Raw genomic sequence first — 144179 nt, 5'->3', positions numbered from 1 at the left:
AGCTATAATGTACCCTTCCTCAGGAACTTCCTGAAATTTGGCATATTTCTTAAGAATTACTTACTGAATAATCCTGTGCAGCACTTTTCCGTTATATTTTCTCTGAGAAAAGTGCTCCCATAAAATTTGAGAAAAATAGAGCAGTTCCGAGTGTAACGTCCCCTTAGAAAACTTATACATGACTGTGCTTAAACTGACACACAATATTTTTAGCTCAACGCAATCTGACTTTTAATAATCCCTGCGGAAGAATGGCCCTGACTAACAATAACCTATACCTTTGACAAATCACTTACCTCACAAAAATCTTCGTTACTCAAACTACTGCAATATAGCGAGCGCGAATACTGCAAGCTAAATAAAAGATTCAAACTACTGAAGGCACTAACTACTGATAGGCATAGTTAGCAAATGAAAGATTTTAATAGAGAACAAACAATGTATTTACCTCACTAGTCATAATATATATAGCAGTTCATGACACCAATTCTTACAAATTTCAAAACTCCGCCATCTCTCTCCCCACGTCCACCACTGCTGGCGGCTCACCTCCAACTGCGCAACGCTACGCGCTGTTAGCATCCAGCTAACCAACACTACAATAGCAAACAACAATGCAAACCAGCCACAGACTGCACACAGTACAGCCAGTGATTTTCATACAGAGCGCTACGTGCCGTTACCAATATAAAAACCTAAACAGCCTACTTACACGAGTAACACAAAAGTGTAAAATTAATTTTAAGGCAACTATGACCTTAAACAAAAATCTGTTACACGTACTATTAGATGTAAACTATGAAATTCCAGTTTCATAACTTTATTAGTTTCTGAGAAAAGGTATATTATAGAAAGAGTGGTAACTGAAAATTAAAATTCTTATAAAATGTATGTCGATGTGTAATTACAAACAAAAAACTTTGCAAAGAATATCTAGTATTATATTGTACATAACAGTCTCAACTTTTACCATTTTAGCGTAATATTTTTGGAGAGCCAAAGAAACTGGTACACCTGCCTCCTAATATCGTGTAGGGTCCCTGCGAGCACGCAGAAGTGCCGCAACACGACGTGGCACGGACTCGACTGATGTCTGAAGTAGTGCTGGAGGGAACGGAGACCATGAATAATGCAGGGCTGTCCTTAAATCCGTAAGAATAGGAGGGGGTGGAGACCTCTTCCGAACAGCACGTAGCAAGACTTGACAGACATGCTCAAGCACGTTCATGTATGGGGAGCTTAGTGGCCAGCGGAATTGCTTAAACTCAGAAGAGTGTTCCTGGAGCCACTCTGTTGCAATTCTGACGTGTGGCGTGTCGCATTGTCCTGCTGGAACTTCTCAAGTCCGTCGGAATGCACAATGGACATGAATGGATGCAGGTGATCAGACAGGATGCTTACGTACCTGTCACCTGTCAGAGTCGTATCTGAGCGTGTCAGGAGTCCCATATCAGTCGAATACACACGCCCCACACCATTACAGAAGTTACACCAGCATGAAGAGTCCCCTGCTGGCAGGCAGGGTTCATAGACTCATGAGGTTGTCTCCATACCCGTACACGCCCATCCACTCGATACAATTTGAAACGAGACTCGTCCGACCAGGCAACATGTTTCCAACTATCGACAGTCCAATGTCGATGTTGAGAGGCCCAGGCGGGGCCTGGGGACTAGGTGTTTGTGTTGTCTTCATCAGTTCATCATCATTCGTGATCGTTGGGAGAGTGGACTGTGGAAGTTAATTGAAATACATCATGTTTGCGCCAGTGGATATTAAACTTTTTATTTCCACTATTGCAATTTCGGCCTTAGGCCATTATCAAGCGGAGACGTTTTAGCCTTAAGCCATGTTTACTTTATACAAGCTGAAAGATTTATATGTCATTGGCAGCTTCTGTGTCGCTCCCAGTTTCTTACACGATTTTTCCTACAAAACAGTGGCATGTTCAGTTTATGATGATGATGGGGGTTAATAACGAACACGCAACCTTCTCTCAGAAGCAGAGCACAAGGCTCCATAATATTGATACCTGGTGATTATTTTGGTCAGGGGAGATCCAACAGTGCATACTCGTCCTCACAAAACAACGTGTCTAGAAAGGGGCGCTGTCATCTTTCAGCACATCACCACCATTTGGGAACGAACATTAAACCATGGTATGGACGTGATCAGCGAAAATGGTTACATAAACCTTGGCAGTAATGCAACCTTGCAGAGTAACCAGGCGGCCCATGGAAAACCACAATGTCGCTGCCCAAATCCTCAAGTTAACTCAATAGTGGAATGTCAGTTATGACGATACGAACGTGAGGACAACGCAGCAGCCAGTTCCCCTGGCGGAGAAGACTCTCCGACACGTCCGGGAGTCGAACCAGGGCCCCTTCGGTTAGCAATCCGCGGAGCTGACCGCGGAAATATCGAGGCGGACAAGGCCAGAAGTTGGAAAAAGTGTGGAACAAGACTGATCCAACTAAATTACTTTCTTCCATTGCCCCATAGTCCAGATTTTATGGCTTCGACACCACGTTTCCCGTTACAGACATTTGAGCCATTGATGAGTGGTTTTGGAATCACTCATCGGCCTGCAATTTCGTGCACATGGAGCTTCCTTTGTGTTGTGTTGCAAATGGGATTCGCGAATGTGACATGCAGCTCTGCAATGACTTCTGCGGCTATCATCCTCTCATTTTTCCTCACAATCCTCTTCAGAGTGTGATATTCCTGGCTGCGGCCGCCAGTGTTTTTTTTTTTTTTTTTTTTTTTTTTTTTTTTTTTTTTTTTTTTTTTTTTTTTTTTTTTTTCTAGGGGCTCGCCTTGATACAGCTTGATACCCGTAAAGTAGCATATGGTACAAAAGTGGAGTGAGTTGCAATCGACAGATGGTACGATATGTACCAGTCCCATGGGAGACAGCGCCAATTCTACTGAACTTGCTTCTGATTGGTCAGCACGTTCGGGTGCTGCACGCCAAAGGGCCTAACTTCTCTCATTAATTATTTGTATACTTTTCGTTGTATTTATGGCAGTTTTTAGTATGACAATCTTTCATGGTTACCCTACGATTCTATCGTTTCTGTATATTAAATTTCACTAGTTTTGAGAAACATAAAAGTAACGATATTGCAACCGAAGTGCTTTGGACACCTTAGGGTCGCTTTGGCGCGCGTGGGAGACGAAGTACTTCTGCTGTGCTAGTCTGTTTCGGGCGTTCTCGAGGGCCGGACACGTATCTCAGTATCGTGCGTTACATAGGTGTGAATATGTAACAGTCACTCTCTTTTGGGTGTTCTTCAGAGCCGGACATGTTGTACTCTATATCGGGCATAACTTAGTTTTGAATATGTAATACTCACTCTGTACTGGAGAGCCGGACATGTGTATCATATTTCGGATGTTGGATGGAAAAGTAACCATAGAATTAAAAAAGCTATGTCGAGTGCTGTAAAATGCAGTGTAAATGTGTGAACATTTGAAAAATAACCAAACAGGATGCATTAATGACAAGTGTTACCTACCATCATTGTCAGTACTACAGATCTTGCCTCTCTGTAGATACAAACCTGGGCAAGTGGCATCCCGCAGAAAGTATAATCACAGGTTAGAATTGACAGGGTAGCAGCCTCCGACGAAGAAGATCCCACGACCGACGAGCTGTCTTCTGCGCTGGGGACACAACATTAGAAGGCGACAGGTTGGTGGAAAGGACGATCAGAGACTCTTATTCAATCACTCCGGATATCTCGTGCTTCCTGATCTGACTTCCAGAAGGGCATATGATTTATAAGTGATCGTCTGTCAGGATCATTCAACACACACACCTTTCTGCGCCTTTTTTTTTTTTTTTTTTTTTTTTTTTTTTTTTTTTTTTTTTTTTTTTTTGCCAACCGAGAGACAGTCAACGAACCCACCGACGACTTGGTTTCCACCCTACCAGTACACAAGGAACTCCAAAGCCAAAACGTAAAAGGCGTAGTCGCCCACAACCAAGTATGCATAAGCTGTCAAAACTACACAAACGTGTAGAACAGTGACAACACTGTGAGGAAAAGACACTGCCTGATTTTTACGTCAGCGGCCAGGGCAGGTAACAGGAACGCTAACGGCCACATTGCAGAAAATTCCGCTGGTGCACATGGACTTGAAATAACCAAAATACAGTTAAACTTCACCGTATGGTGGCCAAACTTTCGACAACTCGAACACTCGCTGTTGCTCACGGGAGTAGCCCCAACAACCAACCATGAAAACCAACGACACAATGTGAACAGACTGGCTGCAGTAATTAAGTCACCACTCAACTTTGATGTCCTGGGTCGGTGTGCCACGAACCTCGTAGCGATCGCAACAACACCCACACACTCCGATACTGCGTACAGACCGCCAGCGGGCCCGGCCCACTGCTCCGCGCATAACACTGCCTAAATGAGGGACACAGTATGAAATGTGATGAAACTGTGGTAGTTGCCAACATTACAGGTTTTTGTAACAGTTTCTCTAAAGAGGGGATTGAAATTAAGTTGGCTGATAATTTAATCAACAGACAATGGGTTTCCTCTTAACAAGACGTGGAATCCTGTATTATCTCGCATCAAAACTGAACGCTCTTCGGTGCGGCCTTGATTGCGATATATCGTTGCCAGCAGTGTTTCACTAAGGGCGGCGCCACCTCCCTGTCTTGGTAGGCAGAAACCGTGATGGGCGGCCCATGCGCCGTGTACTGAACGGTGGCCTATATACACTCCTGGAAATGGAAAAAAGAACACATTTACACCGGTGTGTCAGACCCAACATACTTGCTCCGGACACTGCGAGAGGGCTGTACAAGCAATGATCACACGCACGGCACAGCGGACACACCAGGAACCACGGTGTTGGCCGTCGAATGGCGCTAGCTGCGTAGCATTTGTGCACCGCCGCCGTCAGTGTCAGCCAGTTTGCCGTGGCATACGGAGCTCCATCGCAGTCTTTAACACTGGTAGCATGCCGCGACAGCGTGGACGTGAACCGTATGTGCAGTTGACGGACTTTGAGCGAGGGCGTATAGTGGGCATGCGGGAGGCCGGGCGGACGTACCGCCGAATTGCTCAACACGTGGGTCGTGAGGTCACCACAGTACATCGATGTTGTCGCCAGTGGTCGGCGGAAGGTGCACGTGCCCGTCGACCTGCGACCGGACCGCAGCGACGCACGGATGCACGCCAAGACCGTAGGATCCTACGCAGTGCCGTAGGGGACCGCACCGCCACTTCCCAGCAAATTAGGGACACTGTTGCTCCTGGGGTATCGGCGAGGACCATTCGCAATCGTCTCCATGAAGCTGGGCTACGGTCCCGCACACCGTTAGGCCGTCTTCCGCTCACGCCCCAACATCGTGCATCCCGCCTCCAGTGGTGTCGCCACAGGCGTGAATGGAGGGACGAATGGAGACGTGTCGTCTTCAGCGATGAGAGTCGCTTCTGCCTTGGTGCCAATGATGGTCGTATGCGTGTTTGGCGCCGTGCAGGTGAGCGCCACAATCAGGACTGCATACGACCGAGGCACACAGGGCCAACACCCGGCATCATGGTGTGGGGAGCGATCTCCTACACTGGCCGTACACCTATGGTGATCGTCGAGGGGACACTGAATAGTGCACGGTACATCCAAACCGTCATCGAACCCATCGTTGTACCATTCCTAGACCGGCAAGGGAACTTGCTGTTCCAACAGGACAATGCACGTCCGCATGTATCCCGTGCCACCCAACGTGCTCTAGAAGGTGTAACTCAACTACCCTGGCCAACAAGATCTCCGGATCTGTCCCCCATTGAGCATGTTTGGGACTGGATGAAGCGTCGTCTCATGCGGTCTGCACGTCCAGCACGAACGCTGGTCCAACTGAGGCCCCAGGTGGAAATGGCGCGGCAAGCCGTTCCACAGGACTACATCCAGCATCTCTACGATCGTCTCGATGGGAGAATAGCAGCCTGCATTGCTGCGAAAGGCGGATATATACTGTACTAGTGCCGACATTGTGCATGCTCTGTTGCCTGTGTCTATGTGCCTGTGGTTCTGTCAGTGTGATCATGTGATGTATCTGACCCCAGGAATGTGTCAATAAAGTTTCCCCTTCCTGGGACAATGAATTCACGGTGTTCTTATTTCAATTTCCAGGAGTGTAGGACGTCGATTTGCAACCTGGCGTCAGTTCTCAGCGGGACTCATCAGCAGAAGCAGCATTTTCCTGAAGATGGCCACAAGTTGGATCGCCGAAATATCGAGTCAAGTTGATTTTAGGATCCGGCAGCAAACCCGAAGAGACTCAAGACTTATTACGCCGTGAAAGCTTTTAACCAGGCTTTTCAGTTATCATGCTGTAAAACGCGCCTTGGAATTCTATTCGTAAATGACAGCACATCAAGTCCAATCAGCAGACTGACGTGCAATTTTGCAGTCAGGGCCCGTGGATAACCATGAGAGTACTCCTGCTCTCATACGAAATCGCACCTCAGACCGTAACTCCAGGTGCAGGTCCAGTGTTCAGTGTGGTGTCACCGCCAGACACCACACTTGCTGGGTGGTAGCCTTTAAATCGGCCGCGGTCCGTTAGTATACGTCGGACCCGCGTGTCGCCACTATCAATCATTGCAGACCGAGCGCCGCCACACGGCAGGTCTAGAGAGATTTCCTAGCACTCGCCCAGTTGTACAGCTGACTTTGCTAGCGATGGTTCACTGACTTCTACGCTCTCATTTGCCGAGGCGATAGTTAGCATAGCCTTCAGCTACGTTATTTGCTACGACCTAGCAAGGCGCCAGTATCCGTACTATTGGTATTGTGAATCATGTACCATAAAGAGCGACGTTCGTCATTAATGGATTAAAGTTAAGTATTCCACCAGCTACGTCCGTTTTTCTCAATTCTAGCTCCCTTGTCATGTTCCAGACCTGCGTGAGCTAAAACGCGTGCATTTCGGCCTCCTTTAACTAACCCTGGTTGGCTCTCCTGCCAACCACAACATTTAGTACACAGACGGATTGGTTGCAGGCCCTCAATGGGTTTCCCTCAAACCAACACATAACCATTACTGACATCGAGGGAGAACCGGCGTTCATCAGAAGACTCAACACACCGCCACTCCGCCCTCCACGCTCTCAAGTCGCATACTGCAGGTGTTTGGGCCAGTAGAATTCACGGTAGAGGGTGTCTGGCTCTTAGCTGTGCTTGAAGTAACCAACTTGTAACAGTTCATTGTGTCACTATGGTGCCAGTTGCTGCTCACCTTGCTGCTGCAGATGCAGTGGATGCCCCAGCACCATACGCCGAACACGATGGTCTACATCTACATCTACATCCATACTCCGCAAACCACCTGACGGTGTGTGGTCTTTCCTCTCGATAGTGTCATGTGGCCATCTAGAGCCGGGTCATCTTGCGACCGTTCATTCCTATGACCACCGCTGCCAGCAATCATATAAATACAGTGATTATTCCTTGATACTGTAGTGTCATCTTGAAGCTGTGAGAAAGGAGGATAGGCGCTCCAAGGCGCGGAAGCAGAGACGATGCTGAGGGCAGACGAAACTAGAAGAGATATTGTTACATGAAGTAAACAGTAAGGGGAGAGCCTTGCGAAAATGTAGACGCTCCCAGACGCGGCCCCAGGGTGTTAGTTAAACTTCAATGAATTAACATGTATCTTCCTATGTCGTCTAGACGCTGTGGTAGGTTTCCACCGTAGAACTTTTTAACCAACAGGCACGTACTAGCGTATAAGGCCAGCTTGATACCAGCCCTGAGAACAGCAACGTCAGTAGGTTCACTATAACACCCCCCTACTTCCCGGAATTTGCGAAATTACAAGTTCACAATGACCGTGATTTATGAATTTTGACTCGCGTCGGGATCAGGCATCCGAATCCGAAGTAAATAATGATTATTCCGCGCGAAACAGGAGACGTTATAACTTGACCGTAAATGAAATAATGGAAATTATTTTTGACACAATTATTCACGTACTTAACAGTACTGTCTCTCATCAGTTGAGCTGGCGACCGATTTTTTAATTGGTTTTACAACTTAATCATTTCTTTCAGCAAAATTTCCACTGGCAAAATTTAAGTTTACCTGTTTGTAGCGCAGCAGGTGGAACGGGAACTTTTACGTAAGCGCTGTGTCATTGTGCTGAAGTCATATAAAACAATGTCATAATAATCTTAAACATTAATGGTTAACTTTCAATAAGTATCTTGATAATTATTTTGTTCATGATTTGTCAGCTAAGTGCAATGCTGACAACACAGATAATTATCTATCGAGATTTTGAATAACGGACTGTCATTCTGTCTTTAAAATTAGGTACTTTGTACAGTTTAATCTACCGATAATGAAATATATTGCCAATAATTGATTAACTATGTTTTGAATGATAATAATTCATTAATTGGGGAATTGTCAGGTAGAATAAGCTTTATAGTTTCATGAAATGTCCTTGAACTAACTTCAGCTGAATATGCATGGAAATAAATCTTAATAATCAAATTTATTACTTCAGTCTATTGTTAAGTTACTACAGTTGGCGTAAGGTTATTAAGTGCAAGAATTAACTATGATAACCAGTCTGAAATTTACTCTTCACCATCTATGCAAATAATTTGATAATTAACATATTTTCTCTAGATAACGGCGTGACACACTCGGTTCAGTAATGTAAGGATCGGTAGGAACCTACTTGGTGTTATTGTCGGGTGGAATGTAACTGGAGCACTTCGATTAGAAAGTGTTTGTTATTAATTGTTCAACTTCAGAGAAAAGCACAGTCACAGGCAAGCCTTCTACAATTTGATCCTACGAAAATTACGTGGATCTTACTTCCCTCGTTGTCGGTGGATCAACGGAAGTCCACGGCAGCGACACAATGTGCCAGCGGGCTTTTACTGTCGCGACTTGGGCCCACAGTGAGCCTGACATTTAAGCCCTCGTTTCTTCAGCACTATGCCCAGTAATCCATAATAACTTGCCCGGCCACGCTTCCAGATATGCCGACCATTACTTCCCCGTCGTACTTAGATCCACACACTAGCCGTTAGATGTAACACAGCTAGGACCAGCAGCACTCGACTGTACGTCTTACTCCGAGCACGGCGTCACTGCTACTGCTGCCCGCTGGCGCGCTCCCGCGCTCAGCGGCACGACAAAACAATCTCTATGACTTCAACGTTAACTAAATAAGCCCTAACTTGCCAGTGTTAAATATTACATAATTAAAACATAGTATTTACAATACATATTTACACTAGACAATACATCGTATACAAACAGTTTCATGTGTTAAGTAAGCAAAAACATTCATAGCAGGGACTGCGTTGTAGCGTCACATCACAAGGGTTAGAAAGAGAGCGAAAACGCCAAAAAACTGTTGACCTAGCAGTTCCTACTCCAGGGAGCCCGAGGGGCGGGGCTAAATGACGTATAACAATAATGTTGCAAGTCTTACTTGGCAGAGCAGTTACGTTTAGCTTTCAGCTGCTATATGAAATATGGACTTAATTAGTGCAACTGCATTAACATTCCCGCCTTAGGAGTAGTAGAGGGGGCCTAACTAAACCGTAATTGGCAGGCGCCTACAGGAGTCCTGCGGGATTGGCTGGGTGGCTTTAAGTGGGAAAAACAGTGCCCCCAGGCGACTCTTTGAAGCCCCTAGGTTCCGCATTTTGGCATAGTTCTCAGTCAGACGATCTGGACGCGTCGGTCGACTCCAGCCTCGGTCCAGCTCTCTCACTTGGAGTGCCTCCCAGTGTCACATTCAGTATGTCTTCTTTTGCAACTAAGTTGTTGCCTTAAGATGCTGCTAGTGTTTGCTGCTGTGGTCAGCATCCACTCCTTGGACTGCTGCACCGGCTTCTGTTGTAACAGAGTTACTCATGCATTTTCTAACTCTAGAACTAGCCTCCAGTGTATTAGTTAGACCTGTCTGGAATTTCAAAACCCTGTTTGCCCAAGAGTCTCACCACCTGCATTTCTTGTAAATGCCTGTACCAGTGTTGGCTCAGCTAGAAGAAAACAATAAAATGCCTTTACTTGTGAATTGTCCCTCTGCCTTCTGCTCTGTACCGCTCGGGAGCGCAGACTGACCAGTAACCCTTTTTCTCCCTCTCCCACCTATGTTACGAAACAACAATACATTCGTAACAAGTCTTTCAGCAATATCGCAGAAAGAACATCCAGCTTCTCGTAGCCCTATTACAAGACCTCATTCAAACTCAGTGAGGTGATGATAAAGGCGTCTGTGGAGCCTAAAAGGAAAACTTGACTAACATCGGCTCACCACGACCAATGACCGTTACACTGTGTGTTTAAAGCAAGCCTGCTTTTCAGTCTCATAGTGTCGCTATAGCGCCACTTTTATGCGGCCGGCACAAAATTTGAATATACATGATATTTGATATGTATTAATTTTCGTTTATGTTTCACAACTCCTCCTTCGTGTTTCGATTTTTTTTACGTCACTGTATATAAATGATTCAGAAGACAATCTGAGATCCATGTATGATTGTTAGCAAATGATGCTGTCATTTAGCGTCTAGTAAAATCATCAGATGGTCAAAGTTAACAAGAAAATGATTTACACAAAATATCTAGAGAGCATGAGAAGCGTCAATAGACACTAACCGATAGAAAGTCTGAGGTATTCCACACGGAGACTTAAAAAAAAGTCAGTAATACTTCTTTTACAAGATAAATCACAGAAACTTACAAGCTTACGCTTCAACTAAATACTGGTGTATATCGAAGTAATCAACAACCAGCTGCATAAAAGAAATTTATTTTCTTAACCGGTTTCAGGCACTCACTGGCCTCCTTCCTGAAGGCTGTACAGAAAAATATACCACATGTACACTACTGGCCATTAAAGTCGCTACACCAAGAAGAAATGCAGATGATAAACGGGTATTCATTGGACAAATATATTATACTAGAACTGACATGTGATTACATATTCACGTAGTTTGGGTGCATAGATCCTGAGAAATCAGTACCCAGAACAACTACCTCTGGCCGTAATAACGGCCTTGATACGCCTGGGCCTTGAGTCACACAGAGCTTGGATGGCGTGCACAGGTACAGCTGCCCATGCAGCTTCCACACGATACCACAGTTCATCAAGAGCAGTGACTGGTGTATTGTGACAAGCCGGTTGCTCGGCCACCATTGACCATACTTTTCAATTGGTGAGAGACCTGGAGAATGTGCTGGCCACGGCAGCAGTCGAACATTTTCTGTATCCAGAAAAGCCCGTACAAGACCTGCAACATGCGGTCGTGCATTATCCTGCTGAAATGTAGGGTTTCGCAGGGGTCGAATAAATGCTAGAGCAACGGGTCGTAACACACCTGAAATGTAACGTCCACTGTTCAAATTGCTATCAATGCGAACAAGAGGTGATCGAGACGTGTAACCGATGGCACCCCATACCATCACGCCGGGTGATACGACAGTATGGCGATGACGAATACACGCTTCCAATGTACGTTCACCGCGATGTCGCCAAACACGGATGCGACCATCATGATGCTGTAACCAGAACCTGGATTCATACGAAAAAAATGACGTTTTGCCATTCGTGCACCCACGTTCGCCGTCGAGTACACCATCGCAGGCGCTCCTGTGTATGATGAAGCGTTAAGGGTAAACACAGCCATGGTCTCCGAGCTGATAGTCCGTGCTGCTGCAAACGTCGTCGAACTGTTCGTGCAGATGGTTGTTGTCTTGCAAACGTCCCCATCTGCTGATTCAGGGATCGAGACGTGGCTGCACGATCCGTTACAGCCATGCGGATAAGATGCCTGTCATCTCGACTGCTAGTGATACGAGGCCGTTGGGATCCAGCACGGCGTTCCGTATTACCCTCCTGAACCCACCGATTCTATATTCTGCTAACAGTCATTGGATCTCGACCAACGCGAGCAGCAGTGTCGCGATACGATAAACCGCATTCGCGATAGGGTACAATTTGGCTTTTATCAAAGTCGGAAACGTGATGGTACGCATTTCTCCTCCTTACACGAGACATTTTACTTGGCAAAGCCGGCCAACTGCTGTTGGTGTGTGAGAAGTCGGTTGGAAACTTTCCTCATGTCAGCACTTTGCAGGTGTCGCCACCGGCGCCAACTTTTTCTGAATCCTCTAAAAAGCTAATCATTTGCATATCACAGCATCTTCTCTCTTTCGGTTAAATTTCGCGTCTGTAGCACGTCATCTTCGTGGTGTAGCAATTTTAATGGCCAGTAGTGTAAGTAGAAGTTAGACAACAATATTAAAATTAAGGACGAAAAGTTTAAAAATGGTTAAAATTTAAAGTTAAAAATGGTACGTACTATCGCATTATCTGCTAGTGTCAACAACAAGATGCATGCAGCATATTGCTGTGGTCCTAAAAAAATCGATAAGTAATACAATCATGAATCTATTAGTTCAATAAGAACTCATAAATGCTTACGTGTGGTTCATACACAAATACAGACATCATGCCAGAACTGGAGACATGCATGTCTTGATGTTGGTCGCAGGATGGGGGTACAAGTACGACAAAATAATAAAACAAATGCATCGCTGAATTGGGTTGGAGATGTCAATAGCGGGGTAGCAGGAAATGTGGCCGCACAGACAATGCGTGAGAGCAGCAAGGGTCAACACGCGGTGAGTGTAGTACAGTAAGTGGAGAAACAATTTCTGGTCAGTAGCTAAAACGAAGAGTCAAAAATAACTATAGGACAAAAGGAAACGTCGGCATCGTTGTGCAGTTTTTTTGTTTGTTTAATTTTAATATTCTTATCAAACTTGACTTCCCACAATTTTAAACATGGGTGATAGCAGCAACCGTAAAGATATTTTCAATATACGTACCTATATCAATACTTGTTCCATAGATCATGAATACGACATTTTATAATGATGTGTAATGTGTCACTTTTAACATAAAATTTAATTAATTATTTTTACACTTACTACTCTATATCTAAAAATTCATCTACTGAGTAGAAGGTATTGTCATTCAGAAATTCTTTTAATTTGTTTTTAAAGGTTGGTTTGCTGTCTGTCTGACTTTTAACTGCTATTTGGCAAATTACCAAAGATTTTTGTGGCAGCATAATTCACCCCTTCCTGTGCCGAAGTCAGATTTAACCCAGAATAGTGAAGGTCTTCCGTTCCTCTAGTGTGGCAGCTATGCACTTCGCTTTTATTTATTGAATTGGGAGGGGCTATTAATAAGAAATTTCGTAAGTGAATATATGTATTGCGAAGGTGCTGTGAATATCCCGAGTTCCTTAAATAAAGGTCTGCAAGACGATCTTGGGTAAGCTCCAGCTATTATTCAGATTACACGATTTGTGCACAGCTGTTATTCAGATTACACGCTTTGTGCAATGAATACTTTTTCTCTTAACGACGAATTACCCCAAAATATGACGCCATATTATAACACTTGTTTGCTATACGTCACTAACCTGCCTATCGTGACACTAACTAACGTTACCCTCTGAGGCGATTTATAATTTTGACCGTGCGTGTGTCTAATGGGTGAAGGTATGATACTGTATATATTGCAGTTTAACAGAAAACTAAACAGACTTAAACTTTGAGGTTTCATAAAAGTAGAAAAGGTCATACGAAAGAAACAGTAACCAGTCGCCAGCCCAATTGGGTACATTAATTTGAAATATTATGTTTTGAGGAAATTGAATATTGGTTGTTGAAGTAACTTTCATTAAGATTCCCTTTGAATAGCGTGCTGGATACACACGAATACAGGCCGATCGAAGTTCTAGGTAGCAGTAGTTACCATTAATGCACAAACCAGTAGTCACAGAAAGCAAATTTATACCCAGGTCATAATAGTAACAGTTACTATCATGATCATTACGTGAATCAATATTGAGGTGTTACTGCAGGAAGCACCGAACTAGAATTGGACATGGAGGGGCTTCTGACTTTACTGACATATGAATACCACAAATGAAATTAAATAACACTACAATTACACTGGTTATACTCCCATTTATAGCAATGTTTCAGATTTCTTTAGCACCAATAATATTCCAATCATTTTACTAATATGAGAAGAATAGGATGGGAACCCATAAACTGAAACTGTGTCATTAGTCCAACTCTGTGAACAGTTCAATAGTAAGTTTGAATTCAACTAAATTTAATTCTCAGTCTCACTTGGAGTAGGTTATGCTTTCATCCTCAAAAGCAAATTACCCAACACCGTACTCGATTGACCTCAAAAAGTCGTTCATGATAGCAATAATGGCTAAATTATGTTTCAAACAGGTTTAACTTATGTGCCTTTTTCATCACCTGTGAAGCAGGTGTTTCAGACAGCAACATTTACACAGTCTGGCACTGAATTTTTGCACATTTAATACACAGAAATAAATCACTAGTTCGTTTGGAACAGGATACTCGTTTTCTGAACACTTAGGAGGGGGTCCTGCATAGGTTCATGATTACGATAAAGATACTGTTCTTAGCACAGCTTTATAGCACTTGGACTATTATTAAATCACTCACTCAACTTAACTGGTCCATGCTCTGACACATATGTCTATTCATGAAGCTGGTGGAGCAGTTGCGACGTAGTGGTGGCAGGCAATGTGGCCGTTAACTGTACTCACGGCTCTTGATGTTTAAATGCTCTTTGCAATTTCTTCTTGGGGGCGGATTTTTAACGTGTTGGAGTCATTCCTTATTGCCGAGAGTATCATGCAACAGCCAAATCCACATTCGAGGCAAAATCACTTGCAAAACTGCTTCCAGTTGCCTCCCTTGGCACCCTCGGTGTGTACCGTGCAACGGCTAGCCACTGACTGCCTAGCGTTCCCACCAACGAGCCGCGCAGTTCGACCGCCAAACCCACCTTTTACATCGCTCCAAGCAACTTCCGTTGGGGAGGGACTTCCCTACATCTTTTACGTTATACAAATGTCCTAAGCATGAACCAGATCCCAATATACAATGCTTTCTTTATAAACATACATATATTATAAAATTTCATTATTTTAAACAGTATTTAGTTTTTCCATACATACATTACGAACTTTAAATTTCCTGTCACAAATCAATGACCTTAAGTAATAAAGAACAAACACTAATAATCACGGATACATAGTATAAACCTACTTCTAATCGATATAGGTGTTACAATATGATAGCAGTGAATAAAAATTGGCATAGTAGTCTAATTTACAGATTTTTTAATCACCAAAATTTTGCAATAACCCTAGTAGCATAAGTAACTGAACCTAATTGTTTCAGCACATCGATGTGTTTCTTCCAGTTCTTTTTCTCATCAATGCACACACCCAGAAATTTTTAATATTCTGCCTTAGCAACAGACTTCCGTTTATAGTCTATATTTACCAATGGTGTTATGCCACTTACTGTACAGAATCTATACATTGTGTTTTCTCAAAATTTAGTGAGAGTCCATTTGCAGGGAAACATTTAATAAGTTTCTGAAAGACCTTACCTACAATTTCCTCAGCTGATTCTCGTTTGTTGGGTGTGATTACTATACTTGCATCATCATCAGAAAGAACTAGCTTGGCATCTTCATGAATACAGAGTGACAAGTCATTAACATATATCAAGAATAATAAGGTACCCAAGATTGAACCCTATGGAACACCGTTCTTGATATCTCCCCAGTTAGAGGATTCTAGTAATTTTTGTAGACTATCTGTACTGTTAATTTCAACCTTCTGCTTTCTTCCAGTTAAATATGAATAAAACCATTTTTGAACTGTCCCACTGATACCACAATACTTAAGTTTTTCTAGAAGACTTTCATGACTCACACAATCAAAAGCCTTTGAGACACCACAAAATATCCCAGTGGGTGATGTTCGATTATTCAATGCATTTAATATTTGATCGATGAAAGCATATATAGGATTTTCTGTTGAAAAGCCTTTCTGAAAACCAAATTGACATTTTGTTAATACTTCATTTTTACAAATATGTGACGCTACTCTTGAATAGATTAGCTACTTTTTCAAGAATTTTTTTATAGAGCTGTCAGAAGAGAGACTGTGCGGCAGTTGTTAGCATCAGACCTATGCCATTTTTATGCAATGGTTTAACAATAGCGTATTTCAGTCTATCCGGAAAAATTCCTTGTTTCATGGAGCTATTACATATATGCCTGAGAATCCTACTTCTCTGTTGCAAACAAGCTTTTAGTACTCTGTTGGAAATTCCATGAATTCCCTGTGAGCTTTTAATTTTGAGTGAATTTATTACTTTCCCAATTTCAATAGGAGAGGTAGATTGAATTTCGATTTTATCAAATTGCAAAAGGTATTGCCTCTTCCATATACTGCCTTACATTTTATAATGAATATATGGATCCTATTTTATTTATAACTCTTAAAAATGATTATTAAAATTTTTTTCTATTTGTGACTTCTTCTTAACAAACTTTTCATTGAGTTTGATAGAAATACAGTCTTGTTGTGTTATCTTTTGCCCTGTTTCCCCTTTTAACAACAACATTCCAAATTGTTTTAATTTTATTATCAGATGTACTAATCTGAGACATAATGTACATACTCCTGTAATGACTTTTCTTAATACAGTGCTGTAGTTTTTATAACGGTTCACTGTTTCTGGATCATTACACCTGCTAGCTATAAGATACATCTCTTGTGTGTTTACAAGATATTTTAATCCCTTTAGTAAGGCATGGCTTTTTGGATTTTTTTACAATTATATTTCACTGTTTTCTTATCTGTTATCAAATATACTCGCAAAGGTATTAAATTTTTAATTAGCATCAGGTTCCCTGTACACCTCATCTCATTCTAACTGTTGCAGGGTTTCCCTAAAACTTGCTATTGTTAAATAAAGTATACACCCGACAGGTTGTGCAAGTTTAATGGAAAAAAGTCGACCAGGTTTCGAACCAATTCTTCCGAAGGAAATCGCATAAATTAGGTTGCGTTATTTGTGGTATATTTTTCTCTGCAGCCTTCTGAAGAAGGGCATCGAGTACCTGAAACCGACTAAGAAATTAAATTTCTGTTATGAAACTGGCTGCTGATTATTTCGATGTGTCCAACTATTGTTGCTGCAGATGAATAAAATATTAAATACTAGCAGTGGTGACCATGCTTATTTTGTGAGTGACTTGCTATGTGAGTTATACTACAATGCTACATCTATCTACATCTACATGTACATGAATAGCCTGCTATTCACAATAAAGTGCCTGGCAGAGGGTTCAATGAACCACCTTCATGCTGTCTCTCTACCGTTCCACTCTCGAACGGCACGCGGGAAAAACGAGCACTTCAATTTTTCCGCGCGAGCCCTGATTTCCCTTATTTTATCGTGATGATCATTTCTCCCTATGTAGGTGAGTGCCAACAGAATGTTTTCGTAATCAAGGAAGAAAACTGGTGATTGCAATTTCATGAGAAGATCCCGTCGCAAAGAAAAACGCCTTTGTTTTAATGATTGCCACTTCAATTCACGTATCATGTCTGTGACAGTATCTCCCCTATTTCGCGATAATACAAAACGAGCTGCCCTTCTTTGTACTTTTTCGATGTCATCAGTCAGTCCCACCTGATTCGGATCCCACACCGCACGGCAATACTTCAGAACAGAGCGGACAAGCGTGGTGTAAGCAGTCTCTTTAGCAGACCTGATGCACCTTCTAAGTGTTCTGCCAATGAATCGCAGTCTTTGATTTGCTCTACCCACAATATTATCTATGTGATCGTTCCAATTTAGGTTATTTGTAATTGTAATCCGTAAGTATTCAGTTGAATTTACAGCCCTCAGATTTGTGTGACTTATCGCGAAATCGAAATTTAGCTGATTTCTTTTAGTACTCATGTGTATAACTTCGCACTTTTCTTTATTCAGGGTCAATTGCCACTTTTCGCACCATACAGATATCTTATCTAAATCATTTTGCAAGTCGTCTTGATCATCTGATGACTTTACAAAACGGTAAATGACAGCATCATCTGCAAACAGTCTAAGACGGCTACTCAGATTGTCTCCTATGTCGTTAATGTAGATCAGGAACAATAGAGGTCCTATAACACTTCCTTGGGGAACTCCGGACATTACTTCTGTTTTGCTCGATGACTTTCCGTCTATTACTACGAACTGTGACCTTTCTGACAGGAAATCACGAATCCAGTCGCACAACTGAGGCGATACTGCGTAGCCACGCAGTTTGATTAGAAGACGCTTGTGAGGAACGGTGTCGAAAGCCTTCTGGAAATCTAAAAATATGGAATCAATTTGGCATCCCCTGTCGATAGCACTCATTTCATGAGTCGAAAGAGCTAGTTGTGTCTCACATGAACGATATTTTCTGAATCCCTGCTGACTCCATGTTAATAAATCGTTTTCTTCAAGGTACTTCGTAATGTTCGAACATAGTATATGTTCTAAAACCCTACTGAAAATCGACGTTAGTGATATAGGCCTGTAATACAGAGGATTACTCCTACTTCCCTTTTTGGGTATTGGTGTTGTAAGTAGGCTGTTTAGGTTTTTATGTTGGTAACGCCACGTAGCGCTCTCTATGAAAATCACTGGCTGTGCTGTGTGCAGTCTGTGGCTGGTTTGCATTGTTGGAATATTTGCTGTTCTAGTGTTGGGCAGTTGGATGTGAACAGCGCGTAGCGTTGGGCAGTTAGAGGTAAGCCGCCAGCAGTGCCTTGAGTGGTTAGAATCTTTTATTTTGCGGGCAATATTGGCGCTCGCTGTATTGCAGTAGTTGGAGTAACGAAGATTTTTTGTGAGGTAAGTGATTGATTAAAGTTATAGGTTATTGTTAGTCAGGGCCATTCTTTTGTAGGGATTGTTGAAACTCAGATTGCGTTGCGCTAAAAATATTGTGTCAGTTTAGTGTTGATCAGAACAAGTAAAGAGAGAAATGTCTGAGTACTTTCAGTTCTGCTCAGCTGTTTGAAAATCAAATAATGTAAGAGGTTTATCAGTACGGTAGTTCATTAATTTTTCTAAGGGGAAGTTTCAGTGTGACTTGAGCAATTTTCCAGTCTTTAGGTACGTATCTTTCTGTGAGCGAGTGGTTGAGTATAATTGCTAAATATGGAGCTAGCTGTCAACCAGATCGTTATTTCTATCTCTGCACAGTTAGCCATGCTTATCTATGGGATCTTAACCAAGATGTAAATAAAGATCCGCCGGCTTAGGGAGAAAGAGAGAGGGGGTAGAGACAGAGAGAGAAGCAGACAGAGAGAGAGAGAGACCAAATCGATTCACTCCCCTCCTTCCGCCCCTCAGCCCGCACCTACCTTACCCCCTCTCCCCCACCTCCGCCCCCGCAATTCTTTTCCGATTCACATCTGGGGGATGGGCACACTTCTTCGCCCTTGATTTGAAAGCGGGCCTTAAACAGGCTTGATTCGCGCTTAACTACTCGGTGAGTGTGTTGCGCGCCAGTGGGTGGGCCAGGGGGTTGACGGTGGGGCGGGGGGGGGGGGGGGGGGGAGGCTGGATGGCGCCGCTGCTAGGGGAACCCCCCCGCGGACGCGTGGACACTGGCGCCGCGCGGTGGCAGCTTCATTAAACAGCGGGGCTATTCTGCGGCGCGGAGCTTCCTCGCCGCTCTGCGCTCTCGTCTCTTTCAGCGCGGGCGGACAGCGCAGCGGCCGTGTCATTTATTCAGGGCGCGTGTCGCTTCGGCGCGTATAATGCGCTGGTTGGCCGTTAATGCCGGCGCGGCGCGCACATACAGGACTTATAGCCCTCCTCAATGCGGGCGGCGGTCACGGAGCGTCGAGTGGGCAGCGGCGGCCGCGATATTCACGCCGAAACGGGGGCGCCGTCTCAGACACAGGAATGCGAGCGGGGACCCACCCACACAGACTGTGTGTACTGTACAACTCACGGAGACATTTCTCCCTCATTTACCATTTATTTCCGCGCGCGTCTCCCTTGGCGCAGCATCCCTTTGTCGAAATAACCTTTCGCTGCAATTACTAACGAGTCTTATTTCATAAAAGTGCGTGCACTCTCGCGGAAAAAAGATTTTTTTTTCCTCTACCGTAGCGACCTTCCAAGACGAAGGGCGTTGTGGGAGCCAACATCTCTTTCAAGGTCTCCTCTATTCCGATTAAATTTTTTTAAAAAAAAGGTAATAATTAAGAAATCCTTCCCTCTCGGCATAAACCAGCAGTCTTTCTTCTCTCCAGTACTTCCGCCACACAGTGTTAGCATTACTCTTCCATATCAATTTCTGCTCTTTCTAGCAGCTCATCTGCTATTCATTACATCCATTTTGAATGAGAAACTGCAACTGTGATTTAAATTGGTGGTTTATAAGGGAAGCAGTGGTTGGGAAGGGAGTGAGACAGGGTTGTAGCCTCTCCCCGATGCTATTCAATCTGTAAATTGAGCACGCAGTAAAGGAAACGAAAGAAAAATTCGGACCAGGTATTAAAATCGATGGAGAAGAAATGAAAACATTGAGGTTCGCCGATGACATTGTAATTCTGTCGGAGACAGCAAAGGACTTGGAAGAGCAGTTGAACAGAATGGATATTGTCTTGAAAGGAGGGTATAAGATGAACATCAACAAAAGCAAAACGAGGGTAAGGAATGTAGTCGAATTACGTCTGGTGATGGTGAGGGAATTAGATTAGGAAATGAGACACTTAAAGTAGTAAAGGAGTTTTGCTACTTGGGGAGCAAAATGACTGACGATGTTCGAAATAGAAGGGATATAAAATGTAGACTGACAATGGCAATGAAAGCGTTTCTGAAGAAGAAAAATTTGTTAACATTGAGTATATATTTAAGTGTCAGGAAGTCGTTTCTGAAAGTATTTGTATGGAGTGTAGCCATGTATGGAAGTGAAACATGGACGATAAATAGTTTGGACAAGAAGAGAATAGAAGCTTTCGAAATGTGGTGCTACAGAAGAATTCTGAAGATTAGATGGGTAGATCACATAACTAATGAGGAGGTATTGAATAGAACTGGGGAGAAGAGGAGTCTGTGGCACAACCTGACGAGAAGAATGGATCGGTTGGTAGGACATGTTCTGAGGCATCAAGGGATCACCAATTTAGTAGCGTGGAGGGTAAAAATCATAGAGGAAGACCAAGAGATAAATACACTAAGCAGATTCAGAAAGATGTAGGCTGCAGTAGGTACTGGGAGATGAACGGGCTTGCACATGACAGAGTAGCATGGAGAGCTGCATCAAACCAGTCTCAGGACTGAAGACCACAACAACAACAACAACAACAACAACATAGTCACCAGTAACGCACCTCCCCACTCGCCCCCAGCCACACTCACTTATGTAAAACAACTTCAAGAATCTCATTACTTTACAAATCAGTTAATGTGTAAATATTTGGCCTTAAGCCTATAAAACCTTTTTGTTTGAAGAGGCTAAGCCAAATATGTCAGTTTTATTAGTTTCTGATTAGTCACCCACAAACCAATGAAAAAGATCTAATGTACATTTGAAAGTTTGAAAAGTGTAGTGTTGGGCAGTTGGCTGTTAACAGCGCGTAGCGTTGCGCAGTTGGAGGTGAGCCGCCAGCAGTGGTGGATGTGGGGAGAGAAATGTGGAGTTTTGAGAGCGGACGATCTGGACGTGTGTCCATCAGAAAGAGTAAATTTGTAATATTGGATGTCATGGACTGATATAAATATATGACGTTTTTGGAACATTTTTAAGGTAAATACATTGTTTGTTCTCTATCAAAATCTTTCATTTGCTAACTATGCCTATCAGTAGTTAGTGCCTTCAGTAGTTTGAATCTTTTATTTAGCTGGCAGTAGTGGCGCTCGCTGTATTGCAGTAGTTCGAGTAACGAAGATTTTTGTGAGGTAAGTGATTCATGAAAGGTATAGGTTATTGTTAGTCAGGGCCATTCTTTTGTAGGGGTTTTTGAAAGTCAGATTGCGTTGCGCTAAAAATATTGTGTGTCAGTTTACTGTTGATCAGAATAAGTAGAGAGAGAAATGTCTGAGTACGTTCAGTTCTGTTCAGGGGCGTACCAGCACAGTTAATCATTAATTTTTCTAAGGGGACGTTTCAAGTTCTCCGAATCACTACGAGAGATCAGCACTAGCTCAACGAGTTGTTCACATGATATTCATTGGCCTGTCGCCTGTAAATGAGTACCACGTCAGAGCTCTTGGAAGGCACCTGTGGCTTTGTTGTTGTTCCCTCGTAGTGATTTGCGAAGATGGGAAAAAAAATCGAGATTCGAGCAGTGGTTAAGTACTTCGGAAAGAACGTATGAAAGCAAAGGACATTCATACCGATTTCCAGAATACACTGGGGGACTCTGCTCCTTCATATTCAACTGTTGCCAAGTGGACAAATGAATTTAAATTTGGTCGGGAGAACTTAGATGATGATCGGCACTTTGGTCGGCGATGATGTGTCACTACTCAAGAAATCATTACAAAAGTGCACAAAATGGTCATGGAGGATCGCCGATCGAACGTGCGCGAAATTGCTCAGGCTTGCCTGATGTCATCTGCAAGGGTATATACATTTTAACTGTTAGAAATGAGAAATTTATCTACAAGATGGGTGACGCGACTAGACAATGCCAGCCCGCACACATGTTCCGCCGCTATGTCAAAATTACGCGAACCAAGGTTTCCACACTCTCCTTACTCTTGAAAGTCTCTTCTGGTTTGCTGCCGGACCCTAAAATCAACTTGGCTCGATATTTCGGCGCTCCAACTGTTCTCCATCTTCACAAGGATGCTGCTTCTGCTGATGAGTCCCCCTAAGTACACGCCAGGCTACACATCGATTTTTCCCCCGCTCCCAAGAGGCTTCCTGTCACAGAGTTCATATGCTCTGTGAAACAAACAGTACACAGCCTACCCGAGGACCAAGACTTCCACCTCTGAAAATTCCTGCTTCAAATGCAATAGGACGCGCCAGACCATTCGGCGAACACGATGGCCTTCTTGCGACCGTGTATTCTCTCGACCACGGCTGCCAGCAACCATATATGGTGGCTACATTCTTCTCAAGCCTTTCGGCAGTATCGCAGAAGGAAGATGCAGCTCCCCGTGTCCCTATTACACGATCTCGTTCAAACTCGGTGGGCTGTTGATAATGGCGTCTTTGTCGCCTTAGAGGCATTCTTGGCTACCTTCAACTCACTTCATGCGATCTGAAATGTAGCTACCGCTCACGACCGTTACAGCATGTATTTTGAGGCAACCGTGATACGCATCCTCACAGTGGCGCTACTTATGTTACTGGCGCGAAATTTGAGTAGACACCATCTTTCAGATGTAGAAACACGCCAAGTACAGGGTGTTTCAAAAATGACCGGTATATTTGAAGCGGCAATAAAAACTAAACGAGCAGCGATAGAAATACACCGTTTGTTGCAATATGCTTGGGACAACAGTACATTTTCAGGCGGACAAACTTTCGAAATTACAGAAGTTACAATTTTCAACAACAGATGGCGCTGCAAGTGATGTGAAAGATATAGAACACAACGCAGTCTGTGGGTTCGCCATTCTGTACGTCGTCTTTCTGCTGGAAGCGTGTGCTGTTCACAACGTGCAAGTGTGCTGTGGACAACATGGTTTATTCCTTAGAACAGAGGATTTTTCTGGTGTTGGAATTCCACCGACTAGAACACAGTGTTGTTGCAACAAGACGAAGTTTTCAACGGAGGTTTAATGTAACCAAAGGACCGAAAAACGATACAATAAAGGATCTGTTTGAAAAACAGGTCGACGGGCACGTGCACCTTTCGCCGACACTGGCGACAACATCGATGTACTGTGGAGACCTCACGCCACACGTGTTGAGCAATTCGGCGGTACGTCCACCCGGCCTCCCGCATGCCCACTATACCCCCTCGCTCAAAGTCCGTCAACTGCACATACGGTTCACGTCCACGCTGTCGCGGCATGCTACCAGTGTTAAAGACTGCGATGGAGCTCCGTATGCCACGGCAAACTGGCTGACACTGACGGCGGCGGTGCACAAATGCTGCGCAGCTAGCGCCATTCGACGGCCAACACCGCGCATCCTGGTGTGTCCGCTGTGCCGTGCGTGTGATCATTGCTTGTACAGCCCTCTCGCAGTGTCCGGAGCAAGTATGGTGGGTCTGACACACCGGTGTCAATGTGTTCTTTTTTCCATTTCCAGGAGTGTATTTTGTTTCCTGTTTAGAATTCCTTTCGTACAAAACGACTGTAATCTAATGACTGGCAGCAGTTGGACATTTACACATGTGCATTAGTTCACATTTCCAGTGACGATGTCAAACGAAAATAGCCCGCATCTCGTGGTCGTGCGGTAGCGTTCTCGCTTCCAACGACCGGGTTCCCGGCTTCGATTCCCGGCGGGGTCAGGGATTTTCTCTGCCTTGTGATGGCTGGGTGTTGTGTGATGTACTTAGGTTAGTTATGTTTAAGTAGTTATAAGTTCTAGGGGACTGACCGAGAGAGGTGGCGCAGTGGTTAGCACACTGGACTCGCATTCGGGAGGACGACGGTTCAATCCCGCGTCCGGCCATCCTGATTTAGGTTTTCCGTGATTTCCCTAGACCATTTCAGGCAAATTCCGGGATGGTTCCTTCGAAAGGGTACGGCCGATATCCTTCCCCATCCTTCCCTAATCCGAGCTTGTGCTCCGTCTCTAATGACCTCGTTGTCGACGGGACGTTGAAAAACTAATCCCCTCCTCCTCTAGGGGACTGATGACCATAGACGTTAAGTCCCATAGTGCTCAGAGCCATTTGAACCAAACGAAAATAAATAAACAAATAAAAGAAACGAGTTCATTGTAAGAAGGTTGGGATAACTTTTGATGACAAAATGGATCAAGTAAATATAGTTACTTGAATGTAAAATTTCCTAAGCTTGCAATGGGGCAAAGCATCTTCCCATATTTATCTACGTTTCTTTTGACAGGATTCAGTAATACAGAACTATGATCTTCATTTGTGGCTTTACGATAGTAAGAAAATCTTTCATCTAAATAAAACTGCAGAATCCAAAACAATACCAAACATTTTGTCCAAAAATAAGAGATTTATAGTGATAAGAACGCCCAGGCGTTTCTGACTGCAACAAACCTGGCGTTCGCCGTACATAGCTGACGTGACGTCACCAACAAGCGCCGAGGCCTTCCTTTGAGCCGGTGTTGGTTGAATCGTCTTGTACCCGACAACAGATGCAAGTGACAAGGGGGCAGCAGCGGAGACTCAAAAGCCGAGCCTACGAGCACACAGAGGCTGCGAGCTCGGAGAAGACACCATAGGACTCGCTGGCGAGTCTAAAGCGAGTATACGGTGCCAATTGCTGATTTCTACGGTAAATACTTATACCTGTTTAGAGTCCTATCAATAAAACGCCTGCTCCACACGTTGACAGACTAGTATTGTGGTTTATCCACTTCTGTCAGCCAGGGTGGCCTTTCAGCTGACCAGTGGGTACATATTACGAAGATTCGTTTGCCCATAGTTTGTAAACGATGTATCAATCGTGAATAAAATTTTGCACAGGAATGTCGCATCAGTTTGCAATAAACACCATTCTGAGGATTGTAACCGAGTTTTCTTGGTGGACGAAGATTTACTTCAGACGAAGAATTGATAGCCGGAGTTGACATCTATTTTGCAGGCGTGGAGGAAACTCAGATTGGTTCAAATGGCTTTGAGCACTATGCGACTTAACATCTTAGGTCATCAGTCCCCTAGAACTTAGAACTACTTCAACCTAACTAACCTAAGGACATCACACAACACCCAGCCATCACGAGGCAGAGAAAATCCCTGACCCCGCCGGGAATCGAACCCGGGAACCCGGGCGTGGGAAGCGACAACGCTACCCCACGACCACGAGATGCGGGCGAAGGAAACTCATTTTCGAGATGGTGTCAAGGCACTGGAACATCATTGGACCAAGTGCATTAACCTAAAAGCAGATTACATTGAAAAACAAAAAAAAGTTTCAGTGATTTAAGTACTTTATTTCTATTCCGTTCCGATAACTTTTCAAACCGCCTTCGTATTTCCCAAACCCTATGTCGGGCAATGATGTATTCTGCAGTTACAAGCTGTGGTATATGTGGATACTGTCTGCAAAATGTGTTGCGAATAGAGTTAGTAGTAAAAAGTCGTAAATTACGACGGAATTCAATAAGCAAAAAGGCAAATTGATGTAGTACAAACTGTATTTTTTACAAAATGAGATTTTTTACTGCTTCTCAACATAGTTCCCCCAACTACCCCCAAATATTAATATACTTGCCCCAACGACTGAGCCACTTAACCACAAATTCTTTGATCTCCTCAATGTCGCTGAACTTCCTTCCAGGTAAAGCCTGCTTGATTGGACCCGGTTTCATCGCATGTTAGAAGTCTTGTTTACAGAACGGTCGCCTTCCCTTCACAGCGTTCTTTCAAGTCAGTACACACTTTGAAGTCTTTTTTTCCTTGTGTTCTTGAGTTAACTATTTCGGGACCAAGTACAACTTACTTCGGTTTGTTACTGATATCGTTATGGACTGAGCCAGTACTTACTGCAACGGTAATACGTCGATCTTCACAAATAATGTGGGTTTCAAGCGAACGAGTTGGTACTTTAACAGGCAGGCGAGGAAGTAGCTCGTCAGTCGCTGAGGTTAGAATTACTTGAACTGTTCCACCCACTTAATAAAAATATCCGCGGTTCGTACAACTTTCATCGCACTGTAAAATCATTCGGCAAAAGATTTTAGCCAGTTTTTCACCTTCAGAAAGCGAAAACTGATCACTCAGCGTTGTTCAACAAATGCGGAAAACTTCAAGCAGTTGAGACATTGTTAATAGCAATGTTGAATTTATAAATAAAATAACACTTGGATGATGTCGTGCAGGCTACCGAGCAGCATACATAGCACACGCCCGTTGTGCAATTTGATCACAATAGCCATACATCAACACGATATCGATCTTTTCCGCAATTGGTAAACGGTCCATTTTAACACGGGTAATGTATCACGAAGCAAATACCGTCCGCACTGGAGGAATGTTACGTGATACCACGTACATGTACGTTTGTGACTATTACAGCACCATCTATCACAAAGCGAAAAAAGTGGTCCAACAAAAACATTCATACTTCTCTACGTACTACACGAATATGTAATAAAAATTTGGGTTCCTATTTAAAAAAAAAACCGCAGTTGATATCCGTTTGACCTGTGGCAGCGACATCTAGCAGGCCAACCATAACGCCATCTGGTTTCGCCCTTCAAGCTAGACGAGTTTCGTTCTCTGTAGTTTTTTCGTTTGACGCTTACTTCGTGAGATATTTGGCCCGGTCACGATCAATGGACCACCCTGTAGAGGTGTTGCCGATCGCAGCGCCGTATTCTACCTGTTTAGATATCTCTGTATTTGAATAGGCATGCCTATACCTGTTTCTTTGGCACTTCAGTGTAGAACCAACGCTTCGGTTCCTAATAGCAAAAACAGACACTGTTCATATTTGATGATTACGGCGCCATCTATCAAGAATAGTAAACAATGGTTTGCCTCAAATGGCTCTGAGCACTATGGGACTTAACTGCTGAGGTCATCAGTCCCCTAGAACTTAGAACTACTGAAACCCAACCAACCTAAGGACATCACACACATCCATGCCCGAGGCAGGATTCGAACCTGCGACCGTAGCGGTCGCGCTGATCCAGACTGTTGCGCCCAGAACCGATCGGTCACTCCGGCAGGCAAACAATTGTTTGAGTAACCTGTACCTACGGATATGTTTTCGTGTACAACGCGAATATGCAATAAAATGGAGAGTTCCCATTTCAAACTACGAAGTTGACTCCCCCCTCATACGCACACACACAGACACACACACACACACACACACACACACACACACACACACACACACACACACAATAGGGGTGTTGCGGACGAGGCCAGTTGTTGCGTAGACAGATGTCCAGTTTTGTTAGTGTTTTCTTATCACCAAGAACATTTGTTGGCTCTGAGCACTATGGGACTTAACATCTATGGTCATCAGTCCCCTAGAACTTAGAACTACTTAAACCTAACTAACCTAAGGTCATCACACAACACCCAGCCATCACGAGGCAGAGAAAATCCCTGACCCCGCCGGGAATCGAACCTGGGAGCCCGGGCGTGGGAAGCGAGAACGCTACCGCACGACCACGAGATGCGGGCGAACATTTGTTGGGTACGATGCGTTGTACGGGAGCCGTTTCATAATTTGAAGGACAGCCAGATCCCGGTAACAGGATTTCGCTTCAGAAAATACTGCAGAGTGCTGGAGAATGTCATCAGACAGTGTAAAAGGAAATTTAGAACAGAAAGTTCGCAGAACAAAACTAATACTAAGCTATATGGTCGACACTGAAAGTGGTGTCAGGGTAGAAATTTGGTGCTCAGCGTATGACACCTCGCCTGTGTCAGAATGAAAATGTTAGTAATCCATCAGAGTTCTTGACCAATTTACTTCACCCTTTTACACGATACTCTAATGAACGTTCGATGGGACACAAGCTACACATTTTTTTAAGATACATGATATGTAAATAGAGACATACTTTATAAACAGGATTAATGGGTAATATTATTAGCAAATACCTCCATAAGTTTGAGAGGTGGCAGAAGCCCCCTCTCACATTTCTATCTTACGATTTTCCTCTCTATTTGCATGTGGTGAAAAGTTGCTATTCCTTCACACCCGGACTTCCCACGCAGCGTCTCTCGTCACTCGGGTGGTCCGGTGACAGGCGGGCTCTGCTGATCTTGAAAGGGTAACCTGACGGGTGTGAGGGAGTCGAGTGAATGCTATCCAGACGCCGACATATAATAGCGGCGGAGACACGCCCGCAGCGCCCTGAAGGAGCGGCTGGGCTAGAGATACCGTTACTTCGCAGAAACTTAGCGAAAACACTTTCTGGCGGGCTACCAGCGAGGCGTGGGAATGACTTGTGTTCCCAGGCAGTCTTTGCGGTAAAATTCCCGCGTTTTGTGCAAAATCGTAACTGTGATTGGCTTGCTCAGGGCATAGCTCCGTGACGTAGCAAAATCAGCGCAAAAATTGGCGCCAAGAATCTCCATTGGTGGAATGGTAGTGCTTTGAAGGAGAATGGAATTTTCCGCCGATTTTCGAGTTGCTGATTGGAACGTCTGACCACGGCCACTGTCGTGGGGGCGGGAATGTTCTGTGTTCGGTTTGTACGGGTGCTCTTGTGGGGGTCGGCTCCCGCCTTTCGGTCGGAGTAGGTTACAAGACTGAGCTCTCGCTGCTCTGAACAGCCTGCCTTCTGTTTGCTGTCTAACATACTTTCATTTAACTGTAACTGTTTAACGAATTTGCTGAAGTTTCGACTTCAACGTAACTTTCCGAGTACAGTTGGCAGTTGAGCGTTCTGCGTACAAGCGGCCTATGTTGTCTGCCTTGAGCAATTTTGGCTAAAGCTGACTGTATCGGAGTTACTGTGTGACTTCGCTTGTTAAAATCAATCACTGTACCGTCAGTGATTGTGTGGAGAGCCTTCCTCGTCTCCCTCAGAGGAGCATTTGTGTTGCCAGGAAGTCTTTACTCTGGAACAACCAGACCAGGATAATTTGTTTCGGGCTATACTCGCGACATCATCATCAAAACGACAGGACGTCGAAGCAACCAGCCATAGCCTCCGGTACGCCAGATCGTGTTCTTGCAGTTAAGAAGACAGTTTGGTAATGTATGTCCGCAGCACCGGCAGATAAGGATTTTCCTAGGTGATAATCAGAGCTCAGCAGAGCCCGCCTGTTCGTCTTTTTCTTTGTTCAGTCTTGGGTGTTCATTGTCTGAGTTCTCACTACTATAGCAGCAATTAATGTTGGGTTGGCTGTGTGATTTTCTTAAAATTTGACTTGCAAGGAAATGGCTCCACATAGCACTTCGTCGAAAATGACACAATCTAGTATATGGGCAACTTCACCTTCACAGCATTTATTTGAGTATCCAATTTGATCCAATTTGATGTATTGTAAATGTTTCATGTGTTTTATTTATGATTATGAGATTAGTCATAATAAATCAAATTCTTATTTTGGACAGAACTTTCATTCTGTTAATCGGTGGAGCAACCCGTTCATTTCTCCCTATGTTACTGAAACTTTTCTTTATTTAATTAATGTCTATCAAATTAAATTATTGCAGGTGCCAAACTCTTTTCTACTCCACTTGCAGGGTCGATTACAGCCAGTTCGCGTTTCTTGTTAATCCATGTGCAACAGCAAAAGCCGGAGTTAGAACAAGGGAGGCTTAGAGCATATGAAGATTCTAGATGAATTTAGTGGTAAATACACTGCTAGCACCGGCACCGCGCATAAAATGGCGACCCTTAGCCTCGGATCTTCCCTGTGAATCACTGATAAGCAACCAGTATTCTTAGTAGGAATATTCAAATTTTTTCTCTACTTTTTTTTTAATGATTAGTACCCAAGTTCTTTTCCTTTTAGTTCCGTGATTAGTTTTAATTAGCTGCCCATCATTATTGTTTTTGTTTTCAGCGTATATATGTGTTTGTTTGTTCATTGTTTTATGTGTTTCGTTGATGTGGTGTTCGCACCACATCATATTTTGTCGGGTTTGTGTGCAGTTTCTGTACCATAACAAATCGTGCATGTAATTACAGCGTTGGAACGGCGTTTTTGAAATTTTATGTCAATGTGGAAAAATATTTGGAGCAGATGAGTTTTATTGTGCACTGTAGATAAATTAGTTTTTCATGAATGATCACGAGAAGTAAGGCCCGACTATTATCCAGCGAAGCTAAAACAAAAAAGGCTAGCTTAATGGATAAGGGGCAATTTAGTGACGGTGACAGGTTCGGACATGAGATGGACACATTTCTAGCAGCACAGGACGACAGGGTCATGGATGAGGGCGGTGATTTGGACGGGATCTTAGAGCAACGTCGCGGCCGTGGTTATGATAGTGAGGTAGAGGATGAAACAGAGACAGGCACACAGGTTGAGGCGGTAGCAGAAGTTTATTATCAAACGAACGAAAGCAGACAGGGGCCAGCTCGGTCACGTCAGAGCTCTAGCACCCAGGTGTCCAGAGTTACATCGCCCATGTGTGACGAGGATCAAAAAGATGACATTAACCCAATACTAAGCTTCCTACGATCAATGAAAGAAGAAGCTGACGAACAACGTAAGAAGGAGAAGGAAGAAGATGAGAAACAGCGTAAGAAGTAGAAGGAAGGAGATGAGAAACAGCGTAAGAAGGAGAAGATGAGAAACAGCGTAAGAAGGGGAAGGAAGAAGATGACAAACAGCGTAAGAAGGAGAAGGAAGAAGATGAGAAACAGCGTAAGAAGGAGAATGAAGAAGATGAGAAACAGTGTAAGAAGGAGAAGGAAAGAGATGAGAAACAACATAAGATGGAGAAGAAAGAATCTGAGAAACAGTGTAAGAAGGAGAAGGAAGAAGATGAGAAACAGCATAAAAAGGAGAAGGAAGAAGATGAGAAACAGCGTAAGAAGGAGAAGGAAGGAGATGAGAAACAGTGTAAAAAGGAGAAGATGAGAAACAGCGTAAGAAGGGGAAGGAAGAAGATGAGAAACAGTGTAAGAAGGAGAAGGAAGAAGATGAGAAACAGCATAAGAAGGAGAATGAAGAAGATGAGAAACAGCGTAAGAAGGAGAAGGAAGAAGATGAGAAACAGTGTAAGAAGGAGAAGGAAGAAGATGAGAAACAACATAAGATGGAGAAGGAAGAATCTGAGAAACAGTGTAAGAAGGAGAAGGAAGAAGATGAGAAACAGCGTAAAAAGGAGAAGGAAGAAGATGAGAAACAGTGTAAGAAGGAGAAGGAAGGAGATGAGAAACAGCGTAAGAAGGAGAAGGAAGAAGATGAGAAACAGCGTAAGAAGGAGAAGGAAGGAGATGAGAAACAGCGTAAGAAGGAGAAGATGAGGAACAGCGTAAGAAGGGGAAGGAAGAAGATGAGAAACAGTGTAAGAAGGAGAAGGAAGAAGATGAGAAACAGCGTAAGAAGGAGAATGAAGAAGATGAGAAACAGCGTAAGAAGGAGAAGGAAGAAGATGAGAAACAGTGTAAGAAGGAGAAGGAAGAAGATGAGAAACAACATAAGATGGAGAAGGAAGAAGATGAGAAACAGTGTAAGAAGGAGAAGGAAGAAGATGAGAAACAGTGTAAAAAGGAGAAGGAAGAAGATGAGAAACAGTGTAAGAAGGAGAAGGAAGGAGATGAGAAACAGCGTAAGAAAGAGAAGGAAGAAGATGAGAAACAGCGTAAGAAGGAGAAGGAAGAAGATGAGAAACAGTGTAAGAAGGAGAAGGAAGAAGATGAGAAACAGTGTAAAAAGGAGAAGGAAGAAGATGAGAAACAGCGTAAGAAGGAGAATGAAGAAGATGAGAAACTGCGTAAGAAGGAGAAGGAAGAAGATGAGAAACAGTGTAAGAAGGAGAAGGAAGAAGATGAGAAACAACATAAGATGGAGAAGGAAGGATCTGAGAAACAGTGTAAGAAGGAGAAGGAAGAAGATGAGAAACAGCGTAAAAAGGAGAAGGAAGAAGATGAGAAACAACATAAGATGGAGAAGGAAGAATCTGAGAAACAGTGTAAGAAGGAGAAGGAAGAAGATGAGAAACAGCGTAAAAAGGAGAAGGAAGAAGATGAGAAACAGTGTGAGAAGGAGAAGGAAGGAGATGAGAAACAGCGTAAGAAGGAGAAGGAAGAGGATGAGAAACAGCGTAAGAAGGAGAAGGAAGGAGATGAGAAACAGCGTAAGAAGGAGAAGGTGAGGAACAGCGTAAGAAGGGGAAGGAAGAAGATGAGAAACAGTGTAAGAAGGAGAAGGAAGAAGATGAGAAACAGCGTAAGAAGGAGAATGAAGAAGATGAGAAACAGCGTAAGAAGGAGAAGGAAGAAGATGAGAAACAGTGTAAGAAGGAGAAGGAAGAAGATGAGAAACAACATAAGATGGAGAAGGAAGAAGATGAGAAACAGTGTAAGAAGGAGAAGGAAGAAGATGAGAAACAGTGTAAAAAGGAGAAGGAAGAAGATGAGAAACAGTGTAAGAAGGAGAAGGAAGGAGATGAGAAACAGCGTAAGAAGGAGAAGGAAGAAGATGAGAAACAGCGTAAGAAGGAGAAGGAAGAAGATGAGAAACAGTGTAAGAAGGAGAAGGAAGAAGATGAGAAACAGCGTAAGAAGGAGAAGGAAGGAGATGAGAAACAGCGTAAGAAGGAGAAGATGAGGAACAGCGTAAGAAGGGGAAGGAAGAAGATGAGAAACAGTGTAAGAAGGAGAAGGAAGAAGATGAGAAACAGCGTAAGAAGGAGAATGAAGAAGATGAGAAACGGCATAAGAAGGAGAAGGAAGAAGATGAGAAACAGTGTAAGAAGGAGAAGGAAGAAGATGAGAAACAACATAAGATGGAGAAGGAAGAAGATGAGAAACAGTGTAAGAAGGAGAAGGAAGAAGATGAGAAACAGTGTAAAAAGGAGAAGGAAGAAGATGAGAAACAGTGTAAGAAGGAGAAGGAAGGAGATGAGAAACAGCGTAAGAAGGAGAAGGAAGAAGATGAGAAACAGCGTAAGAAGGAGAAGGAAGAAGATGAGAAACAGTGTAAGAAGGAGAAGGAAGAAGATGAGAAACAGCGTAAAAAGGAGAAGGAAGAAGATGAGAAACAGCGTAAGAAGGAGAATGAAGAAGATGAGAAACAGCGTAAGAAGGAGAAGGAAGAAGATGAGAAACAGTGTAAGAAGGAGAAGGAAGAAGATGAGAAACAACATAAGATGGAGAAGGAAGAAGATGAGAAACAGTGTAAGAAGGAGAAGGAAGAAGATGAGAAACAGCGTAAAAAGGAGAAGGAAGAAGATGAGAAACAGTGTAAGAAGGAGAAGGAAGGAGATGAGAAACAGCGTAAGAAGGAGAAGGAAGAAGATGAGAAACAGCGTAAGAAGGAGAAGGAAGGAGATGAGAAACAGCGTAAGAAGGAGAAGATGAGGAACAGCGTAAGAAGGGGAAGGAAGAAGATGAGAAACAGTGTAAGAAGGAGAAGGAAGAAGATGAGAAACAGCGTAAGAAGGAGAATGAAGAAGATGAGAAACAGCGTAAGAAGGAGAAGGAAGAAGATGAGAAACAGTGTAAGAAGGAGAAGGAAGAAGATGAGAAACAACATAAGATGGAGAAGGAAGAAGATGAGAAACAGTGTAAGAAGGAGAAGGAAGAAGATGAGAAACAGTGTAAAAAGGAGAAGGAAGAAGATGAGAAACAGTGTAAGAAGGAGAAGGAAGGAGACGAGAAACAGCGTAAGAAGGAGAAGGAAGAAGATGAGAAACAGCGTAAGAAGGAGAAGGAAGAAGATGAGAAACAGTGTAAGAAGGAGAAGGAAGAAGATGAGAAACAGCGTAAGAAGGAGAAGGAAGGAGATGAGAAACAGCGTAAGAAGGAGAAGATGAGGAACAGCGTAAGAAGGGGAAGGAAGAAGATGAGAAACAGTGTAAGAAGGAGAAGGAAGAAGATGAGAAACAGCGTAAGAAGGAGAATGAAGAAGATGAGAAACAGCATAAGAAGGAGAAGGAAGAAGATGAGAAACAGTGTAAGAAGGAGAAGGAAGAAGATGAGAAACAACATAAGATGGAGAAGGAAGAAGATGAGAAACAGTGTAAGAAGGAGAAGGATGAAGATGAGAAACAGTGTAAAAAGGAGAAGGAAGAAGATGAGAAACAGTGTAAGAAGGAGAAGGAAGGAGATGAGAAATAGTGTAAGAAGGAGAAGGAAGAAGATGAGAAACAGCGTAAGAAGGAGAAGGAAGAAGATGAGAAACAGTGTAAGAAGGAGAAGGAAGAAGATGAGAAACAGCGTAAAAAGGAGAAGGAAGAAGATGAGAAACAGCGTAAGAAGGAGAATGAAGAAGATGAGAAACAGCGTAAGAAAGAGAAGGAAGAAGATGAGAAACAGTGTAAGAAGGAGAAGGAAGAAGATGAGAAACAACATAAGATGGAGAAGGAAGAAGATGAGAAACAGTGTAAGAAGGAGAAGGAAGAAGATGAGAAACAGCGTAAAAAGGAGAAGGAAGAAGATGAGAAACAGCGTAAGAAGGAGAAGGAAGAAGATGAGAAACAGCGTAAGAAGGACACTGAGGCAATAATTTCGCATAAAGGGGAATTTCGTGGGGAATTACTAACAATAAAGAAAGAATGTGGAGAAGCAAAACAAATGTCAGTGGTAGCACAGAAAGTAGCAGGCTTAGCCAAAACGGCAAAGGTAACTTCGCAACTCGCAGGTCGCTTGCGACGTGCGACACAAGCCCTCTCAAAATCCCTAGCGTTCTTAAAAACTCAAGGTAATATTGCGGCTACGAACATCACGAAACGAATGAAAGAAGTAGAGAGTCGGATAGCAAAACTAGAGCGAAACGGGCACACGAGCGCTGCGCTTTCGGATACCGATGATGGAGTACACAGAATTGTGTCTCCGAGGAAAAACCCGCAGTGCTCTAGACCAGTGACAGAGTGCGGAACTAACAATGCACACGAAGAAACAGCTAGTAATAGCTCCAATAATTGTAGCCCACTTAGGAGAGTGAATTCGGAGTGCCACTTCCACTGTGATACAGAGGTAGCACATCACAGTTATCAGCAAGATAGATCAGGACACTCAGCAGACGTGCAAGTATCGGAAACGAGTGACAACGCCAGTGCGAGGATCGGACAGGATTTTGATAAGAATCACTTCCTGTCGATACTAAAATTCCAGAAGTTCAAAGACAATGGAGGGTCGATGCATCCGAAGAGCTGGGTGATGCAGTTTACAAATTCATTACCGTCTTCATGGCCAACCCGGGCAAAATTAGAATTCATGTTTGGACACATCGAAGGTCAAGCCGCGGAAAAGATGCGGGGTGTGGCAGCGACGTGTCGGACTTATCAGGAATTTGTTGGTGCATTCCTGCGGACCTACTGGTCAAAGGAAACGCAAGACAGGATTAAAGAGGAAATAATATTTTGTCCTGAATTGGAAGTGTCCGGGCATAGGAGCGCAACCAAATTTTTTGATGATTTACTCAAGAAGAATCAGTTTTTAGATAGTCCATACAGCAATGGAGAAATCATCAAATTTTGCTTTTCCAAATTGCCAGTTAGGTATCAACAGACACTTGTCGGGAAGTGTGGATCTGACATACAACAGCTGATTCCTCAAACTGGGGGGCTATCAAGTACGGAGTCCCACAGGGTTCGGTCTTAGGTCCTTTACTGTTCTTAATGACTTACCATTCCATATTGATGAAGAGGCAAAGTTAGTTCTTTTTGCTGATGATACAAGTATAGTAATAACATCCAGAAACCAAGAACTAAGTGATGTAATTGTAAATGATGTTTTTCACAAAATTTTGATAAAACACAGTATATACAGTTCCATACAGTAAATGGCACAACTCCAGTAATAAATATAGATTTTGAACAGAAGTCTGTAGCTAAGGTAGAATTTTCAAAATTTTTAGGTGTGTCCATTGATGAGAGGTTAAAGTAGAAGCAACACATTGATGGTCTGCTGAAACGTCTGAGTTCGGCTACGTATGCTATTAGGGTTATTGCAAATTTTGGTGATAAGAATCTCAGTAAATTAGCTTACTATGCCTACTTTCATTCACTGCTTTCGTATGATATCATATTCTGGGGTAATTCATCGTTGAATATAAAAGTATTCATTGCTCAAAAACGTGTAATCAGAATAATTGCTGGAGCCCACCCACGGTCATGCTGCAGACATCTGTTTAAGGATCTAGGGATCCTCACAGTAACCTCACAGTATATATATTCACTTATGAAATTTGTTGTTAATAATCCAGCCCAGTTCAAGAGTAATAGCAGTGTGCATAGCTATAACACCAGGAGAAAGGATGATCTTCACTGTGCAGGGTTAAATCTGACTTTGGCACAGAAAGGGGTAAATTATGCCGCCACAAAAGTCTTTGGTCACCTACCAAACAGCATCAAAAGCCTGACAGATAGTCAACCAACATTTAAAAATAAATTAAAAGAATTTCTAGATGACAACTCCTTCTACTCATTAGCTGAATTTTTAGATATAAATTAAGGAAAGGAAAAAAACTAACTTAAGCATTAGTGTCATGCAATATTTTGTGTAATGTAATATCTTGTACAGACATCTTTCTTTAACCTGACACGTTCCACATCATTACGAAGTGTCGTATTCATGATGTATGGAACAAGTATTAATCTAATCTAATCTAATCTCGAAGCATTCTAGAGTCTATTGCGTGAACTCGAAGTAGTCTTTGATAAACAAGACGCAAAGGACGGGAAGAAGGGGCAAAGTAACAAATACCACTGGCCAGCAAGGAAAGACGACAACAGATCGCATAATCGCACTGGTCAGTTAGGAAACCAGGGTTACAGAAATCAAGGTTACGCTATTCAAGGTTATGGAAATCTGAGACACAGAAACCAGAAAGTCAGGGGACAGGGTCAATCTAGACAAGGAATCTGGGACAGGAGGAATAACGAACGGCAAAGCGACCGTAATTGGAGAGAGCGAAACCAAGGACAACAGGAGAACCAGGAGATTGAAATTAGACCTGCAAATCCTAATGCACGTCGGAGGAGGGGGAGTCTCACAAGGGATTGGCGCTAGTCCATAGGACTCCACCACATCTCTCACACAAAGAAGTTCGTGGAATAATAGTAGTTTAAGTGGCGTACGTAGTAGAATAGGCAAATATATGAACCTTTCTTCGGGGAACAATAATCGTTGCATTAATAGATTAAGATTGTTAAAGTATTAACACGGTGCGCTTTCTCGCATAAGAATTTACTGCTGCTAACTCTTTTTTGTTTATGTTCGCGAACTCCACTGTTGATGGGATAAGAGGCACTACCTTTCCATTAGCAATGTTTTTGTCCTTTCCTGTCTGGTGTCCATGTTGAGGGATAATGGCGAGTGAGGAGATGTCGCACAAACGGGAACATACAAGAACGTGCTCTTAGAAGCGTTCTGAGAAGTCGTAAATACGCTCCAGAGCGGCCACAACCAGTTCGTGAGGCGTTCATACCAATGCTTGCAGGCACGCGTCAGTCCACTGCAAGATTGTGGTATATTGCGTGATTTCGAGGATGAATATGGGCGGTATAGTTTTTACAGAGATGCGCCAGCATCGTTGTCTTGCAAGTCGGGGTGAACCTGTGAGCGTTTGACTTCGTGGTGTCCGATACGGTAGAAATGCGGGCATGAAGCCTACCATGCAAATGTGCTGGATATGAGTAAATCGGTCAACAACTTCTATATATACGAACAATGTTTCCTCTTTATAAGCCCTTTAAGAGCAAAACAACAATAATAATAATAATATAATCTTATAAAGAGGAAACATTGTTCGTAAACAATATGAGTAAATACATCAACAACTTATCGATATTTTGCTTACATCTTTTCCTTAACGTATAGCTTACGTCCATCCAAATGTTAAAGAACTTTTCGAGTTGTTTACCAACAGTACTTCCATTTTTCTTAGTAAACTACTCGAAAATTTCTTTAACGTTTAGCTGGACATACACTATATATTTGTTAAAAGCTGTAAGCAGAAATATCGATTTACTTATATTTTTCCCATTATTCTACTAAATATTTAGATGGTCACTGTCTGTATATTTTCTAAGCAAAAATGTACAAATTTTCTGTTAAAAGCTGATGCAAGATAGAACCTGCTGCTCCGTGCTTTGTTGTGAAAATGTGCGTGCGGTTTTGTTTCCCTTCTCGGTGCCGGTTTTAATTACGGCAGCATGGCATTTAAACAATTAGACAAACTATATATATATATATATATATATATATATATATATATATATATATACCCTGTTTTGTTTTGTTCCTCACAGAAAACAGGAAAGTTTTATTTGTTGCTTATCGGCTCATGATAAGAATACTATTATGGAATCTGAATTTCGATTAACACTAAGGAAAGCTCAAGGTCAGGGAGAGGAGGGAAGTTGATTTTTTTGCTGTCGCTCGAAACGCTTCTTTGCTCCAACCACCTACGATACTCTGCTGAACAAAGACGAGCAACTTTTTTCGCGTACTCTACGAGAGTATAACATTGCCGTGGGCGGAGCTTGTGAAGTACGCAATTCTGCCGCTGGGCGTGTGTAGCGCAACTCGTTGCCAGTTCCGTGCCGCCTGTGTTGTCGACCTGGCTTGTTGTGTTCCTCTGCAATGATTGTTTTTTATAGCGCTGTTTTTTTTCTTGTTTCGTTTAGTGAACAACATGCTGTTGTGACATTTTGTTTTCTGCTCGGTAAGAATGCTGCTGAAGTTGTTTTAATGTTGAAAATAGCTTACCAAGATGACGCTATGGGAGAAACTCAAGTGTAGGAGTGGTTTGCTCGATTTAAAAATGGCGACGTTACGATTGATCACAACTCTCGTTATGGACGTCCATCAATTGCCCGAATCGACGAAAATATTTGTGTTCACAAACCGTCGACAGAGAACTGATCTACTGTCAGAAATTAGTGGGCTATCTTGAAGCTCGGTTCAGCGAATTTTAACGGAAGATTTGAGAATGAAAAGGGTTGCTGTCAAGTTTGCTGCTCGGGTTCTGACTGACAATCGAAAGGAACGTCGGGTAGAAACACATCGTGCTTTGGAACAACAGTTTGAAACTGGTCCATATTTCGCGTGAAAGACCATTACTAGTGATGAGTTATGGCGCTATGGTTACAACCCATAAACAAAGTAATAGTCAGGCCAGTGGCAGACGTCATCGTCACCCCGTCCAAAAGAATGCCATCAAATCAGTGCTGATTTGCCTCTTTTATGCCAAGGGCGTAGTTAATTCAGAGGTCACACAGTCAATATAACTGTTTATTTAGAAGTTTCAAATACATTGCGCAAAAGTGTTCGTCGAAAAGACCGGGTAGTGGCATACAGGAGAGTGCTTCTTCCAACACGACAACGCATATGCACACAGAGCCATCTCTGTTAGACAGTTTTTGTATAAAAATGGCGTGGTTCGGCTGCCCCACGCACCTTATTCTCCTGATCTGGCTGTGTGCGACTTTTTCTTGTTTCCACGCATGAAAAAGGGCCATGAAAGGACACCGATTTGACAAAATTGAAGAAGTCAACAAAAAACAACGGAGCATCTCTCAGCCATTTCTCAAGGAGACTACAAAAAATGTTCTGTATAGTGGAAGCACCTGTGGGACAAATATATTAGTTGTAACGGAGAGTATTTTGAAGGGGATAAGGCTGTTTCGTAAGTAGTTTTAAAATATGTAACTTCTAAAACATAATTCCGCTTTTTATTGGACACTCCCTAGTATGTAGGACAGTATAGGAATCACATAAGGCCACGTCGACTATGCTCTGTCGAGCCCCTTTTTAGGGGCTTGTACGGAAAATGTTCGGCCATTCGTCGCGCTTCTAAACGACCGCACGTGTGACATCTCGCACACGATTTTCCACGCATCCCTGAAGTGGCGTAGAAAGAAATCTGCTCCGAAGTCCGTAACATCGCCGTCTGTGCCTTCTCACCCCCACCCCCCTCACCCCTCCATGTAAACCTCTCTGCTGCCTTTGTCCAAATCTTTCACGCCGATCGCATTGTCGGTCGAAGACGTTCCCCCGCTTTTAGGAGCGCAGATACCGAACCAAAACCGATAAGAGGACTTTGCGAGCATAGCTTTGTGGGCGCGAGTTTTCGTGATGGATATCAAGTTCCCCGGTAACGCCTGCTGCTGGCAGATGTACTACGCAGCAGTGCGTCACGCGCGCGCACACACACACACACACACACACACACACACACGCACACACACACACACACACACACGCACACATGAACTCTCTCACAAGGGGAAGGCCTCACACATGGCTAACCGATTCCGTTCAAATTTGGCAGGTCGCTTGTCTACAACTTAAAACGAAGGAATCTAAGATATTTTGGGTCAACACCCACTCATTTTTTTTGAAAATCACCCCTAAATGTTCTGACAAGCAATCGTCTCAAAATTGGCGGGATCGATAGATAATTGCAAATAGAGCATTTTTTATCATCAGGTATGGGGTCCGAAAACGCATACTTTTCCAGAAATCGAGGTAAGAAACTTTTATACCTACGCTCCTGTATCCACATGGTAAACGCATCTCGCCGATAGCACCGATAGCGCAACGGCCAAGGTACCTGGCTGGGAATCGGAGAACCCTGGTTCGAATCTTGAAGAAACCTATGGTATGTTCTTCTTTTAGTTTTTATTTTTCCATATCTGAATTGCTAGGGATAGGATGGTTAATAAGGTAAGTAAATCAATAAGGAATGATAATAATAAGGTAGGCAAATAACCCTCCCATCTCTATCAATTGAGATATGGAAAAATGCAAAGAAAAAGAATAACATCCGGTTTCTTCGAGATTCGAACCCAGGTTTTCCGATTCCCAGAGTTAGGTTTTTCTTTTTTCTCATTTTGTTTGTTGTTGGTCGTTGGGCTCGGTCGTTGCAGAAGTCACATGACATTCGTTCAGGTTCGTTCGTTGATTCTTCCACTCAATTTTTTTTTTTTATTACAAAGGCCAAGTAGCTCTCTGACCGAACACATTGAGCTACCGTGCCGGCTTTACCTTGGCCGTTGTGCTATCGGTGCTGTCAGCGAAAAGCGTTTACCAAGTGGGTACAGAAGCGGCAGTTGTAACAGTTCCTTACCTCGATTTCCGGCAAAGTTTGCGTTTGCGTCCGATGATGGAAAACGCTGTACTTACAATTATCTATCGATCCCCTTAATTTTGAGTCGATGGATCGTCATAAGCTTCAGGGGTGATTTTCTCAAAACCGCGGGGGTGTTGACCCAAAATATCTTAGACTCTTTCGTTGTAGGTTGTACACAAGCGACGTGTGAAATTAGAGCCGAATCGGTTGGCCGTGTCTGAGGCCTTCCCCTTGTCAGACGCATACGTGAGACAGAGGGGGAAAGAGAGAGAGAGAATGAGAGAGAGAAATATGTATTAGAATCCACAAACTCTTGGCCTAGAACTTGCGTTTACTCTCAGAGGCAAGGAGTACGTAGAGGGGAAATAAGAAAAACAGGGACCGATAAAGAATGAAAGAGAAGGGAGAAAGAGAGAGATGGTGAAGAGGAAACCCTAGCTTCCAGAGTAGTTTTCCACCAACAGGACACCGATCTTAATTGTTTTGACAGGACGCGTAGCTTCCCCCGGTAATTCTTTATTTTCCTCCTTGTCAGAATCCTAGGAGGCGTCTGGGTGAGAGGGGGGAAAGGAGGGGGGAGGGGGGAGGACAAGGTAGAGAAACGACTCTGGAAGGGGAAATAAGAAATGAGTATATAGGAAGTGAGTCGGGGAATGATGAGACACGGAAGGGTCCGGAATGAGGTAAGAAAGGCGAAAAAACTAAGGAGCGGGGTGGACAAGGGACCACTTTGCAGAGCGATTTAAGACGCGTACAAAACACACACACGTACGCAGGCCTACCTGGCTCTCCACAAAGGAAACTCGAGCTCCGTAACTCTATTTTGCTGTCCGCCAGCGTCGTGACTGCCGGGCGAGAGCGCTCCGTTGAAGGAGAGGGAATCAGAGTGAGTGAGACACAGGGACAGACAGAGAGGGGGGGGAGAGAGAGTGAGAGAGAGAGAGAGAGAGAGAGAGAGAGAGAGAGAGAGAGAGATGGTAACGGGCAAACAACGCGACGCCAGAAACGACAAAAGCAATTAAGTGGTCCCGGCGTGAGCATGTCGAGACTCCATTGTGCCAAGTGTGAAGCTGTCGCCTCTAATTTGCGGCCGAGTCCCCCCCTCCGACCCCTCTCCGACCCTCTCACCCCCCACCGCGCGCTTTGCACACCTGTAAGCCCCCGGTGTCAGGGTCCTGGCTTCTTTTGAGCGAGCGCGGTTTGTTAGGCTGCTTGCTTGGGGTATACCTTACCTTGCTGCCAGAAGAGAGAAGTTGTCGTTCGCTTCCGCCCGTAGTGGCCTTGCCCCCTTCACCTCCCCTCTTACACAGCCCCCCCCACCTTCATTCCCCCTCCCCTTACCGTCCCGCCGCTGCTCTATCCCCACCGCCACCACGCATTAACGAAGTTCGTGTCCTTGTTCCTACTTCTCCATTACTGTTACGTCCATTGTCCTTATAAGCACCATTCATTCAACGGCTACGCGTCCTATACGCTTGACTTGTACTGTTCTGCCTTCTAAACTGCATCTACATCTACATGATTACTCTGCAATTCACATTTAAGTGCTTGGCAGAGGGTTCATCGAACCACAATCATACTATCTCTCTACCATTCCACTCCCGAACAGCGCGCGGGAAAACGAACACCTAAACAGGGGCCGGCCAGAAATCCTGCACGCGTGCGGTGCTCCCGCACATGTGCAACTTCCGGGTCAGAGCGTGCACGCCGCAGCCGCCAGCGTTCATGTAGTGCATGTGTCTACCCACAGATGTCGCTTTATCCACTTACTGGGATACTCTGTACCGGTGCATTCTAGTGCTCTGTCCACAGCTTGCAAGCCAACCATGGGAAGGTATTTCGGGTATTAAACACTTAAAATACTGTCACAGTCTACTCATTGAGACGTCTACTTTTATGTTAACAGTTTAACCCAGTAAGACAAGTAATACAGTTAACAACTGTGGGTTATTATTAAGGCAGCTTGACTGACGGCACGCAAATACGAGTTATGTTTTTGATCTAGTATTTAAGAAAGAGAGCACTTACCGACTTCCAACTAAGCTTATTCACGATTTCAAATAACTTTAAACTAACGCAAGGTTTCCTATAACTAATTCTCGGTACCCTCAGTTACACCCACATAATTTGTCTCGCTGACCTCTGAACAGTATGATAACCGCAGACCTCTCGATGATCACATGTTGTTTCAATACCATTATTGCTACATCTTTCAACAGCTCCGTCTGAAATCTGAATAATAACCGTCAATTTGATGAATGTTACGTTTTACCGACTTCAGCTGAGCGTAGCCCTTCACACATTAGAAAAAACCCTAAATGTAAGTAAACATTGGAACAATCGCTTTAATGACCAAGTTTCCTGATAATAATGTAACATGGAGCAGAATGAGGCACTAATGCGCAATTAGTAAACAATAATTTTTAATTATGAAACGAATGAATGCAAACACTTTTATCACTGGTCATGAGAAATGACAATCGAGTTGATGTGTCTCATCCACTTCGTTCAAGACATTTAAATTTGCTTGTCGTTCTTCACTCTTGAGTACACTACACTCGTCTTTGTGATACATATTGTAGTGTCTTTCAATTGAAAACTTACACTGGCCACGTATTATTCGGCGGCATAGCAAACACTGTGAGTTTTCACCAGCGGCTACAAAAAAGAATTGCACTTCCCAGTCATTTTTAAACGACTGAGAACATAGATCTCCCGTCCTTTGCTTTTTCACCGTACCTGCCATTTCTCAGTACTTCTCTATTAAGGTTACGGTTGCCAGGGGTAAACGAGACTGGGTATGTTGCGCTCGTGCTTGTACCACATAAACAGGGAAGTGGAGCCGCCGCCGTTCATTTAGGACACATGTCTAATAACAGATGTCGCTGTCGCACATCTAGCGCACATGTGCAGCAATTCCGCACGTCTGCACACTGTGCAGCGTTTGGCCGGCCCTGACCTAAACCTTTCTATTCGAGCTGTGATTTCTCTTATTTTATTTTGATGATCATTCCTACCTATGTAGGTTGGGCTCAACAAAATATAGATCTCGCCGCGACGAAAAACGTCTTTGCTTTAATGTCTTCCATCCCAACTTTCGCGCGCATCATATCTGCCCTATTACGTGATAATACAAAACGAGCTGCCCTTTTTTGCACCCTTTCGATGTCCTCCGTCAATCCCTCCTGGTAAGGATACCACACCGCGCAGCAATATTCTAACAAAGGACGAACGAGTGTAGTGTAAGCTATCTCTTTAGTGGACTTGTTGCATCTTTTAAGTGTCCTGCCAATGAAATGCAACCTTTGGCTCGCCTTCCCCACAATATTGTCTATGTGGACTTTCCAACTTAGTTGAATTGACAGCCTTGAGAATTGTACTTATCGAGCAATCGAATTCCAACGGATTTCTTTTAGAACTCATGTGGATCACCTCACACTTTTCGTTATTTAGCGTCAACTGCCACCTGCCACACCATACAGCAATCTTTTCTAAATCGCTTTGCAACTGATACTGGTCTTCGGACGACCTTACTAGACATAAAGTTACAGCATCACCTGCAAACAGCCTAAGAGAACTGCTCAGATTGTCACCCAGGTCATTTATATAGATCAGGAACAGCAAAGGACCCAGGACGCTTCCCTGGGGAACACCTGATATCACTTCAGTTTTACTCGATGATTTGACATCTATTACTACGAACTGCGACGCTCCTGACAGGAAATCACGAATCCAGTCATTTGCTAGTTACAGCGACTACTAACAGAAGGGGAAGTAATTTTCGGGCGTACCCCAGGGAAATGTATCAGGACCTCAGAGACGGAATTCCTTGGAGAGGTACCACCGCGGCGACAGAGTAACACACTCGACAACTCTCCGCCATGGTTTATGCCGCCGTGGTGTAATACATCTACATCTACATCCATACTCCGCAAGCCACCTGACGGTGTGTGGCGGAGGGTACTTTGAATATCTCTATCTGTTCTCCCTTCTATTCCAGTCTCGTATTGTTCGTGGAAAGAAAGATTGTCGGTATGCCTCTGTGTGGGCTCTAATCTCTCTGATTTTATCCTCATGATCTCTTCGCGAGATATACGTAGGAGGGAGCAATGTACTGCTTGACTCCTAGGTGAACGTATGTTCTCGAAACTTCAACAAAAGCCCGTACCGAGCTACTGAGCGTCTCTCCTGCAGAGTCTTCCACTGGAGTTTATCTATCGTCTCCGTAACGCTTTCGCGATTACTAAATGATCCTGTAACGAAGCGCGCTGCTCTCCGCTGGATCTTCTCTATCTCTTCTATCAACCCTATCTGGTACGGATCCGACACTGCTGAGCAGTATTCAAGCAGTGGGTGAACCTACTTCCTTTGTTTTCGGATTTCATTTCCTTAGGATTCTTCCAATGAATCTCAGTTTGGCATCTGCTTTACCAAAGATCAACGTTATATGATCATTTCATTTTAAATCACTACTAATGCCTACTCCCAGATAATTTATGGAATTAACTGCTTCCAGTTGCTGACCTGCTATATTGTAACTAAATTATAAAGGATCCTTCTTTCTATGTATTGGCACCACATTACACTTGTCTACATTGAGATTCAATTGCCATTCCCTGCACTATTCGTCAATTCGTTGCAGATCCTCCTGCGTTTCAGTACAATTTTCCATTGTTACAACCTTTCGATATACTACAGCATCATCCGCAAAAAGCCTCAGCGAACTTCCGATGTTATCCACAAGGTCATTTATGTGTATTGTGAATACCAACGGTCCTAAGACACTCCCGTGCGGCACACCTGAAATCACTCTTACTTCGCAAGACTTCTCTCCATTGAGAATGACATGCTGCGTTCTGTTATCTACGGACTCTTCAATCCAATCACACAATTGGTCTGATAGTCCATATGCTCCTACATTGTTCATTAAACGACTGTGGGGAACTGTATCGAACGCCTTGCGGAAGTCAAGAAACACGGCATCCACCTGGAAACCCGTGTCTATGGCCCTCTGAGTCTCGTGGACGAATAGCGCGAGCTGGGTTTCACACGATAGTCTTTTTCGACACCAATGCTGATTCCTACAGAGTAGATTTCTAGTCTCCAGAAAAGTCATTATACTCGAACATAAAACGTGTTCCAAAATTCTACAACTGATCAACGTTAGAGATATAGTTCTATAGTTCAGCACATCTGTTCGGCGTCCCTACTTGAAAACGGGGATGACCTGTGCCCTTTTCTAATCCTTTAGAACGCTACGCTCTGCTAGAGACCTACGGTGCATCGCAGGAAGAAGGTAGATAATGCGTCAACCAACCCCAAAATAAATCCAACTGTTACTATTCAATAGTTACAGTCAGACCCTTTATTATGATCGCCGAACACTTGATGCACATCATCTTTCAGCAGTGACTGTAACGCATACATGTACTCGAAAATTCTGTACTCTCAGACGATTGGTTGCAGGATATTCACAATGTGAAGACGCAGCTTGGATCAGACTTCGTGCGGTTCAAGACACGCTTCAATTTACATATTATGTCTACAACTTTGCTTCCGCCGTTCTTCCTTGAAGCTCGAGGCTTTATTGTGAAAAAGCTTGCAAAAAACCTTAACGATTCAAAGTACTGCCAATAGCTGGCCTCTGCTTTCTTCCATCTTTCGGGCAGCAAACGAACGCCGCGGCGGAAGAGCTGTGCGCCTTTCGAGGAGATCCATGAATCGATCCATTTTTGCAGTGTTCATGAAACCAGTAGCTCAGATCACTCAGGCCGTGTGGCATCGATCGAACAAGGCGATAGAGGGAGCAATGTCTACATCTAAATCTACATTTATACTCCGCAAGCCACCCAATGGTGTGTGGCGGAGCGCACTTCACGCATCACTGTCATTACCTCCCTTTCCTGTTCCAGTCACATATGGTTCGCGGGAAGAACGACTGCCGGAAAGCTTTCGTGCGCCCTCGAATCTCTCTAATTTTACATTCGTTATCTCCTCGGGAGAAGGAGCAAGCAATATACCTCATCCAGAAACGCACCATCTCGAAACCTGACGAGCAAGCTACACCGCGATGCTGAGCGCACCTCTTGCAGTCTGCCACTTGAATTTGCTAAACATCTCCGTAACGCTATCACGCTTACCAAATAACCCTGTGAGAAAACGCGCCGCTCTTCTTTGGGTCCTCTTTATCTCCTCTGTCAACCCGATCTGGTACGGATCCCATACTGATGAGCAATACTCAAGTGTAGGTCGAACGAGTGTTTTATAAGCCACCTTCTTTGTTGACTGACTACATTTTCTAAGGGCTCTCCCAATGAATCTCAACCTGGCACCCTCCTTACCCACAATTAATTTTATATGATCATTCCACTTCAAATCGTTCCGCACGCATACTCCCAGATATTTTACAGAAGTAACTGCTACCAGTGTTTGTTCCGCTATCATATAATCATACAACAAAGGACCCTTCTTTCTATGTATTCGCAATGCATTACATTTGTCTATGTTAAGGGTCAGCTGCCACTCCCTGCACCAAGTGCCTATCCGCTACAGATCTTCGTGCGTTTTGGTGCAATTTTCTAATGCTGCAACTTCTCTATATACTACAGCAGCATCCGCGAAAAGCCGCATGGAACTTCCGACACTATCTACTAGGTCATTTATATATATCGTGAAAAAGCAATGCTCCCATAACACTCCCCTGTGGCACGCCAGAGGTTACTGTAACGTCTGTAGACGTCTCTCCATTGAGAACAACATGCAGTGTTCTGTTTGCTAAAAGCTCTCCAATCCATCCACACAGCTGGTATGATATTCCGTATGTCTGGAGAAGACGGCAGGTCCTCTCATTTCAACGTTTCCAAATATGTTTTGCGACATGAGGCGAAGCATTATCTGGCTGCGGAAACACCTTTTCACGTCTATCGCTGTATTATGGTCCGTTGTCTTTCACTGCTCAACTCAAACGCATCAATTGCTTTCGAGAATGGTCTCCTGTGATTAGTTCCGTCTGTTTCAGCAGCTTCGAAAACCTTCTCTCTTCCGTCGCCATGCAGGTATTCGACGTCAAAATCACCGTTCTTGAATGGTTGAAACCATTCTCGGCACGTTCGTCCGCTAATAGATGTCTCACCATAGGTCTTACCCTGCATTTTACGAGCCCCAGCCGTAGATTTCTTCACGTTAAAATAGAAAATTAAAACTTCCCGTAAATGACGGGATCTGGGGTCTTACGTTAACACATTCAATCGAGAATAACTTTATGATGCAATCACAAATCGACTAATATTTTGATGGCATTATATTCACAAACGCGTAAGCTTATTTTATGCCATTACCACCTGCTCCACTGTCATTTATTTCAAAACGGCGGAAGCAAAGTTGTAGACTTTTTTTCACCTGTGTTCTGACTGGTTTGATGTGGCGCGCACCGAATTTCGCTGCGGAGCCAAACTTTTCATTTCAGAATAGCAATTGCAGTCTACATGTTCAATTATTTGCCTGGATGCATTCCAATCTCTGTCTTGCTCTGTAGTTTTTATCCTCTGCAGCTCCCTCTGCTACCATAGAAATTATTTCCTGATGTCCTAACACATGTCCTGGCATCGTGTCCGTCTTTTTGTCAGCACTTTCCATACAAGATCTTTCCTCGCCAATCGTCTGCAGAACTTCCTCGTTCCTTACCTTATCAGTCCACTTAATTTTCAACATTCTTCTGGAGCACCACATCTCTAAAGCTTCATTTCTCTTCTGCCCCTGTTTTTCCACTATTCATGTCTCACTACAATACAGCGCTGTGCTCCAAACGTACAATCCTAGAAATTTTTTCCTCAAACTAAGATCTATATTTGGTACTAGCAGATTTCTCTTGGTCAGGAATGCCAATTTTGTAAAGCTAGTCAGCATTTTATGTCCCCCTTGCTCAGTCCGTCATCGGTTATTTTGCTAGGTAGCAGAATTCCTTAAATTCGTCTATTTCTTGATCCCCAGTTCTGATGTTGAGTTTCTCACAATTCTAATTCCTGCTACCTCTCATCACTTTCCTCTTTCTTCGATTTACTCTCGATCCATATTCTGTACTCATTAGAGTGTTCATTCCATTCAGTAGATCCTGTAGTTCTTCACTTTGACTGAGGGTAACAATGTTACCAGCGAATCTTATCATTGATATCCTTTCACCCTGAATTTTAATCCACCCCTTGAACCTTACTTTTATTTTCCTCATTGTTTCTTTGATGTGTGGACTGAACTGTAGAGGCGAAAGGCTACATCCCTGTCTTACACTCTTTTTAATCCGAGCCCTTTTTTCCTGGTCTTCCACCCTTATTGTTCCTTCTTGGTTCTTGTACGTATTGTATATTACGCGTCTTTCCCTATAGTTTACCACTATTTTCTCAGAATATCGAACAACTTCCATCATTTTACTCTGTCGAATGCTTTTTTCAAGTCATCGGATCCAGTGAACGTGTCTTGATTTTTCTTCAGCCTTGCTTCCATTATCAACTGCAACGCCAGAACTACCTCCCTGGTGCCTTTACCTCTTGTAAAGCCATACATCGTCATCTGACACATCCTCAGTTTTCTTTACCACTCTTCTGTATGTTATTCTTGTCAGCGACTTTCATGCATGAAGTGTTAAGTTGATAGTACGATAATTCTCGCACTTGACGGCTCTTGCAATCATTGGAATTCTGTGGATGACGTTTTCCCGAAAGTCTGATGGTATGTTGCCAGTCTCATACTTTCTAAGCACGAACATGAATAGTCATTTTTATGCCACTTCCCCCAACGATTTTAGAAATGTCGATGGAATGTTATCTATCCCTTCTGCCTTATTTGACCTTAAGTCGTCCAAAGCTGTTTTAAATTTTGATTCTAGCACTAGAACTCCTAATTCTTTCCTGTCGACTACTGTTTCTATTATGTCATCAGAAATGTCTTCCACCTCGTAGAGGCCTTCAACGTACTCCTTCCGCTCTCTCATCTGCATTTAGCAGTGGCATTCCCACTGCACTCTTAATATTACCGCCCTTACTTTTAATTTCACCGTGAATTGTTTTGACTTTCCTATACGGTGAATCTGTTCTTCCGACAATCATTTCTTTTTCGATTTCTTCACATTTGTGATGCAGCCATTGTACTTTAGCATCCCTGCACTTCCTATTTATGTCATTCCTCAGTGACTTATATTTCTGTATTCCTGTACTTCCCTCAACATTTTTGCACTTCCTTCTTTCGTCGATCAGCAAGTGTATTTCTTCTGTTATCCACGCTTTCTTCTCAGCTGCCTTCCTTGCACCTACCGTTTTCTTTCCAACTTCCGTGATTTCTCTTTTTAGAGATGTCCTTTTCTCTTCAACCGATTGCTTAATGAGTCCTTCATTATCGCAGTATCTATAGCCTCAGAGAACTTCAAACGTGTCTCTTCATTCCTTATTACTTCCATGTACCACTTTCTTGCCCATTGATTCTTCCTGACTAGTATCTTAAAATCCAGCCCTACTCTTCACCAATCACTAAATTTTGATCCGAGACTGCATCTTCTACTGCTTAAGCCTTACAATCCACAAATTGATTTCGGAATTTAACTGAAATCTTTCCGTATCTGCCGGCCTCTTCCTCTTGCGATTCTTGGAAGGACTATTCGCTACTAGTAAGGGAAATTTTTTTCTCTCTCGTTCCTATTACCAAGCCCAAATTCTACCGTAATCCTTTCTTCTATTCCTTCCCCTACAACCGCATTCCAATTCCCCATGACTCTTAGATTTTCATCTCTCTTTATGTACCGAATTACGTGTTCAGTATCTTCAAATACTTTCTCTATCTCATCATCCTCTGCGTGTGATGTCGGCATGTATACCTGAACTATTGTTGTCGGCGCTGGTTTGTTGTCGATTCTGATGGGAACAACCCCGTCGTTGAACTGTTCACAGTGATTCACTCTCTGGCCTACCTTTCTATTGACAAAGAATCCTACTCCCGTTATATCATCTTCTGCTGCTGTTGATATTACCCTATACGCATCTGACCAGAAATCTGTATCTTCTACCCATTTCACCTTACTGCTCCCCACTATATCTACACTCAGCCTTTGAATTTCACCTTTTCAGTTTCTTTCTAGCTTCCCCACCACGTTTTATCTACTGACAGTCCACGTCCGGGCGGCCGCTGTGACCGTGCGGTTCTAGGCGCTTCAGTCTGGAACCGCTCTACCGCTACGGTCGCAGGTTCGAATCCTGCCTCGGGCATGCGTGTGTGTGATGCCCTTAGGTTAGTTAGGTTTAAGTAGTTCTAAGTTCTAGCGGACTGATGACCTCAGATGTTAAGATGTTAAGTCCTCAGAGCCATTTGAACCAGTCCACGTCCCGTCTCGTAGACTGCTATCCTTCCGTTGGTTGTTCAATCTGTTTCTCAGGGTCATCCCTCCCTTCGCAGAGACCGAATGGGGAACTGTTCCGGAATGGAGAGATCATCATGACACTTTCTGAGTTGCAGGCCACATGTCTTGTGGATAAACATTATGTGTCTTTAATACAGTGGTTTCCACTACCTTTCACATCCTCACGCTGATTGTTCCGCAGTTTCCTGCGCCGATTGCAAGAGAGGCCCCTGAACCTCTGTCCGCTCTTCTGCCCTCTTTGTCAAGGCCGTTGGCAGAACTAGGATGACTTTTTACGCCGGAAGCCATCGGTCGTCATTGCTCGTGATTTTTATCCAAAATTTAAGCAGTGACGAGGTTCGAAAACAGGATAGAGGACGCTTTGACTACTAATCGAAGACGCTACCACACTTTTTGTAACACGCTACCCCTATTTTTTCAAAGATCTTAGTTATCTAACTTTGTTTAATCTCCAAAAATAAAAGAAACAAAAATCAAATCTACCCAGCCACTTTAACCCCACCGTAAAAGGAAATAAGCTATTCCTCTTCAGGCGTTGCCCGTAACTATTACCCAAATTCTGTTAAGGTGATAGGCTCCATGAGTCTATAATTTGTTCTTTTCTGTTTATTTATTTTTATTAATTATAATCAGTAAAGGTGTCCAAATTGAAATGCTGCAAAACACAATGTTACAATGAAGATGTGATTCAAAGCAAAAACTAAAATAGCTTTGCAGACTGCTTGCGCTACATCAGCTAAAAGAATCTTTCTTCAACAGATGGTGCAACAGGATTTTTCTTGTCCACTGCCACTGGGATTTTCTATTTCCAACAATGCCGTCTAAAATATCTGCAACAGAGCCATGCTACATCGCTAATGCCTCAGTGAACGCAGCGCTCCTTATATCAGCCAATCTCTTTTCTTTCCCACTGCTTACAGTTCAGGTCATTCTGCCTTCGATGTGATGCTGCACGGTGCATTACACTGAGCCTCGCACTCACCAGCTAGCGGGGGGGGGGGGGGGGGGGGGATTAACGAAAACACTGCGTAAATAATTTGCATACCGTGTTGCGGAGTGCTTTCAAGGACGCTGAAACCGTTTTGCAGACACCACCAGTAATCGATCTCTACTTTCTCCCCTTCGCCGAAGATGAAGTCGATTATCATTGTCTTGAACCATGTAAGCGCGTGGTATTTGGCGAGGGAAAAGTAATGGTCATCCAGACACAGAGGGGACCGAGGTTCCTTCTCGTCAGGCGTGACGCATAAGTAAGAAGCTAAGATCTTCTGTGTCAGTTGCAAATCGCCCGGACGACGACACACACGTGAAGCGATGTTCGTCGTTGTCCAGGAGGCGAAAGTCGGGGCAAAGTGGGGAGTCTGTCAATCCGGTAGCATGGAGCCAGAGTCTTGGCGTCTGTTTTTTGTTGGTGACTCGAAACAGCGGTGCGCGGATGGTGGTTTGCAGAAAGTGATGGTGCATCGTCTTCCGCACTCGTGGCGAATTGACAGTTGGGTACTTGGTTCAAAATGGTTCAAATGGGTCGAAGCACTACGGGACATAACTCTGAGGTCATCAGTCCCATAGAACTTAGAACTACTTAAACCTCACTAACCTAAGGACATCACACACACATCTATGCCCCAGGCAGGATTCGAACCTGCGACCGTAACAGCAGCGCGGTTCCGGAATGAAGCGCCTAGAAGCGCTCAGTCGGCTTTGGGTGCTTGGTTTCTACATCTACATCTACACCTACATGATTACTCTGCTATTCACATTTAAGTGCTTGGCAGATGGTTCATCGAACCACAATCATACTATCTCTCTACCATTCCACTCCCGAACAGCGAGCGGGAAAAACGAACACCTAAACCTTTTTGTTCGAGCTCTGATTTCTCTTATTTTATTTTGATGATCATTCCTACCTATGCAGGTTGGGCTGAACAAAATATTTTCGCATTCGGAAGAGAAAGTTGGTGACTGAAATTTCGTAAATAGATCTCGGGGCGAGAAAAACGTCATTGTTTTAATGACTTCCATCCCAACTCGCGTATCACATCTGCCACACTCTCTCCCCTATTACGTGATAATACAAAACGAGCTGCCCTTTTTTGCACCCTTTCGATGTCGTCCGTCAATCCCACCTGGTAAGGATCCCACACCGCGCAGCAATATTGTAACAGAGGACGAACGAGTCTAGTGTAAGCTGTCTCTTTAGTGGACTTGCTGCATCTTCTAAGTGTCCTGCCAATGAAACGCAACCTTTGGCTCGCCTTCCCCACAATATTATCTATGTGGTCTTTCCAACTGAAGTTGTTCGTAATTTTAACACCCAGGTAATTAGTTGAATTGACAGCCTTGAGAATTGTACTATTTATCGAGTAATCGAATTCCAACGGATTTCTTTTGGAACTCATGTGGATCACCTCACACTTTTCATTATTTAGCGTCAACTGCCACCTGCCACACCATACAGCAATCTTTTCGAAATCGCTTTGCAACTGATACTGGTCTTCGGATGGCCACGATAGGCGGGAACTGCCGGCACAAGGGTGATGTAAAAATCTTTCGGCTTCGGCTGGCGCGTTGTAGGAAGGTCCGAGGTCACATAGCTGCAGTGCAGAACGAATGCCGAGGCTTGTGGGAGCTGAGACGCGACGTGCGCCAAAGACACAGGCGAGACGCGGAAAACCGGCATCGGAACCTCCAATAGACGACCCGCGAGGAAGGCGTGTTGACTGGGCCATCGTTTCCGCGAACTGCTCGTATAGAGTATGGCTGCCCGCGCTCGGACGTTAACCAGCCATGCATCGCGTAGGGTGAGGGTGAGAGTGTCGTAAGGTGCTCTGAATGCACGTCCTGCGGATACGAAATACTCGAAGGCCGCGTGCGACCTGTCGCCTCCGGTACGGGGTGGACCTGTGACGTGATACACTACTGGCCATTAAAATTGCTACACCAAGAAGAAATGCAGATGATAAACGGGTATTCATTGGACAAATATATTATACGAGAACTGGCATGTGATTACATTTTCACGCAATTTGGGTGCATAGATCCTGAGAAATCAGTACCCAGAACAATCACCTCAGGCCGTAATTACGGCATTGAGTCAAACAGAGCTTGAATGGCGTGTACAGGTACAGCTGCCCATGCAGCTTCAACACGATACCACAGTTCATCAGGAGTAGTGACTAGCGTATTGTGACGAGCCAGTTGCTCGGCCACCATTGGCCAGACGTTTTCAGTTGGTGAGAGATCTGGAGAATGTGACGGCCAGTGCAGCAGTCGAACATTTTCTGTATCGAGAAAGGCTCGTACAGGACCTGCAACATGCAGTCGTGCATTATCCTCCTGAAATGTAGGGTTTCGCTGGGATCGAATGAAGGGTAGAGCAACGGATCGTAACATATCTGTAATGTAACGTCCACAAGTGCCGTCAGTGCGAACAAGAAGTGACCGAGACGTGTAACCAATGGCACCCCATACCATCACGTAGGGTGATGCGCCAGTAGAGCGATGACGAATACACGCTTCCAAAGTGCGTTCACCGCGATGTCGCCAAACACGGATGCGACCATCATGATGCCGTAAACAGAATCTCGATTCATCCGAAAAAATGACACTTTGCCATTCGTGCAACCAGGTTCGTCGTTGAGTACGCCATCGCAGGCGCTCCTGTCTGTGATGCAGCGTCAAGGATAACCGCAGCCATGGTCTCCCAGCTGATAGCCCATGCTGCTGCAAACTTCGTCGAATTGTTCGTGCAGATGGTTGTTGTCTTGCAAACGTCCCCATGTGCTGACTCAGGGATCGACACGTGGCTGCACAATCCGTTACAGCCATGCGGATAAGATGCCTGTCATCTCGACTGCTAGTGATACGAGGCCGTTGGGATCCAGCACGGCGTTCCGTATTACCCTTCTGAACCCACCGATTCCATATTCTGCTAACAGCCACTGGATCTCGACCAACGCGAGCAGCAATGTCGCGATACGATAAACCGCAATCGCGATAGGCTACAAACCGACCTTTGTCAAAGTCGGAAACGTGATGGTACGCATTTCTCCTCCTTACAGAGGTATCACAACAACGTTTTACCAGGCAACGCCAATCAACTGTTCTTTATGCATCAGAAATCGATTGGAAACTTTCCTCATGTCAGCACGTTGTAGTTGTCGCCACTGGCGCCAACCTTGTGTGAATGCTCTGAAAAGCTAATCATTTGCATATCATAGCATCTTCTTCCTGTCGGTTAAATTTCGCGTCTGTAGCACGTCATCTTCGTGGTGTAGCAATTTTAATGGCCAGTAGTGTATAATCTGAAGGGATAACTATATACCAGACTGACGTAAAATTAACATTGTGATAAGTAGTAAGCTTTGGAAGCTAAAGATACGTCAGGAAAAAAAAAAGCACAATAAACTTATGGTAAAAAGTACTTCTCTGACTACGCTTCAAATTCCAATGAATATCTTTCACAAATTAAAGCAAATCCTCGTTCACATATAATATTTAATTGAATGAAAATTTAGGTATCAACCACTGCCTTGTCATACCACAAATAATATTTGTGTATTGCTTGAAGCAAGAAAAAAAAAACCATCACAATGGAGAATCGTATTTCCAATCCTCCCCCGCTGTTCTGTCATCCGGATATGTCTTCTCGTAAATACAATGTTTCCACCGTGTCTTTTCTTCCGATCATGCTTTCTTCGCATCGATAAATTAACTTTTCCTACCCTATACGTTCCAGGTATGCGGGGGCGCTTGAAAGGTTCTCCATAGGAAGTTAGAGAGGTACTGTCGGTATTTCGGATTGTTCACGATGTTAGATGTCGTTCCTGCAGAAAAGTCCAGAAGTGCATTACATTCTTTGGGCCATCTCTGAACAAACAGAGCACCGTCCATTTGGTTATCCAGTCACGACTAACGGTCAGACACAAACAAAATGTCAGCAATCATTTGTCCTTAACCTGCCCTCTTACATCCATTATGTATATTTCCATACAGGGGAGACATTTTACTAAAATGTCGCTCGCCTGGTGTCGGCGGATAAATACGATATTGCAGTGCCTCGGTTATTCTGAATTACGCTGCGCTGTTCCTTCGGACATGCATGTAGTAGTGGCAGAGCAGCCAAATCACAACGCGGCCGCTCGCGATAAGTGGGAAATCACCGGTTCGAGTCCTGGCCCGGCACCGATTTTCATTGGCGTCGTTCCATTGTACACCTGACGGTTGTTCCTATTCGCAACTGCGAGTACATTTCGTGTACTCGCCCATCAGCAAACTGCCTTGCAACAAAAATTTTGCTTTGTGAATGAACCAATCGCCATGTAAGGTCGCAGGAAACTTATTGCTTATTGCATTTGAACTTGAGATGTCGAAAGCATTGCTGACGGACTGGCTTTCGGACCCCTTTCATGGGGTTTGTCACTTTCGGGACGATTCAGTTTCATAGTTTGTAAGGTGGCGTGGTCTCCTGACTTTCATTTCCTACATATCCCGTCCTCACGATCGTACTCTGCACATCAAGACGCTTCATTCGAACCCAAACTCGATAAGGTTGAGTCAATTTTGTATGAACTCATGTAAGCGATATGCAAATCTAATAAATAAATCGCAAGTGCGCACCAAGGTTGAAAAAAGTCGAGGCTGGCGTACACATCGTGATGGCCACAGGAATTTTCGATCTAAAGAGGAAACCAGCCCGCTGGGAAGACCATCCCTTCAGAGGGCTGAGTCAACAACATACCTACCTCGGCCCAAGCGATCGCCCAGAGAGAAGACAGCTTTTGCCGGAGTGAAGCGATAACGACTCTTGTGTTTGACTTAAAAGCAAATTCTGCTACATTGCGTGGGAGTGCCCAGAAGATGCATTTTTTCACAGACCGACTGCACAGTTATAGAGGACAGTATACGCCTAACGGAAATGCTACAGATTTCAGCATTGGTCGACTTAAACGAAACGTCATTCTCCTGTTTAAAAGAGGAACGCCGATTGGCGGAATATTTCTGACGCAAAGTGTCATAGGAGTGAGGGACCGCAGCAAATGATATACCCTTGCAACTTTTCCAGAAAAAGAGGCCATTCCGTTGTTGCTCTTGGAGCAGGAACACGTAACAAGAGCGAGTGCGCTCATACATGTACGCAAAGAGCGAGGAACAAAGTCTCTCCTCAGTACTTCACTGGGAGAGCACCTCTGTCGTTAGCGAATCGGGGTGATTATATTGAGTCACTTGCAATTAATCATTGTTCACTGTGTTGTGCGGTGTGAACATGTACAGAGTACTAGTTAAACGCCTGTGAGAGAATATTGAGTGGCACCGCCGTATACCACGCCAATAGTTACACTAGGGGCGAATAGGAATCTTTGACTTTATCAAGGTGTAGGGAGAGTTTGATTGGCGAAGGTCAATCCAGATAGAGAGAGATAGTTGTGTTATTTGTCAGCAGCGAGCGACGCAGGGAGCAGTCGTCACAGCTCACGGCATTCTGTGCTACAGCGTATGCGAGCCCCATCTGTCCTCCCTAACAGAACACTCCATTACATTTCTCACATGACACCTTTCACCGAGCCTAGAAAAGTTATTTTAAGTTGTGTAGGCGAGGCTCAACCATTCTGCCGAGTAAATAACATTCTTAAAGAATTCTGTTCCGAAAAGAGCCCGGAAATTTATTATTGTTTTATAAGAAAAAGTTTCACTTGATTTCTCAGCTTTTTTGGTAATAAATAATATTTTTCGTTCGTTTAATATTTTTCTCACACTAACCAGCAATACTCCCGTACCCAAGTGTCCTACTAGTTATGTAAGAATATTTATTACAGCGGACGTCTCCAGAAGATATTTGTTGCTGAAAGTTTTTCAAGCGGTTCTTGTTGGTACATTAGGAGCGTCTGTCTGATTTCCGTAGTAGTGTGAGGTGGAAATTGTTTCTTGCAGGAGCCAAAGGGTACTTGTTGGATCAATTCATTGTGCAACTTGGCAAAATAGAACCCACACACACACACACACACACACACACAAGGCCGGCCGGTGTGGCCGTGCGGTTCTAGGCTTTTCAGTCTGGAACCGCGTGACCGCTACGGTCACAGGTTCGAATCCTGACTGCGGCATGCATGTGTGTGCTGTCTTTAGGTTAGTTAGGTTTAAGTAGTTCTAAGTTCTAGGTGACTGATGATCTTAGATGTTAAGTCCCATAGTGCTCAGAGCCATTTGAACCATTTTGAACACTCACGAGTTTCGTTGTTTCCCCGAGAGTCCAACCTCCTCAAGACTCTACAACAGGTGCGTGTCTGGCCTCTAACCCTGGTCTGGCACGACAATTTTTCATCAAGCCATTCCAAGCTATATCGTGCACACAGTGAAATATATTTATTTTTGTCGGCCAGTGCGCTGTCATCACTAACAATTGGTGCTGTTTTCGACTTCCGGTCAGTCACAGAGTTTTTCACCATATCATTTCAAGTTCAAGCTTGCCACTGGCTTTTGGTCATGCTGTTTCCAGTTCAAAGATGCGCACAGCTCGTTACTGTTGAAATAAACGGACGCAGAGTGGTTATAATTAAACTTTCGGTTTATGAGAGGGCTTCCATGAAAAATGAGTGCTTACAACACAATTAAACTTTGTTTTACGCGGAATAGGAATAACGAATAAGTCATTGAAAGGAACACGTATTAATTTTCATATGGAAAGCTAACATTTGCTAACTGCGTAGCCGGCCGGAGTGGCCGTGCGGCTCTAGGACCTACAGTCTGGATCCGAGCGACCGCTACGGTAGCAGGTTCGAATACTGACTCGGGCATTGATGTGTGTGATGTCCTTAGGTTAGTTAGGTTTAATTAATTCTAAGTTCTAGGCGACTGGTGACCTCAGAAGTTAAGTCGCATAGTGCTCAGAGCCATTTTGCTAACTGCGTACCATGTTTACATTCCAGGCTACAAACGTTGCCCACTACGTGGACCATCTGCGTACACTGGTTGAAGATCGCACATTGCGTCCAGCATTGTCAGCCTCGACAACAGTTACTTCTTGAACAATTTGTGGGGCGATTGCCCGTTAGCCTCTCCCAGGAGCAAGTCTCGAATCTCCAGTTAATTCGAACTTCCGAATAGCGTTGTCGGACCCCTGCGCGGAAGGACGACCTCTGCGTATTCGTTTATGCGTCGATTCTCACGAAGAGCAGTAGTACTGTTGCTGTTGTTTCCATAAAACAGCTTTACAATTGAAGCCTTCCCCGCTTTCACCAGAACTACGCTACTCAGCCACAACATTATGATCGCCGATCTATTATCGATATAAACTCGTGCAGGCGATAACAGCGTCACTTGGCGAGGAATGACTGCTAGTCGGACACACGCACTGTGCATGTAGCATCACTGAGCTTGACGTCCGTGTGTAGAATGGGGAAGGCGTGCGACCTATATGAATCTGACCAAGGGCAGACTGTGATAGCTCGGAGTCTCGGCACAAGTACTTCGGAAACTGCGCAACTTTCCGGGTGCTTGAGGAGTGCTATGATGAGAGTCTTCGCCAGGTGATGAAAGCAGGGTGAAATCATGTCCAGACGTCATGGGATTGGGTGGACTGGCACACTGCTGAAACAGGACAGGCGGTGAACTGCGCCGGAACTGACGATGGGTCTCCACAGCCGACGACCCTGAACGTTCCAAAGGTAACATCACGAGGTCAGCAACTACGACTGAAATGCCCACGTGACCACTGCACGGTCTAACGAAGCCCGATACCGTCTTCAGCATGCACATGGGAAACCGTCATCTTCCAGCGGAACAGTTCCTTGACACCTCTACTGTGGGACGGAGACAAGCTAGTGGCGGCTCCATTATGCTCTGGGGAACATTCACGTGGACATCCATGGGTGCAGTGGAGCTCGTGTCAGGCACCATGAAGGCCAAGCAGTATCGTACACTGCCTGTAGATCGCGTATACCCCTTGCTGACGATCATGTTTCCTGACAGCAGTGGCATTTTTCAAGAAGATAATGCGCAATGTCACAAGGCCGAGAGAGTGATGGGGTGGTTTGAGGATCAGAGTGGCGAATTCCAAATGAGGTGCTGGCCCACCAGCTTGCCAGATCTGAACCTGACGGAACACAGCCGGCCGTTGTTGCCGAGCGGTTCTAGGCGCTTCAGTCCGGAACTGCGCAGCTGCTACAGTCGCAGGTTGGAATCCTGCCTCGGGCATGAATTTGTGTGATTTCTTTAGGTTAGTCAGGTTTAAATAGTTCTAAGTCTAGGGACTGATCACCTCAAATGTTAAGTGCCATAGTGCTTACAGCCATTTGAACCATTTTGACAGAACACATTTGGGTGACGTCTGAGCTCAACGCCCCCCCTCCCCCGAATTTACCCTAACTAGGCGGCTTGCGTATGCAGATGTAGTGCCGACTCCCTCCATCTACCTACCAAGGCCTCGTTGCTTCCATGCCACGACGCGTGCCAAAGGTGGACATACCGGCTTTTGGGTAGTTGGTCATAATGTCCTGGCTGATCAGTGTATGGTGACTGCAGCTGTATTGCACACAGACGCTCGTGTTTCAGTCCCTACGTCACAGTACCAGTACCGGCGTCTAGCGGTAAGTCATGACACTAACAACACTAACAACGCAGCGCACAGTCTCAACATCGTTACTATATAGTTGGTTACCCATACGGTATATAATTGCCGTCTACACTGGTTAAGGTAGGCAAAGTTTCATCACAGAGGTATTTAACCTCTATTCGTGACTAGAAAGCAAAGCCTATAGCTGCCTTGTTCTAATTCCAGTAATGCACTTTTTTTGTGGTTCCATCATTTCAGTTTGAGGCATGTCACAGTTGGCGAAAAATTTCAATATCTAACATTTTGTTGTCCTCAGTTAACAATTGATTAGGCGCTGGAATCTGCATCCAACAGAAAACGCTACAGCGGATCATTTCAAGTTTAAACATGAGTGTAAGCATACATTGTACGTGTCTGGAGTGCGACCCTTCTGATGGCAGCTGAAATGGGCTGCTGGCATGCCGGGGTGCAGTGCCACGCTCCCACCAAGGCGCTTCTGCTATGGTGGCAGATGTCGAACGGTGTCCTGTCAGAGAAACATTACTGATTAAGTTAATTTAATCAGTTTCTGAAACTTTTATGGCAGATTAAAATTGTGTGCTGAACCGAGACTCGAACTCGGGACCTTTGCCTTTCGCGGGCAAGTGGTCTACCATCTTTCTTTTTTTTCATAAATCTATACAAATACATAAATAATATTTACATACAAGTTGAATGAAAGTGAAAAGAAAAAAGAAAAATATTTGAATTCATGCGGAATCGAACCCGCGAGCTTGAGTTTGAGTGTCCAGTGTGCTAGCACGTAACTATTTTTTATATTTTTTTACTTTTTCTTTTTCTTTTTTTTCTTTTTCCTTTTTTTTCTTTTCGCTTTTCTTTCTTTAATTTTTAGAAAGTCCCTTAATAAAATGGAACTAAAAAAAACTAAGTGCCACCGCTACTTTTCATCCTATAACAAAAAAATCTGGTCCACTTCAGGCGTTAGCTCCTCACTGAACCTACTCCAGAGAGCTGCCTATATTACAGGGGAAATATGCGAAATCAAGGTGAGGGCTATCCTTACATACAAAACAAATCTGCCTTTTTATTGTTTTTATTTCAATTTTTTAATTTTTGGTATTTTATTTTTTTTGTTTAGTTTTGTTGTGTAATTGATCAGAGGCCTTCTGCAGCCCGCTGGTAATATGTTGAGTCACGTCTTCTCGAAATTGATGTGTTCCGTTCAATTGTTCAGAAATGTTCATTGGTTCAGAAATGTTCATTGGTTCTTCTCTCTTGGCTTAACACATTCCAGCTGCCAGGTGGTTCGTGGAAAGCACTCCCAAGGTAATTCGAGAAAAATTGTATGTATTACGGGTGACGGACAACGACATAATGACGGCCATTGCGATATGCCCAAAAATCGAGTACAGAGTCTACAGTTTGTCCAAATAGGTAGTGAATGGCATGTCCGCGAATCCAATTCACAGCATTGGTCTTTGTACGAGAAAAATATACCACCTGGGCTACCCACGCACGAATCACGCCCCGTCCTCACAGCTTTACTTCCGCCAGTACCTCGTCTCCTGCCTAATCCATTTCTGTCAGTGTTTCTTCCGTGACTGTATTATTTTCGTAAACTGGAGAACAAACACCTTTGGTCACTATGCCTGCACACCCACCGTCGTCGCGGCTGCACAGATGCCGCTTCGTCCCCCCCCCCCCCCCACCCCTTCGTCATCGCCATACTGGCGATGGTATGGGGTGCCATTAGTTACACGTGTCGGTCACCTCTTGTTCTCACTGACGGCACTTTGAACGGTGAACGTTACATTTGATGTGGTACGACCCGTGGCTGTACCGTTCATTCGATCCCTGCGAAACCCTACATTTCAGAAGGATAATGTACAACCGTATGTTGCAGCTCCTGTACGGGCCTTTCTGGATACAGAAAATGTTCGACTGCTGGCATGGCCAGCACATTCTCAAGATCTCTCACCAATTGAAAACGTCTGGTCAACGGTGGCCGAGCAACCGGCTCGTCACAAGACGCCAGTCATTACTCTTGATGAACTATGGTATCGTGTTGAAGCCGCATGGGCAGCTGTACCTGTACACGCCATCCAAGCTCCGTTTGACTCAATGCCCAGGCGTGTCAAGGCCGTTATTACGGCCAGAGGTGGTTGTTCTGGGTACTGACATATCAGGATCTATGCACCCAAACTGCGTGAAAATGTAATCACATGCCAGTTCTAGTATAATATATTTGTCCAATGAATACCCGTTTATCATCTTCGTTTCTTCTTGGTGTAGCAATGTTAATGGCCATTAGTGTAGTACGGCCCTCGAATGGCCCCCTTCTAATCACCACTACTGGCACCGAGGCGGAACCAGCTTTCATTAGAAAACAGAACAGACCTCCACCCTGCCCTCCAATGGTTTCTCGCTTGATACCTCCGAACTGTGGCTTGGACACAGTGGACTGCACCTACAACGAAATAGGCCCGGAGCTGCCCTTAAAGTGACTGATTTGTAACGTTTTGTTGTCACTGTGGCGCGAACTGCTGCTGAAATTGCTGCTGCAGGCGCAGTACAATGCGCCAGAGCCGTACGCCGAATACGATGGTCTTGCCTCTCGGTAGTCCCACGTGACCGTCCGTACATTCTCGTGGCCATCGCTGCCAACACTCATGTACAGTGGCCACATTCCTGCCAAGTCTTTCTGCCTTAGCCCAGAAGTGGCTCTGAGCACTATAGGACTTAACTGCTGAGGTCATCAGTCCCCTATAACTTAGAACTACTTAAACCTAACTAACCTAAGGACATCACACACACCCATGTCCGAGGCACGATTCGAACCTGCGACCGTAGTGGTCGCGCCAGACTGTAGCGCCTAGAACCGCTCGGCCACCTCGGCCGGCCTATCCCAGAAGTAACACCCAACTTCTCGAGTAACTATTACACAACATCGTTCAAACTCAGTGTGGCTATGATAATGGGGTCTTTTTCGCCTTCTGGACTAACATAAACTCTTAGAGGTAACTAACGCTCACGACCGTTGCAGCGTGTATTTAAATCAGACCTGATCTGCGTCCTCACACACACAACTAGCTAGGGCATAACCACCTATCGCAAGCTAACATACACCAACAAGCGACAAACGTCGGCAAGCCCCTGCATATAGGCAACGTTGACTGGTAAGCATCAGCCGCTATCAGAGCCGACCAACAGGCTACAGCAGGGAAACCGACGAGCTCGCTCATTGACGCACAAACAAATCGCCCACATCCCCCTACAATATGCATCTGGTATATGACCCATCGGACACACAACGATGATGAAACCTAACTGTTGACCGAGAGATCAACACCGTCACCCAACGGCAGCCGCCGAATAACAGCACCGCACAGCGTCAAAGGTATCGACATGCATGACACCCACTACTAACAAAGCCTACCCTTGCACGACCTATCGCAGGCAGTAAGACATCCGCTACTGCTCTTACCACCCGACCTAACCATCGCAGAGGTTCTTCTCCCCGTGGCTCTTGCCTTGGCACTTTTTTTCCCTTCTGCCCTACAAACCGCTACCCTGCGTTCGACTTTCGACCCAACCTATCACCAGATGAGCGCTTATTAATGGTTAGCCTTAACCAGACGTACGGAAACATCGCAGTACCCACATCCTGCGACACCTCACTTTAGTGAAAACTAACCATTATACAGAGATGGAAGTAGACCTTTGGAGTTGGCCATCATGCCGGTGTGGCCGTGGAGGGGCATTCTTGCGCGACTGGTGCTAAATTTGAGTAGACATCGTCTTGCAGGTGCAGAAAGATGCCTACGAACTTTCGTTTATTTTACACAATTCAGTCTGGTGTAGAGTTTTTTTCCCCATCTGCTTGGTAGTCCAATATAATTTGTTATTCCTTTTATAAATTAAAGCATTCCCATTATGTCTGGTGCAGTCTTTTTCCGAAAGTACAGATATTACTCCGAAAAAGCGTTCCAACACACTGCCACGTAACTAGGAACAAATATTCTGTTCAAATACAAAATGATTGTCAATTCTTTATCTGTGTGTCACAGTCTTGTACAACACATCCATAATCAATAAGTGATATCAAAGTAAGAATAAGTATCAAAAAGCAGTTACACGTTAAAAGCATTTTGAAACAGAAGCTATTGACGTGTAATACAAATTACCATTTTCAAAACATAGAAAATCGTTAAGGCATTAAAGAAACTCCATTCATTTGCAAATATGACGCGTTCCATTGTAGAAGACATTCTGCGAGTTCAAAGTACAAGATGGTACAGGACTGAAAAGCGTAGTTGAATCATCCTCACATTATGTAACTAGTTTTTAAAAATGTACAGAATTTTACTCACCATAAAACTCTGAAACTGATCTCAGTATCCTAGAAAGAGCTTAAATATATTATACAGCACTTAAACATGCAGAACTAATAATATTTACAAACGCAGCACAAAGCTCAACCTCATGTCACACAACAACAAAAACTGTAAAAAAAAAAAAAAGCCGCAAACTGCTTATGGTGCTTTCTATTGCGCGTTCCTTTATATGATTCTGAAATCAGTCACTAGATTGAATCATCAGCCAAGAAACATCGCATGTTCGTTGGCACACTATTTCCAAAGTTCGAAGACATGTTTCTCGAAGATAACAAAATGGTTATTAAAATCAATGCAATGTTTTTTTTTTTTAATACACAGCAGAAATTTGAGCTACACGCTTCAGAGTGTAATGCTTGAGCTCTACACACTTGCACACTCATGCTTATAATTGCAGAATGTGGTGCCACACAACGTTGCACTACACAAAACTGGCGCTAATAGCATAGGTACATACGGAACAACACGACACAGATCTGTAAGTGCACGGTACTGGTGATTAACTGAGAAAACCGTCCCGAACCACATGTGCTACAAAACGACACTGTTCCCTGCGCATGTACCCCGACATCAGTATGGGATATGATCACCATGCACACGTACACAGGCCGCACAACGGGTTGGAATACTCTGGATCAGGTGGTCGAGCAGCTACTGGGGTATTAGCCTACCATTCTTACACCAGTGCCTGTCGGAGCTCCTGAAGTGTCGTAGGGGTTTGAAGACGTGCAGCGATACGTCGACCGAGAGCATCTCAGACGTGCTCGATGGGGTTTAGGTCTGGAGAACAGGCAGGTCACTCCATTCGCCTGATATCTTCTGTTTCAAGGTACTACTCCACGATGGCAGCTAGATGGGGCCGAGCTCTATCATCTATCAGGAGGAAGGTGGGACCCACTGCAGCCCTGAAAAGGCAGACATACTGGTGCAAACTGACGTTCCGATACACCTGGCTTGTTACAGTTCCTCTGTCAAAGACATGCAGGGGTGTACGTGCACCAATCAGAATCCCACCGCACACCATCAAGCCACACCTCCATACAGGTCCCTTTCAAGGACATTAAGGGGTTGATATCTGGTTCCTGGTTCACGCCACTGTTCAGACTATACTTGGACTTGTCCGTGAACATAACCTGTGACCACCGTTCCAATGACCATGTACTGTGTTCCTGAAAAGGCTTTACTGGATCTTTGTGACCAGGGGTCAGTGGAATGCACCTTGCAGGTCTCCGGGCGAATAAACCATGTCTGTTCAGTCGTCTGTAGACTGTGTGTCTCGACCCAACTGTTCCAGTGGCTACATGCAGTATTCCGTGGCCCTTCTGCGGGCACTGATAGTGAGATATCGGTCTTCTTGTGGTGTTGTACATGTGGACGTCCCGTACTGTAGCGCCTGTACACGTTTCCTGTCTGCTGGAATCGTTGCTATAATCTTGAGATCACACTTTGTGGCACACGGAGGACCCGTGGTACGACCCGCTGTGTTTGACGAGCCTCCAGTCGCCCTAGTATTCTACCCCTCATAACGTCATATATATGTTTTCTTTGAGCCATTTTCAACACACAGTCACCATTAGCACGCCAGAAAACGTCTGCACACTTACTCGCTGCACCGTACTCTGAGATGCACCAACATGCGTATGTGGACTGGTGCCAGCGCCACCGTGCGACAACCGCAGGTCAAATGCACCGCATGGTCATACCCTGAGGTGATTTAGACCCGCAAACCGCCCACCACGCTTTTCTTTCTTTTTTTTCCCACCACGACTCTATCAATGATTCTACGCTATGAGTTACTACAGTGAAATGGAAACTAGAGATACAGCTGTTTCGCTTGTTGTAAATATGTTTCTTATAATATTATTCATTGACTGAGATTAGTTTCATTTGATAATACCCCAGTAGTAGTATCGAAGAAGAGGTAAATATGTACAGCCAATCTTATGGTTCAAATGGCTCTGAGCACTATGGAACTTAACATCTGTGGTCATCAGTTTCCTAGAACTTAGAACTACTTAAACCTAACTAACCTAAGGACGTCACACACATCCATGCCCGGGCAGGATTCGAACCTGCGACCGTAGCGGTGGCGCGGTGCAGACTGTAGCGGCTAGAACCTCACGGCCAATCCGGCCGGCTATTATTAGTTCAATTTGCGTAAAAACTAGATGATATTTTATATTTTTGATGTCGGTGAACACAAATCTGAAGTTAGAGTATCAATGTTCAAAATGGCTAACCCAACGTTTCGACCAATTACGACCAAAATTTGACCAAAAAAAGGTGTTTTCGTTGCTTACATAAGTCTGCAATTCGAAGACCGTATATCAACCCTTCCTCTAACACTCAATGTTCCTAGAGAGCAATTGACTTTTTCTTCTTCGCGAGAGAAGCCGCCCTGACTGAGCTGGAAATACTCCGAGCGGCAGTCTGCACACGTTGTTCGTCAGATCTTTCGGCGAATATGTTTGCATACATCCTGCAATATAAATTATTTTGTGAACGTGTTTCACGGCGTAAGTTTTCTATCGGAGCCGGGCGTCTGCGCCTTAGATCGTCCCATGGCGGTCGCGACTTGGTGAAAACCCAAGGAAATTCTGGTCTTACGTAAAATCGGTAAGCGGGCCGAAGGCGTCCATCCAGCCACCCACTCGTACAAACATACCGCCGTTCGAGGCTCGTACAGATTCCCGTATGGAGGACATAATGATCCCTGGGGCTGTGGAGCAGCTGAATGGGTTGAAAATAAATAAATCGCCAGGTCTTGATGGGATTCCAATTCGGTTTTACAGAGAGTACTCTACTGCATTGTCTCCTTACTTAGCTTGCATTTATCGCGAATCTCTTGCCCAACATAAAGTCTCGAGCGACTGGAAAAAAGCTTGTATATAAGAAGGGTAGAAGGACGGCTCCTCAAATTTACAGACCAATATCCTTAACACTGGTTTGTAGCAGGATTTTCGAGCATATTCTCAGCTCGAATATAATGAATTTCCTTGAGACAGATAAGTTGCTGTCCATGCATCAGCACGGCTTTAGAAAGCATCGCTCCTGCGAAACGCAACTCGCTCTTTTTTCACATGCTATCTTGCGAACCATGGATGAAGGGTATCAGACGGATGCCATATTCCTTGACTTCCGGAAAGCGTTTGACTCGGTGCCCTACTGCAGACTCCTAACTAAGGTACGAGCGTATGGGATTGGTTCCCAAATATGCGTGTGGCTCGAAGACTTCTTAAGTAATACAACCCAGAACGTTGTCCTCGATGGTGAATGTTCATCGGAGGTGAGGCTATCATCAGCAGTGCCCCAGGGAAGTGTGGTAGGTCCGCTGTTGTTTTCTATCTACATAAATGATCTTTTGGATAGGGTGGATAGCAATGTGCGGCTGTTTGCTGATGATGCTGTGGTGTACGGGAGGAATCGTCGTTGAGTGACTGTAGGAGGACACAAGATGACTTGGACAGGTTTTGTGATTGGTGTAAAGAATGGCAGCTAACTCTAAATATAGATAAATGTAAATTAATGCAGATGAATAGGAAAAAGAATCCCGTAATGTTTGAATACTCCATTAGTAGTGTAGCGCTTGACAAGTCATGTCGATTAAATATTTGGGCGTAACATTGCAGAGCGATATGAAGTGGGACAAGCATGTAATGGCAGTGATGGGGAAGGCGGATAGTTGTCTTCGGTTCATTGGTAGAATTTTGGGAAGATGTGGTTCGTCTGTAAAGGAGACCGCCTATAAAACACTAATACGACCTATTCTTGAATACTGCTCGAGCGTTTGGGATCCTTATCAGGTCAGGTTGAGGGAGGACATAGAATCAATTCAGAGGTGGGCTGCTAGATTTGTTACTGGCAGGTTTGCTCATCACGCGAAATGCTTCAGGAACTCGGGTGGGAGTCTCCAGAGGAAAGGACGCGTTCTTTTCGTGAGTCGCTACTGAGGAAATTTAGAGAAGCACCATTTGAGGCTGACTGCAGTACAATTCTACTGCCGCCAACTTACTTTTCGCGGAAAGACCGCAAAGATAAGAGATTAGGACTCGTACAGAGGCATATAGGCAGTCATTTTCCCTCGTTCTGTTTGGGAGTGGAACAGGGAGAGAAGATGCTAGTTGTGGTACGAGGTACCCTCCGCAACGCACCGTATGGCGGATTGCGGAGTATGTATGTAGATGTAGATGTAGACTGCTTCGAACAGTGAGCTGTAGAAGCTTTTGTAAGGCACGGATTAAAAAAACATTTTCGTCCTAACATTCTAGTCACACATACCTATCAAAAAATGCAATAAAATCAAATTTCCTAGCATTTAGAATGAGAACCTAGCCTTAAAGTTAACTTCCTCGGTCATATATTATCGTAAATCCACTTCTTCGTGCACTGACTGGACGTTGGCGGAGCTGCAGTCGCAGTGAGAACGGCTGCCATACCTCACAAAGATCAACAGCGATCCCATTGCTTAAGTAAACCTCTCTGCCGTGTGGGTCCCGAGCATTTCCGGGCGTGCGGTAGCAACTATGGAAGCCATTAGACCAAATTAGGTTAGCGACGTCACTACACGTGCGCTATGCCGCTGCCCCACCTCTGAATATGCACCACCTTACGGATGAGCAACCATCTCAGCTTCTGTGAGGCGTGTTGGTGCTGTCAGGTTACCACACTACAAAACAGCAGGCGAGAACTCGCGGTACGACGTTATCCGTCACTGTAACGGCAGATGGCTCAAATGAAGGCAGATTGGATATAACGTCCCGTAGACATCGAGGTCTACATCTACATCTACTTGGATACTCTGGAAATCACATTTAAGTGCCTGGCAGAGGGTTGATCGAACCACCTTCACAATTCTCTATTTTTCCAATCGCGTATAGCGCGCGGAAAGAACTAATACCGGTATCTTTCCGTACGAGCTCTTATTTCCCTTATTTTATCGCGATGATCGTTCCTCCCTATGCAGCTCAGTGTCAACAAAATAATTTCGCATTCGGAGGAGAAAGTGATTGGAATTTCGTGAGAAGAGTCCCTCGTAACGAAAAACACCTTTATTTTAACGATGTTCAGCCAAAATCCTGTATCATTTCAGTGACACTCTCTCCCATATTTCGCTATAATACAAAATGTGCTGCCCTTCTTTGAACTTTTGCGATGTACTCCGTCAGTCCTATCTGGTAAGGACACCCACGGCGCTGCAGTATACTAAAAGAGGACGGACAAGTTTGGTGTAGGCAGTCTGCTTAGTAGATGGTACACTTCCTAAGTGCCCTACCAATAAAATGCAGCCTTTGCTTAGCCTTCCCCACAACATTTTCTATGTGTTCCTTCCGATTTAAGTCGTTCGTCATTATAATTCCTAGGTATTTAGTTGAATTTACGGCCTTTATATTTGACTGATTTATCGTGCAACCGAAATTTAACGGACTCCTTTTAGCACTCACGTGGATGACATCACACTTTTTGTTATTTAGGTTCAACTGCCAATTTTCGCACTCTTCACGTATCTTTTCTAAATCGTTTTGCAATTTGTTTTGATCTTTGATGACTTTATTAGACTATAAACGACACCGTCATCTGTGGACAATCTAAGACGGCTGCTCAGATTGTCTCCCAAATCGTTTATATGGATAAGGAACAGGAAACGGCCTAAAAAACTACCTTGGGCAACGCCAGAAATCACTTCTGTTTCCCTCGATGACTTTCCGTCAATTACTACGAACTGTGACCTCTCTGACAGGAAGTCACAAATCCAGTCACATAACTGAGACGATATTCCATAAGCACGCAATTTCACTACGAGCCACTTATGTGGTACAGTGTCGGAAGCCTTCTGTAAATCCAGAAATACGGAATCGATCTGAAATCCCTTGTCGATAGCACTCAACACTTCGTGTGAATAAAGAGCTAGTTGTGTTTCATAAGAACGATGTTTTCTAAACCCATGTTTACTGTGTGTCAATAGACCGTTCCCTTTTCGAACACAATATATGTTCTAAAATCCTGCTGCATATCGACTTTAACGATATGGGCCTGTAATTTAGCGGATTGCTCCTACTATCTTTCTTGACTATTGGTGTGACCTGTGCAACTTTCCAGTCCTTGGATACGGATCATTCGTCGAGCGAACAGTTGTACATGATTGTTAAGTATGGAGCTAATGCATCAGCATACTCTGAAAGGAACCTAATTGGTATACAGTCTGGACCAGAAGACTTGCTTTTATTTAGTGATTTAAGTTGCTTCACTACTCCGAGGATATTTACTTCAGCGTTACTCATGTCGGCAGGTGTTCTTGATTCGAATTCCTCTTTTGTGAAGGCATTTCGGAAGGCTGTGTTTAGTAACTGCTTTGTCAGCACTGTCTTCAATAGTATCTCCATTGCTATCGCATAGAGAAGGCATTAATTGTTTCTTGCCGCTAACATACGTCAGATACGACCAGAATCTACAAATGGCTCAAATGGCTCTAAGCACTATAGGACTTAACAGCGGAGGTCATCAGTCCCCTAGGCTTAGAACTACGTAAACCTAACTAACCTAAAGACATCACACGCATCCATAATCGAAGCAGGATTCGAACCTGTGACCGTAGCAGTCGACCAGAATCTCTTTGGATTTTCTGCCTTGTTTCCAGACAAAGTTTAGAGACGGAGCAGACGCTCGTATTGTGTTAAGGATGGGAAGAAAATCGACACTGCCCTTTCATGGGAACCATTCCGGCATTTGCCTGGAGCGATTTAGGGAAGTCACAGAGAACCCATATCTGGGTGCCCGAACGCGTGTTTCTTTAGGAATCCGATATAGAGAAATCTATTCAGACGTACAGTGAGAATGTACTTAATTCAGTAGATAAAAAATTAGAGGCCATTGGCATATCCTGTGACCTGTTAGAAGCCTTTGTATGAAGCACAGCATTCTCTTAAGTAAATAAGGATATTTTAGTGTCACCGTTATTGCTGCGTAATAGTTTGAGTCTTATGAAACAGAGGGCCTCATTCCGAAATACCTGTGCAGTAAGCAGTCAGTCTTAATCTGATTGGCAATTAATTACATGTGGTGTTCCTTAAGGTTCCATCTTGGGTCCGTTGCTTTTTCCTGTGTATGTTAATGACTTCTCGTCTGTTGAATTGCTAGATTGTAAGTTTAATTTCTTTGCAGATGATGCAAACATTCCAATAAGTAGCAAATCAAGTACAGATTTAGAAATGGCTGCTAATCGAATTTTCATTGACACTAATAAATGGTTTAAAGCTGATTCACTGTAATTAAACTTTGAAAAGACCCACTACATACAGTTCAGAACCTGCAAGAGATTTCCTTCCAGTATGTGTATAACATATGAAGACATGCAGATCGAAGTGGTTGACAGTGTTAAATATCTGGCATTACAGCTCGATAATGAATTCACTTTGCAAGGCCGTACCACACCATTGCTGAAGCGCCTACAGAAGTCTAGTTCTTCAGTGAGAATGATGTCAGATGTAGTAGATACATAAAAAAACTTCCATAATTTGCTGACTTTTATTGTATTATGTTACACAGGATAATATCCTTGAGCAACTCGTGAAACTGAACAAAAGGTTTTAGCGTACAAAGCGTGTTATAAGACATATTTGTGGTGTAAATTCAAGCACGTCATGTAGAAATCTAAGGTTCAAATGGCTCTGAGCACTATGGGACTTAACATGTGAGGTCATCAGGCCCCTAGAACTTAGAACTATTTAAACCTAAGTAACCTAAGGACATCACACACATCCATGCCCGAGGCAGGATTCGAACCTGCGACCGTAGCGGTCGCGCGGTTCCGGACTGAAGCGCCTAGAACCGCTCGGCCACTGTTTAAGGAACTTTATATTCTAAGCACTGTTTGTCAGTGTCTTTATTCCTTAATTAACATTTCTCTATTTCCAACCAATAGCTCAATGCATAGTATCAATACTGAGAATAAGAACAGTTTACGTAAGACCTAAAATCACTTTGCTTGGTCTAGAGAAGAGTGCAATATTCAGGAACACACATGTTCAATAAATTGCCAGCAACCATAAAAAGTTGGTTTCAGATAAAGCACAGTTTATTTAAACTTCTTGAATTAAAGTTTGAAAGACTTTTTGATAGGCAACTCCTTCTACTCTGTAGACGAATATCTTAACAGGGAATGTTGGACCAGCTTACGTAAAAATGTTTGTTATATTTCAGTTCTGAAAGCACTTGACCATAATAGTCAAGATCACGTATTTTGTGTATGATAAATTTATTAAAAGTGAAAAACTATGTTTCATTCTGACAGAGTATTAATTCTGTAAATATTAGCAGTTCCGGTTTACTGTAATGTATTCACCTATTTTGAGAATCTCCTGACAAACGATCAGGTTAGTGAGTATTATAGTCAGATTTTTATGTTTTTACGTTATAGTTTCTAACTTGTCCCACACACACGATAATCATCTCATTTTATGATCCACGTAACGAAAACTGAATCTAATCTAATCTAACCGGCGTCCTCCCGAATGCTAACCATTGCGCCCGGGTTCGAGTCCCAGCCAGGTTGGAATTTTCTCCGCTCATGGACTGGGTGTAGCGTTGTCCTCATCATCATTTCACCGTCATCACTGGCACGCTAATCGCCAAATGTGGCGGAGACTGTAATAAGACTCGCACTTGGATGGGGCCATTTCATTTCATTTACCACTGCGCGACTTCGCTCGGTCGATTGGCACAGTTGCTCCGCGAACTTACTCTCAGTGAGCGAATATCCCCTCTAATTCAGAACCGCTATTTTACGCGCTCTGAATTTCTTGAGTGGGTGCCACTACTCACCATATTCGTACCAACATCTGGCCTTGTGTCTGTAATAGTATATGTAGCGTATCCCTATGTTCTCCAAGTCGACACTTATTTAATGTATCAACATAAAAATCAACGGCCGGTCCTCGCTGGGCCAAGACGTTTCAGCTCATTCCTTACCTTAACGAGACAAAAAAGAAAAAGATTGGACTGGATAAGTGGAAAATACTTTAGACCTGAAAATATAAATAATATTTTCTTCAAAATTAATAAATAGGGCCATACTGAACTCCTTGTTGTATTTTACGTAAATTCAATGATATTCAGTTTATAGAGGTATAAATATCATTGAATTTACATAAAATACAACAAGCAGTTCAGTACGGCACAGGGTCTGGCCACATCTTTAGAAGTAATGCGCGAGGTAAATCAGTAAATGAAACAGAATATTCCAAATTCTTATGTGGTTATACTGCTAATAACCTAAAGAATGGCTCACTTAAGTTACGAGATCGTTAACTCTCTGCTCTACTACTTTCGCGTTGCGGCTACTTTCTGATTTTGAAGATAAAAAAGCAAAAAATATAAAAGATACGTTTCTTATTTACATCTACTTTTGTCTTGTGATGACATATTCCACGTTTACTAATCATTACGGAGCAAGGTGTTTGTTACACAGAAGCGTGTAGCAAGGAAAATATGTGGTGCCCTCTCTAGACCCTATCGTAGATAGTCGGGCACACTGACAACACACTCACAGTACATTTACTGCTTTAGGAAGTTTAATGTCGCCGGTAAATCAGACTTTGAAAATAACATTGTTGTTTGTGTTGTGGTCTTCAGTCCTGAAACTGGTTGGATGCTACTCTATCCTGTGCAAGCTTCTTCATCTCCCAGTACCTACTGCAGCCTACATCCTTCTGAATCTGCTTAGTGTATTCATCTCTTGGTCTCCCTCTACAATTTTTACCCTCCACCCTGCCCTCCAGTACTAAATTTGTGATCCCTTGACGCCTCAGAACTTGTCCTACCAACCGATCCCTTCTTCTAGTCAAGTTGTGCCACAAATTTCTCTTCTCCCCAATTCTATTCAGTACCTCCTCATTAATTATGTGATCTACTCATCTAATCTTCAGCATTCTTCTGTAGCACCGCATTTCGAAAGCTTCTATTCTCTTCTTGTCCAAGCTATTTATCGTCCATGTTTCACTTCCATACATGGCTACACTCCATACAAATACTTTCAGAAATGACTTCCTGACACTTAAATCAATACTCGATGTTAACAAATTTCTCTTCTTCAGAAACGCTTTCCTTGCCATTCCAGTCTACATTTTATATCCTCTCTACTTCGACCATCATCAGTTATTTTGATCCCCAAATAGCAAAACTCCTTAACTACTCATCTCTTAGTCTAATTCCCTCAGCATCACCCCACTTAATTCTACTACATTCCATTATACTCGTTTTGCTTTTGTTGATGTTCGTCTTATACCCTCCTTTCAAGACACTGTCCATTCCGTTCAACTGCTCTTCCAAGTCCTTTGCTGCCTCTGACAGAATTACAATGTCATCGGCGAACCCCAAAGTTTTTATTTCTTCTCTATGGATTTTAATGCCTACTCCGGACTTTTCTTTTGTTTCCTTTACTGCTTGCTCAATATACAGATTGAATAACATCGGGGAGAGGCTACAACCCTGTCTCACTCCCTTCCCAACCACTGCTTCCCTTTCATGCCCCTCGACTCTTATGACTGCCATCTGGTTTCTGTACAAATTGTAAATAGCCTTTCGCTCCCTGTATTTTACCCCTGCCACCTTTAGAATTTGAAAGAGAGTATTCCAGTCAACATTGTCAAAAGCTTTCTCTAAGTCTACAAATGCTAGAAACGTAGGTTTGCCTTTCCTTAATCTTTCTTCCAAGATGAGTTGCAGGGTCAGTATTGCCTCACGTGTTCCAACATTTCTACGGAATCCAAACTGATCTTCCCCGAGGTCGGCTTCTATCAGTTTTTCCATCCGTCTGTAAAGAATTCGCGTTAGTATTTTGCAGCCGTGACTTATTAAACTAATAGTTCGGTAATTTTCATAGCATTCACAAATATAATGCTAGAAGGAGAAACGACTTACATTACCCACCACTAAGCCTTAGCGTGACACAGAAAGGAGTGAGGTATTTATCCTCCTCGCATCCCCTCCCTCAAAAGAAAGGAGAGAGAGAGAGAGAGAGAGAGAGAGAGAGAGAGAAGTAACTTTGACCAACTAGCCAGTGATGTAAATAATTTGATGCATAAAAAAGGTCGGTCATATGTTTTGTGAAATGACACATCAAAGACACATTTGACGCACCTCATTTGCTCACATTATTTCTACCATCACTCAAGGACACGTTAAATGCTTATCGAACGTATTTTATTTCTTACCTGTAGACAAACCGTTTCACAAAACGTATGACCGCTTTTTCTCAGTGTTTAAGGTCCCGTACCTCAATATCTAAAAACGGAACTCTTACTTTATTGTTCGTCCGTCCGTCTAACTGACCGAAATCCCTTTTCCTCAGGAACGGCTAGACACACCAAATTGACATTTATGTCATGTATTAAGGTCTATGGTCCCTCGACCACAGTAAACAGTGAAGCTTGTAACAAGGAGAATGGTTCAAAATGGCTCTGAGCACTTTTGGACTTATCTCCTGAGGTCATCAGTCCCCTAGAACTTAGAACTAGTTAAACCTACCTAACCTAAGGACATCACACACATCCATGCCCGAGGCAGGATTCAAACCTGCGACTGTAGCTGTCGCGCCGTTCCAGACTGCAACGCCTAGAACCGTTCGGTCACTCCGGCCGGCTAACAAGGAGAGACCATGACGTTGGGATCACGGATTTACTCCAAACTTTGTACACCTTCAGTAGGTCATTAAAACAACATACTCCGCAAGTACTAAGGTGCACTACTCTGGCAGTTTCAATAAAATCGCACGAGAAGTTTTACGTATCTGCACTCCTGGAAATGGAAAAAAGAACACATTGACACCGGTGTGTCAGACCCACCATACTTGCTCTGGACACTGCGAGAGGGCTGTACAAGCAATGATCACACGCACGGCACAGCGGACACACCAGGAACCGCGGTGTTGGCCGTCGAATGGCGCTAGCTGTGCAGCATTTGTGCACCGCCGCCGTCAGTGTCAGCCAGTTTGCCGTGGCATACGGAGCTCCATCGCAGTCTTTAACACTGGTAGCATGCCGCGAAAGAGTGGACGTGAACCGTATGTGCAGTTGACGGACTTTGAGCGAGGGCGTATAGTGGGCATGCGGGAGGCCGGGTGGACGTACCGCCGAATTGCTCAACACGTGGGGCGTGAGGTCTCCACAGTACATCGATGTTGTCGCCAGTGGTCGGCGGAAGGTGCACGTGCCCGTCGACCTCGGACCGCAGCGACGCACGGATGCACGCCAAGACCGTAGGATCCTACGCAGTGCCGTAGGGGACCGCACCGCCACATCCCAGCAAATTAGGGACACTGTTGCTCCTGGGGTATCGGCGAGGACCATTCGCAGCCGTCTCCATGAAGCTGGGCTACGGTCCCGCACACCGTTAGGCCGTCTTCCGCTCACGCCCCAACATCGTGCAGCCCGCCTCCAGTGGTGTCGCGACAGGCGTGAATGGAGGGACGAATGGAGACGTGTCGTCTTCAGCGATGAGAGTCGCTTCTGCCTTGGTGCCAATGATGGTCGTATGCGTGTTTGGCGCCGTGCAGGTGAGCGCCACAATCAGGACTGCATACGACCGAGGCACACAGGGCCAACACCCGGCATCATGGTGTGGGGAGCCATCTCCTACACTGGCCGTACACCTCTGGTGACCGTCGAGGGGACACTGAATAGTGCACGGTACATCCAAACCGCCATCGAACCCATCGTTCTTTCCTAGACCGGCAAGGGAACTTGCTGTTCCAACAGGACAATGCATGTCCGCATGTATCCCGTGCCACCCAACGTGCTCTAGAAGGTGTAAGTCAACTACCCTGGCCAGAAAGATCTCCGGATCTGTCCCCCATTGAGCATGTTTGGGACTGGATGAAGCGTCGTCTCACGCGGTCTGCACGTCCAGCACGAACGCTGGTCCAACTGAGGCGCCAGGTGGAAATGGCATGGCAAGCCGTTCCACAGGACTACATCCAGCATCTCTACGATCGTCTCCATGGGAGAATAGCAGCCTGCATTGCTGCGAAAGGTGGATATACACTGTACTAGTGCCGACATTGTGCATGCTCTGTTGCCTGTGTCTATGTGTCTGTGGTTCTGCCAGTGTGATCATGTGATGTATCTGACCCCAGGAATGTGTCAATAAAGTTTCCCCTTCCTGGGACAATGAATTCACGGTGTTCTTATTTCAATTTCCAGGAGTGTATTATGTAGCGTATGCATCTCTGCGTAGGTGCTGGACGTTAGAGATCATGGTGGAAAAGTGGTTAGCGGGCACGTTAGCTCAGCGTGTTCAGTCAGAGGGTCTGTAATAAAAAAACTGAGTGAATGGACCAACGATGAACTTTGTTAGCGTTCGAGCTTCGAAAGACAACATGTGTCACTCGAGGGGTTCGATTCCGGCTCAGACTAAAGTTGTAATCTATATTTTTATCGCTGCTCACATTATTTGATTTATATGACATTTGAGAGTTGATATAATTGAAAAAACCACGTATATTTGCATGAAGTTCTAGTGATTTCATGTTACTTGACTACTTCTTGTTTTTAATTAAACTGAATTATTGGAACAAACCTATTTATACATGTCAACAAGTAGAAATGAAGAAACGCATAGAGTTTTCATGAAAATGTAAGTCTGCCGTGATCTGCGAAATCCCTTATACACGCAATCTTGTCAGGTGCCCAGAACTACACTACGTGATCAAAAGTATCCGTACACCCCGAAAAACATACGTTTTTCATATTACGTGCACTTTACTGCCACCTACTGCCAGGTACTCCATGTCAGCGACCTCAGTAGTCATTAGACATCGTGAGAGAGCAGAATGGGACACTCCGCTGAATTCACAGACTACGGAGGTCAGGTGATTGGGTGTCACTTGTGTCATGTGCCTGTATGCGAGATTTCTGCTCCTACACATCCCTAGGTCCACTGTTTCCGATGTGATAGTGAAGTGGAAACGTGAAGGGACACATACAGCACAAAAGCGTACAGGCCGACCTCGTCTGTTGACTGACAGAGACCGCCGACAGTTGAAGAGGGTCCTAATGTGTAACAGGCAGACATCTATCCAGACCATCGCATAGTAATTCCAAACTGCATCAGGATCCACTGCAAGTACCATGACAGACGGGAGGTGAGAAAACTTGGATTTCATGCTCTAGCGGCTGCTCATAAGCCACACATCACGCCGGTAAATGCCAAACGACGCCTCGCTTGGTGTAAGGAGCGTAAACATTGGACGATTGAACAGTGGTAAAACGTCGTGTGGAGTGACGAATCACGGTACACAATGTGACGATCCGATGTCAGGGTGTTGGTATGGCGAATGCCTTGTTAACGTCATCAGCCAACGTGCGTAGTGTCAACAGTAAAATTCGGAGGCGGTACTGTAATGGTGTGGTCGTGTTTTTCATGGAGAGGGCTTTCACCCCTTGTTGTTTTGCGTGGAACTATCACAACACAGGCCTACATTGATGTTTTGAGCACCTTCTTGCTTCCCACTGTTGAAGAGCGATTCGGGAATGGCGACTGCATCTTTCAACACGATCGAGCACCTTTTCATAATGCACGGCCTATACCGGAGCGGTTACACGACAATAACTTGCCTGTAACGGATGGAGTCCTGACCTGAATCCTATGTAAGACGTTTGGGATGTTTTGGAACGCCGACATCGTGCCAGGCCTCACCGACCGAAATCGATACCTCTCCTCAGTGCAGCACTCCGTGAAGAATGGGCTGCCTTTCTCCCCGTCACTGAAACAAACTCTTTGCCGCGAGATTTATTTACGAAATTTCAATCAGCAACTTTTTCTTTCGAATGCGAGAATATTTGGTTGATACCCATCTACGTAGGGAGAAAAGATCATCACAATAAAATAAATCATAATAAAATAAGCTACCCCCATGAACTATGGACCTTGCCGTTCGTGGGGAAGCTTGTGTGCCTCAGCGATACAGATGGCCGTACCGTATGTGGAACCACAACGGAGGGGTATCTGTTGAGAGGCCGGACAAACGTGTGGTTCCTGAAGCGGGGCAACAGCCTTTTCAGTAGTTGCAGGGGCAACAGTCTGGATGATTGACTGACCTAGCCTTGTAACAATAACCAAAACGGCCTTGCTGTGGTCGTACTGCAAACTGCTGAAAGCAAGGGGAAACTACAGCCGTAATTTTTCCCGAGGGCATGCAGCTTTACTGTATGAGCATGGAGAGCTGCATCAAACGAGTCTCAGGACTGAAGACAACAACAACAACAACAACTATAAAATAAAAGAAATAACAGCTCGAACGGAAAGATTTAGGTGTTCCTTTTTCCCATGCGCCATTCGAGAGTGGAATGGTAGAGAACTAGTATGAAAATGGTTCGATGTACCCTCTTCCAGGCACTTGTGTGAATTGCAGAGTACGCATGTAGATGTAGTTGTAGATGAAGAAACCTTCCAGCACCTGATTGAACGTACGCCTGCATGAGTGGAAGCTATCATCAAGGCTAAGGGTGGGGCAACACCATATTGAGTTCTAGCATTAGCTATGGAACTTGCAAGTCAGGTGTTCGGACGCTTCCCATCCGTTTATTTTCGTCATTGATACCAAAGAGAATATCAGGAAACCGGCGAAGAGGAGGGCGCAGCAAGACATCAGACCATTCGAACCGTGAACTCTGACGTACGGTACCTACGCACATATACCTCAGGTACATAATACACGCATAAAACTTCTCTTCCGATTCTCTAGAAACTGCCAGAGTACTGCACCTTACCACCCGCACGTTATGTTGTTTTAATGGCCTACTAAAGATGTAAAAATTTTGAAGTAAATCCGTGATCCGAACATACTTAATCATGATCTTTCGAAACACCTTCACCAGAGAAACGAAGTAGATATTACTGAATTCCAATCAAGAACAACTGCCGAGATGAGAAACATAGAAGTAGATATCCTCGTGTAGCAAAACAGCTTGAATCTCTTAATAAAGGGAAGGCCTCCGACCGAGATTGCATACCAGTCAGGTTCCTTTCAGAGCATGCTGATGCAATAGCTCCATATTTAGCAATTATATACAACCGCTCGCTCACAGAAAGATCTGTACCTAAAATCTGGAAAATTGCTCAAGTCACACCAATACCCAAAAAGGGAAGTTGGAGTAATCCGCTGAATTACAGGCCCATATCACTAATGTCGATTTGGAGTAGGGTTTTGGAACATATCGGATATTATGCATTACTTCAACAAAAAAAAAACAAAAAAAAACGAATTAATGACACGTAGTGAGCACGGATTCAGAAAATATCGTTCCTGTGAAACATAACTAGCTCTTTATACTCATGAAGCAATGAGTGCTATCGACAGGGGATGTTTAATTGATTTCCAGAAGGCTTTCAACACCGTTCCTCAGAAGCGTCTTCTAACCAAACTGGAATACTGCCTCAGTGCCGCGTGGGATTAGCCATGCGGTCTAAGGCGCTGCAGTCATGGACTGTGCGGCTGGTCCCGGCGGAGGTTCGAGTCATGGGTGTGTGCGTTTGTCCTTAGGATAATTTAGGTTAAGTAGTGTGTAAGCTTAAGGACTGATGACCTTAGCAGTTAAGTCCCATAGGATTTCACACACATCTGAACATTTTTGAACTGCCTCAGTTGTGCGACTGGATTCGTGATTTCCTGTCAGAAAGGTCACAGTTCGTAGGAATAGACGGGAAGTCGTCGAGTAAACCAGAAATTATATCCGGCGTTTCCCAAGGTGGTGTTATATAGGTCCTCTTACTGTTCCTGATCTGTAGTAACAACACAAGGGACAATTTGAGTACCCCTCCGAGATTGTTTGCACGTGATGCTGTCATTTACCGTCTTGTAAAGTCATCAGATGACCAAAACGAACTGAAAAATGACTTAGATAAGATACCTGTATTGTGCGAAAAGTGGCAATTGATCCTAAGAAAAGTGTGAAGTTATTGACATGAGTACTAAATTACAATTACAAATAACATAATTTGGAACGATCACATAGATAATTTTGTAGGTAGAGCAAACCAAGGACTGCGATTCATTGGCAGAACACAGGTCTACTAAAGATACCACTTCTGTCCTCCATATCCTGGAGTATTGTTGCTATTCGGTGTGGGATCCGCATCAGGTGAGAGTGACGGATGGCATCGAAGGAAGGGCAACTCCTTTTCTATTGTAGCGAAGTCGGGGAGATAGTGGCGCAGACATGATACGTGAAGTGGAGTGGCATTCATTAAAACAAACGCCTTTTTCGTTGCGATGGGATCTGCATGAAACTTCAGTCACCAGTTTACTCCTCCGATTGGGAATTCATTCTGTTGGCACCCACGTACGTAGTTAGAAATGATCATCACGTTAAACAAGAGCAATCAGGGCTCGCACAGAATAATTTAAGTGCTCGTTTTTCCTGCACGCCGTCCGAGAGTGAAACTGTAGACAGACAGCATGAAGGTGATTCATTGAACACTCTGCCAGGCACTTTATTATGAACAGCATAATGATGTTGTAGACATAGCACGTAGACTTTGTACGCGTGTTGTAACTAGACCCTGAATAAACAAACTTTCTGACATTTCATTTACATAGCTTGCAGCGACTGTTCCTGAAATATTTCAATTTTCCCTCAAATCACTGATCAAGATTTTCTTAATTATCCTGATTTCTCTCAAGGAATTAATTTTTGTTTTGCAAAACTACACCTCAGACTGGTCAATCTGATTTCCTGCTTGTCCATTTCGCACTCTTCGTCTGGTAATGAAAATCTGGACGAAAAACCATTGTATAATTTACGCACAGCCTTATTTTCGCTCCGCTCAAACAGTTGACCCGTGGAATTAACTTCAAAGAAAAAGTGAAATCGTTCTGTTTGTCAACTCATTCCACTCCATACAAGACTTGCTGAAAATGTAGTAATATGGTGTATGTGTGTGTGTTTTAAGAGGGATAGAGAGATATCGAAAATAATTAAGTATAAATCAGGTAAATGGTCAGCAAATAGATATATTTTCCACTGAGAAGGTGAACTACAGTTATAAAACTGTATCGATCATTGCAATTATCATCCACGGAACATAACTAACTAACAAACAAATATGTATACTGACGACACATGGTCTTAGTTTATGAACAGAAAAGAATATCCATTATACATTCAAGATGTCTCATAAAATTTATGGAAAGCGTTCACAAATAGAAGAATGTTACGAAAATTTGTAACAAGATGTTGTTTGAGTGAAGGGTGGACGGAATAAACAACGTCCTAATCACATCTACAGTTATCGGAGCATTTGAGCTCCCGTTTGAAATGTTACTTTATAAATGTATAAAAAGTAGCCTCAATTTAATTAACGAATGAAAATATTATAGATAATTTTTCATATATAAATAAATTTGTATGTTATCTGAAACAAACGATGTACTAATGAGATGATGCATTTTAATTATTCATGAATTAGTTTGTAAAGAAGTATCTATGAGTCAAAATGTGTAAGGAAAACTCTGTGAAACAAAATGTAGTAAGTACATTTGTTTGTTTAACGACATGAAAAAGATGAACGCGACTTGTTCGCTCTCTCTCTCTTTTGTCCTGTACGCTTTTCTGGAATAATTATGTTAATTTGTCGTTAAACAACCGTGTTCCATTTGAAAATCCCTTTCCGTGTTATTCACGTTATATGCGATTTTATTATGCATGTTCTTAGTTCAGTTTCAGGCAGCATCGAATTGTTTGGCGTCACTGCCGAACACTATTGAGGGTTCATTCGCCGTTCAGTCTATCACATTACAATTCATACGTCCCTGAGATCGTTTTTACCGAAATTTTTCTTTCAAGATCCTGGCAGTGTTACTACGCTAACGGCGCAACATTCAGATCGCTTAAACAATGTTGTCTACCAATGCATTCGCCGTTCTGATATAATGACGATGTTGGAAGACAGAGTTCGGCTTCATTAAAAATGGAGTAAAATTTTTCTTTCCCTTATTTGATCATTTTAATAGCATTGCCAGCAAAGCAAGAAACATTCATGTACTGTTCTCAACCAGCACTTACCAATTATTCAATATTTCATTAAAAGTCGTGTTTACAACCAGATATAAACTCTTTAACATTGCGTTTTAATTAATTAATTCATATTTATCTAACCAATAATAATATAAAATATATTATTTTGTATTTTTATACACGTTAATAGCCAGTACAATTCTAGTGTTTTTGATTTGTTTTTTATTGTGTGGATTTTTTTGCGCTACGTGCTAAGACAATGGCTGTGACGGGTTATACTTCCTGCGTACTTTGGACTGCGATTCTGTAGTTAGGCTACATAGCTCCTAATGGAATTTCGTAGTGTTTGTTTTCATATTATATGTTTTTTCTTCATGAGACATGCTGTTCTTGTATAATTTCTCGATGTATCCCATCTTTTTTGTTCTCATTCTTCGATTCCCTTCTCTGTGCGTATCGAAAATGACAGTAATTATCGTAGCCATCAGATACTTTAATTTTGTTTCACACACGCTTCTTTCATTTGTACTGTGATCTTACTCATGGTAAAGTAAAAGATGCCCATTAAAAAAGACACCTTAAGGCAGTTGTTGACTTTTTCGCATTATTTTTAATTTTTTTCCTGATCGTGGTGCAGCCATTTCTCAGTGTTTTAGGAACTGTTTAGGATGCCACACGGTAATATTACACTTATTTAAAAATTTCGCAATGAGTTTTCAAATTAAGATATTTGTTTGATTTAGGAGAGACGATATATTATTGGCTGGAAATGTTTGATAACATATGGTGAACTGTTGTATGCAATCTATTTGCTGGTTTGATTGCAGTTTACATTCGAAGAATATTTAATTGATATCGTCTCCTTCTTCTCCATGACATTCACACAAGGTTTATCTCGACCTTGTGATCGGTGAATATGGCAGAGGAATGATCCGTGACTAAATCTCATGCGAATCATGGAACGTACACATTTTTATTCGCTTGAGTTGTGTGGAACAGAAGGTCGAGGGAATGTCTCGCTGTATTTCCCCACAATATTCCCCCTTAATGCGTTGCGTATATGTGTGTGTTTCTTTTATGATCTGTAAGGTAGAACTAATGAACACCTCTCGTCTCTCTCTCTGCGTGAAATGAACGGGAAAACTTGGCGGCCAGTCGTAATTGGTTCATCAGGTCGTTACCAGATGGCGGAAGCTGCTGGGAAGTGCATGAGTCCCTAGTACTATCTTCGCCCGCGAGAGGGCAGCAGCTATCGATCGACTTTACGCAGCTTTTCAAATACAGGACGTGCGATGACATTCGTTGGCGGAAGTATACAGTAGTAACTTACAGTAGATGCTTCTGCCTGTTAATGTTTAACGTGATTCGTTCTGTCTCCATTGACATACACTCTATTACGATGGGATTTGTAGAATACGATGCGTGAATGTACGAATGAACGAATACCACAGATTGTGCTACTTCCGCGTTTATCTGGGTAGGGTCATCCTGGAGAGCGTTTCTAAAAGAGTTCTATACCTTAAAACGTGTAAATCATAATGTGTAGAAGAAGGTACTTTTTATAGAGTAAAGTATGTTTTCCACTTTAGTGATTAGTGGTGCGTGAACATAAGACCCCTGTCAACGATAAAACTTGCTTGTCAAATTCGCTTTTTTTGCTATCCACGGATTAATGAAACAAGGGCACAGTGTGTCAAATTTAATGTCACTTTTGAAGCGGTTGTCGCGATGTGCGTATCTTGTAGCGAAGTATTTTGATACTAGTGGGCAATGTATGAGGTGCAATGCAGGATACAAACTTTAAATGTTTCAAATCTCCCCAGTAGCCAAATATCTCAAAGTTAAATAGATAAAGACCTGCAAGAAAATGGCTGTTGTTCGAGAAACGAATGCGTAAGCAGTCATACTTCTTTGTCAAATCTGCTGTCATCCAAAATTTCTCCCAAACACAGGCTATGTTTGACGAACTCTTGAAGCAAAGCAGCACACTGACAAAAGAACTTGATGAAAACTGATTTATTATCCATCTTATTTGCACGTTTTTTTAAATGACTCGTTTCGGTTTGACATTCTCCATCCTCAGATCAGTAGGCAACAGCAAAATAAGTAATCAGTAAATGCTGTATGATATACAAAATATTAGCATACCATACCAGCATAAAACGTGAAATACACGAGAACGTACGTAACTGTATCGCTGACAAGAACAACACGTCCAACTACGCAGAGACTAGTAGTTTCGCAGAATCGACGTTATTCATATAGCCCCATTGCCAACATCTAGCGTCTGGTACATTTTTCACGTATAATAAAACACACACCCACACTGAATTAATATTCATTTTTGTTTGTTTGGTGGGAATACTCTTGTACTAATAACATAGATTCTACGAATTTAGCCCGTGACATAGGATGTAAAACTTTATTTGATAGTTGAACTGGTTATTCAAGCGAACAATACAGGCAAGTAAGTCCTGGCGCATTCTATGTTTTATGATGGTGTGGAACGGTAACATTCTATACTTAGAAAATATTTGCTGATTACTTGGTTTACTGTCATCTACGGATGTGAGGAGGGTTCATGTCTAACCGAAACTGGTTTTAAAAAATTAATCCGATCAAGACAGATAATAAATCAAAATCTTAAACATGTCTGCAATTCAGCAACTGTATAAAATTGAAGAGGATGAAATAAAATCAGCCAACTAGTTGCCGACCGAATGTGCATTTAGCCCTTGACTTAGGTTTTGATATTTATAAAAGTATCTTCTTCAGAAGGATTGGGCTTTGTTATATCATATAGTAGTAAATTGCAATAGCTGGAGCCGAGTGGCTGTTGTAAGCTTCAGCTATTCTAATTTATAACCACGTGATATAAGAAGGCCCACTTCTTCTGAAGAAAATATTTTTATAAACGTCGAAACCTAAGTCAAGGGCTAAATAAATATTTGGTTTGCTTCTGGTTGGGAGACTTTTTCAACTTCTTCGATAATAAATCAGTTTTGAAACCAGAGAGCGCGGATTTTCTCCATTGACATTATGTAAGTTTTTGCATAGTTTGACCAACACGCCAAATTTGACCAATTTTTTGATCGTCTGCCGACTGTTTACATGCCTTTTTCTTGATACCTATTAGATTTTGTATTGCTTAATATGTTCTTTATTTATTAGTCATTTTCATATCTATGGAACACGCGAATATTTTTTGTTATTTTTATGTATTTTTTGTTTGTTTCTTTTCTGAAATTTATGGTTTCACATTTTTCGTTAATTGCGCAATCCACGGGCTATTTTTTTTTTTTTTAAGTCAGCGGAAAAGTCACCTATTAGGATATTATAAACAAACACTAGATGTCGATATTGAGATAAGGCATTAGGTCCTACTATTTCTTCAAAATTAGTAATTTTTTTACTGTTGAAGAAACACCAGCTGAGAAGATTGCCGACTAATTTGTTTACAGTGAGCATTTAAATAAACAGTATTGTAAGATAATCACCCAAGCTATTCGTTGTTTTTTTTTTTACTATTTTGGTAAACGCCTAATTCAGCAACAATGCCTCTAAGCGTTTCGTCCGTCTGCTGGTACCAATAACCTGCATAAAAGGGTGTCGACAATCGGAATTTCGTTGTTGTATGACGACCGTCGGCGGAAAATTTCGCGAAGGTCGTCCAAAATCGACTGTCGTTCCAAAAATCACACCGACGCTGTGCACATCATGACTGAAGCGAAATGTCACGTGACAGAGTCGACCTGAGGCATATCGAAGACTACTACATTTGATGTTGATCCCGATTTACTCAGCACAGTTAGACCCAAGCTCGAATAATGATTCGTGTAAACTAGTGCAAGGAAATGCACAAAAAGTTAGTCCGCAAAATGCGAAGGCGGTGTACAGCACATAACAGACGAAATTTCATGAGGGTTGGAACCTAAGCAGTAAACAACATTTTGTAAAAGCAAACGTAAACATAAACGTAAACGCGACTCAAGGATCAAACCTCAAGCGTTTGTCGAATTAGTTGGCAGTGTGCTGCTTCATTTGACGTGCCTGTCAAACAGAGACGGATCTGAGAGAAGTTTTCAATAAGGCCGAGTTGACAATCAAGTTTGTCCGCTTACGCGCTCTTCTGTCAAATTGTATCCGGTTGTTTACTGGACTTCGAAGATGTCAGACTTTACCAATACACAGTTCGAACGAGACAATTTTTTATTCCAATTTATGTCTCTGTATCGTCAATTTCTGCAATACTGAAAATTACGACGAAAAAATACTTCAAAAAATGGTCAAATACTTTGTGAAACGATTTGTCTAAAACTAAGAAATGTAATAGATTAGAAAAACATTTGACACATGTCATTTTCTGTAGGGCTTAGGCGATTTTGAGCATCACTCAAAAGGCGCATCAAATATTTCTCAATCCTGGTGTATTTTTTACTTTTAGACAACTCATTTCACAAAATATTGAGTGGTTCTTTTTTAATTTTTATTTATATTTTCAAGTTTTGTTCAGAGACCATGCTCTTATTGGTTCCGACATGCCTTCCTAGCGTTTTTTGTTCTCGATATGTCCTGAATAAAGTGCTTCATTCGATGGAATTCATTTCGACAGTTAAATGGCTTACCAATCCAACTTTTTATGCCTAAACAGCTACGTCTTCAAAAGATAAGCTTTTTGACAACTCATTTGTATTCCTAGTGCCTGCTGTTCTCGAATGTACTGCATTTATTACATCATGCGAATGGAGCTATTCTAAAAATCAAATATCATACCAACGCAACTTTTTTACGCTAGAGAGATGAGATGAACTTTTTGCCATCTCGTTTGCCTTGTTAGCGTCTTCTGTTCTGGAAATGTCTTAAATGAAATACGAAGTTGGGTCGAAGGAAGCCTTTTAGACAGTTAAATATCACACCAATTACGCTTTATATGCACAAGATAGCTAGGCGTTGAAGAGATGAACATTTTAAGACATCCTTTACATAGTTAGCAGTGGCTGTTGCGCGAAATATTTCCAATTTCTTTCAAATTAATGAGATTTTCCTATTACCGTTAAATTTTAAAAGAATTTTTTTTTTCAAAACAAGGCCTCGCTTTGCTTAATTTGATACCGTAATTATCCATAGCCCACTCTTATTCGATCACGACAATGCTGGCAAAAGTCGTGGTGTAATTTACAAGGAGTCTTGTATTCGCTCTGCTCAAACATTTGGGCAAGGAGCATAGGAACAAAAACGAAAGATCAGTGGAAATTACCAAAATGGTAGAGGTGTTGCGTCTTTCCCATCCAAATGTTTCACAGGAAAGAAATATCAATATACTACGCACGACAGACAAGCGAGAGCGCAATAAAATAATATTATCTTGTAATACACAATTTATTGTTTCACATATGTCATAACGGTAACGGTACTCACTATACGAAGTGCAATGCAGGATACAAATTTTAAATCTTTGAAATATACAGCAGCTGCCAAATATTCTCAAAAATTATTCGTTATCTTTGAGGAACTAGAATAGATTTTTCGCATATCTGTTTCTTCTATTTCTAATGTCAGGGCAAAGTTATTAAAAGTCTGACTGCACATTCAAATAAAAATGACTTTTCCGTTCATTTTTTATTTATTACTAGAACACGTCCACAATAAGTTTCCAAAGTTTCAGTGTTTGCACATTTGATCTAAGAGGGACAACAAGAGAAAATACGTGGCTCTCACTTACAGTGGAAGAATTGGATAAGACTGAAAGATGCTTTCTTAAATCCGATGTTAAAATAGGGTGCTGAACAAACAGCACACTAAAATTGAAGCTCCGGCACAGAATATGTAATAGCAGGAATAAATTTCAGGATTCAGGTGTATATAAGATCAACTGTGATGACTTCTGTAAACAATACATAGGGCAGACTGGTAGGAACGTTAAAACTACACTACTGGCCATTAAAATTGCTACACCACGAAAATGGCGTGCTACAGACGCGAAATTTAACCGACAGGAAGAAGATGCTGTGATATGAAAATGATGAGCTTCTCAGAGCAATCACACAAGGTTGGCGCCGGTGGCGACGCCTACAACGTGCTGACACGAGGGAAGTTGAGAACCGATTTCTCATACACAAACAGCAGTGGACCGGCTTTGCCTGGTGAAACGTTGTTTTGATGCCTCGAGTGAGGAGGAGAAATGCGTACCATCACGTTTCCGACTTTGATAAAGGTCGGATTGTAGCCTATTGCGATTGCTGTTTATCGTATCGGGACATTGCTGCTCGCGTTGGTCGAGATCCAATGACTGTTAGCAAGATTGTGGAATCGCTGGGTTCAAGAGGGTAACGCGGAACGCCGTGCTGGATCCCAACGGCCTCGTATCACTAGCAGTCATTATGACAGGCATCTTATCCACATGGCTGTAACGGATCGTGCAGCCACGTCTCGATCCCTGAGTCAACAGATAGGAACGTTTTGCAAAACAACAACCATCTTCACGAACAGTTCGACGACGTTTGCAGCAGCATAGACTATCAGTTTGGAGACCATTTCTGCATCACAGACAGGAGCGCCTAGGTGGTGTACTCAACGACGAACCTGGATGCACGAATGGCAAAACGTCATTTTTTCGGATGAATCCAAGTTCTGTTTACAGCATCATGATGGTCGCATCCGTGTTTGGCGACATCGCGGTGAACGCACATTGGAAGCGTGTATTCGTCATCGCCATGCTGGTGTATCACCTTGCGTGATGGTTTGGGGTGCCATTGGTTACACGTCTCGGTCACCTCTTGTTCGCATTGACGGCACTTTGAACAGTGGAAGTTATATTTTAGATGTGTTACGACCCGTGGCTCTACCCTTTATTCGATCTCTGCGAAACCCCACATTTCAGCAGGATAATGCACGATCGCATGTTGCAGGTCCTGTACGGGCTTTTCTGGATAGAGAAAATGCTCGACTGCTGCCCTGGCCAGCACATTCTCCAGATCTCTCACCAATTGAAAAAGTCTGGTCAGTGGTGGCCGAGCAACTGGGTCGTCACAATTCGCCACTATCTCTTCAGGATGAACTGTGGTATCGTGTTGAAGCAGCATGGGCACCTGTACCTGTACACGCCATCCAAGTTCTGTTTGACTCAATGCCGAGGCGTATCAAGGCCGTTATTATGGACAGAGGTGGTTGTTCTGGGAACTGATTTCTCAAGATCTATGCACCCAAATTGCGTGAAAACGTAATCACATGTCAGTTCTAGTATAATATGTTTGTCCAACGAATACCTGTTTATTATCTGCATTTCTTCTTGGTGTAGCAATTTTAATGGCCAGTAGTGTAGATTCAGGGAGCACACCTACTCTCGAAACAAAACAGCGTTTGGGGCGCATATGGTTGCCTTGAAGCACTCAGTCATGAACATTGAACAAAACTTAGGCATCCTACATAGAGTTCGTAAGGGACAGTTTTTAACATTTTGGAAGAAGTTGAAATATACTCCCACGAAAAGAAAGACCCGGATTTAATCCAGAACGAGCAAATCGAGTTCAATCAGTTACTTTAGTATTTATGGCGACTTACTGAAATGATCACTGTTGCGTATAGAAGTCCAAGCCGAAGGATGAGAGATGGTGCACGGCCAAACAGCTGGAAGATGCGTGCAGCGGCTGCCGTCGTTGACGGGACCCTCCTGCATGGCCCTCATACCCACGGCGATGAACATCAGACGACTGAACGGCTCGCGGCACAACACCGAAATAGCGGGAACCATGGAAGCAGTCCATGGGGGATAACAAGCCTAAACCAGCGCCATGGACATAGAAATCGCCCTTTGTTTTTGATCGTACAAAAACGATACGTTTTTGTGTATTTTTATTTTGACAAGTACAGATTTTAACGTTGACAACTACAGATCTGAAGTAAGTAAATTTAGAGATAAAAGCACACCAGAAAAATCTACTTAATGCAGTATGTGCATATGTAATGTAACAAATGTACCAGACGCCACCTGTCGGTAAGAGTTTATAATGAATATAAATGACGTGCATTCTACCAACCAATTTAATGTGACGCAGAATGTGAAGGTTGCTGTGTGAGGACGGGTTACTCCTGTAACCGAAATTGTTCTGGTACATTTGATGTTGTTCGGGTAGGACGAAATAGGTTTGTATTTGTCAAATAGTAAATTACCCTACTGTACTGGCGATTAAAATTGCTACACCACGAAGATGACGTTCTACAGATATTGAAATTTAACCGACAGGAAGAAGATGCTGTGATATGCAAATTATTAGATTTTCAGAGCATTCACACAAGGTTGGCGCCGATGGCGACACCTACAACGTGCTGACAGGACGAAAGTTTCCAACCGATTTGTCATAAACAAACAGCAGGTGACCGGCGTTGCCTAGTGAAACGTTATTGTGATGCCTCGTGTAAGGAGGAGAAATGCGTACCATCACGTTTCCGACTTTGATAGTCGGATTATAGCTTATCGCAATATCGGTTTCTCGTATCGCGACATTGCTGCTCGCGTTGGTCGAGATCCAATGACTTAGCAGAATATGGAATCGGTGGGTTCAGGAGGGTAATAGGGAACGCCGTGCTGGATCCCAACGGCCTCGTATCACTAGCAGTTGAGATGAGAGGCAACTTATCCGCATGGATGTAACGGATCGTGCTTCTGAGTCTCGATCCCTGAGTCAATAGATCGGGACGTTTCCAAAACAACAACCATCTGCACGAACAGTTCGACGACGTTAGCAGCATCAACGAACTATCAGCTCGGAGACCATGGCCGCGGTTACCCTTGACGCTGCATCACAGACAGGAGCGCCTGCGATGGCGTACTCAACGACGAACCTGGGTGCACGAATGGCAAAACATCAATTTTTCGGGTGAATCCAGGTTCTGTTTACAGAATCATAATGGTCTCATCCGTGTTTAGCGGCATCGCGGTGAACGCACATTGGAAGCGTGTATTCGTCATCGCCATACTGGCGTATCACCCGGCGTTATGATATCGCGTGCCATTGGTTACACGTCTCGGTCACCTCTTATTCGCACTGACGGCACTTTGAACAGTGGACGTTACACTTCAGATGTGTTACAACCCGTGGCTCTACCCTTCATTCGATTCCTGTGAAACCCTACATTTCAGCAGGATAATGCACGCCCGCATGTTGCAGGTCCTGTACGGGCCTTTCTGGATAGAGAAAATGTTCCACTGCTGCCCTGGCCAGCACATTCTCCAGATCTCTCACCAATTGAAAACGTCTGGTCAATGGTGGCCGAGCAACTGGCTCGTCTCAATACGCCAGTCACTACTCTTGATGAATTGTGGTATCGTGTTGAAGCAGCATGGGCACCTGCACCTGTACACGCCATCCAAGCTCTGTTTGACTCAATGCCGAGGCGTATCAAGGCCGTTATTATGGACAGAGGTGGTTGTTCTGGGAACTGATTTCTCAAGATCTATGCACCCAAATTGCGTGAAAACGTAATCACATGTCAGTTCTAGTATAATATGTTTGTCCAATGAATACCCGTTTATTATCTGCATTTCTTCTTGGCGTTGCAATTTTAATGGCCAGTAATGTAGTATCATTGTCATTTCAGATCTGAAGATGGTTCTAGCGGAACCGAAACCGGTCATGTGACTTAACGTTTTTGCAGTCATGAAGGATTATAAGTAACACATATATTGCTGTTTGAATATAAGATTTTTAAATTCCATAGAGAAGTTAAATACATTTAATCCAAGGAACTTAACAGTAAATGAGCTAATTTCGTGTAAAGCATGATACAAAATTTCATTGCTGTATCCTTAACATAGTGGATTTGGTGCAGCTTTCGAATAGTGTATGTTTTTCATGAACGTCACGCCTTACGTCAATGCAAGATATGAATCGATTCATACAACAAGGGCATCAGTCCATTGTCTTTTTTCGAATCTGAGTTAACACTGAATTTCACGTCTTGAATGTTCATCTCGTCATGAATGTTCGTCTCTGTCACTGTGGCTTTGTGATTGGGACGTTAGCCGGCCGCGGTGATCTCGCGGTTAAGGCGCTCAGTCCGGAACCGCGCGACTACTACGGTCGCATGTTCGAATCCTGCCTCGAGCATGGATCTGTGTGATGTCCTTAGGTTAGTTAGGTTTAAGTAGTTCTAAGTTCTAGGGGACTGATGACCATAGATGTTAAGTCCCATAGTACTCAGAGCCATTTTTTTGATTGGGACGTTAGCGTTCTGTAAAGGAAGGGCATCATCAGTGATTTTATGAAATACCCATACAGACGGTATTCTCTTGTTTTTTGTGCATTGGTATTTGACTGTGTGACTGCATCATTATTGTATACTGTGTATTCTAATACAGAGATATGTAAATCGGCGGAATACGGCGCTGCGGTCGGTAACGGCCGTATAAGACAAGTGTCTGGCGCAATTGTAAACATCTGTTACTGCTCCTACAATGGCAGATTATCAAGATGTAAGTGAGTCTGAAAGTGGTGTTGTAGTCGAGGCACGAGCGATGGGACACAGTATCTCTGAGGTAGCGATGAAGTAGGGATTTTCCCGTACGACCATTTCACGAGTGTGCCACGAATATCACGAATCCGGTAACTTGGAAATGAGCGTTTGGCGTCATTGGCTGAGAGGCCCCTTAGGGGGCAGACGAATCCGGTGAAACATCAAATCTCCGACATCGCTGCGCCCGGGAAAAGATGCTGCAAGAACGGGACCGACGCCTACTGAAGAGTATCGTTCACCGTGACGGAGATGCAACCCGTCAGAAAACTTCTGCTGATTTCAGTGCTGGGTCATCAACAAGTGTCAGCGTGCGAACCATTCAATGAAACTTCATCGATATGGGCGTTCGGAGCCGAAGGCCCACTCCTGTACCCTTGATGACTGCGCGACAAAAAGCTTTAAATCTCGCATGCGCCCGTCAACACTGACACTGGTCTGTTGACGCCTAGAAAAATGTTGCCTGGTCGGACGAGTCTCGTTTCAAATAGTGTCGAGCGGATGGACGTGCACGGGTACGGGGACAACCTCATGAATCCATGGACCCTGCATGTCACCAGGGGACTGTTCAAGCTGCTGGAGGCTCTGTATTGGTGTTGGGCGTGTGCAGTTGGAATGAAATGGGATCCCTGATACGTTCAGATACGACTCTGACAGGTGACACGTACTTAAGCATCCTGTCTGACCACCTGCATCTATTCGTGTCCATTGTGCATTCCGAATGACTTGGGCAATTCCAGCAGGACAAAGCTACACCCCACACGTGGAGAATTGCTACAGAGTGGCTCCAGGAACACCGTCCTGAGTTTAAGCACTTCCGCTGCCTATCAAACTCCCCACACATGAACATTATTGAGCATATCTGGAACGCCTTGCAACGTAATTAACTTTTCATGAAAGACATCATGTTTACGCCAGTGACTGTTAAACTTTTTATTTCCGCTATTGCAGTTTCGGCCCTAGGCCATTATCAAGTGCAGCTGAAATACAAATGACGACATATAAATGTGTCAGCTTGTGTAAAGTAGACATGACTTAAAGCCAAAACCTGTAATTTACATAGCTGCATTTTTCATTTTGTGTAATCGGCCGAAAGTGCAGGAGGTCAGGTCCATATGTAGGAGGATAAGAGTGGAGAAACTTCAGGATAAGGAAATCAGGCACAAGCACATAACAGCGATCTCAGAAAGGTACCAGTTAGTTGAATGTAGTCAATTACAGTCATTGGAAAATGAATGGACAAGGTACAGGGACACAGTACTAGAAGTGGCTGAAGAATGTCTTGGAACAGTAGTGTGTAAAAGTAGGATGAAGCAAACAGCTTGGTGGAATGACACAGTCAAGGCAACCTGTAAAAGGAAAAATAGCTACATACTAGAACTCAGATAGACAGAGAAAGTTATGTTGAAGAAAGAAACAAAGCCAAACAGATAATTGCAGCATCCAAGAAGAAATCTTGGGAAGACTTTGGAATCAGGTTGGAGACTATGGGTCAAGCTGCTGGAAAACCATTCTGGAGTGTAATTAGCAGTCTTTGAAAAGGAGGTAAGAAGGAAATGACAAGTATTTTGGACAGATCTTGAAAACTGCTGGTGAATCCTGTGGATGCCTTGGGCAGATGGAGGGCATATTTTGTAGAGTTGCTCAACGTAGGTGAAAATGCGATCGGTAATGTTTCAGGTTTCGAGGTAGAAGGGGATAGGAATGATGATAGATATAGGATCACGTTTGAGGAAGTGGAGAAAATGGTCAATAGATTGCAGTGCAATAAAGCAGCTGGGGTGGATGAAATTAAGTCAGAACTCATGAAATACAGTGGAATGTCAGGTCTTAAATGGCTACACAGGATAATTGAAATGGCCTGGGAGTCGGGACAGTTTCCATCAGACTGGACAAAAGCAGTAATCACACCAATCTTTAAACATGGAAACAGAAAATATTGTAACAACTACAGAGGTATCTATTTGATCAGTGTTGTGGGTAAAATCTTCTCAGATATTGCTGAAAGGAAAGTGCGAGTATTAGTTGAGGACCAATTGGATGAAAATCAGTGTGGGTTTAGGCCTCTTAGAGGTTGTCAGGACCAGATCTTTAGCTTACGGCAAATAATGGAGAAGTGTTATGAGTCGAACAGGGAATTGTATGTATGCTTTATAGATCTAGAAAAGGCATATGACTGGGTTCCTAGGAGGAAATTATTGTCTGTTCTACGAGATTATGGAATGGGAGGCAAACTTTTGCAAGCAATTAAAGGTCTTTACATGGATAGTCAGGCAACAGTTAGAGTTGACGGTAAATTGAGTTCATGGTTCAGAGTAGTTTAAGGGGTAAGACGAGGCTGCAACCTGTCTCCAGTGTTGTTCATATTATTTATGGATCATATGTTGAAAACAATAGACTGGCTGGGTGAGATCAAGATATGTGAGCACAAAATAAGCAGTCTTGCATATGCGGATGACCTAGTTGTGATGGCAGATTCGATTGAAAGTTTGCAAAGTAATATTTCAGAGCTAGATCAGAAATGAAAGGACTATGGTATGAAGATAAGGATCTCCAGAACGAAAGAAATGTCAGTGGGAAAGAAATATAAACAGATTGAGTGCCAAATAGGAGGAACAAAGTTAGAACAGGTGGACGGTTTCAAGTACTTAGGATGCATATTCTCACAGGATGGCAACATAGTGAAAGAACTGGAAGCCAGGTGTAGCAAAGATAATGCAGTGAGCGCTGAGCTACGATCTACTCTCTTCTGCAAGAAGGAAGTCAGTACCAAGACTAAGTTATCTGTGCACCGTTCAATCTTTCGACCAACTTTGTTGTATGGGAGAGAAAGCTGGGTGCATTCAGGTTACCTTATCAACAAGGTTGAGGTTACGGATATGAAAGTAGCTAGGATGATTGCAGGTACAATGGTAGGAGGGTGTCCACAACAAGGAAATCAAAGAAAAACTGGGAATGAACTCCATAGATGTAGCAGTCAGGGCGAACAGGCTTAGATGGTGGGGTCATGTTACACGCATGGGAGAAGCAAGGTTACCCAAGAGACTCATGGGTTCAGCAGTAGAGGGTAGGAGAAGTCGGGGCAGACCAAGGAGAAGGTACCTGGATTCGGTTAAGAATGATTTTGAAGGAATAGGTTTAACATCAGAAGAGGCACCAATGTTAACACTGAATAGGGGATCATGGAGGAATTTTATAAAGGGGGCTATGCTCCAGACTGAACGCTGAAAGGCATAATCAGTCTTAAATGATGATGATGATGATGATGTAATCGGCCGAATGTCAATATACACAACGATTTTTGTAAAATATTTTATAAATATTTTGTACTTCAGCTTTACTAGATAATGGCCTAAGGCCGAAATTGCAGTAATGGAAATAAACCGTTTAACAGTCACTGTCGTAAGCATGATGACTTTCAAGCCTTTACATTTTATTACTTTTCGTTATACAGAGCCTATGTTGAAACGAGTGTGAATTCCTGAGGGACCAAACTGCTTAGGTCATCAGTCCCTAGAATTACACACTACTTAAACTAACTTATGCCAAGAACAACACACACACTAATGCACGAGGGAGGACTCGAATCTCCGGCGGGAGGGACCGTGCAATCCGAGGCATGACGCCCCAAACCGCACGGTCACTCCGCGCAGCACAGAATCTATAAACCTATGTTTTGTAGTGTCTGCCATTCACAAAGTGACAGAATGACGACTGTGTTGAACGCGATGAATCAAATCGAAGACAAAATCTGATCCATCACTCTTGAAGCCGAATGTGAGAAAACATCGGACCAAAGGCTTGGAGAACATCAATGCAAAAGGGACAATTACACCAGCAAAAACAGCTGGGCCTGACTGCAGGTAGACTTTAGTAAAACATTAATTTACTCCTTGTAATACACTCTATATCTATCCCGTCTTGCTAGTGAGACTATAGAACGACGTTAACTGCTAGCTGCATGTTCCAATTTTGTTTCTGTTATATCCCAGGTGCAAGAAGAAATGTATGCAGAATATGTCTGTTATCAGTTTTTAAGCGCGTTTCTAATATGGACAGCAAGGATCAACGAGACGCATTCTCACGAAGTCTAACTGCATCCTGTCGCCCAAGGTCGTAAAAGGGAGGAAGATAGTGTGAAAAACGAATAGAGGTATTGTATGTACAATGGTATTCTGTATGTCGGAAACGAGAAGACTTCAGAGACCTTTACTACTTGGTCGGATTCTAAACGATTTAGGAGGAAAGAACCCCAAACACTTTGATTTACAACCAGAAACATTACTCTTGTTAAAGAGCATACTTGGGGTTTCCCAGTATTTGAAAGCCATTATTCTGCGTGTATAATTAAATATTTTGATAAAGGCTTAAAGTTAAAGAATTATGTATTATGTTTAAACTGAAACAGCTAGTTGTTACAATAGGCTTCACATCATACTATCAGTACTTCAAAACACAATTCAGCCGAAAATTTGGTCAACCTCATGCTGATTGCTGCTGCACTTATGAGGATGCGATAATCAAAGTAAAGAGCTCGCATTTGAGCGATGCTGCGAAAAGAACTGCTTCCGGTGAGATGATAGCACGCTAGCGGACAGAAAAGACATTTGATAACAGATTAAAGCAGGAGTCTAAAAAGAATGAATATGAGAAAAAGATGCGTACCATCTGCGCATATTATACACAAAATTTAACTGTACCAGTAATTTTCGTTCAGGAAACATACTATCTACGTCAAATTAAAGCCAATGTGTTTGCCTTTCATAACATCAAAGAGAATACTGCCAAAATATCTCTGTACCATGAAGGGGATGCGAAAAAGGCTCCGAATGAGGTATGTTCACTGCTCATGGATTACGTGAGCAATGTAGTCCCCGCAACATCTTTGAGCACTGACAGATACAGAAAGATTTTTAAAAAAAAGCTGAACACTTTTCCCCAGTGAGAGGGTACACCTTCAAGCCATACAATCGAGGTTTCAGTATCATTAACAAGTCTCTGAAAAGAGTAGAAAGAAATGGTTCAAATGGCTCTGAGCACTATGGGACTTAACATCTATGGTCATCAGTCTCCTAGAACTTCGAACTACTTAAACCTAACTAACCTAAGGACAACACACAACACCCAGCCATCACGAGGCAGAGAAAATCCATGACCCCGCCGGGAATCCAATCCGGGAACCCGGGCGCGGGAAGCGAGAACGCCACCGCAGAAAAGAGTAGATCGTTTGTATACAATGACAGTTATAAATCAGAGCACTATTCATAGCTCAAATAATCTCAACAAGTTGACTCCTTACACATTAGATTTCAAAAGCTGCTGGCTTCAGTTTTGTTCCAAGAGCGCAGTTTCCGAGGAGACTAGAGGTAGAATGATCCAGAAGAAAGACAAAATTAATTTTAACAGTCAATAGTTTTCACATTTCTCTCATAATTCGGAGTGTAAGGGTGTTGCCACAGCTAGACCGTTCACTGATGGCTTGAGCATAAACGCGTTCAGCCTAGATAGCCCCAGTGGAGGACAATCATGTTTGTCAAAAATCCCTGCGTACCCAGCGGGAAAGGTACCTGTTAAGGAAACGGAAACTGATGACCTGAAAAAAAAAAAAAAGATCGCGTATATGCCCGATGAGTATCACGAGAGCTTCACGGAGCTGACTTCTTGGCCTACTACGACTGGAGGAGGTGAGAACGAAGAATATCATTGGAGGAGGACGTGGAAGATTTCGACTCATTCCGATAGCTGTTCTGCATCCTGTGACTAGGAGGTTTGCTGCACTATAATATTGTAACAAATAAAAGCTGTATAGAAACTTTGTGCGGTTTGATCATTACAGCTACGCAGTTGTAAAATAATTCATAAAGATCGTGGTCTTGCGGTAGCGTTCTGGCTTCCTGCGCGCGGGGTGCCGGGTTCGATTCCCGGCACGGTGGGGAATTTTCCCTGCCTCGAAATGACTGGGTGTTGTTGTGTTGTTTTCATCATCATCAGTCATTCCCCATTACCGTCAGTGGAAGGCAATGGCGCCGGCTGTTGTGACCGAGCGGTTCTAGGGGCTTCGGTCTAGAACCGCGCGACTGCTATGGTCGCAGGTTCGAATCCTGCCTCGGGCATGGATGTCTATGATGTCCTTAGGTTAGTTAGGTTTAAGTAATTGTAACTCTAGGGGACTGATGACCTCACATGTTAAGTCCCACTGTGCTCAGAGCCATTTGAACCGCTTTTTTTTATTTTTTTATATATTTTTTTAAGGCAATGGCGGTGCGTGTCTCCCGCATCGTTCACTACGCTCCTCGGAGTATGGGATCTCATCATCATCATCAAAGAAAACTTATCATTCACAAGATTTAAACAATCAACTACTGACGAGAAATTCATGAAACATGTTCGGAATAATCTTAATGTGCGTTCTCTGTTGGATGATAACAGTTTTCTGTTATGATAGTAAAAAGTCTAAATAGTTTTTCGTGATTTCCCAACAGATAGCTAAAATGGACAGAAGCCTTTTTCTTTATGAATCAATTCACATGCTCTATCTGCTTTGTGGCCATTGCCACTATTGTCATAGTAATTCGCGACACGATATACAGCGTGCGCAGACAATTTTCGCGTGTCGAAGTCGGAACTTGTTGTGACAGCAACTTCAAAAGCGATGTTAAGTCTGACAAACTAGGCTCGAACCTCTACACACTCGTTTGACAAACCTCCGAATCCGGCAAATAAGTCTGATCCTTTAAAGGGACGCTTAGGCTTGTTTCAAATAGCCGACTGCCGCCTACATTACACTACGAGGAGCGATGTATGACATGGGTTATGCGATCAGCATGCCACCAATCCACCCAGCCGTTGTTGCCAGTAAATGAAGCCTGATCATGCTTCTTTATCCAAGCAGCCTCACAAAAAGTCAGTAGATCCCGTTCCAGACCACCCTACGTCGGAAAACAGAGTAAGTCAGGCTATAACGACATACCCGGGAAAACGGCATAGCAAGGCTATGGACGAAACCAGTTGAGTGTACCATCTGCACTAAGCTGTATAAAAAAGGACGATTGGTAACTCAGTTGCTACGTACGAGAGTTGGAACTTAAAAGATGGTTGAAATAGCTCTGAGCACTATGGGACTTAACTGCTGTGGTCATCAGTCCCCTAGAACTTAGAACTACTTAAACCTAACTAACCTAAGGACATCACACACATCCATGCCCGGGGCAGGATTCGAACCTGCGACCGTAGCGGTCGCTCAGTTCCAGACTGTAGCGCCTAGAACCGCACGGCCACTCCGGCCGGCTTCGTTTTGGTACTGTGAACGAAAAACTTACAGGTAAGCCTCCTATTTTTTTACTTTTATTCACATATATTCATTCATTAGTAGCGTAAGAAAGTAAGTAAGTGTTTCAGAAAAGTGTAAGTTCTTTTGTAAAGCATACTTTTAGCTATGTTTTGAGAGGTAGAAGGTTCTGCTAGAGTACGCAGTAAGTGATCGTTTCTTGAATGAATCGAAGAAGGCGTTTCAGGCTATAATGACAAACCGTGTGTCAGGGTAAAATGACACAGTATGTCATTTGACCCCGATGTGGATTTTAGTTCTGTGTGATCTTTGATATTAATTAAGCTATTTGTTTTACTTATCTGTTAAAATTTAATAACAATAGCAGTAGGTCATTATCCAGGGTGAAGCGAAATTCACGCACTCGGGCTTCGCAGCGCGATTCCTCACATGCCAATGATAAAAAAAAAAGGGTCTGTTGCAAAATTTCGTCCGGCGAGTGCATCCGGCAGAAAAAGGACGTTAAAGATTGGAAATCTAGCAACACTGTAACCGTATGTATGTAATTACTTTTGTCAGCACGTTAGTTGTGCTACACAGTTGACGCAGAAAATGGAGTTTTGGGTTAGCATGCAGGAGCGCTTGGGTTCGATCTTGGGTTGGGGCGCATTTTTTTTATCTTTTTGCTAATTTCATTCTAACATTTCATACTGTAATATACGCCGTTTCTTACGTCACATGTATCCTAAATTTACAATATTTTGTAACTCTGAATGTAACAAATACACTCCTGGAAATTGAAATAAGAACACCGTGAATTCATTGTCTCAGGAAGGGGAAACTTTATTGACACATTCCTGGGGTCAGATACATCACATGATCACACTGGCAGAACCACAGGCACATAGACACAGGCAACAGGGCATGCTCAATGTCGGCACTAGTACAGTGTATATCCACCTTTCGCAGCAATGCAGGCTGCTATTCTCCCATGGAGACGATCGTAGAGATGCTGGATGTAGTCCTGTGGAACGGCTTGCCATGCCATTTCCACCTGGCGCGTCAGTTGGTCCAACGTTCGTGCTGGACGTGCAGACCGCGTGAGACGACGCTTCATCCAGTCCCAAATATGCGCAATGGGGGACAGATCCAGAGATCTTGCTGGCCAGGGTAGTTGACTTACACCTTCTAGAGCACGTTGGGTGGCATGGGATACATGCGGACGTGCATTGTCCTGTTGGAACAGCAAGTTCCCTTGCCGGTCTAGGAATGGTAGAACGATGGGTTCGATGACGGTTTGGATATACCGTGCACTATTCAGTGTCCCCTCGACGATCATCAGAGGTATACGGCCAGTGTAGGAGATCGCTCCCCACACCATGATGCCGGGTGTTGGCCCTGTGTGCCTCGGTCGTATGCAGTCCTGATTGTGGCGCTCACCTGCAGGGCGCCAAACACGCATACGACCATCATTGGCACCAAGGCAGAAGCGACTCTCATCGCTGAAGACGACACATCTCCATTCGTCCCTCCATTCACGCCTGTCGCGACACCACTGGAGGCGGGCTGCACGATGTTGCTGCGTGAGCGGAAGACGGCCTAACGGTGTGCGGGACCGTAGCCCAGCTTCATGGAGACGGTTGCGAATGGTCCTCGCCGATACCCCAGGAGCAACAGTGTCCCTAATTTGCTGGGAAGTGGCGGTCCGGTCCCCTACGGCACTGCGTAGGATCCTACGGTCTTGGCGTGCATCCGTGCGTCGCCGCGGTCCGGTCCCAGGTCGACGGGCACGTGCACCTTCCGCCAACCACTGGCGACAACATCGATGTACTGTGGAGACCTCACGCCCCACGTGTTGAGCAATTCGGCGGTACGTCCACCCGGCCTCCCGCATGCCCACTATACGCCCTCGCTCAAAGTCCGTCAACTGCACATACGGTTCACGTACACGCTGTCGCGGCATGTTACCAGTGTTAAAGACTGCGATGGAGCTCCGTATGCCACGGCAAACTGGCTGACACTGACGGCGGCGGTGCACAAATGCTGCGCAGCTAGCGCCATTCGACGGCCAACATCGCGGTTCCTGGTGTGTCCGCTGTGCCGTGCGTGTGATCATTGCTTGTACAGCCCTCTCGCAGTGTCCGGAGCAAGTATGGTGGGTCTGGCACACCGGTGTCAATGTGTTCTTTTTTCCATTTCCAGGAGTGTACATGGTTAGACAAATAAGAAATACAGTTGAAACAAATGACCTGTCATAGGACAGAATAACTACAAAAACAATATCAATTTTGAGATGCTAAAGATGCTCCTGTTTCATGTAATGCGCATTACCCCTTTGACAGGCATTGTTCTGTATGATTCAGACCGACATCGCTAATTATGAAATATTCTGTTTCGAATTACACTGTGTCCCTAACTGTAATATACGTGATGTTCCCACAATTCCATCGATAGAATAATAATAATGAATTGAATGAACTGCGTACTAAACAGCATGCAGTTACTAGACTCAGCCTTGAAAGGCGTGGGACCATGGTGATAACACATACAAATAGTAACAGAGTCTGGACATTATTCGCAACGCACATTGATAGTCCTATTGGTAACGCCGTAATGAAATGTATGGACCTGAACGAGGCAAGAATAATAGTTGCAACTGATCTCTGGGACCACTGGAGGAGGATACAAAGAAAAAAGATTTCCCATCTATTGGATGAGGTATTGTGAAATTCCATGACATGAAAAGGGCTTCTTTCAAAGCTGACCAGTCTACCATTTCCACGATTGTAGTATGTAAGTGCAAGTGTTTTCTAGAGGACCCGCTGCAATCGCTGTTGGGTATTAAGATGGCTGTACCGTACCACCTGCAGTAACTTCGACAAATAAAAAAGAAAAAGAATATGCTCTCTACTCACGATCGAACCATCGACCTGCTGCATATTATACCTAAACTCAAACGCTGCTCCAACTGCACAGTACAATGGATAAGTGCTCACACAGGTAGTTAGTTACCTGTGGTTACAGTGTTGCCAGATTGCCACTCTTTAACTTCCTTTTTCTGCCGGATGAACTCGCCGCACGAAATTTTGTGAGAGACATTTTTTTATCGCTAGCACGTGAGGAGTTGCACTGAGAAGCCCGAGTGCGTGAATTTCGCTTCACCCCGTATAATAAAATGAATTAAACGAAACATTAAACATAAACTAATAAATGTGCAATGATACTGAAATGCTACGAATCTACATAAATTTGTGAATTTCCGCTTGCAGATGGCAGGAAATCGTCAAGACAGCCAGGATGCAGTGCAGATGAAGCAGGCTAGAGATGCAGTTACCAGGGCCGAGATGGGATGGCTGTGGCGTCAAACGCACGCGGAATTCCCCAGGCAGGTTTAGAAGACGTACTAGGAATACGAACAAAATATTCACTGGTGTTACAGAAAGGACTGGGCAGATTCCAGACAACTTTCAGTACTGCATTGGAGCGTTAACTGGTACAACACGTGAAACTATTGGTTCAAAATGGCTCTGAGGACTATGGGACTTAACATCTGAGAACTTAGAACTACTTAAACGTAGCTAACCTAAGGACATCACACACATCCATGCCCGAGGCAGGACTCTAACCTGCGACAGTAGCGGTCTCGCGGTTCCAGACTGAAGAGCCTAGAACCGCTCGGCCAGAAAGGCCGGCGAAACTATTGGAGTCGTGTATGTTTGGTATGAGTATGAAGGAAGTGAGACAACGTGTATTCCGAGTAATCGACAAAAGTAAAGAGAAAACAATTTTGACTAAGAAATATTGTACAAAAAAAGACCTCTTTGATTAGAACAACGCTGCTTGCGACGATTGCCACTGTTTTTACTGCTTGGGACTTCACTCGCTTTCAAATCCCGTAGAACACTGGTTACGGTGTCACCATGTAATTTGAGGGCACACACTGAATGTGCTGGCGTACGGCACAGAACAAAAATCTTTAGTTGTGATAACTGCAAATAGAAAGGATTGTCGAGAATTATTGTTTCAAAAACGGAACTAATTTTGTTGTTTCATGGATTCACATTATACGTATTTCCACTTTGTCTTCATTTTTTGTGCTATTGAACTGAGGAACCTTAATTGTTACTGTTGAAGAATTGTTACAGGAATAGTCTTTTACTTGTTACGTACAAATGTATTAAATATATCAAATATCTAATGTTCATCTTAATTTCTTACTTTTTCGTACTCGTGTGTCATTTTACCCTCACATCCGTCTAAAATGGCGTATTATGCGCTCTTTACAAGACCATCAAAAACATATAGTTTATATTAATTTAAAAACATGGCACCAAGATAGCGAAACTTACATGTGAATGAGGCACGGTCTTGATACAAATTTTATTTAACACAATGGTTTATGAAGCAATAATGACCTAAAAACAAAACGCTATGTTATTTTAGCCCGACTTCTCCTATTTAAGGACTTATCAGGAATCGAACCCCAGCCCTTCGCATCGAAGGGAGCGACGCTAAACTTTTTTTAAATATTAAATAACTTTCATGACAAAACTGTTAATCTACAGTTCTTGTTTCACATACACACACATTACATATACAATACGCAGCACATCAGTAAATATTATATCGGTGCGTACCATTCATCTCATGTCACACAGGCATATTTCTCCTTACAGTTGTTACTAACTAAAACATTTCCTTAAGACATACAGCCAGCCGGAGTGGCCGTGCGGTTCTAGGCGCTACAGTCTGGAACCGAGTGACCGCTACGGTCGCAGGTTCGAATCCTGCCTCGGGCATGGATGTGTGTGATGTCCTTAGGTTAGTTAGGTTTAATTAGTTCTAAGTTCTAGGCGACTGATGACCTCAGAAGTTCAGTCGCATAGTGCTCAGAACCATTTTGAACCTTAAGACATTTAGTAAAAAGTTGGCTAATTCTTCTTTATACACTCCTGGAAATGGAAAAAAGAACACATTGACACCGGTGTGTCAGACCCACCATACTTGCTCCGGACACTGCGAGAGGGCTGTACAAGCAATGATCACACGCACGGCACAGCGGACACACCAGGAACCGCGGCGTTGACCGTCGAATGGCGCTAGCTGCGCAGCATTTGTGCAACGCCGCCGTCAGTGTCAGCCAGTTTGCCGTGGCATACGGAACTCCATCGCAGTCTTTAACACTGGTAGCATGCCGCAACAGCGTGGACGTGAACCGTATGTGCAGTTGACGGACTTTGAGCGAGGGCGAATAGTGGGCATGCGGGAGGTCGGGTGGACGTACCGCCGAATTGCTCAACACGTGGGGCGTGAGGTCTCCACAGTACATCGATGTTGTCGCCAGTGGTCGGCGGAAGGTGCACGTGCCCGTCGACCTGGGACCGGACCGCAGCGACGCACGGATGCACGCCAAGACCATAGGATCCTACGCAGTGCTGTAGAAGACCGCACCGCCACTTCCCAGCAAATTAGGGACACTGTTGTTCCTGGGGTATCGGCGAGGAGCATTCGCAACCGTCTCCATGAAGCTGGACTACGGTCCCGCACACCGTTAGGCCGTCTTCCGCTCACGCCCCAACATCGTGCAGCCCGCCTCCAGTGGTGTCGCGACAGGCGTGAATGGAGGGACGAATGGAGACGTGTCGTCTTCAGCGATGAGAGTCGCTTCTGCCTCGGTGCCAATGATGGTCGTATGCGTGATTGGCGCCGTGCAGGTGAGCGCCACAATCAGGACTGCATACGACCGAGGCACACAGGGTCAACACCATCATGGTGTGGGGAGCGATCTCCTACACTGGCCGTACACCTCTGGTGATCGTCGAGGGGACACTGAATAGTGCACGGTACATCCAAACCGTCATCGAACCCATCGTTCTACCATTCTTAGACCGGCAAGGGAACTTGCTGTTCCAACAGGACAATGCACGTCCGCATGTATCCCGTGCCACCCAACGTGCTCTAGAAGGTGTAAGTCAACTACCCTGGCCAGCAAGATCTCCGGATCTGTCCCCCATTGAGCATGTTTGGGACTGGATGAAGCGTCGTCTCACGCGGTCCGCACGTCCAGCACGAACGCTGGTCCAACTGAGGCGCCAGGTGGAAATGGCATGGCAAGCCGTTCCACAGGACTACATCCAGCATCTCTACGATCGTCTCCATGGGAGAATAGCAGCCTGCATTGCTGCGAAAGGTGGATATACACTGTACTAGTGCCGACATTGTGCATGCTCTGTTGCCTGTGTCTATGTGCCTGTGGTTCTGTCAGTGTGATCATGTGATGTATCTGACGCCAGGAATGTGTCAATAAAGTTTCCCCTTCCTGGGACAATGAATTCACGGTGTTCTTATTTCAATTTCCAGGAGTGTAGTTTCTCGTCTGTCGAAGTGTTCTGCCGTGACGTACATCCGCATGCTACTGTTCTCTTTCCTTCGTTCGCCAGACTGTAATATACAGAGAGCACTTTTAGCCAATTCACTGCGCTTCTCTTCATTTTGGGCAAAAGGAACTCGTCTGGGTTGAAGAAGTCAGCTGTAGTTGTGGCATGAGCTGTTGTTCTATTGATGCGCGCCGGCGTCCTTCCGATTCTGGTCCATATTGCTCTCGCGATTATACATGTAAATCTGTGTTCTTTACAGTCGGTAAGAGAGCATGCGGAGCAGAAGGGTGAGTCGGTGAGGTGTGTTGTCGATCTGGTCTTCAGTCCAGAGACTGGTTTGATGCAGCTCTCCATGCTACCCTATCCTGTGAAGGTGCTTCATCTCCCAGTACGTACTGCAGCCTACATCCTTCTGAATCTGCTTAGTTTATTCATCTCTTGGTCTCCCTCTACGATTTTTACCCTCCACGCTGCCCTCCAATACTAAATTGGTCATCGCTTGATGCCTTAAAACATATCCTACCAACTGATCCCTTCTTCTAGTGAAGTTGTGCCACAAATTTCTCTTCTCCCCAGTTCTATTCAATACCTCCTCATTAGTTATGTGATCTACCCACCTGATCTTCAGCATTCTTGTGTAGCACCATATTTCGAAAGTTTCTACACTCTTCTTGTACAAACTATTTGACGTCCATGTTTTACTTCCATACATGGCTACACTCCATACAAATACCTTCAAAAACGACTTCCTGTCACCTAAATCTATACTCGATGTTAACAAATTTCTCTTGTTCAGAAACGCTTCCCTTGCCATTGCCAGTCTACATTTTATATCCTCTCTACTTCGACAATCATGAGTTTTTTTTGCTCCGCAAATAGAAAAACTCCTTTACTACTTTAGCGGTCTCATTTCCTAATCTAATTCCCTCAGCATCACCCGACTTAATTCGACTACATTCCATTATCCTCGTTTTGCTTTAGTTGATGTTCATCATATATCTTCCTCTCAAGACACTGTCCATTCCGTTCAACTGCTCTTCCATGTCCTTTGCTGTCTCTGACATAATTGCAATGTCATCGGCGAACCCCAGTTTTTATTTCTTCTCCATGGGTTTTAATACCTACTCCGAATTTTTCTTTTGTTTCTTTTACTACTTCCTCAATATACAGATTGAATAACATTGGGGAGAGGCTACAACCCTGTCTCACTCCCTTCCCAACCACTGTTTCCATTTCATGTCCCTCAACTCTTACAACTGCCGTTTGATTTCTGTACAAATTGTAAATAGCCTTGCGCTCCGTGTGTTTTACCCCTGCCACCTTCAGAATTTGAAAGAGAGTATTCCAGTCAACATTGCCAAAAGCTTTCCGTAAGTCTACAAATGCATTTTCTTAATGTAGCTTCTAAGATAAGTCGTAGGGTCAGTATTGCCTCAAGTGTTCCAATATTTCTACGGAATCCAAACTGATCTTCCCCGAGTTCGGCTTCTACCAGTTTTTCCATTCGTCTGTAAAGAATTAGCGTTAGCATTTTGCAGCCGTGACTTATGAAACTGATAGTGCGGTTATTTTCACATCTGTCTACACCTGCTTTCTTTGGGATTGGAATTATTATATTCTTCTTGAAGTCTGAGGATATTTCGCTTCTCTTATACATTTTGCTCACCATATGGTAGAATTTTGTCAGGACTGGCTCTTCCAAGGCTGTCAGTAGTTCTAATGGAATGTTGTCTACTCCCGGGGCCTTGCACGCATCTCGTGGTCGTGCGGTAGTGTTATCGCTTCCCACGCCCGGGTTCGATTCCCGGCGGGGTCAGGGACTTTCTCTGCCTCGTGATGTCTTGAGTGTTGTGTGATGTTCTTAGGTTAGTTAGGTTTAAGTAGTTCTAGGTTCTAGGGGACTGATGACCTAAGATGTTAAGTCCCATAGTGCTCAGAGCCATTTGAACCATTTGAACCCTGGGCCTTGTTTCGACTTAGGTCTTTCAGTGCTCTGTCAAACTCTTCACGCAGTATCATATCTCCCCCTTTCATCTTCATCTACACCCTCTTCCATTTCCATAATATTGTCCTCAAGTACATCACCCTTCTATATACCCTCTATATACTCCTTCCACCTTTCTGCTTTCCCTTCTATGCTTAGAACTGGGTTTGCATCTGAGATGTTGTGTATAGTTTTGCAATCCGTTTGAATTATCCGATTCACTGTGTTGTACTACTGAGCCCTTACACTCACTGGCAAATGGCGGTTATGAATCTTGTTCCGTACCACCAGTCAGATTGTGCCCTTGTGATTCTCCTCTATAACGTTCCCCACCTTGTCTTCCATCAAGTTATGGCATAATTACGATTGTCAGTTTGTTATCGTTTGTTGTTACTAGCTTGTAACTGTAATGGACGAGTAACAGCTATAAATGATGGAGTCCGTTCGGTACGTGATGACGTTGATAGGTGCACTGTGGCTAACCGGTACCATTTCATTTAATATATCCACGGTGAGTCCAGTGTGCATTACGAAAGGAATTCCCAAATCTCGATTACGGTTTGACGTCAGCTGTATATTTTGTTCGTGAAACAGGAAAGTTTCTACCGAATGGAGACTCAGACCCGGATTTTCCACTTATCGCAAGCAGTCGCCTATCCGTGCACGCATCCTATATTGACCAAAGCTTTACCATGACAAAAGTCATGAGACAGCGCTCTGCACACATCCAGACGACGATAGTACCGCATACACAAGGTACAAAAGAGTAATGCATTCGCGAAAGCGTAATTTGTACTAAAAAATGTAAATGTCGTCTGATTTGTACTAAGCTGATTCATGAGAGAAGGTTCGCGACTTGATTGTTGCTGTAAGATGGTAATTAACGGAACGTGGAACGCGGAATGATAGTTGGAGCTAGACGCATAGAACATAACATTTCGGAATTCGTCACGGAATGCAGTATTAAGAGATTCACAGTGTGAAGACTGCGCCGAGAATACCACATTGCACGCCTTACCTCTCACCACGGACAACGCAGTGGCCGATGGCCTTCACTTAACGACCGAGAGCAGCGGCCTCTGCGTAGAGTTGCCAGTGCTAACAGACAAGCAACACTGCGTGAAAAAAAAAAAAAACGCTAAAATAAAATTGGGATGTACGACGAAAGTATCGGCTAGGACAGTGCCGCGAAACCTAGGATTAATGGGCTATGGCAGCAGGCGACCTACGCGAGTGCCTTTGCTGAGAGCATGACATCGCCTGCAGTGACTCTTCTGTGCTCGTGACCATATCGGCTGGAGCCTAGACGACTGGAGAACCGTCGCCTGGTCAGGTGGGTTCGAGGCTGGGGCACACCACACGGAGCCACGGACCCAAGTCGTCAGTAAGTCACTGTGCAAGTTGGTAGTGGCTCCATAATTGTGTTTACATGAAACGGACTGTGTCCTCTGCTCAAACTGATCATTAACTGGAAATGGTTATGTTCGGCTACGTGGAGGCCATTTGTAGCCATTCATAGACGTCATGTTCCAAAACAACGATGGAATTTTTATGGATGACAATGCGGCATGCCACCGGGCCACAATTGTTCGCGATTTGGTGTGAAGAATATTCTGGACAACTCGGACGAATCATTTGGTCGCTCAGATTGTCCGTTATGAATCCCCCCGAACATTTATGGGGCATAATCGAGAGGTCAGTCCGTGCATGAAATCTGCAACAACACTTTTGCAGTTATTGACGGCTGTAGAGGCAGCATGGCTCAGGGTTTCTGCAGCGGCTTCCAGTGACATGTTGAGTCGAGGCCACGTTAAGTTGTTGCACGACGCCGGGCAAAAGTAGGTCAGACTCTGAGGTGACTTTTGTCACCTCAGATATTATCCATATCCCCTATGCTCACACTTTAATAAATCATCAAATTTTTATGACATCTTAATAATTTGTTTGTCTGCGTATGTACATGACATCTACCGATTTCCGTCCCATTCGGATAATTTCTTCTTGATGCAAATTTTACTTTTCTTTTTCTTGGAATGTATTATTTCTGGTCGTTCTTAAGGTAAACAATGATTAGATGATGCAATTCTTTGTAATTCCTAAGACACATTTCAAATTATGAAATGCGAAGCATTTCAACGAATGCTGAGAGAGGCCTGGCACCGTTTAAGCGACGTTAGGCACATAATGCCCCAGACAATGTTATCAGAAACTAAACGTATCTTCAAAATATATCGTGCAAACACGTAGCTGTCGTAGTAATTAAACTAATACAGATAAGTAAACATTATTTTTATTGCTACTTGACCTAATGCCATACAGTGCTGGCATAAAACACCAATGCTCCAAGTGTTGTAGATTAAGAACAATCCACTCTGAAACTATGGGATGAAAATGCTACGACCACGTCCCCGCTGTCATGAGGATATGGACCGTTGTAGAATTAATGACTACTACATTTAATGTAATATACATTACCGGTACAGCTAACACTTGGTTCAAGAATCATAAAAGAAGGTTGTATACATGGAAGAAGCCTGGAGATACTGACAGGTTTCAGATAGATTATATAATGGTAGGACACAGATTTAGGAACCAGGTTTTAAATTGTAATACATATCCAGGGGCATATGTGGACTCTTACCACAATCTATTGGTTATGAACTGTAGATTAAAACTGAAGAAACTGCAAAAAGGTGGGAATTTAACGAGATGGGATCTGGATAAACTGACTAAACCAGAGGTTGTACAGAGTTTCAGGAAGAGCATAAGGGAACAATTGACAGGAATGGGGGAAAGAAATACAGTAGAAGAAGAATGGGTAGCTTTGAGGGATGAAGTAGTGAAGGGAGCACAGGATCAAGTAGGTAAAAAGACGAGGGCTAGTAGAAATCCTTGGGTAACAGAAGAAATATTGAATTTAATTGTTGAAAGGAGAAATATAAAAATGCAGTAAATGAAGCAGGCAAAAAGAAAACAAACGTCTCAAAAATGAGGTCGACAGGAAGTGCAAAATGGCTAAGCAGGGATGGCTAGAGGACAAATGTAAGGAGGTAGAGGCTTATCTCACTAGGGGTAACATAGATACTGCCTACAGGAAAATTAAAGAGACATTTGGAGAAAAGAGAGCCACTTGTATGAATATCAAGAGCTTAGATGGAAACCCAGTTCTAAGGAAAGAAGGGAAAGCAGAAAGGTGGAAGGAGTATATAGAGGGTCTATACAAGGGCGATGTATTTGAGGGCAATATTATGGAAATAGAAGAGGATGTAGATGAAGGTGAAATGGGAGATATGATACCGCGTGAAGAGTTTGACAGAGCACTGAAAGACCTGAGTCGAAACAAGGACCCGGGAGTAGACAACATTCCATTGGAACTACTGACGGCCTTGGGAGAGCCAGTCCTGACAAAACTCTGCCATCTGGTGAGCAAGATGTGTGAGACAGGTGAAATACCCTCAGACTTCAAGAAGAATATAATAATTCCAATCCCAAAGAAAGCAGGTGTTGACAGATGTGAAAATTACCGACCTATCAGTTTAATAAGTCACGGCTGAGACTTCAAGAAGAATATAATAATTGCAATCACAAAGAAAGCAGGTGTTGACAGATGTGAAAATTACCGAACTATCAATTTAATAAGTCACGGCTGCAAAATACTAACGCGAATTCTTTACAGACGAATGGGAAAACTAGTAGAAGCCGACGGACCGCGGGGAAGATCAGTTTGGATTCCGTAGAAATATGGGAACACGTGAGGCAATACTGACCCTACAACTTATCTCGGAAGCTAGATTAAGGAAAGGGAAACCTACGTTTCTAGCATTTGTAGATTTAGAGAAAGCTTTTGAGACTGTTGACTGAATACTCTCTTTCAGATTCTGAATGTGGCAGGGGTAAAATACAGGGAGCGAAAGGCTATTTACAATTTGTACAGAAACCAAATGGCAGTTATAAGAGTTGAGGGCATGAAAGGGAAGCAGTGGTTGGGAAGGGAGTGAGTCAGGGTTGTAGCCTCTCCCCGATGTTTTTCAATCTGTATATTGAGCACGTAGTGAAGGAAACAAAAGAAAAATACGGAGTAAGTATTAAAATCCATGGAGAAGAAATAAAAACCTTGAGGTTCGCCGATGACATTGTAATTCTGTCAGAGACAGCAAAGGACTTGGAAGAGCAGTTGAACGGAATGGACAGTATCTTGAAAGGAGGATAAAAGATGAACATCAACAAAAGCAAAACGAGGATAATGCAATGTAGTCGAATTAAGTCGGGTGATGCTGCGGGAATTAGATTAGGAAATGAGACACTTAAAGTAGTAAAGGAGTTTAGCTATTTGGGGAGCAAAATAACTGATGATGGTCGAAGTAGAGAGGATATAAAATGTAGACTGGCAAAGGCAAGGTAAGCGTTTCTGAAGAAGAGAAATTTGTTAACATCGAGTATAGATTTAAGTGCCAGGAAGTCATTTCTGAAAGTATTTGTATGTAATGTAGCCATGTATGAAAGTGAAACATGGACGATAACTAGTTTGGACAAGAAGAGAATGGAAGCTTTCCAAATGTGGTGCTACAGAAGAATGCTGAAGATTAGATGGGTAGATCACATAACTAATGAGGAGATATTGAATAGGATTGGGGAGAAGAGAAGTTTGTGACACAACTTGACTAGAAGAAGGGATCGGTTGGTAGGACATGTTCTGAGACATCGAGGGATCACCAACTTAGTATTGGAGGGCAGCGTTGAGGGTAAAAATCGTAGATGGAGACAAGAGATGAATACACTAAACAGATTCAGAAGTATGTAGGCTGCAGTAGGTACTGGGAGATGATGAAGCTAGCACAGGATAGAGTAGCATGGAGAGGTGCATCAAACCAATCTCAGGACTGAAGACCACAACAACAACAACATTACCAGTATGTGCAACGGTTTGCCGCACGCCTAAGGCGTAACACAGCGGAGGTGATCACATTTTGATTAACGTGTCAACTTTGAGAGTGTACAAAATAGCGAGTTTAAAGATAAATAACATGCAGATTACCTTCCATTAGGAACGTGGGTGCACCCAACGGCTGTGATATAACTTTCAAATGATAGAGCACAGCAATCAGTCGTCCTTTTATCGCAGGTTTTATCCAGCGAATCTAGATTTCGGCTAGTGCCTAGCCGTTATCAGTGCACTGTTTCATCGAATCAATGCATGTTCTAGTACGTCAGTTCCCTGTTGTTTGAACAACCGGAGACTGAATTGATACGATGAAGTGATGCATTGGTAATGGCTAGGCACTAGCCGAAATCAAGATTTGCCAGATAAAACCTGCAAGCAAAAGACGGCTGATTACTGCTCTGCGTCATTTGAAATAAATAACGTTTCCAATTCCACGTGTTTTAGCCACCTGCAAGATTTGCTGTACTACGCAGACATCGATATAATGGTGTTGCAAGAGGTAACAGACGATAGATTGGACCAGGTAACCGGATACGATTCATTGATAAAGCCAGGTAGTGGGAGAGAACTAAGAACAGCCACTCTCACAAAAGAAGGCATATTTGTTGAACACGTGGAGAAACTGTTCAGCAGTGGGGCCATCGCCGGGAGTACAAACAAAACTGGTTCGACTGATCTTCTCGCTCCTCCGGCAAGGTTCAGGTATTTGTACTACAGGCAAAATCTGGTCCGATTCCATTATGTCTGCATTAAAACCCGCGTTTGGTGCTGCACTTCATCACCCCTCTCCTTTAGCTTTTCTGTTACCCTCTGTACGTTGGGTTTAAGTTTCTGCGGTGTATCTGCTGCTCCTGAATGTGTAGTACACCGTTTTTTTTTCAAATGAAAGGGAACCATTTCAAGTCTCAGACATGTGATGTATGTATGGAGAATGAAGCGACGAATGAAAATTTGTTCCAAGCTGAGGATTCGAACCCAGGTTTTCTGCTCGAAAGAAGATGCGCTAAGCACTATGGCACTCGGACACATTGCCTATGGCTCCCTCCTCAACCCAAATTCTCAGGAGAACTGGGTTCGATGCCCAACCTCGGTGTAAATTTTCATTCGGCGCTTCAGTCCGCACATACAGGGTGAGTCAGGAGGAAAGGTACAAGCTTTGACAGGTGACACTACTAGTGAATCTGAGCAAAAAAACTCCTAATAAACAAATGCGCTTTTCTTAACCGTCTCTGGGTAAACCAATCAAAACAGCTAGGAACGGGAAACGTTCAAGTTCAAAAATGGTTAAAATGGCTCTGAGCGCTATGGGACTCAACTTCTGAGGTCATTAGTCCCCTAGAACTTAGAGCTAGGTAAACCTAACTAAGGAAATCACACACATCCATGCCCGAGGCACGATTCGAACCTGCGACCGTAGCGGTCTCGCGGCTCTAGACTGCAGCGCCTAGAACCGCACGGTCACTTCGGCCGAGCGAAACGTTCAGGTGACGGTAAATTAAGATACTGTTACCTTAGGGTTTGTTTAATTGTGTACGTTTCCTCACAGAAGATGTTCAAACAGTGCACCGTCAATTTGAATGCGTGTTGCCGCTCTTGTAGATAGGTGTTGTGTAGCCGATCGGAGCTCAGTTTTGCATTCCTTTACCTGGGCACAAGCAAGTAAAATACGAGCGAGACTTCCCTCTATTGTGTCCACTGTGCGGTCGTAGACGTCGCTCTTGAGCCACCCCCACAAACAGTAATCCAGTGGGGTAAGATCGGGTGACCTCGGTGGCCAGGCAGTGACTCCACGGTGACCGATCGAACGACCAGGATACCTAGTGTCGAGATACTGTGTCACTGGCCGTACGGAATGTGTAGGAGCTCCTTCTTGCTGAAAGTACATACGAGCTCGTTTTGCCAAAAGAATATCCTCCACGTATTCTGCATTTTGAAGAAACTCAGGATACCGTGTCCCAGTAAGACGGTTATCTCAAACAAATGGACCGATGAGTTGGTCATCAATAATACTGCACTGAGACTGAGAAACGTCGTTGAAAATTCGTTTCCACAATAGCGTGCACATTTTCTTTTGCTCATACACGAGAGTTGCGCGTGTTGTTGATTCCGTTGCTGGTAAATGTTGACTCATACGTGGAATTAATCGCTCATTGGCAATGCTCCACTGACAGAATTCTTGCCGGGCAGCAGCACATCCTTCGTGCAGATGTTGTAACTCTGCCGATGCAAGACAGGCCATGCTCGAGTATTGTGCGTATCATTCGTGTTTGTCGAGTTGGGCAGCATTTCTTCTAGAGCGAGTAGTAGGGTAGCGTTCCACTACTCGAAGATTGTTCTCAACTTCATTAATAGTTTGTTGTACGGGACGTTCAGAGACAACATTTAAGCTGGGAAGCGTACCACGCTCACGCAGTCCGTGAAACACCGTGCTAAACACGCTGCTATCTGGCACTCTGAGATTCTGAAATCGTTATTCTCATACAGCACCTCTGGAATTCCCATTGGACAAACCATGGACAAACACCATGTCAGCATACTCTGCATGGGTGAAGGTCACTACACACTACTGTATTCGTTGTTCATGTAACAACAGTGTAGTACTGTGCACTACGACAACCACTGTCGGACTGACACCTGAGGTAAACAACTGCACCATGCTCAGGTGAACTGCCTACTGACACGGTTAGTAAGGACGACGCTACACGTTTCCCGCTCCTAGTTGTTTTCATTGGTTTACCCGGAAACGGTTAAGAAAAGGGCATACGTTTATTAGGAGGTTTTTCGTTCAGAATCACCACCAGTATCACCCCTCAAAGCATGTACCTTTCTTCCTGACTCACGCTGTGTACACTTTTTTCACTTTTCCAGCGACGGTGGCCTCGCTAGTCGGTTTATTCCCTAAATATCAGTCTTTGGTTAGTCCAAACTCCTGGTCATGGTTTCCCCTGTTTTGGTTTCAGCTGAGGCTTGTGATAGCCGCTTTACACAGGATGGAAGGATAAGGAAAGGAGACGGGGTAACTCAGAGCAGTAATGTCATTTGCCATTTGATTACGTTTATTCAAATAACAACAAATAAATGGTTAAAATGGCTCTGAGCACTATGGGACTTAACATCTCAGGGCATCAGTCCCCAAGAACTTACAACTACTTAAACCTAACTAACCTAAGGACATCACACACATCCATGCCAGAGGCAGGATTCGAACCTGCGACCGTAGCGGTCGCGCGGTTCCAGATTGTAGCGCCTAGAACCGCTCGGCCACCCTGGCCGGCAACAACAAATAATGTTAAACACAGTAATTATCAGACTCCCTCTCAACAAACAACAACAAAAAGGTCAAATATACGTGCACACAATAGAGAACAATAGTATTTCACATTAAGAAAATGGTAAAAATGAGGCCTATGGGCCTACTCTCGCATTCAGTCTGCACTTGACCAAGATGTGCTGCTAATCGCTGAAAGTGCTACAATTTATAGCACAATCAATATTGTCATAAAAGGCAATAAGTTATTTCATAGTAGCGTTATCACTTCCTTATATTCCTTTTTCTTTATAAAAAAATTAAATAAATAACACTAAAGTGCCTCCAGAGGACACAAGAAGAAAACAGTACGTTGGCAACTCGGAGTACAGCCAGTTAAAAGAAACACCTTAAAATAAACTATAAATACCTAATGGCTGAGAGAAAGCTGGTACAGTACAGTTACTTACCTGTGAAACTCTAATAAGCAAGATGTTGTGAGGGAAAGGGTACAATTTTGAATAAGAATAAACAGCGTAAAATACGCAAGAGAACTTAACTTGCTCGTTCCAACAGACAGTCTGAATTACTGTGTTTACGACAATCCCCCGCGCCATTAGACAAGTTAACAAACAACAGGACGGCACGTAACATCAGCAAGTCCCCGGGCCCACGAGGCATAGACAAGTCTGACGCAAGCTGAGGCAAGTTAGTACTGTTAACGGAAGGCACTAAATAAGTGACGACCAAAGAAGCGGTTTAACGATTATATGAGTAAATAAAGTCCTTACAAGAACATACCAAAGAGTAGTAACTGAAACTTCCCCTTTGAAAATTTATGAATGACTGTGATGGTAAACGTCTAGATTATTTGATTTTCAAACAGCTGAGCAAAACTCAACGTAGTCAAACAGTTTTCTCTTTACTTATTCTCATCATCGCTAAACTGACACACAATAGTTTTAGGGGAACACAATCTGACTTTCAATAATCCCTAAATAAGAATGGTTCAAAAATGGCTCTGAGCACTATGGGACTCAACTCCTGAGGTCATCAGTCCCCTAGAACTTAGAACTACTTAAACCTAACTAACCAAAGGACATCTACATCTACATCCATACTCCGCAAGCCACCTGACGGTGTGTGGCGGAGGGTACCCTGAGTACCTCTATCGATTCTCTCTTCTATTCCAGTCTCGTATTGTACGTGGAAAGAAGGATTGTCGGTATGCTTCTGTGTGGGATCTAATATCTCTAATTTTATCCTCATGGTCTCTTTGCGAGATATACGTAGGAGAGAGCAACATACTGCTTGACTCTTCGGTGAAGGTATGTTCTCGGAGCTTTAACAAAAGCCCGTACCGAGCTAGTGAGCGTCTCTCCTGCAGAGTCTTCCACTCGAGTTTATCTATCATCTCCGTAACGCTTTCGCGATTACTAAATGATCCTGTAACGAAGCGCGCTGCTCTCCGTTGGATCTTCTCTATCTCTTCTATGAACCCTATCTGGTGCGGATCCCACACTGCTGAGCAGTATTCAAGCAGTGGGCGAACAAGCGTACTGTAACCTACTTCCTTTGTTGTCGGATTGCATTTCCTTAGGATTCTTCCAATGAATCTCAGTCTGGCATCTGCTTTACCGACGATCAACTTTATATGATCATTCCATTTTAAATCACTCCTAATGCGTACTCCCAGATAATTTGTGGAATTAACTGCTTCCAGTTGTTGACCTGCTATTTTGTAGCTAAGTGATAAGGGACCTATCTTTCTATGTATTCGCATCACATTACACTTGTCTACATTGAGATTCAATTGTCATTCCGTGCACCATGCGTCAATTCGCTGCAGATCCTCCTGCATTTCAGTACAATTTTCCATTGTTGCAACCTCTCGATACACCACAGTATCATCTGCAAAAAGCCTCAGTGAACTTCCGATGTCATCCACCAGGTCATTTATGTATATTGTGAATAGCAACGGTCCTATGACACTCCCCTGCGGCACACCTGAAATCACTCTTACTTCGGAAGACTTCTCTCCATTGAGAATGACATGCTGCGTTCTGTTATCTAGGAACTCCTCAATCCAATCACACAATTGATCTGATAGTCCGTATGCTCTTACTTTGTTCATTAAACGACTGTGGGGAACTGTGTCAAACGCCTTGCGGAAGTCAAGAAACACGACATCTACCTGTGAACCCGTGTCTAAGGCCCTCTGAGTCTCGTGGACGAATAGCGCGAGCTGGGTTTCACACGACCGTCTTTTCTGAAACCCATGCTGATTCCTACAGAGTAGATTTCTAGTCTCCAGAAAAGACATTATACTCGAACATAATACGTGTTCCAAAATTCTACAACTGATCGACGTTAGAGATATAGGTCTATAGTTCTGCACATCTGTTCGACGTCCCTTCTTGAAAACGGGGATGACCTGTGCCCTTTTACAATCCTTTGGAACGCTTCGCTCTTCTAGAGACCTACGGTACACCGCTGCAAGAAGGGGGGCAAGTTCCTTCGCGTACTCTGTGTAAAATCGAACTGGTATTCCATCAGGACCAGCGGCCTTTCCTCTTTTGAGCGCTTTTAATTGTTTCTCTATCCCTCTGTCGTCTATTTCGATATCTACCATTTTGTCAACTGTGCGACAATCTAGAGAAGGAATTACAGTGCAGTCTTCCTCTGTGAAACAGCTGTGGAAGAAGACATTTAGTATTTCGGCCTTTAGACTGTCATCCTCTGTTTCAGTACCATTTTGGTCACAGAGTGTCTGGACATTTTGTTTTGATCCACCTACCGCTTTGACATTGGACCAAAATTTCTTAGGATTTTCTGCCAAGTCAGTACATAGAACTTTACTTTCGAATTCATTGAAAGCCTCTCGCATAGCCCTCCTCACACTACATTTCGCTTCGCGTAATTTTTGTTTGTCTGCAAGGTTTTGGCTATGTTTATGTTTGCTTTGAAGTTCTCTTTGCTTCCGCAGCAGTTTTCTACCTCGGTTGTTGTACCACGGTGGATCTTTCCCATCTCTTACGATCTTGCTTGGCACATACTCAACTAACGCATTATTGTACGATGGTTTTGAACTTTGTCCACTGCTCCTCAACACTATCTGTACTTGAGACAAAACTTTTGTGTTGAGCCATCAAGTACTCTGAAATCTGCTTTTTGTCACTTTTGCTAAACAGAAAAATCTTCCTACCTTTTCTAATATCGATGCAGTAACCGCTTTATGATCGCTGATTCCCTGTTCTCACACATCCATGCCCGAGGCAGGATTCGAACCTGCCACCGTAGCGGTCGCGCGGTTCCAGACTGTAGCGCCAAAAATAATGGTCGTGACTAACAATAACCAATACCTTTCATAAATCACTTACCTCACAAAAATCTTCGTTACTCGAACTACTGCAGTACAGCTGCTGAAGGCACTAACTACTGATAGGCATAGCAAATGAAAGATTTTGAGATATATTTTTAATGTGCAGTGGAGGTAGACACACTTTTACTTGACGAGAGGAGTGTTGCCCACATTCTCCAGTCCTGGCGCTAGTTCATTCAGAGCAGGCAGTTTTTGCGCATAGCAGTGTTTTTTCTGTCTCTGCTATACCATCTGTATAAAAGCAGCAGTGCTTTTTGTACACGAGCTGCATGCTGAGAAGAATCGCAATTAGATTGAGATCTCCAAATATAGCCACTTCTATTTCTCTTGGTGCATACGTGTGAGTAGATTTTAAAGCACTCATATGTCTCCCTCACATTAAGCGCACGAGCATTCACGACAGATGGAAGCCTTTCCCATTGCGGAGAAGCACTCTGTTTAGGCAAACTTTTCTGGAATCTATAGCAAGCACCACTCATTTACATTGAACTCATGGGAAGGAGTCTAACAGACTCGACATCAAAGTAAATAAAAAGCTTATCACGTTCCTAAGAGAAGTATTGAGAAGAGCTCTTGGCACAACAGTGTGTACTGAAACTACAGGGAGGCAGTTATTGAACTATATGAAAAAAACGTAAATTAGTCACAATCTATGGTGTGCACGTACTTTATTCAACATGTAATCGTCACTACAGATGTTCGGATGTAAGATATGACGTATTCGACTTGCCTGTCATCATTGGCTATGATGTGACGCAGACGAATAGCGAAAGTCTGCTTGACCCGCTGAGGTGTCGGAACATCGATGCTGTCGATGAAGTCTTGAATAGTTGTTTTCACCTGAGCAATGGCTTTCGGTTTATTGCTGTACACCTTGTCTTTAATACAGTCTCACAAGAACGAGTCGCGTTTGTTCAGATCTGCAGAATATGGTGGCTAATCGAGGCTCGTACCAGTGGCCTCTGGGTACCCCAGAGCCAGAATGCGCCGCCTAGACTGCTCCTCCAGGACATCACTCTCCTGCTTCGGTATGGTCAAATTTCGTCTTGCATGAACCACATTTTGTCAAAATCAGGGTCATTTTGGAGAGGGGGGTGAAATCACCTTCCAGAACCTTCACGTACCATTTGGTAGTCACCGTGCCATCAATAAATATAACATTGATTATTCCATGACTGGACATGGCACACCACTCAGTCACCCGTTGAGGGTGAAGAGACTTCTCGATCGCGAAATGCGGATTCTCAGTCCCCCAAACGAGACAATTTTGCTTACTGACGAACCCATCCATACAAAAGTGGGCTTCATCGCCAAGCCCAGCCATGCAGGTGCATACTGATTCCCATGATGCCCCACGGCCAGCAGTGCAGTTTGAGCTTCCTAACGAAACCGTTTAGAAGGTATGACGATTTTATTTCATGTAGTTCAATAACTGTCACCCTGTACGTAGTGATTTGCCGGTAAGCGGCTCTCTGCGGCCTCCCCACCCGCCTGCAGTGGGAGGAGAGGAGACACTTCTCAGCTGAGACTACTCTCTGTGGGGCAAGCAGTGGTAGAACCACACAGCGGCTGCAACCAAAATGAGGCAGGAATTCTGCGCCTCTCGTGTGGAAGGCGGAAGACTGCCACATGACGTTCTGTGTGGAGCAAACTGCTTCAGCTACCTGCATCTGGGTGCACAGCCTCCCATGCAGGCAACTTCTTCACGAAATGCACCAACTGATCAAAACTATCCGAACATGTATCATTGGACATTAATAGCCTTCGCCATTACGGGCTCTGCTGAGGATACTTTCAATGAGGTGTCTGGATGTATGTGGAGAAATGTTGCCCCATACTTACTCAACAGGTAAACGTACTGATGTTGGAGACTGGGGTCTGGACTGAAGTTGACTCATGCCTACAGTGACCCACTGTGGTCAAGTCGGGACTTTGGACTGTCCAATTCAATTCAGGAACCTTTTCCACAACCAACTGCCTCACAGATGCAGTTTTATGACAGAGGGCGCTGTCATGCTGATACAGTCATTGTCTCTGAACTGTTAGTCTACTGTACATCATGCACAATGATGTAAAATGTGTCTGTACCCTACAGAAATTAGCTTTTCTTAAGCGCATTAAGGCGAGCGCATCCTGGCCGCTAAAAACACCACCATACTACAGCACCACCAACTCCATACCTCACCATTGGCGCTATGCAAGATGGCAGGAAATGTTCTCCAAGCATTTGTGAGGTCCAAACCGTTCCATCGGATTGCCACAGAGCACAGCGTGATTCGGCACTGCAAATCACTCGTGTCCAGGCATGCCCTGTCGAGTGGTGTCACTCTTTAACCCACCCGGAATGTGCGGGTCATTTGGACCTGTTTGTCCGTTGTGCCCCTCCCCCCCCCCTCTTTTAGCTCCCCACGCACAATCATTGTGCTAGCTAAACTGCTGATAGAACTATATCCTTCTGCTGATTTCATGTGAGCTCTTACTCGCACCCTCCACACTACTCGATGGTCCCTATTGGTCAGTGCGTGAGGTTTAGCTGTGGTTGTTCTTTCGAGTTTCCTCATCACAGTCACATCACCAACAGTCAGCTCTAGAAGGTTTGAAATGCCCCTGAACAACTTATTTCTCTGGAGATGTATGATGACTAGTCTATGTTCAATCTCACTGAGCTCTCCTGACCAACCCATCCTGCTGTTATTAATTCTCTACCATCAACACAGTACTCCTTGCCTCCTTTTATTGTGGCGTGTCCGCCTGTCCTAAGGTCCAGCAGGCGGTGGGAGGCCCAGATGCTTTTGAGCAGATGGTGTACCTCACCGTCAGTGATGAGTTTACTACAGAAATGCTGAAGCGCTTAGGAAAATTTTAATTTGAAATGCACATATTGGCAGCTGTTATAAAAATAAAAAAGCCAGCTTACTTTCATTCCAAAGTGTCATAGAATATAACTTTTTTGGGGTGACTCATCACGCCAAGCTAAAGTTTTCAAAATCAAAAACGGTGTGGGGCCTAATGCTAATAATTTGTGCTTTGATCTCAATGAGGACATGTATAGGCCTTTTTTACTAGGGGTAAAACTACAGCTTCCAGATACACTTATTCCTTAGTGAAATTTGTAACAAATAATATTTCCCTTTTTAAATCAATAGTTTAGTTCTTGTAATTAGTTCTATAAATAAGAATAATAATAATCTGCATAAATTTTTAAAGTTATTTATCTGGGTCCAGACAGGTGTCCATTATTCACGAGTGAGAACACCTACATACATGGTCTGCAAAGCATGGCAGAGAATGTCTTCTAACACTTCCACGGCCAGTTTAAAGGCAAAGTAACACAAGCCACCACCTGCCATGCCAAGTTTCTAAGGCTGCCACAAATGTAAGATTTCTATATAGTACACAGCCCAGGGTCAAGATTTTTGTAAGGAGGGTATCATAACTAGTAGTGAAAACTGACATGGGAGAACGTGTACAAGGGAAAAGGGGGGAAGAACAGGGGGAGGGGGGAATGATAAATCGGTTGTGTGGAGAAACGTTTTCGAAGTGGCCCTGAATGCCAATAGTCACTCAATTTTCTGTTCCACTCTCAAATGCAGAAAACGGAAAACGTCTATCTATATTCTTCTGTACGAGCCCTGATTTATTTTAACTTGTCTTCGCGATTCTTGTGCGAGGGATATAATTTTGGCAATAGGATTGTTCCAAAGTGTAACAAAAATGCCAGTTATCAAGGAGTGCTTCCGTCAACACTCGCCTGTCGACTGAAACTTCCAGTATCTAGTCTAGCAAAAGGTCTCCGAACTGCTTCGATGTCTTGTTCTGTTAGTCTTGTCACACAAGTGTTTGTGAGTGCGGTCTCCTTTAAAGATGAGCTACACTCTCCTAGAATTTTCTCAATAAATCGAAGTCAATCAAACGCCTTTCCTACAACTCCCCTAACGTGCTGCTTCAATTTCATGACACTTTGGAACGTTATATCTGGCTATTTAATAGATGTGACTGTGTCTGGCAGAATACCTCTAATACTATATTCAAGCTCTGCAGTTTTGTTTTTCCTGCATCTTTTCATTGCCTTACATTATCGCACATTTAGATCAAGCCACCATTCGTCACACCAAATAGAAATTCTGAACAAGTCATTCTGTACCTTTCTAGTCACTCGCTGACAATACTTGCCTGTACACAACAGAATCATCAGCAAACAGTCCATATTGCTGCTCACATTAGGCGTCAGATCAGTTTTGTATATAGAGAACAAGAGTGGTCCTATCACACTACCCTGGGGCACTTCTGGCGACACATTTGTTCCAGTGAACATTCCCCGTCCAGCACAATCTGCTGTGGTGGAGGGTACTTTGTGTACCACAATAAACAATCTTTACGCCTATTTGCTATTCCTGTTTCCTATGGTACTCACGAAGAAGTGTAATTGTTGTTGGTAAAGTCTGCATGTGATCTCAAAGCCCTTGCAACTTTCCCTTCATGCCCATCTCGTGTGCTCCATACCAAACAAAGCAATGTACAGTTTCACTATTCTAGGACCATATACTCTCGGATTTTTGGCAGTAACCTCATCTGTGGCGAACAATGCCTCTCTTGTAGCATATCTCACTGAGTTGGATAAGATGATAATCTCAGTGAAGCTTTCTCGCTTAGTGAATGTAGTGTTTTCTCTTTCAGTCCTACCTGCTAAGGGTCTCGGAATAACTACAAATACTCATGAATATGTCGAACAAGGGTTCTGTAAGCTACATCCTTCGTGGGTGCTCTTCACTCCCTTTGGATTTTTCCATTGAATCTCAATCTGCCTTCTGCCTCTCCTTGGGTTAGTTTTATGTGGTTGTTTCACTTTAAACTTACTTCTTGCTGCAGTTGGAAGATCCAGTTGACGTTCTTATCTCACTTCTTTATTTTTCTTGCTACTAGTGATCATTGATTCCGTATCAAAACTTTGCCACATACTGTACTTCACATTCTCTCATCATACGCTGCACAACATAAATACGGGATCACTTTTTCAAAATCATGTAATTGTGTCCCATTGCAACGCATAAGTTTGAAATTTGGATCAAAGGTGCCAACAGCGCTCCTGTGTAGTGATACAAAAGTGTGGCGCATTGCGACGTCACCCTTGGCCTCAGCGATGCTTGTAACAGCAGATGTTTTCACACGCGAATAAAGTCCGGAGCTCATAAGTTCATGTTTGGTGAACAGTGGGGTTAATGATGTGGCGACATTGGCATCACAATTCCGCCCGAAACCGTTATAGATGTGTCACTCCACTGGAAGGTCATCGTACCTCTTCTTGTGGCGCCTCCACGATGAAGATCAGAACCACGACACCAAGCACTCACATCACATGTTTTTCCTATGAGTAACCAAGGAAAACATTTTACAGAGGTGGTCACACTATGGCCCCTCTCTGAAGCCTTTCAGTATACATTGCAAGCGGCGGTATGTCAGAAGTGTTTTCCTCGGCCACCCATAAGAAAAAACATGATTTCACAGCTGGGCATCACGGTTCTGACCTCCAGCACTGAAGTATCAATAGAAGGGATGAAATGTGGATAAGGGACGGCGTGGCGACCTTCCCATCGCGCGACATATCCATGGTGATGGGCAGGATTTGGGGGAAATTTGGTGCCAGTCTGTCATCACTAACCTACCTTACATCTGACATGAACTTTCAAGCTCTGGCCTTACCTTTCTGTTTGGAGCGTAGCGGAGGCTGGTGATGACGTCGCAGGATGCCACACTTTTACATCGTTACAGAGGAAGATTGTGGGCACCTTTGAGCCAAATTTCAAACTTAAATGTTGTCGCAATGGGAATCAGTTAAAGGGTTCCAAAAAGTGATCCTTTAATTGAGTTGTACAATATAGTAAACATGCCTATCGAAAAAAACTATTTTCTTTCTTCTGCTTCTGTTAGAGTGACACATGCTTGCAACTTTTCCTGAACTATCGCTTCATCACAGTGTCGTTTTGGTAAGAGCTGTGACCATTTATTTTCAGACTGAACTCCAAATATTAGGTCATGTGGAGTGAGGTAACTGGTTCACGATCTGCTTTAATTAACGTAGATAATCAAATCACTCGCTCTGCTCCTTACTTACATACACTCCTGGAAATGGAAAAAAGAACACATTGACACCGGTGTGTCAGACCCACCATACTTGCTCCGGACACTGCGAGAGGGCTGTACAAGCAATGATCACACGCACGGCACAGCGGACACACCAGGAACCGCGGTGTTGGCCGTCGAATGGCGCTAGCAGCGCAGCATTTGTGCACCGCCGCCGTCAGTGTCAGCCAGTTTGCCGTGGCATACGGAGCTCCATCGCAGTCTTTAACACTGGTAGCATGCCGCGACAGCGTGGACGTGAACCGTATGTGCAGTTGACGGACTTTGAGCGAGGGCGTATAGTGGCCATGCGGGAGGCCGGGTGGACGTACCGCCGAATTGCTCAACACGTGGGGCGTCAGGTCTCCATAGTACATCGATGTTGTAGCCAGTGGTCGGCGGAAGGTGCACGTGTCCGTCGACCTGGGACCGGACCGCAGCGACGCACGGATGCACGCTAAGACCGTAGGATCCTACGCAGTGCCGTAGGGGACCGCACCGCCACTTCCCAGCAAATTAGGGACACTGTTGCTCCTGGGGTATCGGCGAGAACCATTCGCAACCGTCTCCATGAAGCTGGGCTACGGTCCCGCACACCGTTAGGCCGTCTTCCGCTCACGCCTCAACATCGTGCAGCCCGCTTCCAGTGGTGTCGCGACAGGCGTGAATGGCTCTGTGCGAATTGGTGTGGGTGGAGGTTATACTTAACAGCCGAATTAAGTTAATAATTGGCTCCTTCTACCGACCCCCAGACTCCGATGATACAGTTGCGGAACAGTTCAGAGAAAGTTTGAGTCTCGTAACAAATAAATACCCCACTCATACGGTTATAGTTGGTGGGGACTTCAACCTACCCTCGGTATGTTGGCAAAAATACTTGTTCAAAACCGGTGGTAGGCACAAAACGTCTTCCGAGATTGTCCTAAATGCATTCTCCGAAAATTATTTAGAGCAGTTAGTCCACGAACCCACGCGAATTGTAAATGGTTGCGAAAACACACTTGACCTCTTGGCCACAAACAATCCAGAGCTGATAGAGAGCATCAAGACTGATACAGGGATTAGTGATCACAAGGTCATTGTAGCTAGGCTCAATACCATTTCTTCCAAATCCATCAGAAACAAACGCAAAATAATTTTATTTAAAAAAGCGGATAAAGTACCACTAGAAGCCTTCCTAAAAGACAATTTCCATTCCTTCCGAACTGACTATGCGAATGTAGACGAGATGTGGCTCAAATTCAAAGATATAGTAGCAACAGCAATTGAGATATTCATACCTCATAAATTGGTAAGAGATGGAACGGATCCCCCGTGGTACACAAAAAAGGTCCGAACGCTGTTGCAGAGGCAACGGAAAAAGCATGCGAAGTTCAGAAGAACGCGAAATCCTGAAGATGGGCTAAAATTTACAGACGCGCGAAATTTGGCACGTACTTCGATGCGAGATGCCTTTAATAGGTTCCACAACGAAACATTGTCTCGAAATTTGGTAGAAAATCCGAAGAAATTCTGGTCGTATGTAAAGTACACAAGCGGCAAGACGCAGTCAATACCTTCGCTGCGCAGTGCCGATGGTACTGTTATCGACGACTGCGCCGCTAAAGCGGAGTTATTGAACGCAGTTTTCCGAAATTCCTTCACCAGGGAAGACGAATGGAATATTCCAGAATTTGAAACACGAACATCTGCTAGCATGAGTTTCTTAGAAGTAGATACCTTAGGGGTTGCGAAGCAACTCAAATCGCTTGATACGGGCAAGTCTTCAGGTCCAGATTGTATACCGATTAGGTTCCTTTCAGATTACGCTGATACTATAGCTCCCTACTTAGCACTCATATACAACCGCTCGCTCACCGATAGATCTGTACCTACAGATTGGAAAATTGCGCAGGTCGCACCAGTGTTCAAGAAGGGTAGTAGGAGTAATCCATTTAACTACAGACCTATATCATTGACGTCGGTTTGCAGTAGGGTTTTGGAGCATATACTGTATTCAAACATTATGAATCACCTCGAAGGGAACGATCTATTGACACGTAATCAGCATGGCTTCAGAAAACATCGCTCTTGTGCAACGCAGCTAGCTCTTTATTCGCACGAAGTAATGGCCGCTATCGACAGGGGATCTCAAGTTGATTCCGTATTTCTAGATTTCCGGAAAGCTTTTGACACCGTTCCTCACAAGCGACTTCTAATCAAGCTGCGGAGCTATGGGGTATCGTCTCAGTTGTGCGACTGGATTCGTGATTTCCTGTCAGGAAGGTCGCAGTTCGTAGTAATAGACGGCAAATCATCGAGTAAAACTGAAGTGATATCAGGTGTTCCCCAGGGAAGCGTCCTGGGACCTCTACTGTTCCTGATCTATATAAATGACCTGGGTGACAATCTGAGCAGTTCTCTTAGACTGTTCGCAGATGATGCTGTAATTTACCGTCTAGTAAGGTCATCCGAAGACCAGTATCAGCTGCAAAGCGATTTAGAAAAGATTGCTGTATGGTGTGTCAGGTGGCAGTTGACGCTAAATAACGAAAAGTGTGAGATGATCCACATGAGTTCCAAAAGAAATCCGTTGGAATTCGATTACTCGATAAATAGTACAATTCTCAAGGCTGTCAATTCAACTAAGTACTTGGGTGTTAAAATTACAAACAACTTCAGTTGGAAGGACCACATAGATAATATTGTCGGGAAGGCGAGCCAAAGGTTGCGTTTCATTGGCAGGACACTTAGAAGATGCAACAAGTCCACTAAAGAGACAGCTTACACTACACTCGTTCGTCCTCTGTTAGAATATTGCTGCGCAGTGTGGGATCCTTACCAGGTGGGATTGACGGAGGACATCGAGAGGGTGCAAAGAAGGGCAGCTCGTTTTGTATTATCGCGTTATAGGGGAGAGAGTGTGGCAGATATGATACACGAGTTGGGATGGAAGTCATTACAGCATAGACGTTTTTCGTCGCGGCGAGAGCTTTTTACGAAATTTCAGTCACCAACTTTCTCTTCCGAATGCGAAAATATTTTGTTGAGCCCAACCTACATAGGTAGGAATGATCATCAAAATAAAATAAGAGAAATCAGAGCTCGAACAGAAAGGTTTAGGTGTTCGTTTTTCCCGCTCGCTGTTCGGGAGTGGAATAGTAGAGAGATAGTATGATTGTGGTTCGATGAACCCTCTGCCAAGCACTTAAATGTGAATTGCAGAGTAGTCATGTAGATGTAGATGAATGGAGGGACGAATGGAGACGTGTCGTCTTCAGCGATGAGAGTCGCTTCTGCCTTAGTGCCAGTGATGGTCGTATGCGTGTTTGGCGCCGTGCAGGTGAGCGCCACAATCAGGACTGCATACGACCGAGGCACACAGGGCCAACACCCGGCATCATGGTGTGGGGAGCGATCTCCTACACTGGCCGTACACCTCTGGTGATCGTCTAGGGGACACTGAATAGTGCACGGTACATCCAAACCGTCATCGAAACCATCGTTCTACCATTCCTAGACAGGCAAGGGAACTTGTTGTTCCAACAGGACAATGCACGTCCGCATGTATCCCGTGCCACCCAACGTGCTCTAGAAGGTGTAAGTCAACCACCCTGGCCAGCAAGATCTCCGGATCTGTCCCCCATTGAGCATGTTTGGGACTGGATGAAGCATCGTCTCACGCGGTCTGCACGTCCAGCACGAACGCTGGTCCAGCTGAGGCGCCAGGTGGAAATGGCATGGCAAGCCGTTCCACAGGACTACATCCAGCATCTCTACCATCGTCTCCATGGGAGAATAGCAGCCTGCATTGCTGCGAAAGGTGGATATACACTGTACTAGTGCCGACATTGTGCATGCTCTGTTGCCTGTGTCTATGTGCCTGTGGTTCTGTCAGTGTGATCATGTGATGTATCTGACCCCAGGAATGTGTCAATAAAGTTTCCCCATCCTGGGACAATGAATTCGCGGTGTTCTTATTTCAATTTCCAGGAGTGTACAATCTCACAAACCTATTCAATTCTCTAGAAGGACATACTGCTGGTTTAGCCTCTGGATGGAATTTTCGGGAAGTATCTGCTTGTTATTTTCCTTCTGAAAGTTTTTCCATATAGTGCAAGTGAGCTGTTTACTGTTATCTGATAGTATTGCTATTTCCTTCAAATAATTTTCTCTGTCATGTTTAATGAGTGAAGTACAGTTGACTGCACACAATTTAAAATATTCTGTGGAAACATCATCTGACATAATATTGTATCAAATTTCTCCTCTGCCTGATGGTAAGGTTCCACAAATGTCAATAGCATGGGCTGTAGCTTTCCTTCTACACACTGGTTACATACTTTCTTTTTCTGGTGCACTGCACAACACTTGGACTTCCCTTATCATGACACCGAAGTACCAATATTTATTCAACTTCTTTTTACATGTGATCACTCCAGAATGAGCCAACTAACTGGAATTATCTGTATGTAGGAACAAATACTCTTCATCTGGCACAGTATAGTGGATTCCAGAGAATGTATGTAAATGTAGATACACACTAACCTTCCTGACGTCTTATTGCGTATGCATAGTAAACAGGTCTTCATGTTTGAGTTCTTCCAACAGAAAAATACATCACGATCTGTAATATAAGATACTCTCCATTTGTTGTCATTCTGTAACCTTACATCTTCCTTTACTTTCTGCCAGTGTGGAAGCTGATACTGTAATTTAGCTATATTTTTTGCACATGTCTAAGTAATGTATTTTGTTCTTTTAATAAACAATATTCTCACAAGAGATTTTGAATTTGTCATTACGTTTTGATTCCTCTAATCCATCTGTCGTCCCAGAAAGGACGTCTTCTATGATGTTGTATTCACTTTAATCTACACTATATCAAAACTGTGCTGCTAGAGATACATTCTATATTGTGCTAAAACCTGATGCAGTAGCTTGCAACTGCATAAGAACCTTGATTCCTTGTGATCATTGTATTCTTTAGTATGATGACCTGCCAAATAATAGTGTATTCATTTTGAAAGTCCATTCAACTGCAAATATTTCTAGCTCACTGACTGAACATCCATGTACACAAGAGATATTCAATCTGCTTGCAAAATTATTGCACATAACGTCAGTTTTACCTGTATGAAGCATCGTCTGGAGCTCGTGACACATCCCCTGGTCACGACAGGATCCATTACAGTATGCTATGGCACCTCACATTGCGCGACAAAGAAATCCTCCTCGCACTTTTTAATGCTATTTGGGCGTCGCGTCACTTTCCTGACGCGTGGCGTGAGGCAGTTTTAATCCCTTTTTTTAAAACCTGGGACAGACCGCATGAGCCCGAGTAGCTACCGCAGTGTTGCCCTCACTAGTTGCATAGGGAAGACCTTGGAGCGGATGGTCAACCGCCGCCTTGTCTGGATGTTAGAATCCTGGCAATTCCTTAGTCGCTTTCAGTGTGGGTTCAGGAGGTTTCGTTCCACCTTCGATAACCTTGCCCTCCTGGAGGCGGCTATACAACAAGCTTTCCTACACCTTCTAGGTGTATTTTTCGACATTGAGAAGGCCTACGATACCACTTGGAGGCGTCTCATCCTGGAGCAACTTCACGAATGGGGTTTTCGTGGTTGTCTTCCTCTTTTTAGTCAGTCTTTCCTCTCGCCACGATATTTTCGATACCGAATTGGTGACGTCCTGTCTGATCGCTTTGAGCAGGAGAACCGTGTCCCTCAGGGTAGCGTTTTAAGTGTGACTCTCTTTGCCGTCGCTATTAATAGCATTACGTCCATAGTGAAAAGTCCTGTCCAGTGTTCTTTGTTTGTGGATGATTCTCTTTGTTTTGCTCTTCTTCAAGCCTTGCAACGACAACTCGTCAGTTGCAACTTACGATTAGACGTTTGGATGACTGGGCGCGGAAAAGTGGCTTTAAGTTTTCCACCGAGAAGTCTGTATGTGTTCTTTTTAACCGTTCTCGTTCGATTTTAACCTTTCCTGAGTTGCGGATGAGGGACACTATTCTTACTTTTAAAGACACGGTGAGGTTTCTGGGACTCATTTTTGACTCGAAGCTCACGTGGTTACCTCATCTTGAAGACCTGAAACGGCGGTCACTTAAGGCTTTAAGTATTTTAAAATGTCTTAGCCACAGTACATGGGGCGCTGACAGGACTTGTCTGCTCCAGTTTTACAGGGCGTTTGTGCGATCTCGGCTCGATTATGGGTGCACGGTGTATGGGTCTGCGAGGCCTTCTTACTTAAAGATGTTGGACGTTACGCACCATGCACGGCTTCGGTTGTCCACTGGGGCATTCCGAACTAGCCCCATACCAAGCCTCTGTGCAGAGGCTGGTGAACCGCCACTTCATATGCGGCGACGGCTACTTACAGTGCGCCAGGCGTATAAAACTTTGTCCACACCATACACCCCTGCATACCCTGCCATTGCTCAGCCTCCTCTGGCTGCGATGTCTATGGCTGGTCTTCGTGTTTTGCGTCGCGGTTGGAGCAGATCCCCCCCCTTGGCTCTTCCGGAGACCCAAACTTATTTTAGATTTGACTCATTTTAAGAAAGATCGCACACCAGATTTTACATTTCAATCTCTGTTTTTTAACATTTTAGATGTGCATCACGGTTTCACTGTCGTGTACACTGATGGCTCCAAACAGGAGAATTTCCTTGGCCGTTCTGTAGTGTTCCCTGATCAAGTTACCCGGATTCGCCTCCCTGCTGGATATACCGTTTTCGCAGCGGAGCTCCAGATCCTGAAGGCACTGGAGCAGATGAATCGTGTTCGGGGCGATCGGTTTCTTCTCTGCTCCGATTCTCTTAGTGCCTTACAGTCACTGCAGAACCTGTACCCGACTGAGGAGATGGTCCAACTGCTACATGACAAACTGTACTTGCTCCAACGGCGGGGTACAGAAGTATCCTTCTGCTGGGTGCCTGGTCATGTCGGCATATGGGGCAATGAACAGGCCGATCGGGCTGCCAAGGAGGCCTGCAGAGAGCAGGACGTGGTCCAGTGTCCTATTCCCTTGCAGTCAGTCATCGCTGCACTCCACAGGAAGTGCGTGGAGTTGTGGGAGGACGAATAGCTGGCGGTGACGGCCAATAAACTGCGGTTGATGAAGTCAACCACTCGGCCGTGGCGTTCCTCCTGCCGGTTGCTCAGACTGGAGGAGGTGGCACTCACACGTCTTCGGATCGGGCACTGTCCTCTCACACATAGCTTTTTATTACGGCGGGAGGATCCACCGTTTTGTGATGCTTGTGGTGTGCACATCTCTGTCCGGCACATTTTAACAGACTGCATTTTATACCGTGATGCACGGGCAGAAGCACAAGTTGCTGGGGATCTGCCTTCTGTTTTAGCTAATGATGAGACGTGTGTGTCTAGGGTTTTTTAAGTTTTGTGATGTGTCTGGATTCTGGCCAAAACTTTTAGGCTGGAGGTTTTAGTGTATTGCAGAGTGGCTGACTCCTCCCCTTTTTTACTTGCGGTCAGCCAGCCACTTCCATCTGCTACATTGTTTTAGCTCCCTCTATCATTTTCTTCCTGTGTTGTCCATGTTTTACTGCTGACGCTCTGCTTCATCCCACGCTTTGGTGTGGGTGGGCACATGTTTTTCAACGATTGTCGCCCATGTTTTCTGTTCCGTTTTATATTCCTGTTCTGGGATTTTTCTTGACACCCGTCTCACTAAGTTACTGAACGGGCGCTGAAGACCTTGCTGTCGTGCGCCCAAAACCCCTCTGCATGAAGCATGCCTAGGTTATTTAATTACTTAAAAATCGAAAAGGCAATACATTTACTGAAAATTTAAAAATTCGCAGACATACAAAAAATACTATGTTTTGACTTAGGTACCTTCATTCTCAATGCATTTTACGAGATGAGGTGCGGTCTTCCTGACATCCAGCCAAAAATGTCTCCCACTATCTCTTTGAGCTATTGTCTGATGGCACTCTGGGCCTCTTCGTCGGTAGAAGACTTTTCCACCCATAAATAACTTCAAAGAGGTGAAAAGACGAAAATCCAATGGTGCTAGATCAGGGCTATGAGCAGTGTGGTTGATGACGTCTCAACCAAATGAATCCAAGAGTTGCTATGCGGCGCTGGATGTGTGGGAACAAGTGTTGCCATGCAACAAGCACACTCCCATGGTTAAAATTACCAAACTTTGGTTCTGTATCGCCCTTCAGATCGTTTTGGTATTTCCCCATGGGGCAAAAGTTCAACGAGAAGAATCCTTTACGCTACCAGAACACAAAAGCCATGAGTTTTTGGTCGAATCAAGGGTTTTGAATTTCGTCTTTTATGGTGTGAAGGGATTTCGACACTTCATAGTTTGTGTTTCTGTCACCAAACACAATAAAGTCAAGGAAATATTCACCTTTCAGTTCAAAGTGCCCGAGAAATTCCCACGAGAATGCGGTTCTGTTGACTTTGTGTTGCTCTGTGGGCTATTGTGGTATCCACCTAGTACCGAAGTTTTGAAAACCAAGTGTTACAGCAGTGATTTCCTGGAGAAGAGATCTGGAGATCTTCGGAAACATTCTGTTCATACTGGCCAAAGTCAGCCAACTGTCGCTAGGGTTCAGCACCTCATAAGACACGGCTGGGAGATGCTCACCCCTTTGCAAAAATAGTTTTTATTTCATTACAAAATCTAGAATGGCTCATTTCAGTCTGCAAGAAAAAACCGTATTGTGCTAGTCACGTTTTTTGGGTAAAATAATGAAATTTCTACATTTTCTCGGAAAAAATACAAGTTTCAGAAGATTAACATTTTTTCATACAAAATCCGAAAAAAATTACAGTTTCTTTGATTCATTAACATAATGATATTATCTTCTAATTATAAAACAGAAAAAGAAAACAAAAGGTCTTATGAGGTCAATTAGCTCAGCTCAAACATTACACGTACAAATCGGCACATTCTCAGCACATAAAATCGCGTGCTCCATACATATTGGCTTCTCACACTTTGAACAACAATGTTTTATTTTCTTGTCTTTTTTTTTCAGTACAGTCACCACACCTGACTGTCATTTTTTTCCCCCAGCTGATCAGCAATCCTCATTCGAATTTCCCTTGGAAGACGTACGTTTTCTTGTCTAATGCAAAGAATATAATTTATGAGATTCAAATCTAAATCACGAATGGAATCTCGGCGCTTCATATTATTTTCTCTGTAGACTGTAATGGCATTTATGGCAGCTATTTTGAGTGTAGCATAAAAAATTTTCATAGGCCAATGTTTGCTGTTCCAGGCAACGTCACAGATAGCACTCAGTTCATATGCAACACCGACACCGACTTTAGTCGCATTGTAATAAGTAATCATTTCCGGTTTTCGTTTATCAATTGTCGATTGGTCTATGTCTTTACTACGGTGTAAAGTTGACATAACCAGCACAACTTTATTTTTTTATGCCCAAATCGAGAACTGTATACTTCTGTTCCTTTTTTGAAACTCTCGGGTACGCTTGTCTTGTTTTTAAGGACTATGCCGACAGAAGCCAATGAACGTTCTGTCAAGAGGTGGATCATAAGTGGGTAACTAGTAAACAATTATCGAACGTCAAATTCCTATTTGTTTTCATTATTGGCACCACTAAACGGTTTACAATATCATATGCTTTTTTGCTAAGCTGGTAAGGTCCTGGTGGTTGTTTTCCCGAGTATATTTCCAGTTTGAGGAGAGAGAACGTCTTCGCGTCTACAAGAGCATATATTCTTATACCGTATTTAGGTTGTTTGCTTTGCATGTATACATGGAAAGGACACCTCCCTCGGAAAAATAACAGCATCCCATCAACAGTAAGATTCTCAGACGGCATGTAGTGTTCTCTTATGGCACCCAGATTGTCAGTCTTTTTCCTTTCGTCTAGGATGTTCTTATCATTGAATCTCTAACAATTTTTGAGGAAATATAACCTCTGCAAAGACACTGTAGTCCGAAAGATTGCAACCCCGGTACTATCTGTACGCCACAAATCATTCAAGATTTGTCCGTTTGAGCGGTTCAGGCTTGCTAAACGCAAAAGTCCCATAAATGCCTTCAGATCCCCCAGCGTTGCATCGTTCATGTGGTACTGCTCTTTATTTTCTGGTTATTTTCCCCTGATATTCCTTATTTGATTATCTGTGTGTGTAAGTATAGTATTCAACATACCGTTTGTTATGTTTGGCAGCACCTTTTACACCTGAAGAACTGGTAATAATATTCTCTCAACGAATACGAACACTTTGCCTAGGACAATCCTTCATCCAGTTTGTACCATCTTTGAACATATAAAAAATCCCACGTGATTGATTAGTGGCCGCAACCACAGATTTTGGCTATTCCGAATCATACGAAGTACCCTCTCGCTCCGAATCACTTTCTTCACTTCTTTGAGAAACTTTGTAAAACTCTTCTTCAATCTCAGAGTCACAGGCACTAGCATTTAAACAGTTTTCTAAAACTACTTCTAGTACTTCTTGTAGCTGGCACTCATTTTCTTCAGAAGACATTTTGAGAAATACAAAATCTACCAACAAATCAAAGAATACTGTAAATAATTATATACCTTATAAACTTGCTGACAACTCAAAAATGTAATGACTCCGAGGTCGGATATGACGTACCCTAGCGCCCCCCCCCCCCCCCCCCAAGAACCATGGGGAGGCTTGCGTACCTCAGCGATACAGATAGCCGTACCGTAGGTGCAACCACAACGGAGGGGTATCGGTTGAGAGGCCAGACAAACGTGTGGTTCCTGAAGAGGGGCAGCAGCCTTTTCAGTAGTTGCAGGGGCAACAGTCTGGATGGTTGACTGATCTGGCCTTGTAACACTAACCAAAACGGCCTTGCTGTGCTGGTACTGCGAACAGCTGAAATCAAGGGGAAACTACGTCCGTAATTTTCCCGAGGGCATGCAGCTTTACTGTATGATTCACTGATGACGGCGTCCTCTTGGGTAAAATATTTCGGAGGTAAAATAGTCCCCCATTCCGATCTCCGGGCGAGGACTACTCAAGAGGACGTCGTTATCAGGAGAAAGAAAACTGGCGTTCTACGGATCGGAGCGTGGAATGTCAGATCCCTTAATCGGGCAGGTAGGTTAGAAAATTTAAAAAGGGAAATGGATAGGTTAAAGTTAGATATAGTGGGAATTAGTGAAGTTGGGTGGCAGGAGGAACAAGACTTCTGGTCAGGTGACTACAGGGTTATAAACACAAAATCAAATAGGGGTAATGCAGGAGTAGGTTTAATAAAGAATAGGAAAATAGGAGTGGGGGTAAGCTACTACAAACAGCATAGTGAACGCATTATTGTGGCCAAGATAGACACGAAGCCCACGCCTACTACAGTAGTACAAGTTTATATGCCAACCAGCTCTGCAGATGACGAAGAAATGTATGATAAGATAAAAGAAATTATTCAGATAGTGAAGGGAGACGAAAATTTAATAGTCATGGGTGACTGGAATTCGGTAGCACGGAAAGGGAGACAAGGAAACGTAATAGGTGAATATGAACTGGAGCAAAGAAATGAAAGAGGAAGCCGCCTGGTAGAATTTTGCACAGAGCATAACTTAATCATAGCTAGCACTTGCTTCAACAATCATAAAAGAAGGTTTTATACATATAAGAATCCTGGAGATACTAAAAGGTTTCAGATACATTACATAACGTTAAGACAGAGATTTAGGAACCAGGTTTTAAATTGTAAGACATTTCCAGGGGCAGATGTGGACTCTGATCACAATCTATTGGTTATGAACTGTAGATTAAATCTGAAAAAACTGCAAAAAGGTGCGAATTTAAGGAAATGTCACCTGGATAAACTGAAAGAACCAGAGGCTGTACAGAGTTTCAGGGAGAGCATAAGGGAACAATTGACAGGAATGGGGGAAAGAAATACAGTAGAAGAAGAATGAGTAGCTTTGAGAGATGAAGTAGTGAAGGCAGCAGAGGACCTAGTAGGTAACAGAAGAAATACTCAATTTAATTGACGAAAGGAGAAAATATAAAAATTCAGTAAATGAAGCAGGCAAAAAGGAATACAAACGTCTCAAAAACGAGATCGACAGGAAGTGCAAAATGGCTAAGCAGAGATGGCTAGAGGACAAATGTAAGGATGTAGAGGCTTATCTCACTAGGGGAAAGATAGATACTGCCTACACGAAAATTAAAGAGACCTTTGGAGAAACGAGAACCAGTTGTATGAATATCAGGAGCTCAGATGGATACCCAGTTCTAAGCAAAGAAGGGAAAGCAGAAAGGTGGAGGGAGTATATACAGGGTCCATACAAGGGCTATGTACTTGAGGACAATATTATGGAAATAGAAGAGGATGTAGATGAAGGTGAAATGGGAGATATGATACCGCGTGAAGAGTTTGGCAGAGCACTGAAAGACCTGAGTCGAAACAAGGAGCCAGGAGTAGACAACATTTCATTAGAACTACTGACGGCCTTGGGAGAGCCAGTCCTGACAAAACTCTACCATCTGGTGAGCAAGATGTATGAGACAGGCGAAATACCCTCCGACTTCAAGATGAATATAATAATTCCCATTCCAAAAAAAGCAGGTGCTGACAGATGTGAAAATTACCGAACAATCAGTTTAATAAGTCACGGATGCAAAATACCAACGTGTATTCTCTATAGAAGAATGGAAAAACTGGTAGAAGCCGACCTCGGGGAACATCAGTTTGGATTCCGTAGAAACACTGGAACACGTGAGGCAATACTGGCCCTATAACTTATCTTAGACGCTAGATTAAGGAAAGACAAACCTACGTTTCTAGCATTTGTAGACTTAGAGAAAGCTTTTGACAATGTTGCCTGGAATACTCTCTTTCAAATTCTGAAGATGGCAGGAGTAAAATACAGGGAGCGAAGGGCTATTTGTACAGAATTTGTACAGAAACCAGATGGCAGTTATAAGTCGAGGGACATGAAAGGGAAGCAGTGGTTGGGAAGGGAGTGAGTCAGGGTTGTAGCCTCTACCCGATGCTATTCAATCTGTAAATTGAGCAAGCAGTAAAGGAAAAGAAAAAAAAGTTCGGAGCAGGTATTAAAATCGATGGAGAAGAAATAAAAACATTGAGGTTCGCCGATGACATTTTCATTCTGTCAGAGACAGCAAAGGACTTGGAAGAGCAGTTGAACGGAATGGACAGTGTCATGAAAGGAGAGTTTAAGATGAATACCAACAAAAGCAAAACGAGGATAATGGAATGTAGTCGAATTAAGTCGGGTGATGCTGAGGGAATTAGATTAGGAAATGAGACACTTAAAGTAGTAAAGAAGTTTTGCTATTTGGGGAGCATTATAACTGATGATGGTCGAAGTAGAGAGGATATAAAATGTAGATTGGCAATGGCAAGGAAAGCGTTTCTGAAGAAGAGAAATTTGTTAACATCGAGTATAGATTTAAGTGTCAGGAAGTCGTTTCTGAAAGTATTTGTATGGAGCGTAGCCATGTATGGAAGTGAAACATGAACGATGACTAGTTTGGACAAAAAGAGAATAGAAGCTTTCGAAATGTGGTGCTACAGAAGAATGCTGAAGATTAGATGGGTAGATTATATAACTAATGAGGAGGTATTTAATAGGATTGGGGAGAAGAGGAGTTTGTGGCACAACTTAACTAGAAGAAGGTATCGGTTGAGGACATATTCTGAGGCATCAATGGATCACCAATTTAGTATTGGAGGGCAGCGTGGAAGGTAAAAATCGTAGAGGGAGACCAAGAGGTGAATACACTAAACAGATTCAGAAGGATGTAGGTTGCAGTAGGTATTGGGAGATGAAGAAGCTTGCACAGGATCGAGTAGCATGGAGAGCTGCATCAACCCAGTCTCAGGACTGAAGACCACAACAACAACAGCCACCTTTGCACACGTGTATCTCCCTCTGACGCTGACGCTGGCGCAACAATAAACTCAACACTGCTTCTTGACCCCCCCCCCCCCTCACCCTAACCACCACCTAGTGTGACATCAAGATTTGTGTGGCAACAATGACATTCAATAATCAGACTTCACTCACGCTGGGTTGAAGACCCTAGCACCAGAACACCAGGATAACAACATGGAGTGAATAAGAGTTTGGTATCTCATAATGTGATAATATACACTGGAATGGAAGTAATGATCTTACTCAAAATCCAAACATTTAGCAGTGTGATGGTATGACTCCAGAAGGCTAACTCACTGTCTACAGTTTCACTGGCTGCCTGAATGTCCAACTGGCCTCTCGTTATTTGACTCCGCGGGGGATTAGCCGAGCGGTCAATGGCGCTGCAGTCATAGACTGTGCGGCTGGTCCCAGCGGAGGTTCGAGTCCTCCCTTGAGCATGGGTGTGTGTGTTCGCCCTTAGGATAATTTAGGTTAAGTAGTGTGTAAGCTTAGGGACTGATGACCTTAGCAGTTAAGTCCCGTAAGATTTCACACACATTTGAACATTTGTTATTTGACTGACTGAACCGAGCTGAATCTCTCGCCTGCTTACATTGATCACAGACTAACTGAACGAAACTTGCATCATATCAGTTTTGCTTTTGGCAGATGGAATTTGCAATTCCTCCCAATGGCTAAATGTCGTTTAAGCCTACATCACATAGTCTCCATGCAAGGTGAAAATATCCTATCTTGTGACCTGAGAATTCCCATTTTATTCTCATGTGTTGGATGAAATCTCCCCATCAAATCGTTCAAATGTGTATTTACAATCATGAGTTGTTAACGAAGTATCCACTCAACTACAGTCTCAGGCTTTCCTTCTCATCCCATCCGGTAAGTCTCCCCTGACCAAGCGTGATGGGTGACCTTTCTGAACAGTACCCCTTTTCCTAGAGGTCTCCAGTGCTTTGTTTCTCCTCTCTTCCTTCCCCTTCAACTCTTCTGCCAGAAGAAGAAGCCACTGGCTCAGAAAGCTTGCAAAAGTTAAACCTTTGTGCATGTGTTTTGTCCTGCTGCCTCTTGGTGACAGATCAATAATTGATTATTTTCGTTGTTATATTAGCCCATGTGACCATCATTCCTTCTTATTATAATTATATGATAACTCTTTGTTGTCCTATGTCTTGTTCAAACTGTTGTCTGTTTTCTACCTTTTGTGCTAGTAGCCCGATGGATTGTTTATTTGTACCTCCCAGATTGATCAACACGTTGCTCCCACATCTTTTCTAGTACCGATTTTCGTGCATGTAGACGGGTCTATCGTTATCTGCAAATTGCATGTAACAGTTCCACTGTTATTTACGAATTTGC

The 144179-nt window shown here is 43.7% G+C and overlaps 1 protein-coding gene across 1 annotated transcript; it reads left to right on the top strand.

Annotated features, from left to right (window-relative positions):
• The first annotated feature begins 30894 nt into the window (after positions 1-30894).
• Positions 30895-106275, top strand: LOC126291475 (trichohyalin-like). Its single transcript, XM_049984985.1, has 10 exons — positions 30895-31246; positions 31288-31536; positions 31578-31925; positions 31967-32823; positions 32868-33290; positions 33332-34042; positions 34084-34497; positions 34539-34761; positions 34816-35297; positions 106150-106275. The coding sequence occupies exons 1-10, from the start codon at positions 30895-30897 to the stop codon at positions 106273-106275; spliced, it is 4185 nt and encodes a 1394-aa protein (XP_049840942.1).
• The last annotated feature ends 37904 nt before the right edge of the window (positions 106276-144179 follow it).

This window comes from Schistocerca gregaria, chromosome 9, assembly GCF_023897955.1.
Source record: "Schistocerca gregaria isolate iqSchGreg1 chromosome 9, iqSchGreg1.2, whole genome shotgun sequence".
Taxonomy (NCBI): domain Eukaryota; kingdom Metazoa; phylum Arthropoda; class Insecta; order Orthoptera; family Acrididae; genus Schistocerca; species Schistocerca gregaria.
Note: the sequence above shows the minus strand (reverse complement) of the source record. Positions and strands in the feature narration are given on the sequence as shown.

Bases quoted from the DNA above. Each gene is read 5' to 3' on its own strand.
- LOC126291475 (XM_049984985.1), top strand. From the start codon at position 30,895: ATGGACACATTTCTAGCAGCACAGGACGACAGGGTCATGGATGAGGGC. The intron at 31,537-31,577 runs GTAAGAAGGAGA...CAGTGTAAAAAG, and splicing joins GGAAGAAGATGAGAAACAGC to GAGAAGATGAGAAACAGCGT. The intron at 35,298-106,149 runs GTAACTTCGCAA...TTCCGCTTGCAG, and splicing joins GCTTAGCCAAAACGGCAAAG to ATGGCAGGAAATCGTCAAGA.